This window comes from Dreissena polymorpha, chromosome 2 (assembly GCF_020536995.1).
Source record: "Dreissena polymorpha isolate Duluth1 chromosome 2, UMN_Dpol_1.0, whole genome shotgun sequence".
In the NCBI taxonomy this organism is placed as follows: Eukaryota; Metazoa; Mollusca; class Bivalvia; order Myida; family Dreissenidae; genus Dreissena; species Dreissena polymorpha.
The window spans coordinates 28,024,273-28,143,335 of NC_068356.1; the positions used below are offsets into that span (position 1 = coordinate 28,024,273).

Sequence of the window (119,063 nt, forward strand, 5' to 3'; positions counted from 1 at the left end):
ACCATTACCGACAAGCACTTGACTAATACGTTTGTGTCATCAGTGTTTGCAGATGACAGGGATCGTAAAGGGGTATGTGAAACTGACAGACCTCATAGCGACAGTCCTACATCTGGGTAAAAAGTAACATAAATAATGCAGATTTTGTATCATATCCCCACAGATAAAGTTTGTTGGGTATACTGCAATCACCCAGTTGGTCAGTGTTCCAAGGTTGGCTGGTTTGCCTTGCTACACATGTGTACTTTATGTCGCTCTTGTCAATTTTGTATTGCCTTTGTTGCAGACAATTGTGTATGAGCTGGTGGGAGATGGTAATGCGATGGCCTACTTCAGCATTGACAGGGCAACTGGCTTCATCAACCTGATCAAGGACATCAAAACAACAAGGGACACAGTGTTCAGAGTAATTGCTGGCTTTATTTATCATAAGCATTTAGATATTTGATAAAGTCCTTTTTAAAAGCTCATCTAAATACAAAGAGATCTTTCTGTTGAGCTTTGATGTACATCGTCTTACAGACTTACATATATCTTTAAACTTGCAGAGTAATGTATGTTTTGCATAACATGGAAGAGTATTGGAGCTAGAGTGATGAAGCTTTCAAATATAACCAGCATGTGAACTGGCAAATCTCCATATTTGGTTCCAATGTTTCTTTTACTTTTTTGGACATTTGTGTAGTTTTCAGACAAAAGTGGAATGCATAAGCCTTAGAGTCCTACCAACACATGTCTGGTTTGTACCAGTGTCATGTGTTTCCAAACTACCCACAAGATAATACGTTGAATACATTATTTCCTTATTATAATGAAGATGTATAATAATGAGTCATTTTTTACAACATTGTGATGTTCTGTTCCAGCTTGTGCTGCAGGCATATGACTCCTTCTATCCAACCAACCGTGCCACGATGTACATGTATATCTTCGTCCAGCGGAACAGTGACATCATTGTGTTTGATACCACCCTGTCATACTTCGTGGAAGTGAACGAATACCGGCAGCTCTTTAACGAGATATACCGTGTCAGTGCCACTGATCCAGATGGGGTATGTAACTATGGTAACATGCTTGTGAATGAGGATTATTGGCATTAAAAGTTTTGTGTTAATAAATTTAAACAATTGTTGTGCACTGAACAGTATTAACACTTGCTCTTTAGTTAACTAGGTAGGATATTGCATACAGCCATTTGTAGTGTTTTTTCAATTTGTTCCATGAAAAATCATTGTTTATGGGAATAAAAGTTGAAAGAATGTTGCATCCGATTTGGTGACCCATCCATCTGTTTATAGGACAGTGTGAGCTACAGAATCTCTACCCAACCCTCTGGCCCAGGAGTATTTCTTCATCGCCACGGAGGGCCAGTTTGGAGTGCTCTACATTAAGAAATCACTGTCCCTCAACCAACTGAATGACACATACGTGGTAAGATAGCAACACTCTGTGTGGCTATAATTGGCGATGAGGTGGTAGTTCAGTGTACATATATTGGCAGATTTAGTTTTGGAAGCATTGTTCTGTAATATTGTAATTCAGCAAGGGATAAACGTGACAACTGCATTGTAAAAGTAGTGTAATCATTGTGAATACCCAAGTGTGCATTCTGCTCACTCCTGTATAATGTAGTAAAGAAGGGTTGTTGTTTTTTTGTTTAATACCAACTAACATAATTCGCCCCTTTGGTGCAAAAGGTACCATGTATTTACATTGAAATTAGAAGGCACATGGTACCTTTTTGCCCCAATCAGTCAATATATTTTTTTCAAGCATGCTTATTTAACAGTTATCAATGTCCTTATTGAACTGCACACTTGATGGGGTTTTAGTTCCTAATCCCAGGCCAATATTGATATATTTTCAACTGCTTGAAAAGCACCAGTTACATGTTGTGGTTTTAGTTCCTAATTGAGGCATGCATCAATCCATTTAAAATTGCCTTAAATACCTTTCACATGTTTGTTTCATTTTCTGATCAAGGCCTGTATTGGTAAAGTTTCAATTTCAATTGCCTTAAATTGGCTCATGCTGGTTTTAGTTCCTGATCGAGGCAAGGGATAACCGCCAGTTTGATACGCAGACCTCAACCAAACAGATGACAGTCAGGGTGTTGCGTAACCAGAGACCAGTCATTCTGAACATTGAAAGGGAGATCACTGTTGATGAACGAAGACCGATTGGAGAACGTATATATGTCATTGACGCACGAGATCCAGACCTTTTGCCTGGGGTAAGAGTATATGGCATAAACCGCAATCAAAACAGCTCGTTTTGATTGAACAACACTGAATATTGCATTAAAGCATTATCCACTTTTGAAAAACAATCTCACCGCCATTAAATAGATTTTGTTTGTTATATTTAGCCAATTTTGGAAGCAATCTTATTCTGAAAAAAACTATGTAAGCTGTGCTTTAGGAAAACATAGGTTAAATACAAGTGTGTAAAGTTTCATGCAAATTAACCCTGTGAAGTGAGCACTGGCTAATCAGGGATGTCACTTTCCACCTTAACTGGATTTCACTATAAGGATACTTATTTTCAACTGAAAAATACAATAAAAAGTAGAAAGAGTCACCCCTGATTCTTTTTTTTTCTTTTTAGAGTGCTCTTCACTACCAGGTGTACGGAGAGGGCTTAGCGCCCGGCCTGTTTGAGATCGTTGATATCGAGAAAGGATTCATCACTGTTGCCAGCAACCTCATGAGGGATAAAGCTCCTGCATATAATGTAGGTTTGTGATTGTGGAATCTGTGGTGTCCCTTCCCCACTGTAACTTCTCTTACATTGCTGTTCAAAATATTATATTAAGTGATAACATTTCTGATAAAAGTGTACACAATTACTAAAAGTGTACATTTTCCATGCATGCAATACTAGAGTTCAACTATTTAACATTTTTTATTTTTAGCTCATCTATTTTTTTAATAAAACTTATGAGCTATTGTCATCACCTTGGCGTCTGTGTCGGCGTCCGGTTAAGTTTGTGTTTAGGTCCACTTTTCTCATAAAGCATCAATGCTATAGCATTCAAACTTGGTACCACTTACTAACTATCATGAGGGGACTGGGCAGGCAAAGTTAGATAACTCTGGCGTGCATTTTGACAGAATTATGTGCCCTTTTTATACTTAGAAAATTGAAATTTGGTTAAGTTTTGTGTTTAGGTCCATTTTAATCCTTAAGTATAAAACCTATTGCTTTCATACTTGCAACACTTACTAACTATCATAAGGGGACTGTGCAGGCAAAGTTATGTAACTCTGACTGGCATTTCAACAGAATTATGTGCCCTTTTTATACTTATAAAATTGAAAATTTGGTTAAGTTTGTGTTAAGTTCCATTTTATTCCTAAAGTATCAAAGCTATTGCTTTCCTACTTGCAAACACTTACTAACTATCATACGGGGACTGTGCAGGCAAAGTTATGTAACTCTGACTGGCATTTTTGTGGAATTATGGGCCCTTTATACTTAGAAAATTGAAAATTGGTTAAGTTTTTGTGTTTTGGTCCACTTTACCCCTAAAGTATCATAGATATTGCTTTCATACTTGGAACACTCGCAAACTATCATAAGGGGACAGTCAAGGACAAGTTGCCCCCCCCCCCCCAAACAATTTGTTTTTTTTGAAACATGTTTTTTTTTGGCATTTTTTTGCATTTTTGCGAAGATAATGTAATAATTGACCACACACCCTTACATTATACACCCCTCTCCACTCCACCCCTCCCTCCTTTGGATTGAAATTTAGATAGGTCCCTTCACCTTTAAAAGAAAATAGATGAGCGATCTGCCCCGCAAAGCAGTGCTCTGTTTAAGTATCCTGGCAAATTTGCCTTTTTTATTGATTAAATAAATGCTTGTGTTTACAGCTGACAGTGGTCGTGTATGACTTTGGAACTGCCAGACCTGATGGCTTCCTACACAATCAGAGTCAACATGATCAGAACGCTAATGCTCCAGTGTTCACCGCCAATCCATACAGAAGTAATCTTGAATGGCGGGACCTGCCTGTAAAAATTGTTGCAACCATCTCAGCCACTGATGCTGACAATGTGAGTCTATTATTGACCTTATAAATGTGTTATTTGTATTCTTATTTTAATGACCCCCAAGCAGGCATTTAGCACTGGCGCTTTATTTTGGTTGGGTTGTTTTGTCCAAGACCTTGTTTCTACTCTGTTGCTTTTTAACCCTTTCAGCCTTTGCAAACATTTTGGATCAAGATGAGATGCCACAGAACGTGGCGTCTCATCAGGATGATCAATCCAAACTGTTGCTATTCTGCTAGTATTCTTTGAAAAAAAATAGAAGAATATGCTGATTTTAGAAATTCAGCAGACAACATTTTAGCAGACAACAAATTTCCCAGCATGCAAAGGGTTAATGCCTGGATGTATTTAATATTACTTATTATCATATTCACCTTGACCACAGAGTGTGTTGTTGACAAGTCCAATGCTGGTTATAGAAAGAACAAGGTTACATTTCATGGTCAAAAATAATAAATTTAGTTTTGGCTCTGTATCTTCAAAATGCATTAAAGGATTCTAGCATTTCTTACAATAACTATTCCCAATGACAAGACAATGTGTTGCATAAAATATCATGCTCCTAAGTAAATGTCAAGATCACAGTTCAATGTCTAAGTTCATTGAACTATTATTCAATGTTGGGTCAGTGTGTAATTTTGACGTTGTTTTCAGGACCGTGTGACGTACAGTTTGGGAAGCAATCTACCTGAAGTTGCCGACTATTTCAGGGTGAATTCTGACAATGGAAACATTGTACTACTAAGGGACTCTCCCAGCGCGCAGAGAATCCTTCACAGTGAGTCAAGTATTGAATAAAAAAATTATGTAGCACTTTTTATTGCATGCTGGTAGATGTTGGCATAAACCTGCTATACTTGTGCAGTTTTTGAATGATTTTATTTAGTATAGCACAAACATGGATCTAATAACAAATGCTGCATTAATCACACTAAATTAGGGTATATTCATTATCTGTATATGAAGCAAATAAATACAAAATACAGTAATACATTATTTCATAACTATATTAACCCTTTCCCACTCAGAAGCAAAGTAAAAATGCCTCAATGCAAACAGCATAAAACCAGAACAGCCTGTGAGAAACTCTCAGTCTGTTCAGGTTTTATGCTGTTTGCTGCTCATTAGTAACTAGGGGTTGAAAATGAAGACTTTTTTAAAACTTGTATCTAGTAGAAAAAGATCTTAAATTGAATACAACTTTCTTAAGGACTACACATGCATAAAAATGAGTATCTAAGTGGTAAAGTGTTGAAAACCAGTAATGATCAGATAGTTTTTTCTGTATCAGATCAACGTTCAGGCTCGTGACAACGCTTCCCCAGAAAAGTTTGCACAGTCCTCCGTGGAAACTAACCATCGAAATTGACCGGTTTAGTCCAGTCTTCGAGCCAGAAAACACCATCATCTCCATGGCAACCGAGGACACTCGACCGTTGGTACGGTGATTGGTGCTGTCACAGCCAGGGATGGTGACAGAAGAGGTCAGATTGTCTATGAGGTGGTTGGCGAATATCCGGGCGATAATTTCTTTGGAGTTAACAGCACAACTGGACAAGTTTACATCATAACCAATCTTATGGATGATGCTCTGGCTAGATCTTTATACACTGTAAGTATTTTTCATTTGTTGCTTGTTTTTTTTACCTCTTAACTCATTTTACTACTGTAAAAGCAATCTTAGAAAAAACAAAAACAACTAAAACAATAATTTATCACTATATATTTTTATTTTAAGTATCAGAGTATGAACTGTCATCTAGACATTTGATGTTGGTTTATTTTCTAATTATCAAACAGTATGAATGTCCTGTGTAGTTGTTACATGTATGTTCTACTTCAGATCTACATTGACGCCTATGATTCCCTCGTGCCTGACAACAGAGCAAGAACTCAAGTACAGATTACAGTGCTTCGTAACCAAGGTTTCCCAGAGTTTGACAGAGCAAGCTACAATGAGCAGATAGACGAGTTCCATCAGCTTGCTGTCAGTGTGGTCAATATAACAGCCCGCGACACACGTGATAATGTGAGGATCTTGCAAGATCTTGCAAAAGCTTTTAATATTTCCTTTGATGTTTTGTTTATCTCGAGTGCCTAAGACTGCATTTCAAAAGTCTTTTTTTAAAATGCTTTTATTTTTTTTTTCAGGACCAAATCACTTACAGAATGATTGATGGCTCTCTCAACCAAATTAATTCCAGTTCTTCTACATTGAGCCAAGCACAGGTGTCATTTACCTGAGAAACCACTGACTGAGAGCACAGTCGATAGCTTTTCGGTAAGTTCATGGCAAACTGGCAGGTTACAGCAGAAATGAAAGCATCACATGGGATTGACATTATTAGACATAGAATTATGTTTATGGCAGTAAAAAAGAAATTCACTTAATTAAAAGTGGCTTGAATTAAATATTGAAGACTTAGTGTAGCATTTGTTTATTACTTTAGAAAGTTTGTTATTCATTTATTTTGAATATGTATAATCTAGCAACCAAATAATCATAACAATAATTATGAGATCATCATTGTTGCCCACAGTTCCGTGTGAAGCGACAGATGATGGCCTCCCAGCCAGGTCCCGTGATGTGAGCGTGGTTCTCAGGGTGATACGCGTCGGTTCTGCCCCACCTTCAGCCCACCCTTCGCCACTAATGTGCCAGAAGACACGCCCATTGGGAAGAGTATATTCCGAGGTGAATGCACAAAATCCAATTTCAGGAGTGAGTATTACATGAAATCGTGTTGTCATTTCATAATTGTTTGTTAAAACTATTCTTGGGTTCTGTGATAGAAGTGAATTCGGAAAAATAAAACAGGTTGCAGGGCTGAGGATATGTTTTTTATGATAAATATTTATTCTTCCTGATTTACAGTCAAACGGTTATTCACAAGTAGTTTGGTACATGTATATGTTTAACTTCTTTCGTGAGTTTATTTTATTTAATCAACAAATAAACTGGGTAACTTTCAATGTGTTGATGAAAAAATAGGTTGAGAAATAAACTTAAAACTTTCAAAATGATAAATTAAACATTTGTTGATTATATTTATAATGCTGCTATGTTTATAACAGAGGAATCCATTCCTGCGATATGAGCTGATTGGTTGCCACCTGCCAACTACTTCTTTGTTATCAATCCCACAACAGGAGATATCTCTGTGAACAGGTCACTCCGAAATGGTGATCTCCTTGAGTACAGAGTAAGTAGTCAAAGTCAATCTGTTTGTTTTGTGCATACTTTCAAAAAGATTCCTCCAGTTACAATCTTTTTAAGTGGTTACCACAACATGTAAAAATGTACTATTGTTATATATGTTTGTATGAGAATGTTGTATATAATGTTTGATATATTTATTTGATTTAGAGGTTAAGATTTTTGTGTTTATGAAAAAAAATGAAGCAAAGTACAAATGCAGTAATTTAGTGAGCATGTGTTTCTGTTCTCACACAGTAATTCTAACAATTTGGCTATGTAGCACAGTTACAAGTGAACATGTTTTTCTTTATACATGCAATAAATGTAACATAACCCTTACACTAATGGCATATACAACCAGTGACTTGCAGGGTTTTCAGGCTTTAAGCTGCTTGCTGCTATTCAGTATCTTAAGTTTGGAAATGAGGCCTTTTAAACTTGGATCGTTTAAGAAAGGTCTGTAATTATATTTGATTTTCTTAGGGACTACAAATGTATCAAAAGTGTGTATCTGAGATGTAAATGGATTCGCTTTGTGTGAAGGTGTATGATGTAACAGAAGCTATGTGTTCCAGTTACAAGTGAAGGGGTATGATGCAACATAAGCTATGTGTTAGTTACAAGTGAAGGTGTATGATGTAAGATAAGCTATGTGTTGCAGTTACAAGTGAAGGTGTATGATGTAACATAAGCTATGTGTTGCAGTTACAAGTGAAGGTTTATGATGAGGCGACACCCCACTCGTGCCTCTTACCAGACCATCACTGTCAGCGTGCTCAGGAACATCTACCCACCTAAAATTGCTGCCGATGCCTATGATGTAAAAGTGTATGACACTGATCCAATTGGAAAGGAGGTTGTCTTGATCAATGCCACAGATGCTGATAATGTAAGTGGAGTTTTATTCTGTCTGTGTTCAGTAATTGTCCTTTATTAATTAATAGAATTTGCGGTGCAACTATATCTTGATTTTATTTATATTTTAGTTTCATGCAATATCTCTGCTTGCTTCATAAATGATTTTTAGGTTAAAATTGCTTAAAATAAGTCTTCAATATAAGAAATAATATTTTTAAGAACCTGTGATGGGAACTTTTTAACTACTACACTTTCTTTGTTTCTCATTACAGGATCCGCTTGTGTTTACAATCCTTGGGGATGCCAGATGCTTGTCGGCTTTCCGTATTGAGTCCAGTGTGTACAACTATGGAGCAATTTATGTGAACACAGATCTCCGATCTACAACTGGTAATTTCCAGGTAACGATTCCAGTTGAATGTAGTGGCAAGTTTGATGAAGTTAATAATTATTAATACTTACTTGTATCTTTAACTCACAAAACTTTTTTTTTTAAATAAGCATGATATTCAAAATTAAGATTTTTAAGGTTCATAGTTATAGGCCCATGTTCTAATTTGATCGCAGTTTGCATAGATGAGAAAGCCATTTACCATGCACTGACCCTAATGAGATTGCGGAGTGGTTTAAATAATGCATTGTCTTCATGTATTTTAGTGCACTGTACAAGTATCCGATGGTGGATTCCCTGTACCTCAGACAGACACAGCCCTGGTCAACATCAATGTGATACGTGCCCAGCCCCCTGTGTTTGTGCCGCCCCCTGGCAACTATATCCGACAAGTGAGGGAGGATCAGCCTCCCAACTCCACCATCATCGACTTGGACGCCCCCAAACCTGATGTTAGGGTAAGATTTGCTTTGCACCAAAGGCTTTTTAGTGATCCAATATACCGCTAGATAATATTTGATAAGTTATACAGTCATGAGAGTCCATATTTTCAGGTTTCACATTATTTTGTTTAATTTTCACTGATGCTGGGATTAAATCAACATAATGTTCAGCCATTCCTAAAAGCCTTACAAATTTAATGTTGAACAAATATTTGTGAAAACTTCAGTTGTTGAGCCTTTCTCTGGGAAAACGACGGTTTAACCCTTTGCATGCTGGGAAATTTGTCGTTTGCTAAAATGTTGTCTGTTAAATTTCTAAAATTAGCATTTTCTTCGATTTTTTTTAAAAGAATACTTAGTCTATCAGAATAGCAAACAGTTTGGATCCAGATGAGACGCCACGTTCTGTGGCGTCTCATCTGGATCCAAACTGTTTTCACAGGCCTTCAAAATTCAGTTCCCGGACTGAAAGAGTTAATGCATGCACGTGAGTGTCATCACAGATTTGTCTGTTCAGTCAGATGCATGCACGTGAGTGTCATCACAGATTTGTCTGTGCAGTCAGATGCATGCACGTGAGTGTCATCACAGATTTGTCTGTGCAGTCAGATGCATGCACGTGAGTGTCATCACAGAGTTGTCTGTACAGTCAGATGCATGCACGTGAGTGTCATCACAGATTTGTCTGTGCAGTCAGATGCATGCACGTGAGTGTCATCACAGATTTGTACGTGCAGTCAGATGCATGCACGTGAGTGTCATCACAGATTTGTCTGTGCAGTCAGATGCATGCACGTGAGTGTCATCACAGATTTGTCTGTGCAGTCAGATGCATGCACGTGAGTGTCATCACAGATTTGTCCGTGCAGTCAGCACAGGCTAATCAGAGACAACACTTTTGACTATTTTTTGTGGTTAAAACCCATTTTTCTTAACAGGGCCAGGTAGTATATGAGTTGATTGGAGATTTCCCGTCCCCATACTTCTTCCAAGTGAACCACACCACTGGGGTCATCACCCAGACAAATGACCTCAGATACGATAGTCTCGGCACCAATCCATATATTGTAAGTGTCCATTTATTGCAATTATATTATAAACAGTATGATATTACACAGGGATGTTCAATGTCATGTCATTAATTAGAGAAAGCAAGCCTCAATAAGGCATTTTATATAATAATATAAAATATAATAACTTGCCAAACAATACATAATTTATGCAAATAAGTTTGTTTAATTGTTTGTTGGATTTTTTGTCATTTAACAAAAGTAAAACTTACAAACTTACATTATAAAATACAAGTTATATTTGCAGTATTTGCTGGTATTTGTTTTCTTACCACAGGCTTTTTTATAGTGTCATCATTTAAGGACTGCTTATTGTTAAATGTTACAACAGATCAAGGTTGTTGCCTACGACTCTGCTGTCCCGTCCGTGAGATCCACGGCAACAGTTACAGTGAGCGTTGAGCGCAACCTGAACGGGCCGCGTGTGGTGCCACCTTCAGTGACCATCAATGCCAGTCAGGACTCACCTGTACACTCATGGGGATACCTGGTCAATGTCACAGACCCAGATAGTGTAAGTGAAGTTTTATACCTGGTTAATTTCAAAGACCTGGTCAGCATTAGTGATTTTTACCAGACGCAACAGCTGATTAATGGTCAAGAGTATATTTACAGATTTTTTTTTAGTTTTTGGAGAACTTTTGATCTTTAATTCATTAAGTGAATACCTGGTTTATTTGGTTGTATGCATAGTTTCATACTTACTTTGATAATGTATGATATTTATCAATAAAACAGAAACGTATAATCACAAATTGTCTAAAACTACTATTGTTGCTACACTAAAACTGTGGTGCTAAAGTCATTTGTTCATGTTATTAGCGAAACCCAACTTGTTCAATCATTGGTACTGCTGTTGCCCAAGAGTTCTTCAAGATTGATCCCAAGACGTGTCTAATCACTCTGAGGAAGAGCCTCCTGGATGACCCGCTCTTCCGTGACAGATACGAGGTGTGGGCAAATCATGTTATATGTTCATTTTGATTTAATACAAATAAGTCACTCACTTGAAATATGGAGCTTTATGCATGTGGGTAAAGTGTTGTCCCAGATTTGCCTGTGCATACTGTGCAGGCTAATCAGGGAAGACGCTTTCCATGTTTATGGAATTTTCATTTAAAGGAGGTCTCTTTTAAACACAAACCATCTTATAAATGAGACTAGAAATAAACATTGAACTGTTTAATTTGTATCTTATTAATGCAAATTCACTTTCCGCTTTATATCATTATGGACAAAATGTTCCATATGAATATGTCACCAGTTACAATACCATGCACAGAGTATGAATAAACTGTGGAACTTGTCTATTTCAGATTACTGTACAAGTGAGTGACAATGGTGTGCCCGAGAAGTTCTCCACAGGTCAGGTGATTGTTCTGGTGCCTCGTGACCTCCAGAATCCAGTGCTCAACCTACCAATGTCTGTCACTGTGTCGGAGACTGCACTGATAGGAAGCAATGTGTTCAATGTGGATGCCACAGATGGTGACCAGAAGGTAAGTGAATTCAGCCTTGGACTTGGTAAACTGGGCTTAATGTAGGTGAGTAGTGTCATCCCAGATTAGCCTGTGCAGTCTACACAGGCTAATCAGGGACGACTTTTTCCGCCTAAACTTGATATTCAGTTTAGAAGATACTTTGTTTAAATGAAAAATTCCATTAAAGCGGAAATTGTTTTCCCTGATAAGCCTATGCGAACTGCACAGTATGCAGACTGCACAGGCTAATCTGTGACAACACTACACACATGCATTAAGCCTAGTTTTTCTAAAATGAGGCTCATTTAAACCATTATCAAGTTTCATTCTGTTCCCATGACCAGAACTAAATTGAAGATGACTTCGACCTTGATGAAATAAAAAGAATGTTTAACTTTAGTACTATATTCTTATGATTTATTATGTTGGTTGTTTTCCATCAAATTGACATGTCAGTGCTATACCTTTGAATCACTGCATTATTGCTGCACCTGCTTTAATAATAAATTTGTTAGATTTTTTAAATATTTGCCAGCTGTTTAGTATGAAGTTATATTGATGTACTAGCATAAGAATTTAATAGTGTACACGAGTGTACATCCCATTTCAGGGCAACTTGGTGTACAGGATAGTAGGCGTGTTCCCGGACATGATGTTCTTTAACATTGATACCACTGGTCAGATCACCCTCAGAAACTCCCTGCTGTCAGACAGTCAACAGGACGATTCCTACACTGTATGGACAGAAACCCTACAGGGTTTTCTGACAATTATTTTTGATGTTCAACTTTAATTTTGATATGTTTCTCACTGTTGCTTTGTTTGTTTGATGTACATCTTTAACTTTAATTGTTTCTCACCAATTTGATAGGGGCTCCCATAAGATTAAGACTCCCTGAAGGTTAAACCTTGTCTAATTTTCATGAAAATGTGTGGCAATTGATTTGAAAGTGATGAAATTTGTCCCTAGCTCTAAAACCTTAAAGCTTTTCTGTTTGACAGATTGTTCATGTATTTGTTGTTTATTGTTTGACAATTGTCCAAATCAGTATTTAACAGCTGACTTTTTTTTAATGTGATTTCAAAATTATTGTAATTTTTAGCTCCAATTATTTGTTAGATTGTCTGTTTTTCTTGTCAAATCTTAAATATTTTTATGTTTAAATAGTGAGTCCCACTCTGAGAAAATGGGGTTTAATGCATGTACGTACAGTGTAGTCCCAGACTTATCAGGGTGGACATTTTTTGGCTTTTATTATATGTTCTATAAGAAGAGATTTCCTTTAAACAAAAGAACAACAATCAAACCATGTTTTCCCAGGGGAAGCTCATATATAATGTTGAGTATTGATTCCATAAAACCTCAAATTAGCATATGATGGATAAGCCCTTCTTGCTCTCATTGGACGAACTGTACTGTTGCCAAAACAATCTTGTTTTCTGCATCATTACTCAGTGTTTTATGTGTTTCAGGTGGTAGTAGAAGTGTACGATGACTTCTGGCCCAGCAACAAGCGCCAGGGCACACTAACTGTGAACGTGAACCGCAACCCGAGCTCGCCAGTGTTCAGTCAGCCCAACGGCTACTTCAGAACAATCAATGCAGACTTCCCTGTGGGCAATGTTGTACTCACCGTCAATGCAACAGACTCTGACCAGGTAGGCTTTGTAACGAGATTTTCTTTCTTTTTATCCCCCGCCTAATGCGCAAGGATATTGAATTAATTTTTTTGTCTGTCCATCCATCTGTTAGTGCATCCATCCGTCTATCTGTCCGTATGTCACAAACTTTATTTTTGGTGCAGATATCGATTCAACAATTTGGCTTGCAGAGTCCATGTTTATCAAATTCAATATTTGAAATAGGAAACTATTATCTAAAAAATGTTGACAGAAAAACGATTTTAGGTGATCAGGATAAATGATATTGTATAGTACTGTATAAGTACTTAACTTTAGTTAACTAAAGGAATGCATTCAGATTTTAATTTTTTGTACAATTAACTTACCTATATCATCATTGATTTTGTAGGATGAACTTACCTATATCAACTTGGCTTTTGTAGGATGAACTTTCCTATATTAACTTGGCTTTTGCAGGATGAACTTACCTATATCAACTTGGCTTTTGTAGGATGAACTGACCTATATCAACTTGGCTTTTGTTGAATTAACTTACCTACGCAACTTGGCTTTTGTAGGACAAACTTGCCTATATCAACTTGGCTGATCCAGCTACAAATAGGATATTCTACCTCACCCAAGACGGTAATATCATCCTTGTGTCAGACCTGTCATCTATAAGACAAGACATAACATACACATTTGATGTGGAGGCCCGGGACACTCGAGCGGTGAACAGCAAGTCTGCTCGCGCCACAGTGACCATCACTGTACGTAGGCTGCAAGGCCCGCCACAGTTCAATCCGCAGTCGGCTGAGATCACGATCCCAATCACACAGGCTATCAACTCCAGTGTCTACCAAGCAACTGCATTTGACATCGACCTGAGGGTGAGTAGTTGACTTGAGAGGCATCTTCTAATGTACTATCTGCTATACACTTGGAATTCAATGGGTCTTACAGTTAAATGTGTGTATGGACATTGGGTCTAGAGGGTATTTTGTGGCCTAGGGTTAATGAAAATGGAGAATATGGAAAAAAGCTTCAAAAGCTAACCACCCTGTCTGACTTTGAACAGGAACATAGAGATTTGTAGTATCATTTAGTTGTCAAAATTTCTTAAAACTCAGTGGGAAGAAAATCCTGCTTTTTCTATTATTTACACGGCTTTTCAAATAAAATGAATTTCTTTGCATTCTACTAACAAAAATGCATACCTTTCGAAAAAAAAGTTGTATCTGTTTTCAGGGCATTGTCCAGTACCAGTTGGAGAGTATTGGAAAGGGTGTGGGCTTCTTCCGAGTAGATGGGGCAACTGGACAAGTGCTGGTGACCCAGAGTCTGGTCAACAACAACCAGCAGTATAATGTGAGATGCTCTTTGTGGGTTATACAATGTAAAATGCTTACATATTTGCAATTTTTACTTATTTTAGAATTGTTTAGGCTTCATCATGAAAATATAAATATATTGAGAGAATCTTTTAATAATTTATTGAATGTGGTACAAGAAATTTGAGCATTTGTTACCTTTTTGTAATTATGATTTAAACAATTAATATATTATTGAAGATAATCAGATTATATTTTTATTTAAGATGATAAAGGGCAGCAGATTGACCATTTATATCACACATGATTTACTGACACTGTTTTACTGTAAACTTACAGCTCATCATCTCGGCATACGATAACCAACTTCCTGATGACAAGAGCTCCATGAGCTTGACAATCAACATTGACCGTAACCTGTATGGGCCAGAGTGGAACAGGGACTGACCGCCAGTACAGTGGAGCAATCAAGGATTACGATCCTCAGGGAACATTCATTGTGCAAGTCAATGCAACTGACAAGGATATCACAGTACGACCCTTGTCATGCAGAAATGAGTCTTTTGCCATATGCGGCCAGCGTTGCTCTAGACCAACCTGCACATATGCACAGACTGATCAAGAGCTGGGCAGTCCGCTAATAAGACCCCAAAACCTTACAGGACATTGTAGGGTACATGGTAGCTCATGACCATATTGCACAACTGCAGCTCGCAGCATATGGCATAAGACTCACTTTTGCATTTGGCAGTTTGTATGAATTTATTGTTTTTAATAATTTGAAAAGCATTTTTTCCAACATGCTAGGACATTTATTTATTTTTAGCTCATCTTTTTTTTTTTTTAACAATTATGAGCTATTATCATTACCTTGGCGTCGGCGTTTGCGTCCTGTTAAGTTTTGCGTTTTGGTACACTTTTCTCATAAAGTATCAATGCTATTGCATTCAAACTTGGTACACTTACTTACTATCATGAGGGGACTGGGCAGGCAAAGTTAGATAATTCTGGCTTGCATTTTGACAGAATTATGTGCCCTTTTTATACTTAGAAAATGAAAATTTTGGTTAAGTTTTGTGTATAGGTCCATTTTATTCCTTAAGTATCAAAGCTATTGCTTTCATACTTGCAACACTTATTAACTATCATAAGGGGACTGTGCAGGCAAAGTTATGTAACTATGACTGGCATTTTGACAGAATTATTTGCCCTTTTTATACTTAGAAAATTGAAAATTTGGTTAAGTTTTGTGTTTAGGTCCACTTTTTTCCTAAAGTATCAAAGCCATTGCTTTCATACTTGCAACACTTACTAACTATCGTAAGGGGACTGTGCAGGCAAAGTTATGTAACTCTGACTGGCATTTTGACGGAATTATGTGCCCTTTTTATACTTAGAAAATTGAAAATTTGGTTAAGTTTTGTGTTTAGGTCCACTTTTTTCCTAAAGTATCAAAGCCATTGCTTTCATACTTGCAACTCTTACTAAGTATCGTAAGGGGACTGTGCAGGCAAAGTTATTTAACTCTGACTGGCATTTTGACAGAATTATGTGCCCTTTTTATACTTAGAAAATTAAAAATTTGGTTAAGTTTTGTGTTTAGGTCCACTTTTTTTCTAAAGTATCAAAGCCATTTCTTTCATACTTGCAACACTTACTAACTATGGTAAGAGGACTGTGCAGGCAAAGTTATGTAACTCTGACTGGCATTTTGACGGAATTATGGGCCCTTTATACTTGAAAATTTGGTTAAGTTTTGTGTTTTTGTCCACTTTACCCCTAAAGTATCATATATATTGCTTTCATACTTGGAACACTAGCAAACTATCATAAGTTGACAGTAAAGGACAAGTTGCATAGCTCTGGTTGTCATTTTTACGGAATTATGGCCCATTTTTGACGTTGTAACTTTGAATATATGGTTACATTTGTGTTCAGATCCACTTTACTTCTAAAGTATCAAGGCTTTTGCTTTTAAACTTTAAATACTTTCATGCTATCATGAGGGTACTGTTCCTAGCAAGTTGAATTTTACCTTGACCTTTGAATGACCTTGACTCTAAAGGTCAAATTATTAAATTTTGCTAAAATTGCCATATCTTCTTTATTTATGATTCGATTCGATTGATACTTTGACAAAACAACTCTTACCTGACATACCCCCCCTCCTGAATCCCCCCCCCATTATTTTTTTTTAAATTAAAGAGCATCTAATAAATGACCACCACACCCTTACACTATACTCCCCACCCCCCACCCCCCAAAAAAAAGTTTTATGCCCCCCGGTAGGGTGGCATATAGCAGTTGAACTGTCCGTCAGTGTCAGTCAGTCTGTCTGTCCCTCCAAAAAAAACTTAAACATTGGCCATAACTTTTTCACTTTTTAAGATAGCAACTTGATATTTGGCATGCATGTGTATCTCATGGAGCTGCACATTTTGAGTGGTGAAAGGTCAAGGTTATCCTTCAAGGTCAAATGTCAAATTTATGGTGTCTGTCCGTCCGAAAACTTTAACATTGGCCATAACTTTTTCAATATTGAAGATAGCAACTTGATATTTGGCATGCATGTGTATCTCATGGAGCTAAACATTTTGAGTGGTGAAAGGTGAAGGTCATCCTTCGAGGTCAAATGTCAAATATATGGTGTCTGTCCATCCGAAAACTTTAACATTGGCCATAACTTTCTTAATATTTAAGATAGCAACTTGATATTTGGCATGCATGTGTTTCTCATTAAGTTGCACATTTTGAGTGGTGAAAGTTCAAGGTCAAGGTCATCCTTCAAGGTAAAAAAAAATATAAAATCAAAGCGGCATTCTCATGAAGCTGCACATTTGTAGTGGTGGAAAATCAAGGTCATCCTTCAATGTCAAGGTCATCCTTCAAGGTCAAAGGTCAAAGGTAAAAAACAAAAAAAAAATCAAAGCGACATTATCATGAAGCTGCACATTTTGAGTGGTGGAAGTTCAAGGTCATCCTTCCAGGTCAAAGGTTTAAAAAAATAATTCAAAGCGGCGTTATCATGAAGCTGCACATTATAAGTGGTGTAGGTTCAAGGTCAAGGTCATCCTTCAAGGTCAAGGTCATCATTCAAGGTCAAAGGTCGAATACAAATTCAAAGTGGAGTTATTATGAAGCTGCACATTTTGAGTGGTGGAAGTTCAAGGTCAAGGTCATCCTTCAAGGTCAAAAAAATAATAAATAATTTCAAAGGGGCGTACTCATGAAGCTGCTTATTTTGAGTGGTGGAAGGTCAAAGTCATCATTCAAGGTCAAGGTAATCCTTCAATGTCAAAGGTCAAAAAAATAATAATTTCAAAGCGGCGTTATCATGAAGCTGCACATTTTGAGTGGTGGAAGTTCAAAGTCAAGGTCATCCTTCAATGTCAAGGTCATCTTTCAAGGTCAAAGGTAAAAAAAAATATATTTCAAAGCGGCCTTCTCATAAAGCTGCACATTTTGAGTGGTGGAAGTTCAAGGTCAAGGTCATCCTTCAAGGTCAAAGGTAAAAAAAAAAACAATAAAAATTTTCAAAACGGCACAATAGGGGGCATTGTGTTTCTGACAAACACATCTCTTGTTTTTTTCAAACATGGTTAAAAAACACAAATTTATTTTTATTATTTTATTTTTGAAATACCGTCCAACCATCCCACCCAAGAATCCCCCCCCCCAAAAAAAATATATTTCTTTTTTGCATTTTTTTTCCATTTTTTGGAAGATAATGTAATAAATGACCACACCCCCACATTATACACCCCACTCCACTCCACCCCTCCCTCCTTTTTGATTGAAATTGAAATAGCACCCTACACCTTTAAAAAGAAAAATAGATGAGCGGTCTGCACCCGCAAGGCGGTGCTCTTGTTGTTGTTTGTTTTCATAGATTTTTTATTTTGTTATGTCTTTGTGTGAAATTAAGGCTTTCTGTGTTTTTGTTTAACAGTCACCAGAAAACCAAGTAGAATATGCTCTTGATGTGGGTAACACTGCCAACCCCTACTTCACAATCGATTCCCGCACTGGTGTTATCACTGTGAACAACAGGCTGTCGTTTGATACATCTGGGAGACAACAATATACCGTAAGTTGTTGAATTTCGATAGTTCAAAGGACAAAATATGAGTAACTGCAGTTTACCAAGAGAAATCAACATAAACATGTGTGTATGAATCTTTTAACTACCTAGTTTGCTATAAAGTTTTATCGTAAGTTAAATTCATGAACCTTTACTCCCCTTTTAACAAGTTTTTCAATGGCTGTTTTTTCAGTTATTTGTCACAGCAACTGACCGAGGTTTGAATCCCAATGATGTCATGGTTACCACTGCTACAGTCACTATCGCTGTAGAACGCAACGTGGCTCCCATTATTCAGAACAAAAACACATACTTTTCAAGCTTCTCAGAAGGTGTTGACATTGACTATAATATAACTCAGATATTTGCAATAGACGCCAATCCTGCAACCTCAATGAACGGAATGTTGCATTATTCCATCCTTGAACCAAATGCATCAAACAAGTTCCAGATCGATCAATCTGGTGTTATCCGACCTCGGGTCACTCTGAAGGGACTGCAGCCTGCCACCTGGATATTTACGGTCCAGGTGAGTGACAAGGGAATCCCTGCTTTGAGTGACACAACCAAAGTGGAGTTTAGCCTCAACCGCATATCTGGTCCCAGGTTTAACCCATCTGAGTCTGTCTACAACAAGGATGAGAACTTTAGAGTGGGTGAGGTGCTTGCAAGACTTCAGGCTGAGGACCCGACTCCTGATGGCCCTCTCGTGTATGAGATCAGAGGCGATGGCTTGTCACCAACTTACTTCAGGCTGGAAATGGAAGGTCAAACTGCGGTGATAAAGCTGAACAAGTCTTTCACTGAAGACTCCAATAAATCCCTCTTCTACAAGATTCGCCTGCAGGCCTACAGACGTAACGATCCGAATGTATTTGCTGAGCATATTGCAATGGTCTATGTGAACAGGAATCCATCTGCACCCAGATTCAATCATGGTGATCTTGTCTTCAACATCAATGAGACACTCCCACTCAAGTATGTCATTGGAGAAGTAAGTGCCAATGATACTGATATTGGATCCAATGGTGAAATCCTGTACTCCATTAGTCAGACAGAGCTTCTGCCTCACTACCTGCAGGACTACTTCTCTGTGAATGAATTTAATGGCAAAATATTGCTAATTGGAGACCTGACCCAAGACTCTAGGACTTTCAAGTATACCATGACCGTTGTTGCAAAGGACAAGGGAATCCCACCAAGACAAGATACAGTCAAAGTAACCATCAACGTATCCAGAAACCCTAATGCCCCCAGATGGATTGGATTGCCATACTCAGCTAATGTGACAGAGAATGATTTGAGTGGCACACCTGTGATAAAGGTAAGCGCAGTGGATGACGATAATGATCCAATCGAGTATAACATTGTCAGAGACACTGGGGCTGGATCACCATACTTTTCCATCAATCAACAGACTGGACAAATCACTGTAAGCAATGCTCCACTATATGAAGATACAGTGACGTCATACAATCTAAGGGTCACTGCTCACGACAAGACTTCAGCATCAAGAACAGCCGAAGCCACTGTTGAAATTACTGTCAACAGAAATATTTTCCCGCCAGTGTTTGTCATCAGCAGCTATAAAACAAAGATTTCTGAGTACATTTCCAATGGATCTCCACTGGATGTGCTGGTAAGAGCCACAGATGGCGACAATGTGAACAGTAACAGTGGAATCCTGCGCTACAAATTTGGAACTTTCAATCCGCCTTCAGCAGAAACCCTGTTTGAGATCAGCTCCACTACAGGTGTCATTTCCATTGCTACGCCTCTGATAGGCAATCCGCTCAATGCCCCAACTAATGTGACAATGCAGGTGATTGCCTATGACAAAACGACTGCCCCGAGATCTGCTACAGCAACTGTCGCCGTAGAGATTGTACGCAACACTAATGCCCCCATATGGATCACCTGTCCCAATTCGGCCGCTACAGCCGAAAGAGTAACCGCCAACACGTACATAACTGCAACATCAGCCAGAGACCCTGATCTGAATGATGACTTGAACAGAGACACTCCCAATGCTCAGGTGGAGTACTACCTTGCAGGGGATACTAATTCATATGCTAGATTCTTCAATGTGCGTGACGATGGCCGCCTGTACACATCTCAGATGCTGAACTTCCCAGCCCTTGACACTGACTTCATAACGGTAGGGGTCTTAGCTATATGTTAATGCCTTTCATAAATTTAATGTTAAACAAATATTTCTGTTAAAAATTTGTATATGTAATGCTAATAACAATACCAAAAAATTATGTGGAAGAGTGTGAATATGTCTTAAAATAAAATAATAATTTGTTCATTGATCAAAGTTTATAAAATTTATGCTTATGTAAAAATTAACTTTATATAATGTGGAAGACATATATTTCAATACATGTTAAAGTTCTGATGAGGTCAACATGTTCATTAACCATCAAAAGGTCCACTTAGCATCTTAAGATTATATCCAAAAGTGACAGATGTGCTCTATAGCTTGAACAAGGGCTTACTCTGCCATTCGCCAAATTAGCCATTGGCTAAAAATTGACCTATTTGGGTAAAGAAAATTGTACTTGGCTACAACTTTTTCTTCATTAAAACTTAGAAATAGCCAAAAATGAAAGAATTTTGCCATAGCAAGGCAATTTTGGCTAAAAATTTTTGAGCTAGGGGAAGCCAAGGCTGCTTTCCATGGAATACATTTAATTTTGATTGTTATTGTAAATTTTATAGATATGTCAAATACTTTTGTCCATGTCTAGCAGATATGGCCCTAAGATACTGTGCATATTATTTTTGCTATGATCTGAGAAAACTGAGCTTAATGCTCATGCTTAAAGTTTTGTCCCAGAATAATGTGCAGCACCCACAGGCTAATTGGGGATGACACTCTTTTCTTTTAAAATTAAACTTCCTTTTAAAAATTAATTTAAAGCAAAAAGTGTCATCCCCGATTAGGTTCAGACTCTGCAGGCTAATCTGGGACAGCACTAAATGCACATGCAGTAAGTCCCATTTTTACAGAACAAAGCTTAATTATTTCTCCTTCATGTCACAGATCCGAGTGGTGGCTCAAGACAAGAGTTGGCAGCCCAAGTCCGTGGAGTGTGCCCTGCGTATCAACATCACCAAGATATCCGCTACCAACAGGACCATTGGATTCATCCAGCCTATTTTCCAGTATGTTGAATCAAACATGTTCATTCATCATCTTGATAATTGTATTGTGTGAAGGGAAAGATCTAGAGCTAAATAGCAGGGTGATTTTATTCAAAGATGGGATTTATATTAAACTTATTATCTATATAATGATGATATAAATGTTATATATCATTTAATATGTCATATAATGATGATGTTAATTTAAAATTTCCTAAAACCTACCCCTTCAATTGATTGGTGATTATGAATACATGGCTATCATCACTGTTTCCCTGGTCAGTATTTCATATATGTTTTAGGTCACCAGACAGTAAGCTAGTGTATGGCTGGACATGTTTTAAAATGACTTATATTATATCAACTTATTCACTCTTTCCTGATTCCAAATATCAACTAAATGTTTCAGTGTTGATGTAAGTGAAAACGAGAAAAGAGACACCATTTTGAAGTACTTGGATGTTGTGAACCAGAATCCAAACCAGGTTGTTGATTGTCAACTTGACAACTCAACGTATCCAGCTGGCCTGTTCACCATCTCCCGTGACAACGCCAACAAGAACTGTCAGCTGGTTCTCCGGGGTAACCTTGACTTCGAGGATCGCAGAGAGTATCGTCTCACTGCGACCGTAAACGAGGTCCGCAGCAAGCGACAAGCATGTAAGATGGCATTCCTAATATCTGTAATGTACAACTTGGCTTAATGCCTGTGTGTAAAGTGTTGTCCCAGGCTAATCTAGTATGACACTTTACGCTCAAGCATTTGCCTTTATGCTTGTTCCATGATTGATTGTGTCTGAGTGTCAATAAGTATATATTCCATATTGCACACTGTATTTATAAATATTTGTTTTAAAAAGTCCTTTCTGCCTTTCTTTGCAGTGAACTATGGTGATGTTTACAATGCGTGGAAGACGGCTCTGATCATTGTAAATGTGATTGACCAGAATGATGAGTCTCCCAAATGGGTTATCCCCCCCTACCCTCGACAGACAGGTCTCAACTCAAACACTCAGGACAAGTACTTTGGCATTGTCAACAAGAACACTGGCTCTGATACCCGTGTTCTTACAATCATGGTATGGGTTTTGTTTGTTACTTTTTTTTGTACATGTATTACATGTAGTTATAGGCAAAACTTTAGTCCATTCTAATTCAAGATGTAATATATATTTTAAAATAAAATTATTTCACTTAATTAATTAATTAATTAAAAGAAAAAAAAGAAAATACAAAATACTCAAATCTAACTAAAATATAACAGAAATTACAAGTCAAAGTAAATCTTGTAAAAAAAAAAAGGTTAAAGAAAACTAAATTTATAACAACTAATATTGTGTACTTGTTACCATCGCTAGGCCATAGATCGTGATGCAGGCAACTACGGTCTAGTGGAGTACTTACGTGGTCTGCCAGACAATGACGTGCCTGCCAACCCACCGTTCAACCTCAACAGTCAATCAGGGGAGATAACTTCCACGGCATCATTTAACTTCCGGACCGACCCAGTGTATAGGTTCCAAGTGATGGCCAAGGACAATCCTGGACAGACCACAACACAGAACAGCATCAATGGCGAAATTGTGGTATGTAATGATTTGTCGTTAATTATACCCCCACAAACGAAGTTTAGGGGGGTATATAGGAGTGAACTTGTCTTTCGGTCTGTCGGTCGGTCCGTTCGTATTAAGTGTCCGCTCTCTAATTCAAATTGTTTTCATCCAATCTTCACCAAACTTGGTCAGAAGTTGTATCTAGATGAAGTCTAGGTCAAGTTTGAATATGGGTCATGCCGGGTCAAAAACTAGGTCATGGGGTCACTTAGTGCGTTTTAAACATTCAGCATGTTGTTTGCTCTCTTATTCAAGTAGTTTTCATCCAATCTTCACCAAACTTAGTCAGAAGTTTAATCTAGATGATCTCTAGGCCAAGTTTGAACATGAGCCATGCCGGGCCAGAAAAGGTCACAGGGTCACTTTGTGCGTTTTTAACATTAAGCATGGTGTCCGCTCTATAATTCAAGTAGTTTTCATCCGATCTTCACCAAACTTGGTCATAAGTTTAATCTAGATGATCTTAAGGCCATGTTCGAACATAGGCCTTGCCGGGTCAAAAACTAGGTCACTTGGTCACTTAGTTCGTTTTAAACATTGAGTATGGTGTCCGTTCTCTACTTGATGTAGTTTACTTCTTATCTTCACCAAACTTGGTCAGAAGTTTTATATAGATGACCTCCAGGCCATGTTTGAACATTGGCCATGCAGGGCCAAAAACTAGGTCACGGGGTTACTTAATGCGTTTTACACATTCAGTATGTTGTCCGCTCTCTATTTCAAGTACTTATCATCCGCTCTTCACCAAACTTTGTCAGAAGTTTTATCTAGATAATCTCTAGGCCATGTTTGAACATGGGCCATGCCAGGCCAAAAGCTAGGTCACGTGGTCACTTTGTGCGTTTTACAAATTCAGCATGGTGTTCCCTATTTCAAGTACTTTTCATCCGCTCTTTATGTGGGGTTATTGGTCACATCTGTGACAAAGCTCTAGTTGACAATTGTCATTAATTGGTTTTAAAATATGATAATAAATGACATTATTTAAATCTTTTATTTGTTAAAACTGTCATAAAATATGAGTTAATGTTTGAGTTCATAACTCATAAATCCTTAATATTTTATTGTTATTTGAAGATCATTAATTTATTGCTGCAATACTTGTTTGTATAAAATATATCGTTGTTATGGGGCAATGTGTTTTGTAGGTGTACCTGGTAGAGGACAAACACAGATTTGTAGCCGTTATGCCTGGCCAGCCACAGGATTATGCCAACCGGATTGAACCCTTCAGACAGTATGTTTGTGTTATATGCTCATCTTCTGCTCTTGAAAAACACAATACAAATAATTGACATCAATAATAGTTGCTTTTCAAATGATTTCAAGAAAAGATACATGTACTGGTGGTATACAGTTTTGATGAATAAAGAATTCTAGTCAAAGTATTTTTTGTTTGTTTACCTAACATCTCATGTGTAGATTTGTTTGTTGTAATATTTGTAGGCAAGCACATGGCTATTTTATTTTATTACAGAGCTATTCAAAACAAGACCAGCTATATTTGTCTCATTGAGAGTGTGCAGCATCGAACTGTTAAGGCGGGACCAGATGAGGTCACCACATCAACAACAGGGTAGGTAATCCTGGGTAGTGTTTACCTCCCCTTAACAGCTATCCCAGGATGAGTTTATCTCCCCTCTCTTATCAGAAATGCCTATAAATGTTTACCTACCCTGGCGTTTCAACTCTCCCAGGAAATGACTACCTCCCCTGTCTGATAAGCCATAGCATGATATGTTTACCTCCCTTGGAATAAACGAAAGTAAAAAACAATTTTATTTGCCATGACTGGTGAATCTGTATAGTAATATATAAGAAGATTGGCTATCTTTATCACAGCCAGTAAACAATTTGTGTCTTGTTCTGATAAAACTGGGCATTATGCATGTGGGGAAAGTGTCGTCCCAGATTAGCTTGTGCAATACGCACAGGCTTTTTAATGTCATAAATACTGACCTGTTATCGTATGCTTATACTTTCCAAGGGGAAATAACTCATCCGGAATTTTAACTGGGAATCCGCCACCTCAATACCGTAATACAGGCCAGGTTAAACATAGTGCAATGCAACCTAGCCAAAAATCGGTAACCAACCCTCAATATTCTTTCCGGATCAACCAGGTGTATACGTGTCTTATACGGCTCTGAATTAAAATATTGTTTTTCACTTGGTTGATTGGGGTTTTGAATAGATAAATTGTGTTATTTATCTTTTTATTTCTCATTCGGATTAATTTGTGTGGATTTAATGGATTTTGTTTCATTTGTAAAAGGTAAGCCATGCTTGTTTTTATCGAACAATGGTTTATTTCTACCATGCTGGGTGTTTTCAGGCGCGAACGACCACGTGCAAAACGTGCTCTTCTAATACATTCCTAGAACGTGCAAAGCATGTTCTTCTAATGTGTTACGAGATCGTGCAAAGCGTGTTCTTCTATTGACAGATTGTTTATCATTTGCCATTGTGTGCAATAATGATTTTAACGTTCCATATGACAATCTAATTGATCGTCATTTTATTTTTCATCTGTTTTGAATTAAACTTTTGTTTAATTTATGATCTACAGCAGTATTATTATAATTTTCATTATGGTCAAATAATGATTTTATGTGCCGTATGATAATCTGGTCTGTGACCAGTTTATGGTTGAATATGCTTTGCTCTTGTTTTTCAAATATTCGACTACATGATGGTCGCAGAAACAAGAGTGGATAAATACCCGGTGACTTCGCAGATCACGGATGATAGTTGCAGTATCAGTCACCGGGTATCGGGCACGATCGCGACCGTACTATGCTAAGTCTCTTAGACAGTCGGTCAACATCAGACCATATGGCGACACCCGTCAGCCGATCTTTGCCCGATGGCATTGGTCAAGGACATCGACCAATGCCGGACCATTTGGCATCCGCCATACGGTCATTATCCGGTGACAACACTGGTCATGATATGACCGGTACGTCACCGGGGACGTTGATCACGGACCATTGATCGACGTCTGACCGGCCGGTCCGGTCACCGGTCATGTCACCGGTCCGGTCATTGATCACCGGTCCGGTCCGGTCACCGGTCATTGATCACCGGTCCGGTCACCGGTCATGTCACCGGTCCGGTCCGGTCACCGGTCCGGTCATTGATCACCGGTCCGGTCCGGTCACCGGTCATGTCACCGGTCCGGTCCGGTCCGGTCACCGGTCCGGTCATTGATCACCGGTCCGGTCACCGGTCATGTCACCGGTCCGGTCCGGTCACCGGTCCGGTCCGGTCACCGGTCCGGTCATTGATCACCGGTCCGGTCCGGTCACCGGTCATGTCACCGGTCCGGTCACCGGTCATGTCACCGGTCCGGTCATTGATCACCGGTCCGGTCACCGGTCATTTCACCGGTCCGGTCACCGGGCCGGTCACCGGTCCGGTCACCGGTCCGGTCATTGATCACCGGTCCGGTCCGGTCACCGGTCATGTCACCGGTCCGGTCACCGGTCATGTCACCGGTCCGGTCATGTCACCGGTCCGGTCATGTCAACGGTCCGGTCCGGTCACCGGTCCGGTCATTGATCACCGCTCCGGTCACCGGTAAACAGTCATCAGTAAGGCCTGCCACCGATAACACCAGTCACCGGTCAAGAAGAAGAACTCGGTCTTCTTCATTGAATTATTCTCCTATTCTTCGTTGAATACATCGTCTTCATCAAGGATTAGACATCGAACACGCTCTTCTTCGTCGAGCAGTTCTCATCGTCGCGGCTCTCGTAAGCGATCACGTCGTCACTCACGGAGACGTTATTCTAGAAGATCTCGGTCTCATCGCAGCCGATCCACATCTCGGCCGATCCAGATCTCGACATCGCAGGAAACGAGGACGTCGTCAACCTTCACGTAGACATCAGCGGACTGCATTGAGCACCACTGGATAGTTATCGAACATACCTCTCCTTCATTGAGCAGTTCTCGGCGTTGATACGCTCGTAAGCGATCATGTCAATGCTCACGGAGACAATATTGTAGAAGACAATATTTCCAGCGTAGCCGAACAATATTTCGGCATCGAAGTTATATGGATGTCGCCACTTCTCACGTAGGCGTTAATGAACCTACTGGTCATATCGACGTTCTCCATTTTATTCCTTTAGGAATAGCATGTCTCCATTCCACGTGTGATGGTTCTTCTTATGGCATCCACACATGTTGCAGTCACCGAGCCGTAGTTGTATACGAACACTAGTTCGTTTAACATTCAGGCTTCGGGATAAGCTGTTCTTTTCTCCACTACGACTACAAGGACAAGTATGCCTATTAATACTGATAATCTACCGTTGTTTTTCCGGTTAACATTATCAGATGACTTCGTGGATGGTCATTCTTCTGCACCAGATATTTCCATTCTGACGCAGTTATATTATACCGGTCCCGATCACCGGACATCGGTCACCATTCATCGGTCATATCACCGATCACTGATCACCGGTCAGAATAAGTGATGTCTCATCGCCATCGGATTGGATTTTTTGGCATGATCTTCTTTTCCGAGCAGTGCTTGACATTGATAACATACCATATGGATTCCACCATTTTTCGGTCTTTAACTGGTAACGTCACCGGTCATATTATGACTGGTCCGTTCACCGGGCTACAGTTACCGGTCATTGACCGGTCCGGTTCGGTCACCACTTACCAATTACCGGTATTCCACTGTGTTTTCATCGGTCAATTTTTAGTATCACGGGTATCGTCTACATTACATAGTTGTATACCCCTGGCTATGATTGTATTGAATACTATATTTTATGGATTCAACAATCTACATGACTTTTTGTGTTTTTCAATACTGATGTTCTACTGGCGACGGTTACCAAATCATGCTATATCTGTTATTTGTACTTCTATCTCAACCGGCTACATGCAGACTACTGGTCTTGCAGATAGATCGGCTGAAGTGGGCTCGGAGACTAGCATTGAGGTCGAACATTACTATTTGACCTCTATTAATTTATGTTCGAGACCCGAAGGATGAATTGTTTTAACCGCCTTTACCTGTCGGCTACAGACTTTGCAGTCAGTGTCACGGAACAGTTGGGACACATTAATGACGCTAGCAGGATTAGCAAGACGACATTTGTATCGACTTCTGCTTTTCTATTGCTCCTACGGCAGTGCATATTTTCAAGCAATCATATTTCCGTACTTCGCAAATCGATGACTTCGCGACCTGTATTATCCAGGATTTTAAAGGCGCCTGTTATTGGTTCAAGAAGAGGCTATATTCTGTAGATAGGTCATAAACTTATAAGTGTTAAACACTGTCCTATTCTACCTATTTTCAAGTGTGTTTGGAGTGGGAAAGTTCGGCTTGCCGTGGTTTCTTTGCCCACCCATCCTTGACAAATGGTTCCGGTCACCGGTCGGTATTTACCGGTCCGGTCACCGGTCCTTCTGCTGAGACGTCTTTTCTTACGTCCGTTTCAGCTTTATTTTTAAGATAATTGTATTAATCTCGGGATTATTTAATGACACAGATTTCCATCTTTTTGTCATTATTTACCACTATTCAGTGGTGTCTAGACTAGAAGATTATCTTGGCAAGAATATAGTTTATTCTACCACAACCTTCCTTACATCTTATACAGATGTGAGCAGATAAGGTTATGGACGATCACATAGAACAACGTATCTTGATTTTCTCAATTATGTGGTATCCTAACGAATATCACCTGCACATCTACATCTTGAAAAGCGAAAATTCTTTTTAGCTGTTTTTCATTTACAACACATTTTCACGATTCCTTTGTGATGGTTTCAACTATCACACATCGGTCGTGGTTTACTTACAGACACGGAGGTGATCATATTATCACTCCTTGTAACTGGAAATCAGGAACTTATTCGTTCTTTACAAGAACAAGTGTACATAGTATATCAAAGAATGTTGTTTATCATCAAACGCTAGTTATTAGCGTTATGCGATCGTATATCGCAGTGTATACCGGTATGCTGAACAACGTCAACAATGCAGTTCACAGAAATCGATCCAGCAGGGTGTGCGATTGTTATACATTCGTCCATTGACATAAACTGGAATATCTTGCCTTCTTGGTGAGTTTTTGCAATAACTGAGTTTTTGCCATAATTTCATGAAATATACTTAATGAACCATGGGATTATGGTTCTACGACCTTTTAAGTCTCCTGTACAATTATTTTCAGGAAACTTCTTCACAGGTCAAATATCATATCTCACTGAGACATATTTTTACTGATCCAAACATGTGCCACTTCATGTCTGGCCATCAATAACTTTTAGTTATCTCTACAGAAGAACGTTTTTCTGTTAGAGTTTCAATCCTTGTTACTTGTGCAAGGATAATTCCATCAGAACTGTATAAAGGTTCTATGGAAATTCATTTTTTACTGGGTAATTGAGAGCATAGTTATTACCTTAATCACTCTGCTAGATACATAGAGGTTTTTCTCATCTTTTTCTTGATGATAAGAAATTTGTTCTTTTCTTCATCAAAGGATAGAGATTATGCTTTCGTATACCTTGTTTTGTGTAAGTCATCGCAACTCTGTGCTGTCTTACCTATTTTGGAACTGATCCAAACTATGGAACGTCAACACTATGTTTTTCGTTCCTTTACCTTCTTAAGCGGTTTTGACTTGTGTAACATGTTGGGATGCTTAATGAGCTCCCTATGAACCTTTTTCATCAGGCTTATTAACAGTTCCAATATAATTTTAAGACGGTTTTCCTTCTTATTATGGCTTTTACCATACGGAGAAGTGAAATTCATGCTTTTTCCATTGAATACGACCAATTCCAGTTGGATCTATTGTCGTTTTCACTTTGTTGTGTCAGCCAGGATTCCTTGCTTAATATCAAGTCCTCTATATGGCTTCTACCTTCAAGTTTCCAAGTTTTCTTAAACTGGTAGTCATGAAGATGAGGATAAACTTCTTTGGGCAATCAGGGCTTTGAAGTTCTATCTCAGCAGTGTTAGTCAGAAGTCCATTCGAGGTTCTCAAAGACACTCTTCATTTCCCCAAAAAAGGGGGGGGGAGATGTGTCTGCGGCTTCTATTTCTCGGGGTTAGACCTCGACTAAGGAAAGTTAATCTTATCCTATCTAAGGATTCATTCCTGTTTAGGATCTGACCGCATGAATTAAGAGCTCTGTCTGTTTTGTGGGCATATATTAATCACACCCCACTTTTTGACGTGCTCTAAGCTGTTTACTGGAGGAATCCGACCACCTTGTCATCTTTTTATCTTCGTTTTCTGAAGTGCCAACAATACAATTTGTATACATTTGGGCTTGTTGTGGTTTCACTAACGGTAGTGTCTTCTTTACGACATAGACATATTACTCTGTCCGAGAAGTCATAATTAATACCGTTTTAATGTCATAAATACTGACCTGTTATCGTATGCTTATACTTTCCAAGGGGAAATAACTCATCCGGAATTTTAACTGGGAATCCGCCACCTCAATACCGTAATACAGGCCAGGTTAAACATAGTGCAATGCAACCTAGCCAAAAATCGGTAACCAACCCTCAATATTCTTTCCGGATCAACCAGGTGTATACGTGTCTTTTACGGCTCTGAATTAAAATATTGTTTTTCACTTGGTTGATTGGGGTTTTGAATAGATAAATTGTGTTATTTATCTTTTTATTTCTCATTCGGATTAATTTGTGTGGATTTAATGGATTTTGTTTCATTTGTAAAAGGTAAGCCATGCTTGTTTTTATCGAACAATGGTTTATTTCTACCATGCTGGGTGTTTTCAGGCGCGAACGACCACGTGCAAAACGTGCTCTTCTAATACATTGCTAGAACGTGCAAAGCATGTTCTTCTAATGTGTTACGAGATCGTGCAAAGCGTGTTCTTCTATTGACAGATTGTTTATCATTTGCCATTGTGTGCAATAATGATTTTAACGTTCCGTATGACAATCTAATTGATCGTCATTTTATTTTTCATCTGTTTTGAATTAAACTTTTGTTTAATTTATGATCTACGGCAGTATTATTATAATTTTCATTATGGTCAAATAATGATTTTATGTGCCGTATGATAATCTGGTCTGTGACCAGTTTATGGTTGAATATGCTTTGCTCTTGTTTTTCATATATTCGACTACATGATGGTCGCAGAAACAAGAGTGGATAAATACCCGGTGACTTCGCAGATCATGGATGATAGTTGCAGTATCAGTCACCGGGTATCGGGCACGATCGCGACCGTACTATGCTAAGTCTCTTAGACAGTCGGTCAACATCAGACCATATGGCGACACCCGTCAGCCGGTCTTTGCCCGATGGCATTGGTCAAGGACATCGACCAATGCCGGACCATTTGGCATCCGCCATACGGTCATTATCCGGTGACAACACTGGTCATGATATGACCGGTACGTCACCGGGGACGTTGATCACGGACCATTGATCGACGTCTGACCGGCCGGTCCGGTCACCGGTCATGTCACCGGTCCGGTCCGGTCATTGATCACCGGTCCGGTCACCGGTCCGGTCCGGTCACCGGTCCGGTCACCGGTCATGTCACCGGTCCGGTCCGGTCACCGGTCCAGTCCGGTCACCGGTCCGGTCCGGTCACCGGTCCGGTCATTGATCACCGGTCCGGTCCGGTCACCGGTCCGGTCCGGTCACCGGTCATGTCACCGGTCCGGTCACCGGTCATGTCACCGGTCCGGTCACCGGTCCGGTCCGGTCACCGGTCCGGTCATTGATCACCGGTCCGGTCCGGTCACCGGTCATGTCACCGGTCCGGTCACCGGTCATGTCACCGGTCCGGTCACCGGTCATGTCACCGGTCCGGTCATGTCACCGGTCCGGTCATGTCAACGGTCCGGTCCGGTCACCGGTCCGGTCATTGATCACCGCTCCGGTCACCGGTCAACAGTCATCAGTTAGGCCTGCCACCGATAACACCAGTCACCGGTCAAGAAGAAGAACTCGGTCTTCTTCATTGAATTATTCTCCTATTCTTCGTTGAATACATCGTCTTCATCAAGGATTAGACATCGGACACGCTCTTCTTCGTCGAGCAGTTCTCATCGTCGCGGCTCTCGTAAGCGATCACGTCGTCACTCACGGAGACGTTATTCTAGAAGATCTCGGTCTCATCGCAGCCGATCCACATCTCGGCCGATCCAGATCTCGACATCGCAGGAAACGAGGACGTCGTCAACCTTCACGTAGACATCAGCGGACTGCATTGAGCATCACTGGATATTTATCGAACATACCTCTCCTTCATTGAGCAGTTCTCGGCGTTGATACGCTCGTAAGCGATCATGTCAATGCTCACGGAGACAATATTGTAGAAGACAATATTTCCAGCGTAGCCGAACAATATTTCGGCATCGAAGTTATATGGATGTCGCCACTTCTCACGTAGGCGTTAATGAACCTACTGGTCATATCGACGTTCTCCATTTTATTCCTTTAGGAATATCATGTCTCCATTCCACGTGTGATGGTTCTTCTTATGGCATCCACACATGTTGCAGTCACCGAGCCGTAGTTGTATACGAACACTAGTTCGTTTAACATTCAGGCTTCGGGATAAGCTGTTCTTTTCTCCACTACGACTACAAGGACACTTATGCCTATTAATACTGATAATCTACCGTTGTTTTCCGGTTAACAGTATCAGATGACTTCGTGGATGGTCATTCTTCTGCACCAGATATTTCCATTCTGACGCAGTTATATTATACCGGTCCCGATCACCGGACATCGGTCACCATTCATCGGTCATATCACCGATCACTGATCACCGGTCAGAATAAGTGATGTCTCATCGCCATCGGATTGGATTTTTTTTTTTGGCATGATCTTCTTTTCCGAGCAGTGCTTGACATTGATAACAGACCATTTGGATTCCACCATTTTTTTCGGTCTTTAACTGGTAACGTCACCGGTCATATTATGACTGGTCCGTTCACCGGGCTACAGTTACCGGTCATTGACCGGTCCGGTTCGGTCACCACTTACCAATTACCGGTATTCCACTGTGTTTTCATCGGTCAATTTTTAGTATCACGGGTATCGTCTACATTACATAGTTGTATACCCCTGGCTATGATTGTATTGAATACTATATTTTATGGATTCAACAATCTACATGACTTTTTGTGTTTTTCAATACTGATTTTCTACTGGCGACGGTCACCAAATCATGCTATATCTGTTATTTGTACTTCTATCTCAACCGGCTACATGCAGACTACTGGTCTTGCAGATAGATCGGCTGAAGTGGGCTCGGAGATTAGCATTGAGGTCGAACATTACTATTTGACCTCTATTAATTTATGTTCGAGACCCGAAGGATGAATTGTTTTAACCACCTTTACCTGTCGGCTACAGACTTTGCAGTCAGTGTCACGGAACAGTTGGGACACATTAATGACGCTAGCAGGATTAGCAAGACGACATTTGTATCGACTTCTGCTTTTCTATTGCTCCTACGGCAGTGCATATTTTCAAGCTACTGGAATCAACAAGAGTTCTGATACATAGGATTGCCTATCAGGTTGACCGCATAGCGGCTACAGTCTTGTAGATGGCTTAGGACCTATTGAACTCAGATCTTAGATCCTAGGATCTGGAGGGACCTCATCTTAAAGTTATTCTTCTATTACACTTCTGGCCATAACAGGCCGTCTTCCTATAACTGGTCGTATTCCTTTCGGAATTCGTCCAGGTTAGAAGTCTTGAAGTAAATGGATTAATCAAGTCAGAATTTAAGACTTCCATGCATTCTACCGGCAAGCGTGGACCCGCTTAAGGTTACCCCTAGGGTTTTCACCTTTTTCTGCCATCACACCTCCGATTCCGGAGGTACCACTATCAATCATATTTCCGTACTTCGCAAATCGATGACTTCGCGACCTGTATTATCCAGGATTTTAAAGGCGCCTGTTATTGGTTCAAGAAGAGGCTATATTCTGTAGATAGGTCATTAACTTATAAGTGTTAAACACTGTCCTATTCTACCAATTTTCAAGTGTGTTTGGAGTGGGAAAGTTCGGCTTGCCGTGGTTTCTTTGCCCACCCATCCTTGACAAATGGTTCCGGTCACCGGTCGGTATTTACCGGTCCGGTCACCGGTCCTTCTGCTGAGACGTCTTTTCTTACGTCCGTTTCAGCTTTATTTTTAAGATAATTGTATTAATCTCGGGATTATTTAATGACACAGATTTCCATCTTTTTGTCATTATTTACCACTATTCAGTGGTGTCTAGACTACAAGATTATCTTGGCAAGAATATAGTTTATTCTACCACAACCTTCCTTACATCTTATACAGATGTGAGCAGATAAGGTTATGGACGATCACATAGAACAACGTATCTTGATTTTCTCAATTATGTGGTATCCTAACGAATATCACCTGCACATATACATCTTGAAAAGCAAAAATTCTTTTTAGCTGTTTTTCATTTACAACACATTTTCACGATTCCTTTGTGATGGTTTCAACTATCACACATCGGTCGTGGTTTACTTACAGACACGGAGGTGATCATATTATCACTCCTTGTAACTGGAAATCAGGAACTTATTCGTTCTTTGCAAGAACAACAAATTTTCTCTATCGTCTTTCTCATACCAGTTCGTCTCAACGCCCTGTTGGACCTTTTGTCCTGCAGTTCTTTCTTTCGAATTATTTTTCCGTTGGGTTCAATAATGTAATCGCGCATGCGCGCCAGTGAAGTTGCAGACGAGTTGCATGGTGTACATAGTATATCAAAGAATGTTGTTTATCATCAAACGCTAGTTATTAGCGTTATGCGATCGTATATCGCAGTGTATACCGGTATGCTGAACAACGTCAACAATGCAGTTCACAGAAATCGATCCAGCAGGGTGTGCGATTGTTATACATTCGTCCATTGACATAAACTGGAATATCTTGCCTTCTTGGTGAGTTTTTGCAATAACTGAGTTTTTGCCATAATTTCATGAAATATACGTAATGAACCATGGGATTATGGTTCTACGACCTTTTAAGTCTCCTGTACAATTATTTTCAGGAAACTTCTTCACAGGTCAAATATCATATCTCACTGAGACATATTTTTACTGATCCAAACATGTGCCACTTCATGTCTGGCCATTAATAACTTTTAGTTATCTCTACAGAAGAACGTTTTTCTGTTAGAGTTTCAATCCTTGTTACTTGTGCAAGGATAATTCCATCAGAACTGTATAAAGGTTCTATGGAAATTCATTTTTTTTTACTGGGTAATTGAGAGCATAGTTATTACCTTAATCACTCTGCTAGATACATAGAGGTTTTTCTCATCTTTTTCTTGATGATAAGAAATTTGTTCTTTTCTTCATCAAAGGATAGAGATTATGCTCTCGTATACCTTGTTTTGTGTAAGTCATCGCAACTCTGTGCTGTCTTACCTATTTTGGAACTGATCCAAACTATGGAACGTCAACACTATGTTTTTCGTTCCTTTACCTTCTTAAGCGGTTTTGACTTGTGTAACATGTTGGGATGCTTAATGAGCTCCCTATGAACCTTTTTCATCAGGCTTATTAACAGTTCCAATATAATTTTAAGACGGTTTTCCTTCTTATTATGGCTTTTACCATACGGAGAAGTGAAATTCATGCTTTTTCTGTTGAATACGACCAATTCCAGTTGGATCTATTGTCGTTTTCACTTTGTTGTGTCAGCCAGGATTCCTTGCTTAATATCAAGTCCTCTATATGGCTTCTACCTTCAAGTTTCCAAGTTTTCTTAAACTGGTAGTCATGAAGATGAGGATAAACTTCTTTGGGCAATCAGGGCTTTGAAGTTCTATCTCAGCAGTGTTAGTCAGAAGTCCATTCGAGGTTCTCAAAGACACTCTTCATTTCCCCCAAAAAAGGGGGGGGGAGATGTGTCTGCGGCTTCTATTTCTCGGGGTTAGACCTCGACTAAGGATAGTTAATCTTATCCTATCTAAGGATTCATTCCTTTTTAGGATCTGACCGCATGAATTAAGAGCTCTGTCTGTTTTGTGGGCATATATTAATCACACCCCACTTTTTGACGTGCTCTAAGCTGTTTACTGGAGGAATCCGACCACCTTGTCATCTTTTTATCTTCGTTTTCTGAAGTGCCAACAATACAATTTGTATACGTTTGGGCTTGTTGTGGTTTCACTAACGGTAGTGTCTTCTTTACGACATAGACATATTACTCTGTCCGAGAAGTCATAATTAATACCGTTTTAACGAAGATTACTTGATATCATTAGCTGATAACCCTGTTTATGGGTTCTACTGTGTTGGGAAAATATATACGAACCTTCCCACCGCAGCTGCAAAATCAGCATACGATAACAGGTCAGTATTTATGACATTAAAACAAATTTTTTAAATAAAATTCATTTTAATTATTAAATACTTACCTGTTATCGGTAAGTCCCACCTCCCACCCCGCTATTCGATTAATATTTTTGTATATATATTGAAAGAATATTGAGGGTTGGTTACCGATTTTTGGCTAGGTTGCATTGCACTATGTTTAACCTGGCCTGTATTACGGTATTGAGGTGGCGGATTCCCAGTTAAAATTCCGGATGAGTTATTTCCCCTTGGAAAGTATAAGCATACGATAACAGGTAAGTATTTAATAATTAAAATGAATTTTATTTAAAAAATTTGTTTTAACAAAGATTACTTGATATCATTAGCTGATAACCCTGTTTATGGGTTCTACTGTGTTGGGAAAATATATACGAACCTTCCCACCGCAGCTGCAAAATCAGCATACGATAACAGGTCAGTATTTATGACATTAAAACAAATTTTTTAAATAAAATTCATTTTAATTATTAAATACTTACCTGTTATCGGTAAGTCCCACCTCCCACCCCGCTATTCGATTAATATTTTTGTATATATATTGAAAGAATATTGAGGGTTGGTTACTGATTTTTGGCTAGGTTGCATTGCACTATGTTTAACCTGGCCTGTATTACGGTATTGAGGTGGCGGATTCCCAGTTAAAATTCCGGATGAGTTATTTCCCCTTGGAAAGTATAAGCATACGATAACAGGTAAGTATTTAATAATTAAAATGAATTTTATTTAAAAAATTTGTATTAATGACGACACTTTCCGCTTAAACTAGATTTTCGGTAAAAAGGGACTTCTTATAAACGAAAAATACCATAAAAGTGGAAAGTGTCGTCCCTGATTAGCCTGTGCAGACTGCACATGCTTATCAGGGACGACACTTAACGCACATGCATTTTGTCCAATTTTCACAGAACAAGACACATTTAATGACAAATGTTTCAAGATGTTATGTTAAATCCAGCAAAAAGTTGAATGATTTTGACAATCACTGTTCCCTGTTTCAGGACCGACATCACCTTTGTGCTTGGTGACCCTGACAACAAACCCAACTTCCCATTGCTATTGCATGCTAACCAGGACTTTAACAGGTAAGTTAGAAACCAGAATGTTTGTATGACATCTAGCTATGATTGTTTATATAAAGTTGTGTTCATGGCAAGGTGAAATTTTGTGTTTGCCTCAATTTTCTGTGCAGAAATTGTACAGTAAATGTTAGCAAAATATCACATTGTGAATCTAGGGCAAACTGATAAATTTGTGTTATGCTTATTTTAGCTTATTTTAGTCACTTGCGATTCATAACTGACAATAGAATGCATTTTTTTATGTGATACTCAACATTGTTATTAAATCTGAAAAATTAAGGTACTGGTCATAAGGGAAACCACCAGAATCCCAACGTTTTGAATTAATTTAGAGTTTGTGTTTTCCATGTTAACATCAAAGTGAAAAAACAGCAGGAACATTATGCTTACAAGTAAATACAATATTAAGACACCACAACCCTTATGCTTTGCAGATTGTTTGGACCAGAATGGACAATCTTTGTGAGGACATTTGCCAATATTTCTGTGGACGATGTTCACCCACCATTCACAGGCAACCTTCAGGCTCAGAAGGTGCTCTCCAAGTCGTACGTGTGGTGGCTTGATGACCCCTGGGCAGCACTCATTGCCATTACCGCCATCTCCATACTGCTGATCATTGTGGGAATTATAGTACTTGTGTTCACTCATTCACGGTAAGCTGTCACTATTTTTTTATTATTCTTTTTATACGCTCCTTTTAAAAAATAACAGGGCTAATGTGGGAGTGCTCACCTGTGGCAATAAATAACAGGGCAAATGTGGGAGTGCTCACCTGTGGCAATAAATAACAGGGCAAATGTGGGAGTGCTCACCTGTGGCAATAAATAACAGGGCAAATGTGGGAGTGCTCACCTGTGGCAATAAATAACAGGGCAAATGTGGGAGTGCTCACCTGTGTGGGAGTGCTCACCTGTGGCAATAAATCCAAGAGTAAAAATCTGTTCATCATGAAACTTAAGTTTATGGACATGTTTCGTTAAAGATTGATTAAGAGCCAGATAGTAAAAAAATTAGTGTTATTGGGCTGAAATCATTGCTGAAGTTGCTTTTAACATGCAGACTAAGCTTGGGACTCCATTTTTGGGCCAGTCAGTCGGCTCAAGTGCAAGATGATTCTTATCTAAAACAGAATAACTATTTTCGCTCTAAACCTGGAATTCTGATGGGATTTTACATTTGACATTTTTTGTGTAGGAAGTTTACCTGCAGTAGTATCTTGAGATTTTCCAAAATTAGGTTAATTAAATTACATTAATATATTTAATTACTTTCAAGACATGGTTTCATGGTTGTTTATTGTTGTCTCCTTTTTTTCTACAAAAAAAATCAAACCTCTTCCTCAGATCCATGTTGCCAAAACCTTTAAATGGACGTACTTTGTGAAAAGTTTGCATCTTTTTTAACGTTACAAAAAGTGCATTATAATGGATAATTTTTTGCTTCAATGTCATATTTCCGTCTCTTTATAGGAAGTTTAATTAGAGTTTTACAGGGCATATGGCGAATTCATTGTTTCCTTCAACTTACCTGTATAGTTTTCGTCAAATATTAACATTTATCTTTTTTTTAACTTACTCAAGAATATTGCTTCCACTGAGTCAATTGTTTTAAAGATGGGCATGTACTTCAGTCTGCTTATGAAATATTGTCATAAGCATAATAAGCTATTTATTTTGGTTATCTGTATTTTGGAACGTATTGCAAAACAGTTGTGTAAAGTACAACATTCTCATCAAAACAAATATAGAATTAAAATGCCTGGATAACAAAAAGGTAGATTGTGAACCAATCTCGTCATATCTGCTCAAATTGATTGTTGATGAAGACCTGTCATTAATTGTTTGTTTCATGTGATTGCAGGTACATGAAGTACATCAACAACTACCGCGTGTACCAGCAGGCCTACCCAGGACCAGAGTTTGTGGAGCCACCCAGCTTCCTTAGAGAATATGAAACACAGGTACATAACTACATAATAAGCCGTGCACTGGGGAATAGACTCAAAGATATATTTATCAATTTTCAAAAAATGCAAGCTGCACGACATAAATTCTACGAGTTTTAAGATTGGTGACTTCTCTCCAATCCTTGTGTCTTGTCAACTATGTCAAGTAAAATATCATTATTATATTCAGCATTTTTTAGCGATGAGCATTATTAAACTTTTATCAGCATGTTGTGTTTTCAAATCACACATGATAAAGCAATAATGTCACCAACAGTTGACTAGCAGGCTGTTAACTCAAGAGAGTTGATTGATATGGTTTTGCAACATGTGCTAGTTTTGGGCTCTGAAATATAAACTCACTTGATGACCAGCTTATTGTTAAGTAAAAGAAGTATTGCTAAAAAACTCATGCCTCTACCCTTAGTTGTTGATCGCAGTGACTCATGCCTCTACCCTTAGTTGTTGATCGCAGTGACTCATGCCTCTACCCTTAGTTGTTGATCGCAGTGACTCATGCCTCTACCCTTAGTTGTTGATCGCAGTGACTCACGCAGATTATTGCACTGATTTCAGAGCCTGCAGATGTATGTACCACCTGACGAGGCAGTTCCAACAGGAGGGGAAGTGCACATGCACCTGTCTGCCGAGGGCATATCTGCAGTAGACACATCAGGGACTGCGGCCTTCAACCCTGTCTACATTGCGTAAGTTGTTGGTGTTTCTATGACGATGGGAATTAAGCTGTTGATCAGTTTTTAAATACAATTTTACGTAATTGTATCAATATCTTTCAAGTAGGCAATGATAAAATATTTTTGTGTTAAAATCTGTACATTATTTTTAATTAAATGCTTAAACATTTATGTTGATGTTTTGAAACGCTAAATTGTATTTGTGAATTTCAGAGATGAGGAGCCTCAATTTGTTCAACACACGTACACAAGGGACACCACTCTGTTGTAAATATTGAGAACATCACCTCTTGGTATCACCATAGCAACCAGCGTTAGTGTCAACCTACAGGACCAGATCTAGAACATCTTTCAGTGCTTTAAGTGTTTACGTTATGGGGAAAAACGATTTTGTTAATGCATTTACTGTCTTGTGTGCTGGAAATATTTGAAAATATATATTGAAAAACAAACAGCTGTATATTATCAAGCTTATGTAGTGTATTGTGTAATACTGATGGTGATAAAAAATTTGAAGTATGATTTTACTGTAATGTGTGCCTAAAATTCAACAGAACAGCAAATAGATAAATATTGTCATATATATAATAAAATTCTAATTATTTATCTTGCCCTTACAAGATATGTATATAAACACTTATAGTGCTTATTATGATTTTATATATATTTACCAATACTTGAATATATTATGTTGTGCTATTAAATAGAATTTGTGAATTTACTGCAAATACTGGATACATTCCAAACATGTTGTCAGTCTCATTTTTATAGATGTATTTTTGATACTAAATTATAATGAATGAATAAAGACACAATTTTGTATAAAGTGTGTTTCTTCTTATTTAAGCCCTGTATTTTATATGGTCCAGTCATGCTTGATATCTGCCTGCCTAGCTTTTTGTGTAAAACACTGATTGACCCATAGGGTTTCTTAAACAAATGAGTGGATAGCAAATGAGCTGACTGCTCTGTATAGATCTACTCTTGCTACATGTTGCACAAGACCCATTATCGCTTGACATGCTTTAAATGCTGCATAATCAACAGACACTAATTACACACAATCAGGCAACAGGGTTTTCCTTTTCCTGATCGATACAAAAAAATTCAGTTATCGTTCAAAGGTGATTTTTGGAAATTAGTAGACAGAAACATATTCTATTAGATTACTTTAGTACATACTTAAATGACGCAAATATGACTGTTAAGTAAAATATTTTATGCAAGGAATGGATAAAGCTTCAGATGATTTCACTTAATTTACCTTTGACTTTCAATTCAATGCTTGCATCAGTTGTGTTATATACTCTATGCGAGAAAGTGTTATGCATTTTGATTAAAAATGATATTTTTGTACAGTAAAAATACTATTATCAGTAAGTGAATTGTTTTTATCTTTAAAACATCGTGAATGCACTTGTAAGTATCAAAAACAATCGTCATATATGTCAATATCTAGTTAAAATAGCTAGTATATTTAAAAATATATCAACATGGTAATCAGCCATTTTTTGTTCATATTTAAAATTTACCCCACCCACTATTATTGTATTGTATTTCACAATTATTGATCATATTCACATGAAATGTTATATTATTATATTTGTTAGTCCCATAGGTGTGTATAAATGTGGTTAAGATGATTATTGTATCTAAACTGCTTTTCGGGTACAAATTGAAACATGTCATAATTGAAAAAAACATGTTTTTTGTACCCTTTTTTCACATATATAGTCATTTATTTTATTACATGTACAATATTTCACCAAAAAACTTATTATTTTAATAAGAATAATATGTTACTGATTGCCTGATTGCTTATATGAAAAAGCTCACCAAAATCATGGAAAATATGTGTTGTTTGTGTAATTAGCGAAAAAACTGTAATTTCTAGGTTTTTGGTCGGCTATCTTGGTGGCCATCTTGAATTTAGACCCCGTGGGCTTAACATTTTTCTTGGGAACAAACTTTTTCATTTGCGCAAGACAATGTAGAACAACATCAGCATATTTAAAAAAAGGTTCCAATCATGCACCATGGGCCTCTGTTCCTACTAGACTAATAAACTGTATTAGATTTGCAAGAATAAAACAAGTCAACAAAACTTCTTAAACTTTGAACATTTTGTAGCAAGAATCAAACAAAAACAATTTCATTAAATAAAAGCATATCAGATATTTAAAGATCAAAGTGCATTTTCTGAGAAGCATTATCTCCACAGCTTGTATGTACAATTGCTAATAATTGAATCCATCACTACAATGTTCACAAACTCTTTGTCATCTCATGGCAGATTCATCATCTTGCATGCTTCAGCTACCAGAAGCTTCAGACATTCTGCTAAGTCAACATTTTTTTATAGTACAGTCCAGTTACATCAACACTGAAGCATAGATAGATATAGGTAACTATATTGTTACATTTGATCGAATAAAGCAGTCTTCTTGGAGAAGGAAACATTCTATAAGATCCTCTTCATAGAAGTGATAAGGCCATCAGCTACCGGCCTGCACTTCACTGTGGAACACAAAAGACACGTGATGTGCAGCCTCTGAGAGAAACCAGTCCTGTAACATTCCGAAATAGTACATAAATATAAGCCACTTCATGAAAACATGGGCAATATGCCATATGCAGCCAGGGTAGCTCTAAACCAGCCTGTGCATCCTGGTACGGAGCTACACTTGCTGCTTACAAGACCAGGAACATTGCGGACAGTGTAGTTACTGAGCAGACTGCACACTTGCACAGTTCTTTCTGAAGCTACAGTAGCCACATGGGGCATAAGACTAATTTTTGCATGCTGATGCTCATATTAATTCAAATGCTTTAACAAACGAGATACTAGTTATGTTAATTGTGTTTTTTGTATTGCCCATCCAATATCTTCCAATCTCTTAGTGTGTACGGACAAGCACATTTTCCCTATATCAGTACATGTGTAATACAAATTAACAATTCTTTTATTCATACTGAAGACCACAAACATGATATACCCACAAATATATGAGATTAAAAATCTATATGGAGTTTAAATCAACCAGTGTAAGGCTTATGTTAATTTCTACAAATTCAGTATTGACAGAACAGACGTATCATCAGACAAAGCATGCACAAATGTATATAAATAAAGCAGCAAAAGTTTAACATATTATTGAACAGACATTTATTGATGTTTGTCACTTGTTAGTAAAAAGTAACACATGACATTTAAATTTTCTAGTTTTTAGTGCTTTGCATAATGTGCTAAACTTGCCATTATAAACATCCAGTTCCATTTTTATTTAAAAGATGTCAGCGCATAACTTGACAATGCAATGTGTGTATGCAATCATACCTGTTTTTCCACCAACACTGATGATGGCAAGTGCTTCCACTGAAGAAGCTCATCCATGGCAACATTATGGCGTCTCTGAAAATGTAATACTGTATGAGAAAGAGAAGAATACAACAGTGGCTGGGCGTAGAACAGGCATGGTAGAAGGTCAACATTTTTTAGCTGTGTTCTTAGGAAACTGGGCTTATTAAATGAATGTGCATAAATGAAAGTGCACTTTCTGCATTACCACAATTTTGGTTTAGAAGGGACTTCCTTGAAAAGAACAAATCCATAAAAACAAAAAGTGCCTTCCATGATTAGCCTATGCACAGACTTATCTGGGATGACACTATACACACATGCATTAGACCCAGTTTTCCACGAACATAATATATATAGTCTCTGAAAATGGAATACTGTACGAGATAGAGAAGAAAACAACATTAACTTGGCATAGGACATGCATGGTATAAGTGCAAAGGTCAACAAGTAATTAGTTGTCTCAGAAATGTACTTTAAGAACATGTTAAAATCATCTAAAACGTAACTGTTAACTTTCTAAATAATTGACATAATTATGATAATAATATAATAATAATTTTCTAACAAAAATGGACTTCAAAGTTTGACCAGTCCCAGAATTGTCCCTATGTTAAGAATATTTGTTAATTCTCCACTTTAGCAAATTTACTTTTTCTTTTAATAAATGTGAAGGGAAGAAGAAAAAGATTTCAAATAATTTGCAAAGAAGAACAAAGTGGATATGAAATATTCCAACTTGGAAGTAAAAAACATGCAGTAAATAAAAGAAAATGAATACAAAAAAAATCTAAGCAAGACACAAACAAACATATAAATCAGGTTTTTCTGTAACAAAATAAAGGTTGAGTGCAATAAAAGCCTAATCTGTATGATCCATGCTCTGAAAAAAGAGGCTTATGAATGTGCATAACGTGTCATCCCAGATAAGCCCCTGCAGTCTGCACTTTCCGTCTCAAATGGATTTTTGTCAAGAAAAGACTTCCTTTCAACTAAAAAAACATAAAAGTGGAAAGTGTTGTTACTGATTAACCTGTGCAGACTGCACATGCTTATCTCAGACCACACTTTACACACATGCTTATTTCAGACCACACTTTACACACATGCTTATCTCAGACCACACTTTACGCACATGCTTATTTCAGACCACACTTTACACACATGCTTATCTCAGACCACACTTTACACACATGCTTATCTCAGACCACACTTTACACACATGCTTATCTCAGACAACACTTTACACACATGCTTATCTCAGACCACACTTTACACACATGCTTATTTCAGACCACACTTTACACACATGCTTATCTCAGACCACACTTTACACACATGCTTATCTCAGACCACACTTTACACACATGCTTATCTCAGACCACACTTTACACACATGCTTATTTCAGACCACACTTTACACACATGCTTATCTCAGGCCACACTTTACGCACATGCTTATTTCAGACCACACTTTACACACATGCTTATCTCAGACCACACTTTACACACATGCTTATCTCAGGCCACACTTTACGCACATGCTTATTTCAGACCACACATTACACACATGCTTATCTCAGACCACACTTTACACACATGCTTATCTCAGACCATACTTTACACACATGCTTATCTCAGACCACACTTTACACACATGCTTATCTCAGACCACACTTTACACACATGCTTATCTCAGATCACACTTTACACACATGCTTATCTCAGACCACACTTTACACACATGCTTATTTCAGACCACACCTTACACACATGCTTATTTCAGACCACACTTTACACACATGCTTATCTCAGACCACACTTTACACACATGCTTATCTCAGACCACACTTACACACATGCTTATCTCAGACCACACTTTACACACATGCTTATCTCAGACCACACTTTACACACATGCTTATCTCAGACCACACTTTACACACATGCTTATCTCAGACAACACTTTACACACATGCTTATTTCAGACCACACTTTACACACATGCTTATCTCAGACAACACTTTACACACATGCTTATTTCAGACCACACTTTACACACATGCTTATCTCAGACCACACTTTACACACATGCTTATCTCAGACCACACTTTACACACATGCTTATCTCAGACCACACTTTACACACATGCTTATCTCAGACCACACTTTACACACATGCTTATCTCAGACCACACTTTACACACATGCTTATCTCAGACAACACTTTACACACATGCTTATTTCAGACAACACTTTACACACATGCTTATCTCAGACCACACTTTACACACATGCTTATCTCAGACCACACTTTACACACATGCTTATCTCAGACAACACTTTACACACATGCTTATTTCAGACCACACTTTACACACATGCTTATCTCAGACCACACTTTACACACATGCTTACCTCATACCACACTTTACACACATGCTTATCTCAGACCAAACTTTACACACATGCTTATCTCAGACCACACTTTACACACATGCTTATCTCAGACCACACTTTACACACATGCTTATCTCAGACCACACTTCACACACATGCTTATCTCAGACCACACTTTACACACATGCTTATTTCAGACAACACTTTACAAACATGCTTATCTCAGACCACACTTTACACACATGCTTATCTCAGACAACACTTTACACACATGCTTATCTCAGACCACACTTTACACACATGCTTATCTCAGACCACACTTTACACACATGCTTATCTCAGACCACACTTTACACACATGCTTATCTCAGACAACACTTTACACACATGCTTATCTCAGACCACACTTTACACACATGCTTATCTCAGACCACACTTTACACACATGCTTATCTCAGACCACACTTTACACACATGCTTATTTCAGACCACACTTTACACACATGCTTATCTCAGACCACACTTTACACACATGCTTATCTCAGACCACACTTTACACACATGCTTATCTCTGACTACACTTTACACACATGCTTATCTCAGACCACACTTTACACACATGCTTATCTCAGACCACACTTTACACACATGCTTATCTCAGACCACACTTTACACACATGCTTATCTCAGACCACACTTTACACACATGCTTATCTCAGACCACACTTTACACACATGCTTATCTCAGACCACACTTTACACACATGCTTATCTCAGACAACACTTTACACACATGCTTATCTCAGACCACACTTTACACACATGCTTATCTCAGACCACACTTTACTCACATGCTTATCTCAGACCACACTTTACACACATGCTTATTTCAGACCACACTTTACACACATGCTTATCTCAGACCACACTTTACACACATGCTTATCTCAGACCACACTTTACACACATGCTTATCTCTGACAACACTTTACACACATGCTTATTTCAGACCACACTTTACACACATGCTTATCTCAGACCACACTTTACACACATGCTTATCTCTGACTACACTTTACACACATGCTTATTTCAGACCACACTTTACACACATGCTTATCTCAGACCACACTTTACACACATGCTTATCTCAGACCACACTTTACACACATGCTTATCTCAGACCACACTTTACACACATGCTTATTTCAGACAACACTTTACAAACATGCTTATCTCAGACCACACTTTACACACATGCTTATCTCAGACAACACTTTACACACATGCTTATCTCAGACCACACTTTACACACATGCTTATCTCAGACCACACTTTACACACATGCTTATCTCAGACCACACTTTACACACATGCTTATCTCAGACCACACTTTACACACATGCTTATCTCAGACCACACTTTACACACATGCTTATCTCAGACCACACTTTACACACATGCTTATTTCAGACCACACTTTACACACATGCTTATCTCAGACCACACTTTACACACATGCTTATCTCAGACCACACTTTACACACATGCTTATCTCTGACAACACTTTACACACATGCTTATTTCAGACCACACTTTACACACATGCTTATCTCAGACCACACTTGACACACATGCTTATCTCAGACCACACTTTACACACATGCTTATCTCAGACAAAACTTTACACACATGCTTATTTCAGACCACACTTTACACACATGCTTATCTCAGACCACACTTTACACACATGCTTATTTCAGACAACACTTTACACACATGCTTATCTCAGACCACACTTTACACACATGCTTATCTCAGACCACACTTTACACACATGCTTATTTCAGACAACACTTTACAAACATGCTTATCTCAGACCACACTTTACACACATGCTTATTTCAGACCACACTTTACACACATGCTTATTTCAGACCACACTTTACACACATGCTTATCTCAGACCACACTTTACACACATGCTTATTTCAGACCACACTACACACATGCTTATTTCACACCACACTTTACACACATGCTTATCTCAGACCACACTTTACACACATGCTTATCTCAGACCACACTTTACACACATGCTTATCTCGGACCACACTTTACACACATGCATTAACCCTTTGCATGCTGGGAAATTTGTCGTCTGCTAAAATGTTGTCTGCTTAATTTCTAGAATAAGCATTTTTTTCGATTTTTTTCAAAGAATACTATCAGAATAGCAAACAGTTTTGATCCTGATGAGACGCCACGTTCTGTGGCGTCTCATCTGGATCCAAACTGTTTGCACTGGCCTTCAAAATTCGGTTCCTGCACTGAAAGGGTTAAGCCCTGTTTTATCAGAGAGCTGCTCATATTATTTACCTGCATTGCTTTGTTGCTAATGCCCAGCTGGCAGGGTCGCTGCTCAGTAACCATGGTAACTGGTTGCTGGGTAGACTGGTCACCAGTGAGACAGCTGCAGCTGAGCAAATCATGGGTGTCACAGTCTGTAGTCAAGTTGATAGAAAACAAGTCCTAAAATGAATAACATTTCATTATTTACTTGCATAAAGCAATTCTTTAGTAAAAGTACTTTTACTATTTGAGAAATTACTTTTCTCCAAATTCGGTTTTATCCAGAAAAAGACATGTGTTGATGGCTTAAGGATGCTCCCATATTATACTTGAATCAAAACTCCAATAATGTCAAAAATTGTCTGTTTATGGCCAAAATTGACTTTTGACCTCTGAAAGTGACCTTTACCTTTGGAGTAAGAAGATGGGTGATACGCAATATACAAAGTCTTCTAATGGTGGTGGCTGTAAGTTATTTTCAACGAACATGTTGGATGACACATTTGCAGAATAGATAAGCTGTTTTTGCCAAATTAAAATTTTGACCTCTGAGTGTAACCTAGGTCTTTTGGTTAAGGAGTCGAGTATTAAACATGTAACACATTCTCATATCATGATTACCATTTGTGCAAAGCTTTTAACAAATCCATCAATGTATAGCAAAGTCATGGCTGGAACATGAATTTTCAAGCTTTTATGGCCAAATGTGACTTCTTACCTCTAAAAGTTTCCTCTTGTGATACTTTTTCCCCCACATTATTTTTAAATGCATCAATATATAGCAATTGCTTCATGTCACTTTCTTCAAAGGGGAGCATACAAACTATCACAAACAGTGCACATTGCCAGAAATCTGGCTCCAGGACTATGAATGTTCTTAAGATCTAGCCAAGTCAGATTTCAATACCCTGAGATCCTCCAAAGAGAAGTGCACATTGCTCTTGTCTCTGACATCCATGACGGACCCACTGAGCCCCTGCTTGCTGATCTGACGCTGAAATATCTTCTCCTCTATACTGCCCTGTACAACAGATACATGGTGATATACTGCCGTGTTCAACAGCCACATGGTAATATACTGCCCTGTACAACAGACACGTGGTAATATACTGCTGTGTACAAAAGCCACATGGTAATATAATGCCCTGAACAACAGCCACATGGTAATATACTTCTGTGTACAAAAGCCACATGGTAATATACTGCTGTGTACAAAAGCCACATGGTAATATACTGCTGTGTACAAAAGCCACATGGTAATATACTGCCCTGAACAACAGCCACATGGTAATAAACTGCCCTGTACACAAGCCACATGGTAATAAACTGCCCTGTTTAACAGCCACATGGTACTATACTGCCCTGTACAACAGCCACATGGTAATATACTGCCCTGTACAACAGCCACATGGTAAATTTGATTTTCTAAGGGACTAAAAATGTGTCAAATTGCGTATCAGAGTGGTAAATGGTTAAGCGCTATCTCACATTCGTTGGAATGCTGTTGACCATGTGGCTGATGTAAAGGGCAGTATATCACCATGTGGCTTTTGTACAAGGAAGTATATTACCAGATGGCTGTTGTAAAGTGCCATGTGGCTGTTGTACACAGCAGCATATTACCATGTGGCTGTTGTACAGAGCAGCATATTACCATGTGACTGTTGTACAGGGCAGTATATTACCCTGTGGCTTTTGTACGGGGCAGTATATTAAAATATGGCTGTTGTTCAGGGCAGTATATTACCCTGTAGCTTTGTACAGAGCACAATATTACCATGTGGCTGTTGTACAGAGCAGCATATTACCACGTGGCTCTTGTACAGGGCAGTACACTACCATGTGGCTGTTGTACAGGACAGCATATTACCATGTGGCTGTTGTATATGGCAGTATATTACCATGTGGCTCTTGTACAGGGCAGTACACTACCATGTGGCTGTTGTACAGGACAGCATATTACCATGTGGCTGTTGTACAGGGCAGTACACTACAACATGGTAATATACTGCCCAGTACAAAAGCCATTGGTAATATACTGCTCTGTACAAAAGCCACATGATAATATACTGCCATGTACAACAGCCACATGGTAATTATACTTATATGCTGCTGTGTACAAAAGCCACATGGTAATATACTGCCCTGTACAAAAGCCACATGGTAATATACTGCCCTAAACAACAGACACATGGCAATATACTGTCCTGTTCAAAAGCCACAGTGTAATATACTGCCCTGTACATCAGATTCATGGTAATATTCTGCTCTGTACAAAAGCCACAGGATAATATACTGCTCTGTACAATAGACACATGGTAATATACTGCCCTGTACAAAAGCCACAGGGTAATAGACTGCACTGTACAACAGCCACATGGTAATATACTGCTTTGTACAAAAGCCACATGGTAGTATACTGCCCTGAACAACAGCCACATGGTAATATTGTCCTGTACAAAGGCCACGTGGTAATATTGCCCTGTACAACAGACACATGGTAATATAGTGCTCTGTACAAAGCTACAGGGTAATATACTGCCCTGAACAACAGCCATATTTTAATATACTGCCCCGTACAAAAGCCACAGGGTAATATACTGCCCTGTACAACAGTCACATGGTAATATGCTGCTCTGTACAACAGCCACGTGGTAATATGCTGCTGTGTACAACAGCCACATGGTAATATACTGCCCTGTACAACAGTCACATGGTAATATGCTGCTCTTTACAACAGCCACATGGTAATATGCTACCGTGTACAACAGTCACATGGTAATATGCTGCTCTGTACAACAGTCACATGGTAATATGCTGCTCTGTACAACAGCCACATGGTAATATACTGCCCTGTACAACAGTCACATGGTAATATGCTGCTCTGTACAACAGTCACATGGTAATATGCTGCTCTGTACAACAGCCACATGGTAATATACTTCCCTGTACAACAGACACATGATAATATACTGCTCTGTACAAAAGCCACAGGGTAATACTACAGCCCTGAACAACAGCTTCATTGTAATATACTGCACTTTACAACAGCCATCTGGTAATACACTGCCTTGTACAAAAGCTACATGGTGATATACTGCCCTTTACATCAGCCACATGGTCAACAGAAATCTTGTCTAGGCAGAAAGTGTCATCCCTGATAAGACTTTAAAAAAATATATATTAACTATAAGCATTGCAAATATGTTTCCTAGTTTTGAAATGTAAACTAATGGACTACATACAGTGGTGAGGAGCCTGTATATGTACACTGTGTTTCTCTGTCCATCTCTCCATACCCGGGCCATGGCCTGAAAGTATAGACAAACCAAACATACCATCTAAAACATCATACAAACAAGACATTAATTAAAAGAACACAAAAAGCAGACTATGGAAGAATAAACTGACAGAAAGATGGAAAAGTACAGACATATGCCCTCAGTTTCAAGTGGGGAAAGAAGAAGTAATACACTTTCGAACCAATGTAGTGAAAGGCATTTAATGCTAAATACAAAGAGATCTTATAAACTTATAAATGGATAGATAACACTTATACCTGATTTCTTTAACCATTACACGACTTCCAAATACCTTGAGGTCATAATCTGATTTCCAGTCTAAAATCTTGAACCAGCAAACGGTTTCAATACATTGAGGTAATTAGCCAGTTTCCAGTCTAAATTCTTGAACCAGCACAAAATTCTAATACCTGGAGGTCATTAGCAGGGTTCCAGTCTATATCATAGAGAACAAGTCTGGATGCACCAATCAGATTCAAGCCCACGCCTCCAGCCTTGGAACTCAACAAAAATATGGCTGAAATGTACAGGAACATTCAGCTAAATATAGAAATTGACCCCCGCCATATGACGTTGGTTTTTATGCTATATGCAACCAGCGTAGCTCTAGACTAGCGTTCGCATGCAATCAGTCTAGTCAGGAGCTACACTATCTGCTAATTAAAACACAAAAGCTTTCAAAAATGTATAGCGGACATTGTAGTTCCTTACCATACTGCCCAAATGTGCTGACTCATATTGAGCTACCGTGGCCATATATGGCATATGACCATATTTCATATGATGTATCTTACTTGCTTCTTACATATCAATGCAAATAAAAATCTATTTTAGTCCAAACAAATTTCAATAGACAATGAACTTCAATGTATGAATTTTAAGTCAATGCCTATGTTACAAAAGCAATTTTCTTTTACCTATATTATATATATAAAAACAACAAAAAGTCTTCTGGCAACTAGTATGATATAGAAACAGAAAATGATAGTAGCAAATATGCGTTCTTGTATTTGAATGTTTAATATAATACATATTGGTGGGAGAAATACGTTTGATATGCAATGAATTAAAGGACAGTAAGTTTCCATACTGAGCGTATCCTAAATAGATAAAAGAATAGCCGGCAAATTAACTGTTATTTTGATATTTATCTTGCGCACAAACAAAGCAGAGTATAATATAGGACATAACTACTGATTGTGCCCAATACTTGTTTAGACTATAATCTTTCGTAATTTGACCCAAAATTTTGTTTATAGCCAGAATGATTGCCTTATCGTCTGAATAACAAATATCTTCTTTTTTTTAAACATGGGTACATATTAATTACTAATGAACAATTAAATAAATATAAATAAAAAAATATAAATAAATGTAAATATATATATGCCTTTCACCTAAATTTTGCTAAGCAACAGAGGCAAAGTGCACATTTCAGCAGGGAACAGAAAAGACAGGTCGCCAGGCATTTTTTGAACTTTCATGATATATTTACAATCTATTAAAACAGAAACGTTTAAAGAGATTGTGTAGACACAACCACACAATGCATATTGATTATTCACTTTCTCTTGTATGACCAATGTTATGATATATTTATCAAATACAGAAATGTCAGCATCTTCAATGTAACAAGTGGCAAGATGAATAGCTGCACTTTTCATCTCTTACAATTATCAAAAGCACCATTTAAAGGGGCCTTTTCACAGATTTTGGCATTTTTTTAACTTATTCATTAAATGCTTTATATTGATAAATGTAAACATTGGATCGTAAAAGCTCCAGTAAAAAATCAAGAAAAAAATTTAAAAAAGGAAAAGAACATTGCCTGGAGCAGGTTTCGAACCAGTGACCCCTGGAGTCCTGCCAGAGTCCTGAAGTAAAAACGCTCTAGCCTACTGAGCTATTCCGCCGAGTACACATTCGCGACGTATTTTATACCTTATATAAGCAATCTTTGTAGTTTCACAAAATTTCACGACAAAAACAGAACTCTCCAAATTATTCAATCGTTTCGCGTTGCAACGCTTTATAATTTTTAGGTTTTAAAATCATCAAAAGATGCATATAATGGCTGTATTAGAGCATGGTTAATGTTCAGTATTACTGTTTCCTCACAAATATCATAACTAAAACGAAAACTTACGAATCTGAAACAACTTTTTTCAATTTTGTCAATTTACCAAAGCGTGAAAAGATCCCTTTAATGTTTTAATGTCATTCATTTACAGGAACTCCTAACTGAGCTATGAATTTTAAGTCACTAATCTGCATACACTCTGCTGTCATACAACTACATGGCTGATGTATAGTCTGTAAGAACTATCAAGTATTGATTGTTTGAATTGGAGGCTTTAGCATACTGTGTAGTTGTAGTTACAAGGATTTTAACTTTATTGCACAGTGATATTATCATTTTTTCACCCACTCGGAATGTGATAAAGACAAAAAATTTGGGAAACATATTTAGAAGTGGACTTGGACTATTTGTTTTTGTTTCAGACTGCAAATCGAAGGTGTATTTTAAGCTATTAAAGTTCACTAGGGTTCGGTTAATGTTGGCAAGCTATAGCAAAGTGTGAAGTTTATTAACTGGCACATAAGCATAATTCATTTTGTAAAAGTAGAGAACATGTGATTGCTTGATATATGAGACGGTCTCTGGGAAAACAAGGCTTAATGCATGTTTGAAAGGTATCTGCTCATATAAGTATCTGCAATCCCCACAGGGTAAGCTGGGACAACACTTTCTGCTTTAATGGAATATTTTGTTTGAAGGACGTCTCTTTTAAACAAAAATCTAGTCTAGGCAAAAAGTGTAGTCTAAGATTAGCCACATTATGGACTGGGATGGTACTTTACGGAATTAATAAATAGCTTATTTTATTTTATGCTTTCCGGTGGTTTATAGAGAAATATCAGTGAATTAATACTGATAATTTCACTGTTTCAAACAATGAAAATTATCAGTGAAAATTATCGATAATTTTCACTGTTTATGTTAAATGACGTCATTTTTTTACGAAATGACGTCATTTTCCCCAACGTAATTCTTTAGTTTAACTCTTTAACAATGTATATAAACTGTGAAAAAGCATAAAATAAAAAGAAAATTTGTTGGTTTCGGTGCATTATCGATTTTAATTCACTCGTGATCATATCAAATATATATTTTCACTCGTGGCTGCGCCACTCGTGAAAATATTATTTTCTATAATCACTCGTGAATTAAAATCGATAATCCACCGAATCCAACAAATATCCTCTATGTTATCATTCTAGGTTCATGTAACGTATGGTCGAAATGAGGTTGAACAATATTGATGGGTAGGGGATGAGCAAAAGCATTAACTGAGTAAGTTTCAAAAAGGAGGTGGTTAGAAACGTGCTCGATCAAAGAGTTGTCAATTCTACTTGAAGTTCACTCTTCCCTGACAACAATGTGCCAGGGGCACAAAAATGAAAACATGACCCTTAACCCTTTCCCGCTCAGAATCAAAGCAAAAAAAGATATGTGTTTGTCAGAAACACTATGTCCCCTTTTGCGCTGCTTTGAAGCTATATATTTTACCTTTGACCTTGAAGGATGACCTTGACCTTTCACCATTCAAAATGTGCAGCTCCATGAGATACATATGCATGCCAAATATGAAGTTGCTATCTTCAATATTGCAAAAGTTATTGCAAATGTTAAAGTTGGCGCAAACCAACCAACAGACCAACAGACCAACCAACCAACCAACAGACAGGGCAAAAACAATATGTCCCCCACTATAGTGGTGGGGGACATAAAAAGCAAATGCAACCAGCATAAAACCAGAATAGCCTGCGAGTAACTCAGTCTGTTCAAGTTTAATCCCGTTTGATGCTCATCAGTATCATAGGGTTGGAAATGATGCCTTCAAAATTTGAATCTTTTAAGAAAGGTCTTTAATTAAATTTGATTTTCTAAGGGACTAAGAATGTGTCAAATTGCGTATCAGAGTGGTAAATGGTTAAGTGCTATCTCACATTCGTTGGAATGCCTGCTGTTAAACCGCTGCACCAACTCCTGGCGTCTGGCAGTAGGGGTCTGTCCATCCAGACGCAAGTATCGGTACTCTCTCTGATCACACATGCCCTGTATTAGGTCCAGTGTCTGTAGAAAAAGAGATATATGAAAAAATGCAAGTAATAGGGCTCAAACATTTCTCAGAATAAGTTATTCAACATTTATTTTATTGACTGCTATGAACAACTGAGACAAATAGTGGAAACATAAATTGTCAAATTAAAAAAAAGAATACCAGTTGACTTCCCCTTTCTTTTAAAAGGAATAGACATGATTCAAAATATTTTTGGTTGATCATTCATCCCCTAGCTTTAAACTTTTTAGCATAGTTTTCTATAAATTTCAGTTATGCAATAAATCACTTAGTGTTAATGTTATCTTGGATACAAACCTACTTTTACATGGTTTGATATGAGTTTAATACATGTATACAGTTGACAACCACTATACTTTGGTACAGTTCCCTATAAGTACATACTCCAGCTTAAATATCACTCTACTTTTGCATGGTCGGATATAAGTATAATCTTCAGCTAAAATATCACTCTACTTTTGTATGATTGGACACGAGTACAATCTTCTCCTGTCTGTGGTCGGTATGTAGCCTGTGCAAGAGGTGACTGAGTACCGCCAGCTTGCCCGAGTGCAGCTCAAGGTCAAGGTCGTTAGAGAACGAGGCAGGGAACAGGGTCAGCAGGCCATCATACAGGCATCTCTGAAGTAATATTATTGGCTGCGATTTACATACCTATATATAAGGCTTCAACACTTGGCAATCATATGAGGCCAGCGTAGCTCCAGACCAGCCTGTGCATTTGTACAGACTGGAAAGGTGTTCCCATGTCTGCTTATAAAACTGCAAAACATTACCTGACTTTATTTTAGACAGGGAAGCTCCTAACCAGACTGTGAAATTGCACAGGCTGGTCTGGAGCTACGCTTGCTGCATGTCATTAGACCCATTTTCGCATGACGGGGCTCATACCTCTGCCTCATAGTCCCCACTCTCCTCCTTGGCAGACTGTGCAGCATGAGACTTCTCATAGAGGATGCTGGGATGGTTGCACAGCTGTTTCAGCGCCCCAATGCACACAAGGTGGGGTGAGCCTGTCAGACTGCCGGCCAGACATGACCGGATCAGCTGACATCGTAACAACTGCTGATACAGGCTTAACTGGAGAGAAGTAGGCCGGCAGAACACAACTATCTCCTCTAAAGGAAAAATTTGAACAATGTAAAAATTGAGTGGAATCGTTTTTCACCTTCAAAATTGTGTACAATATTAGAACAGTAATCCGAATGACAAATTGCACATGATGTGTCTATTTATGAAAAGGGTGCATATTTTAACCTTTAATTTTTATGCCCCCCTTCGAAGAAGAGGGGGTATATTGCTTTGCTCATGTCGGTCGGTCTGTCGGTCCGTCCACCAGGTGGTTGTCAGACGATCACTCAAGAACGCTTGGGCCTAGGATCATGAAACTTCATAGGTACATTGATCATGACTCGCAGATGACCCCTATTGATTTTGAGGTCACTAGGTCAAAGGTCAAGGTGACCCGAAATAGTAAAATGGTTTTTGAATGATAACTCAAGAACGCATACGCCTAGGATCATGAAACTTCATGGGTAGATTGATCATGACTCGCAGATGACCCCTATTGATTTTGAGATCACTAGGTCAAAGGTCAAGGTCACGGTGACCCGAAATAGTAAAATGGTTTCCGGATGATAACTCAAGAATGCATACGCCTAGGATCATGAAACTTCATAGGTAGATTGATCATGACTCGCAGATGACCCCTATTGATTTTGAGGTCACTAGGTCAAAGATCAAGGTCACGGTGACCCGAAATAGTAAAATGGTTTTCAGATGATAACTCAAGAACGCATATGCCTAGGATCATGAAACTTCACAGGTAGATTGATCATGACTGGCAGATGACCCCTATTGATTTTGAGGTCACAAGGTCAAAAGTCAAGGTCACGGTGACCCGAAATAGTAAAATGATTTTCGGATGATAACTCAAGAACGCTTTTGCCTAGGATCATGATACTTCATAGGTACATTGATCGTGACTCACAGATGAACCCTATTGATTTTCAGGTCACTAGGTCAAAGGTCAAGGTCAGTGACAAAAAACGTATTCACACAATGGCTGCCACTACAATGGACAGCCCATATGGGGGGCATGCATGTTTTACAAACAGCCCTTGTTCTTTTAGCAGTCAAGCGGACAAGATTGTATCTTTCACAAGAACAATTTGAACAAAAAAGCATTAAGTCAATTTCTACAGGAAACCAACGTTTTGGAGGCAAGTATTTATTGTTGATTTCCTGAGTGCGTCTCAGCACAAACATCTGTGTCATCCTGGAGAGCTCGGCCCCTCTCTGTTCCCCTAGCGACAGCTGCTCCCTGGTGGCCCCTGGCTGCCGGCTAGCCACTATCGGGTCATCATACACACGCTTGAACGCACTGCTCGAACCTGCATAGCGAAAACATATGTAGCAGACTTATGTAAACAAGTTTCTTTTCATGTACCAGAAAAAATGAACAAGAGATGTGTTTGTCAGAAACACAATGCCCCCTATTTCGCCGCTTTGAAGCCACAAATTTGACCTTTGACTTTGAAGAATGACCTTGACCTTTCACCACTCAAAATTTGCAGCTCCATGAGATACACATGCATGCCAAATATCAAGTTGGTATCTTCAATATTGCAAAAGTTATGAAGAAAGTTAAAGTTTTGGTTAACATTTTTGAATTTGTTTTTTAGACCTTTGACCTTAAAGGATGACCTTGACCTTTCACCACTCAAAATGTGCAGCTCCATGAGATACACATGCATGCCAAATATCAAGTTGCTATCTTGAATATTGCAAAAGTTATGACCAAGGTTAAAGTTTTGGGACACACACACACACACATACAATGACAGACGGGCCAAAAACAATATACCCCCGATCTTTCGTTACAGGGGCATAAAAAGAATGCTCATTATAGTAATACAAATTGAGTATATTAAATGAAGCAGATAATCGAGCATATTCAATGTAGCAGATAATCGAGCATATTCCATAAAAAAATAAATTTAGTACAAAATGTCTGATAAGAACAACATGATGCCCTTGAATGGTGCTAAACAGCTAATTTCAAAAGGTGTTTTTCCACAACTAATTAAAAGTCCTCCCAAACTATTGTTAAAGAATGAAGTTGAATTCATCTAGAATCAAATCCATTCTCACCTAGAACACCTGGGTTACAGAACTCCACGATGGAGAAGAACTCTTGCAGGTCATTCTGTATGGGTGTCCCTGTGAGGACCACACGATGCTTACATAGCAGGCTGGAGATCAACTGAAACAGCACCAGTAGAATGGGTTCAGTCACCAATATGATACACTGCAGATCTGCTCAATTGCAATCCATTATTTTCGATGTCCAATATCTCAAAATAAGACACCCACATTTTTCTTAATTTGTGTACTACTGGACTTGTAAAAACAAGACTATTGCCAAGCAATGTATGTACCCTACTGGCTCCACCATTGTCAGAATTTTTTTAAATTTTATTTTTATATTTGTTGCCATAGCAACCAGAATTTTGGACGTAGGAACAAAATGAAATGACATGCATAATGACCATATTGTCATCTATCCATGTTTCAAGTTTCATGTAAAAATATGAAGCACTTTTAAAGTTATTGCAGGATCCAGAAAAGTGTGACAGACTGATGGACTGACAGACACACAGAGCGCAAACCATAAGTCCCCTCCAGTGAACCGGTAGGGGACAATAAATCAAGCTGTGTTGGGATTTAAGAATATCATTTTAGATCATTTTTTAAATGATTAACATGTATGAAATAAGGATGTTTTTATTAAAATGTTCAGAAATATGCATCATTTTTAATACAATACATATTTCTGAGATTCAGCAGTGCAACAAACAATGTGTTTGAGTAATTGAATATTGTACATACAACCAAAAGTATACAAAAGAGTGTTAAAGTTGGATTTAATTACTGCTTCTAGATAACGCTTAATAGCAGAGTCAGTGTGTGCTAATTGAACTAATCTAATGAATAATAAATTACATGCAACTTACAGACGTGGTTTTGATGTTTGTGTTCTTTAATCTGTGACCCTCATCACACACAATTAGGTCAAAGGTCATTTTGTGGATAGTGTCAAAGACCCGCACGAACATCTCATACGAGATAATCAGCACAGGGTATTGGGAGGACATGGCAAAGTCCTAAAAACAAACATTACATTCAGTATCTTATTAATGGCAAAATAAACCACACAAATCCTTTAATTTAATTAAGAGTCAAAGAATTGAATCTGATGCATTTTATTGAAATAATGTAATCGTTCTTCTAGGCAAGTTGCCCAAAGGACATGGATGCCTCAACATTTCTATTTTGTGTACAAATTCAACTGATTTTGAAAAAAAGGCGAAACAAATTCTCAGGTGCGCAGTTCATGTGCTGATTATATTATTTAGAAGTTTCATAACTAAAGTACTTGAACGTCACAGAAGGTTGGGAATCAGGTATTTGTCCAAATTGAATTCAAAAAAGTAAAATCTTTGGTAGATGTTTTGCCATAGGAAAGGACTGCTTTACCTCAATCTTTTTATCAGTCCCAACAGCAAACACCTGAAGTCTCTCCAAGCCCAGCCACTTCTTAAACTCAGCATGCCAGTTCTGCAGTAAAATAAGAAATATAAACATGTATACATGGCATTATCTTATCTTTTGTGGTGGTTGATAGAGAAATATCAGTTACTTTAAACTAAAAATTCACTGTTTCAAACAATCAATATTAGTAGAAGATCATTTTCGATGTTAAACTGTGAAATTACATCGTTTTCATGACGTTACCACATCATTATTTCTTAAAAACCATGAGTAATCATTTGTAAGCATAAAATAAAAATTAAATGTGTTGCATTTGGTGTAATATCAATATAATTTCACTCCTGATCATAGTAAACATACATTTTCTATGCTAACTTGTCAATTCAATTCGATACTCCACCAAATCCAACAAATACTTTTTATATCTTGGACTTTTTAACTTTTCATCACTTTAATAACGCCTGCCAAATCTACATTCAATTTAACAGTATCAAAAGCACAATTTTCAGAATTAACAAAATGCTCACATAGAAGTCACTTACACAATACATTCAAGGTGCACTCTGGAAAAACAGGGCTTAATGCATGTAGGTAAAGTGTCATTCCAGTTTGACCTTGGCAGTCTGTAGAGTCTTATCAGGGACGACACTTTTCGCTTTTAGGGAATTTCTCTTTAAAAGGGAATCTTTTCTTAAAGAAAATCTAGTGTAGACGGAGAGTGGACTGCAGAGGTTTTTCTATGGCGACCCTTTATGCATATGCATTTAGCCCCGTTTTCTCAGAGAATGTCTTGTTTATAACTTAAAGTAATGATATAACGATGTCTAACTCGAATCAGATACCACTTTGCATGGACTTCCCACATAATTAAGCTATCCTATAATTTAATTCTGAATATAATTTTGGATTGTTCAACTGTGCTTGCATCTACATTGCAAACAATAGTGTGATGAAAGTCACTAACCTTTACTAAACTCCCTGGTGTAACAATCAGAACCTTGTGGGCTACAGGCTTGCCTCCATAGGGTCCCTGCTTTAATAATGTCCTGCAGAGAAACATTTCAGCAGGATTAGTAACCCATTCAATAATTATAATTGCCCCCATAGGGTCCCTGCTTTAATAATGTCCTGCAGAGAAACATTTCAGCAGGATTAGTAACCCATTCAATAATTATACTGAGACATAAAGCATTTCAAATGTAAGTTAATATGGGGGAAATCTGTAGACAAATAGCAGTAGAGTTAAAAAAGCTACTTTATACCAGTATCTGACAGCTTACAGCCAAACTTGCCATAGTAATAATTTCACTACTAATGCCCACACACATTATTATACCAAGCTAGGAATCAAATCTGCATTCCTCAGATTTAATGTCAGGCACTCTACCAAATGAGCTACCAGGGCAGATTATATACTACACGTAGTAATAATATTGTTTATTTTGCCAGCTGTAACCAAAGTAAGAAGTACTTGGCAAGAAATCAATGACATGTCCATGTACATGTGTATCCTTAACAATATATAATTGCAAATTCAGTAAGCCCAATTTCATGAATTTAACACAGAAATACAAGAAGTTGTTTTCAACACCTCTTCACATACAAATCAGATCTCACCATATGAGAGATATGCATTGAAGTGTCTTTCCAAGCCCCATGTCATCTCTGAAACAGAAAAGAACATTTATGAAGCAAACCAGCCACCTTAAAAAATCCATATCTCATTTATGAAAACTAGAGCTTTGTCACAGACGTGACGAATACCCCCACATGCCGCATTGACACATATCTTGCATGTTGTCTTTACAAAAAACAGCGGACACCATGCTCAATTTTTAAAACGCACTAAGTGACTCCTTGACCTAGTTTTTGACCCAGAAAGGCCCATGTTCTAACATGTTCCGACCGACAGACAAGCTCACTCCTTTATACCCCCCTAAACTTCGAATGTGGGGGTATAATAAGCAGTTATACCAAGTCTGAAGTCTATTGACCTTGCATAGATGTATTTAAATAATTATTATAAGAGCGATCGATTGTTGATGCATGACTACTTCTTACTGACCTCATTCAAAATCCAATGTGAGAACTGGTAGTAAATTCATATTTGTCTTGAGCTACCATCTTTCCCAATTTTGATTTACTGACCCTTTCATCACCCTTTACAAGGTAAATGAGAAGCTGTGTAACTTATACTATCAGTTTACCAGTTTCACACCTATCCCAATACAACAACTCCACATACGCCAGTATAGCTCCGTGCCCTGCAAAGTTTCTGTATCCCATGACACACTCATACAGGAAGATGACCCCCTCACGCTGGTGTGGCCGCAGATGCACAGACAGGTATGGGTCCACTACCACATCTATCACTGCCTTCCCTTTCTTGTTTGAGTCCCACTGAGATATGATAAAATCGAAAGCCTAGTTGCAGGAAAACTGGGCTTAATGCATGCCATAAAGTGTTGTCCCAGATTAGCTTGGCAAATTAGGGATGACACTTTCCGCTCTGATGGTATATTTTCTTTCAATGGAGTCTCTTCTTAGCAAAAATCCAGTTAAGACAGAAAGTGTCGTCCCTCATTAGTATGTATGGACTTCACAGGCTAATCTGAGACAACAGACACTTAAAATACATGAATTGAGCAAAGTTTTCTCAGAACGCAGCTATTATTAACAAGCGGGCCAAGATGGCCCTAGTTCGCTCACCTGAGAGGAGTCGGTTCATTCAATCTTTATCAAATGTCAAACTTGACCTAGATATTGTCCAGACAAACATCCTGGTCAAGTTTCATCTTTATTTCATCTGCGAGTCATGATCAATGTACCTATGAAGTTTCATGATCCTAGGCGTAAGCATTCTTGAGTTATCGTCCGGAAACCATTTTTCTAAGTTGAGTCACCGTGACCATGACAGCCATTGTGTGAATACGTTTTTTGGCACTGTGACCTTGACCTTTGACCTAGTGACCTGATATTCAATACGGGTCATCTGCATTCATGATCAATATACCTATAAAGTTTTATGAACCTAGGCATAAGCGTTCTCGAGTTATTATCCAGAAACCATTTTACTATTTCAGGTCACCGTGACCTTGACCTTTGACCTAGTGACCTTAAAATCAATAGGGGTCATGTGAGTCATGATCATTGTACCTATGAAGTTACATGATCCTAGGCATAAGCGTTCTTGAGTTATCATCCAGAAACCATTTTACTATTTCAGGTCACCATGACCTTGACCTTTGACCTAGTGACCTAAAAATCAATAGGGGTCATCTTTAAGTCATAATCAATGTACCTATGAAGTTTCATGATCCTAGGCATAAGCGTTCTTGAGTTATCATCTGGAAACCATTTTACTATTTCGGGTCACCGTGACCTTGACCTTTGACCTAGTGACCTGAAAATCAATAGGGGTCATGTGAGTCATGATCAATGTACCTATGAAGTTTCATGATCCTAGGCATAAGCTTTCTTGAGTTATCATCCAGAAACTATTTTACTATTTCGAGTCATCGTGACCTTGACCTTTGACCTAGTGACCTGAAAATCAATAGGGGTTATCTGCGAGTCATGATCAATGTATCTATGAAGTTTCATGATCCTAGGCATAAGCGTTCTTGAGTTATCATCCGGAAACCATTTTACTGCTTTGGGTCACTGTGACCTTGACCTTTGACCTAGTGACCTGAAAATCAATAGGGGTCATCTGCTAGTCATGATCAATGTATCTATGAAGTTTCATGATCCTAGGCATAAGTGTTCTTGAGTTATCATCCGGAAACCATTTTACTATTTCGGGTCATTGTGACCTTGAACTTTGACCTAGTGACCTGAAAATCAATAGGGGTCATCTGCGAGTCACGATCAATGTACCTATGAAGTTTCATGATCCTTGGCATAAGCGCTCTTGAGTTATCATCCGGAAACCATCTGGTGGACGGACGGACCGACATGAGCAAAACAATATAACCCCTCTTCTTCTAAAGGAGGGGGTGAGGCATAATGAGAAAACTGCCCCCCTCCCAGCAGCCATGTTATTCAACTGACGGGAACCATTTTTGATCTCAACTCTGGTATCAAGGAAACAAATGTTCTGAGCAAATTTCATGAAAATTGGGCCAAAAATGTGACTTTTACTGTGTTCACATGTTTTCACTATATACATATAGAGAAAAATGCCCCACCCACTGGTGGCCATGTTTTTTCAACGATCCCGACCATTTTCGAACTCGTCTGAGATATCAATAAGACCAATGTTTTGACCAACTTTCATGATGATTGGGCAAAAATTGTGACTTCTAGAGTGTTTACAAGGTTTCTCTATAGCCAAATAGGGAAAACTGCCACTATATACATATTGAGAAAAATGCCCCACCCACTGGCGGCCATGTTTTTTCACCCATCTCGACCATTTTCGAACTCGTCCGAGACATCAATTAAACCAATGTTTTGACCAACTTTCATGATGATTGGGCAAAAATTGTGACAGTGTTTACAAGGTTTTTCTTTTTTTTTACCTAGTGACCTAGTTTTTGACCCGGCACAACCCAGTTTTGAACTCGGCCGAGATTTCATTGGGACAAAGCTTCTGACCAAGTTTCATGAAGATGGGACAAGAAATGTGGCCTTTAGAGTGTTTACGAGCAAATGTTTTCAGACGGACGGACGGACATACAACGGACAAAGACCGGTCACAAAAGCTTACCTGAGCAATCAGGTGAGCTAAAAATTTGAGAGTAGTATTTAACTATATAAAGTTTCTTTAGATATTATCACCAACATATGTCCAAAATTCTATTAAAGTTTGAAACATTTTATTTTGAAATATATACATGAATTAGCAATTTAGGCACACAAAATTGTTATAAAACCTTTTTTTAGCTATAAAATAATGAATTTCCTGCACCTTAATTATTTTCTTCAAATTTTCTTTAAATTTCAAGAGTCCTCCATTGTTTACTTCCACTTGATTAAAAAAAGCAGCATCAGTTACACTTCATACAAATCTACCAATTGTTGAGTGCAAAACAGTTTTTTATCCACATAACATCTGAATTATAGATGCATTCATTTGGAAATAATCTCTATACCATTTGCAACAAAAATACTACAGACTGTTTCTTTACAGGCCTTTTCAAATGAGCATTTCAGAACAGATGTACCCCTGTGAAGAAGTTTTCAAATTAGGGGTTCCCCTGTTCCTCATTTTTAAAATATATGATCTTTTTTCTAGCTGTTTTAGCTTTGGGGTAATGTTGACATACATATAAAATACAACATTTAAAACAAGAGGGCGTAAGGCTCATTTGAGACCTGTTTTTAGCAGCTTTTATGATGTTGGTTTAATTAAGGTGACTTCTAATCATGCTTATTACTCAGAACCGTTTTTGAACTAGGCTGAGATGTTCCTTTGAACAAATGTCATGATCAAGTTGCATGCTAATGGGGCATAAAATGTTACTTTGGAGTGCTTACAAGGTTTCACTAAAGACCTGTAAGGAAAACTGTTCCATTGCCTGGTGGCAATGTTTCTTAAATGGGCGAAAATCATTTTTAAACTCTGGTATAAATTGTTTAAATCAAGTCTTCTGAGCAAGTTTAAAGATTGAGGAAAAAATGTGACTATTCATAAGGTTTCACTACTGCCATATAAGGAAAATTGCCCAGCCCCCTCTCAGCCTACTTACGGCCAATGTTTTTAGACCTTGAATACAATGCCACACAAGCAAAAACTGGCAGGTCACAGTGGCATGCTTCTTGTTAATAGAGTATAAAATAGTATTTAACAAGGCCCATAACTTCGCCAAAAATCGATAGACTGGAACATAACTCACACTTCATCTGTTAGTCAACTAGGTGGACTAACATACCAAAAATCAACTCAATATTTAAAGCGTTTTGTAAAAAATCTCAGGCAAACGGTTAATAGAGAAAACAGTCCAAGGCCCATAACTTTGCCAACAAAAAATGAAACTAACACTTCAGCTGTAAGTCATGAAGGTAGAGTAACAAGCCAAATATCAGGTAAATTTTTGAAAGCGTTCATGAAAAAAGTTCTTAAAATAGAATGCAAGACAGACTGCTATATGCCACCCTAGAAATGTGGCTTCTAGAGTGTTAACAAGGTTTCACTATAGTCATGTAAGGAAAACTGACAAGCCCCTAGGCAGCTATGTTTCTAAATGTAATGAAACCATTTAGAACCCTGCCAAGATATCAGTGGGACAATTTTTTTAAATAAAAATTCATGTAGCTAGGGCCAATATTGTGGCCTCTAAAGTGTTCACAAGCTTTATCTTTATTTTCATCTAATGCCCAAGTTTACTAACCCACATGACTTAGTTTTGAATGTGGCGAGATATCATTGAACACATATTCTGACAAAAATTTCATGAAGACCAAGATTGGGTTAAAAAAGACATCCTCTATAAACAAATATGGACGACACTGTGCAGACAAAAAATGATCACAAAAGCTTACTATGATTATATTGTGCTCAGGTGAGCTGAAACAAATCGAGCCCATTACCAACAGCTGATATTTTCCCCACTGCCTTTATAAAACCATGGGGAAAAGCTTGCACATATAATCAGGCCCTTGAAAAGCAATATTCCCACCCCTACATACTACCTGGTGACTGGCACTAGGGCGTGGCATGACAAGGGTCCCAGGCACGGAGGGGTCATGTCTGGGCTTCACAACCACGGGCTCAGGGGTCCTGAGTGTGGTGGTCCCAGAATGGGCAGACAACTGCTGTGGCATGCTGAATGGTTTAGAAGCTCCGGTCCTCAAAGGAACTGAGACATGAGGAAATAGGCATTCGATTTGGCACATAATTCTTTAATTTGAACTGATTGGGTAAGTAATTCTATTTGTTGCATGTGCTGAACAATTTAATCAAAAGAGAGCCACTTTGTTACAAAATATGCCTGTTTGAATGTATTAATTATATTGATCTGCAAATGTTGTATTAATTTGTTGCACAAATGATGGCACAGAAAATAATGGACACAACAAGAAACATGACAATGTGAGGAAACCAGATCTACAAGACGGCAACCCACACACACAATGTCTGTGAAATACCTCCATCCAAACTAAAATTATTCAGCAGAGACTGCTATGTAAAAGTGACCCTGACCTTAACTTGACTGGCTCCAATGAAATCCCAAGCTAGGTTTGAAGTAGTCCAAATTATTAGACATAATCTACCAAATTTGAACAATGGCAGTGTTTTCAGGTCAGGAATATAATAACTTGTATTTTTTTATTCATCTAATGTAATTAGTAAAACAAGAGCACGGCATAGCGGGTGCCAACGCTCGGCTGTGGGTGCAGTTTTGAATAAATGAAAGCTTGTCAGAAGTGACCTTGACCTTTGACCTACTGACTCAAAAATGGGTGTGGCATGTAGAACTCATCAAGGTGCATTTACATATGAAGTTTCAATGTTGTATGTGGAAGCATTTTGATTTTAGAGCCTATGTTAAGGTTTTGCCTCGGGTTTCTCCAAAATCAGCAGAGCTAATAATGTTTATATTTTATGCTCAATCATTATTGCATGATTATTTTGCGCTGTTTTATAAATTTGCATTCGTTAAAGCTTTGACATGACTTCATGTTGGAACGATGCTATTGCAAAATGACATTAAACGATATGATGTAGATGTATATTGACCCCATACTTATAGGTATCGGTTTGAAGGTAAGTTTAGTTCCAAACTAAACCATTGAGCGAGTACCGTTGTTCTTATTTAAGTATCAGTGACCTTGATGTTACCATATAAATAGCATATTCAAATGTAATCCCAAGTAAGGCCACCAAGTAAGCTACCTACACACAATATGTAATGGTTCTTTGTGCATGGCACTTCTTTGCATTGATCTCTACAAACCAATGAAGTTTCATGTTGAAATCTTGTATGGTATCTAAATATAACCCTGATAAATTACATCTTACAAAAACAAAGAAGGGCAATAACTCTTATTTAAAGGGGCCTTATCACGTTTTGGAAAATTGACAAAATAAAATACAAAAAATGTTACAGATTCGCAAAATTTCGTTGTAGTTATGATATTTGTGAGGAAATAGTAATACTGAACATTTACCATGCTCTAAAATATCCATTATATGAATATTTTGACAATTTAAAACCCTGAAAATTATAAAGCGTTTCAACGCAAAACCATTGAATAATTTGGAGATTTCTGTTATTGTTGTTATATTTTGTGAGACTAGGATTGCTTATATAAAGTATAAAATACATCACTCATTGTTTGAGCATGGATGGCCGAGTGGTCTAAGCGATATACTTTTATCCAGGGGTCAGTGGTCCAAGCACATTTGAGGTTTATGTTTTTTCTTTCTTTAATTTTATCCTTGTTCTTTTTTGATTGAACTTTTTAGATCCAATGTCCAATATAAAGCATTTAATGACAAACTTCAATACATGCCAAAATCTGTGAAAAGTGTAGGGTTATGGCTCTTGAGAATGGCATTTCTCCTCATGGAAATGTATGTACCCATTAAGTTTCATGTTGATATCTTATATAGTTTCTGAGATATGGCCCTGAAATGTTTGTGACAGGCAGACAGACTGACAGAAAGACAACAACAATTTTATTACACTCCGTTTGTCTACCAGCCCTTCATAAACCCTTTACTGCTCAGACAAAGTGATTAATGCTCAATGCAAACAGCATGAAATCAGGTTTTATTCTATTTGCTGCTCATCAATCTCTTAGGATTGCAAATAAAGCCTTTAAAGCTTGTCAGTAAGAAAGGTATTTATTTAATTTGATTTTCTAAGGGACTTAAAAATCTTCAAACTGCTTATCTTAGTGGCAAAGGGTCAACCAGAAGCAGTCCTCACCAGTGTTCAGTACCGTCCCTGCCGTGTCAGGGTTTCTACTCGAGGTGCCAATAAAACACTTCCCTGACTTGAACTGTTCCTCTGTGAGCACTGACATTACCTGCAGAAACAAGAGTTACAATGTATGATAAACATGGGTTTCATTCAGACCAACAGATAAGTAAATCACCCTGCTATTTTGAAACAAAAGGCCCAAAGGTCCTACCGGTAAGTTACTAACATGGGACCCGAAGTAACTGAACTGTCGGATCAGCTTTTGTAAAGTTTAAACAATTTTAAAACTCAGGCAAGATATAATTAAAAACAACAGTAACTATTATGGGCAAGTTTTATGATGATTGTGCAAAAAAGTGGCCTCTAGAATGTCTTTGAGCTTTTAAGTTTAATTGATCCAGTGACGTATATTCTAATACCATGGGACCCAGTTTAAGTTGAACTAGTTTCTAAACCTACATGACAGAGTCTTAATCTTGATCAAGTTATAGTTGTTAAGGTCCCAAATATTCAAGAAGCTTGGGAAATAAATTTGACATCTAGAGTGTTTACAAGCTTTTTGTTTAATTTGACCTAAATGTAGTGACCTGTAGCCAATTGTATAAATCTGGATATCATTTATACGGCGGATAACTTTTGGTTATCTTCAAAAAAAGATATCATAAAATTGAAGATAACCACAAGTTATCCGCTGGATAAGATTTATCCAAATTTATACAATTGGCTACTGGACTCTAACCCCAAGCCACCTAGTTTCAAACTCAGACAACCCCTACATTGTCTGCAAAGTTTAACTATAGAAATATAAGAAAAACTGCCTCATGTCACCCATGTCTTTCTATGAAATAGAACCATTTTCAATCACTGCCGAGAAATCATTTGCATAAATGCTCTCTGCAGGTTTCATGATTATTGGGCAAAAAGGGAGACTTCTAGAGTATTCATTACCTTTTATTAAGTTGACCTTAACCCTTCCAGCGCTGGAACCGAATTTTAAAGGCCTTTGCAAACAGTTTGGATCCAGATGAGACGCCACAGAATGTGGAGTTTCATCAGGATCAAAACTGTTTGCTATTTTGATAGTATTCTTTAAACAAGAGGACCTGAAAGGCTCAAAGTCGCTCACCTGAGATAACAAGATATAATTGGGACAAATCTTCTGACCAAGTTTCACGAAGATCAGAAAACAAGGGCTGTTTGTAAAACATGCGTGCCCCCCATATGGGCTCTCCGTTGTAGTGACAGCCATTGTGTAAATATGTTTTTTTGTCACTGTGACCTTGACTTTTGACCTCAAGACCTGAAAATCAATAGGGGTCATCTGCCAGTCATGATAAATGTACCTATGAAGTTTCATGATCCTAGCCATAAGCGTTCTTGAATTATCATACGGAAACCATTTTACTATTTCGGGCCAACGTGACCTTGACCTATGACCTAGTGACCTGAAAATCAATAGGGGTCAACTGCAAGTCATGATCAATCTACCTATCAAGTTTCATGATCCTAGGCCTAAGCGTTCTTGAGTTATCATCCGGAAACCATTTTACTATTTCTGGTCACCGTGACCTTCGACCTAGTGACCTCAAAATCAATAGGGGTCATCTGCGAGTCATGATCAATGTACCTATGAAGTTTCATTATCCTAGCCCCAAGCGTTCTTGAGTTATCATCCGGAAACCACCTGGTGGACCGACCAACCGAGCGACATGTGCAAAGCAATATACCCCCTCTTCTTCAAAGGGGGGCATAATAAATGTGGCCTCTATAGTGTTTACAAGGTTTTACTATAGCCATATAAGGAAAAATGCCCCACCCCTGGCAGCCATGTTTTTCAACCAACCGGCATCATTTTTTAACTTGTCCAAGATATTATCAGGATGAATCTTCTGACCAAGTTTCATGAAGATCAGACAGTAAATGTGGCCTCTAGAGTGTTAACAAAATTTTACTATAGCCATATAAGGAAAAATGCCCCGCCCCTTGGAAGCCAATTTTTCAAGCAAACATTATAATCATTTTCGAACTCATCCAAGATATCATTGAGACCAATCTTCTGACCAAATTTCATGAAGATTGGAAATAAATGTGGCCTCTAGAGTGTTATTATAACAAGGTTTTACTATAGCCATATATGGAAAAATGTCCCGCCCCTGGTGGCCATGTTTTTAAAGCAACCAAAACCATTTTTTAGCTCATTCAAGATATCATTAAGACAAATCTTCTGGCCAAGTTTCATGATGATCGGAAAATGAATGTGACCTCTAGAGTGTTAACAAGGTTTTACTATAGCCATATAAGGAAAATAGCCCCGCCCCGTGGTGGCCATGTTTTCAACCAACCGGCATCATTTTTGAACTCGTCCAAGATATTATTGGAATGAATCTTCTGACCGAGTTTCATGAAGATCAGACTATAAATGTGGCCTCTAGAGTGTTAACAAGATTTTACTAAAGCCTTATATATAGCCATATAAGGAAAAATGCCCAGCCCCTTGTCGGCCATGTTTTTCAAGCAAACGTAACCATTTTAAAACTCATCCAAGATATCATTAAGATGAATCTTCTGACCATATTTCATCAAGATTTAACAATAAATGTGGCCTCTAGAGTGTAAACAAGGTTTTACTATAGCCATATCAGGAAAAATGCCCCGCCCCGTGGCGGCCATGTTTTTCAACCAACCGGCATCATTTTCGAACTCGTCCATGAACGGACTATAAATGTGGCTTCTAGAGTGTTAACAAGATTTTACTATAGCCTTATATAGCCATATAAGGAAAAATGGCCCGCCCCTTGGTGGCCATGTTTTTCAAGCAAAGGTTACCATTTTTGAACTCATCCAAGACATCAGTAGGACAAATCTTCTGACCAAGTTTCATGAAGATCAGAAAATAAATGTGGCCTCTAGAGTGTTAACAAGGTTTTACTATAGCCATATAAGGAAAAATGCCCTGCCCCCTGGCGGCCATGTTTTTCAACCAACTGGCATCATTTTCGAACTCGTTCAAGATATTATTGGGATGAATCTTCTGACAAAGTTTTATGAAGATCAGACAATAAATGTGACCTCTAGAGTGTGAACAAGATTATAGCCATATATAGCCATATAAAGAACAAGGGACAAAATTGTCACAAAACCAGGTTTTCATTGTGAAAAAAAATCTGATTAAGGGAGACAACTCAAACTGAACTTTTGAAATGAACAAACAAAATTAACCCCCTTTGTAAGTTTGTTTCAAAATAAATCTATTTTTAGTTGTGGTGACCTTGACATTGGAGATATTGACGTGATTCTTTCGTGCGACACACCGTCCCATGATGGTGAACAAATGTGCCAAATAATTGTAAAATCTCACAATGAATGACATAGTTATGGCCCAGACAAGCTCATTTATTGCCATTTTTGACCTTGAACTCAAAGTGTGACCTTGACCTTGGAGATATCGACGTAATTATTTCGCGCGACACACCGTCCAATGATGGTGAACAAATGTGCCAAATGATTTTAAAATATGACAATGAACAACATAGTTATAGCCCGGACAAGCTTGTTCCGCCCGCCCGCCAGCCCGCCCGCATTCGCCAATCTAATAACCAGTTTTTTCCTTCGGAAAACCTGGTTAAAAATGCCCCGTCCCTTGGCAGCCATGTTTTTCAAGCAAACATAACCATTTTCGAACTCATCCAAGATATCATTAAAACTAATCTTCTGACCAAATTTCATGAAGATTGGACAATAAATGTGGCCTCTAGAGAGTTAACAAGGCAAATGCTGACGCTGCACGCCGCACAACGGACATAAAGAAATCACGAAAGTTCACCATGAGCACTTTGTGTTCAGGTGAGCTAAAAAAAATGGTAGAAAATGCTAATTTTAGAAATTCAGCAGACGACATTTTAGCAGACGACAATTTCCCAGCATTCAAAGGGTTTACACCCAGTGATCATGATTGAACTATATTAATATATATAAAAAACAGCACTGCCTCATGGCAATCTTGATTTTAAGACACATGACTGAAGGCAGTAGAGGTATAATTAGAACAAATGCTTTAAGCAGGTGTCACATAATGAGTACCGGTATTGTTCGACAAATCATTATATAAATATTATAATAGAATTTTGATAAATGTATCACGCAAAAACATATAACATATGGACATTACTGTGTAAATATTATAACATAATTTTGAGTAACGAAATGACCTACATTTCATAAATTGCTAAAATGACAGCCATGCATAAAACATGGTCAGTTATGATTAATGATTAATTTTACAGATCTCACTTTCTTGCATCGGGTATTCAACGTCAGTCAGTGTCAACCAGTGTTTGACACTAAATAATCTGAGTAAGGAATTCTTTGGACTCCGTACTTTATCAGAGAATTCAGTTTTGTTAGTGTCACAGTAAATAATTCACATCTTTAGGGTGTAATAGCCCTATATTTTTCATTGCTTTATATATTTGTGCTCCATTATATTTTTAAGAACGTTTTAGTTTAAACAATAATGCAATTCTGAACAAAGTATTATCAATAATTACTGACCCTATACGCAAAGAGTTGCATTGCACATTTTCATCACTTTTGTCAAAACAAAACAGTATGTTTTCACAACATACAACACTAGTTCTATTTGTGTCTAGATGTTATGTTTATTTAGTATACAGTACAATAACTTTTTCAATAAGACTATTGCCAAGCAATATATGTCCCCTACCGGCTCGACCATTGTCAGATTTTATGTATTTTTTTTTTATTTGTTGCCATACCAACCAGAATTTTTGACGTAGGAAGAGAATAAAATGACATTGATAATGTCCATATTGCCATCTATCCATGTTTCAAGATTTAAGAAAAAATATGAAGAACTTTTAAAGTTATCGCAGGATCCAGAAAAATGTGCAGGATCCACCATTTTCAGCAGTATTTCTAGTCTATTTGTTGCCATAGCAACCACAATTCTTGATGTAGGAACACAATGAAATGATGTGCATAATCTCCATATCGCCATCTGTCCATGTTTCATGAAAAAATATGAAGAACTTTAAAAGTTATCGCAGGATCCAGAAAAGTGTGACAATTACGGACTGACGGACACACAGAGCGCAAACCGTAAGTCCACTCCGGTGAAACCGGTAGTGGACAATAATTATATTTAAGACCATAACAATAAAAATACAGCCTGTTTGATTTGAAATTATAAAGACGAATTGTCGATTCAAAATTATGCATCATATAATTTTTGTCAAAAATGAACTATGAAACCTTTTAACCAAAATTAAAAGATATTCAAGGTTCTCTGCGCTACAAAAAGTTTGATGCAAAAATCAATACATCAACGTTTTCCATGCAGATGGCGTGCATCATAAATATTGCATGTTTTTCTATCGGGACAAAGAATCAACACCAACTACATGGGCACTGTTGATTTGAAACTTGTATTTAGTAACGTTATGTGTCATTAAAATTCGGAAGTGTGTTTCAGCTAACAATTTTAATAATGCTTATTTAAGAACTAAACACAAAATTTACAGTTGTGTGCAAAGATTTTAATGATAATTTGTTTAACTGTTGTACGTGTCCACAAAATGTTTTGTCAATATTGAGCATGAAAAATTTCCTTGAGGATAACACCCTACTGCCATCATCAGTCTCTCCACATGGTTTTTCACGCACAACTGATTAAAATGCCGTTTCCATCTTCAGTGCCTAGGGCCATAAACGTGCTTTGTGTTAACAACGTCGGGAATTGTGGAGATTTTTTTTAAACATAAACGTGTTCGGAGAAAGCTTGTATATTTCACTAAATTATCCGCAAAAAGGCTAAGATCGGTTGATTAGGAATTATAGGGTTCCCATATTACAAAATGCACGCACTGCGATAGGGAATCAAAATAAACAAGAGCTCCTCGATCTGAGACAGATGCCTCCCCCCCCCCCCAAACGGGCCTTGACACCCATCACTCAATATTTATGGCCCCTTTTACACTTAGATAATTGGACATTTTGCTTAAATTGCCATAACTTCTTTATTTATGATCACATTTATTATTACTTTGACAAAAAAACACTTACCTGAATACCACAATGGATTCCACACAAACAATACCCCATGCCCTACCCAGAATCCTTTTCCCCCTCCCCCAACCTCCCCCCCCCCCCCATTTTTTTTTTTAAACATCATCTAATAAATTACCCCAACCCCACATTATATCCCCCTCTCACCCCCCCTACCCCCCCCAAATTTTTTTTAATCATCAACTTATGAATTACCACACCCCATATTATGCCCCCCTCTAACCCCCCCCCCCACCCCCCCCCCCAAAATTATTTTTTTTTTCCCTTTTTTTGAAAGATCGTCTAATAAATGACCACACCCCACATTATAGCCCCTCTAAACCCCCACCCCCCCCCCCCCCCCCCACCCCCCAAAAAAAATTATTTTTATTTTATTTTAGAAAGATCGTCTAATAAATTATTGAATATGAACAATTACCCCATGATGGCTTACGTTAAAATGTCAAGTACTCGAATAGTCGATCACGCTGTCCTCTGACAGCTCTTGTTTTAGCTGTAGGCCCGGACATGATACATAAAAACGGGGGGGTCCGGGGGTCCTTCCCCTGAATTTTGTTAAATCCTATACATCTGTGGTGAGATTTAAAGCATATCTAGACAAATAATAAGATAAGAAAATATAAGACTTTGGCCTGTTTTTCTTTGATCTTTTACTGTTTTATCTCAGTGTCAGAGAACTAAATTTTACTGTATTATCTTTATACCAGAGAACTAAATGTTAAAACAATATGGAACAGAAAAACATTTAAAAGTGTAACACTCCACTTATTCACAAGTCTTACCATGGGAATTCTTTCCAATAATACTGTCCACAGACCGTACCGACCTGGATTCAGTCCATTTTAATTTTCCGCTGTCATAAACATCAGTTGGAATGTTTCTTAAAATCCAAAGATAATTGATTACAACTTACTGTAGTGTTAACAGGGAGACAAGTTGATCTACATTTAGATCTATGTAAACTTGTAACAGCAAGTCATGTGAAAAGAAGCGAGCTAGAATCTATGCACATAGAAAGAAGTAGAGCTGATAATAGGAAGATATGTCCTTTATGCTGGTTGCATTTGCTTTTTATGTCCCCCACCACTATAGTGAGGGACATATTGTTTTTGCCCTGTCAGTTGGTTGGTTTGTGTGTTTGTTTGCTCCAACTTGAACATTTTGCCATAACTTTTGCAATATTGAAGATAGCAACTTCATATTTGGCATGCATGTGTATCTCATGGAACTGCACATTTTGAGTGGTGAAAGGTCAAGGTCATCCTTCAAGGTCAAAGGTTCAATATATAGCTTCAAAGCAGCGCAGAAGGGGACATAGTGTTTCTGACAAACACATATATTGTTTTTTTCATGTTAAAAAAAAATTGTAGGCCGGGGCCTGCTGTGCCTAAAAGCAGCTATGCCCCTGTTATGTCTACAGTGCAACTTTGAGAGTCAGGAGAGTTTTGTTGTTTAAGGTGAATGGCTTAGGAACTTTTGTAAGTTTTTTTGTTGATTGCTAAAATTAACAACAGGAAGTTTGGTCAGGGGAAGTTACTCAATGTGTTTTCCTTGGAAAAAAATTCATGTCAGGGCAAACAAATGCAAGAAAGTTAAATCTGAGAAGATAAATTTGTCCTTTTAAAGAAATATGTGTGTTAAACTAATATTAAGTAGGAAATGATTGTCTGTGTTTTGTATTCCGCTTTCTTATGCTAATATATGCACCCACAACACTAAATGCCACTCAAATAAAGGAATGTCAGAATATTGCAATTGTTTTAGCAGGGTTCTTATTTTTCCAAAACTTTCACTGCAATCCTGGGATTACTTTCCTAGAAAAATGTCAAGCCCCAAAGAGGCGAGTAGGGGAGGTGCAGGAGAGGTGTCTAATTCTAGACCAGTCTGCGCACAAAGCTCATATAAGAAATAAATGCAATTCACAGGCTGTGAATGCGTCCTTCGGAAGGTCAAAGGAATCCGAATATTGGTGTTAGTGAGAAATGACGACAGTGAAGGATGTATATGTATGATGAATTTGTGAGTTATGAAGTACCCCATCTGACCTGGATTTCCTTGCCACCAATGGGAAGAGTTTCATCTTCCTTGAGGGAGCTCAGCTCTGCAGATTTAAAGCCTGAGGATTTGCCAATTCTACAAATGAATGCAGGCAATTTGTAAAAAAGGAATATTTGGAAAATGAATTTAATAAACAGATGATATTAAGAAACACTTAAGACTTGAAGAGAAAATATAAGAGTCAATACATATATCTTAAAAAAGACAGATTTTAGTATTACAAACAACTTTTATCAAGATATTGGAAACAGTATTAGGCTAGCAAAAACACATGCAATTTTGAGTCAGTGAGTTGCAATTAACAAATTCTTTATTATTAAGTTATAATAAGTGCAAGCATACTCCTTTCCATCGGTGTCGAACAGCGTCACAGATCTGCCACTGGTAACAAGCACCGCTGAAAGTCAAACAAACGAGCCACACTCTGTGAAAAGGGGGTTTAATGCCTGTGTAGTCCCCACCAGCCAATCAGGGATTACACATTCCGCCTAAACTGGATTTTGCTTAGATAAGACTTTCTGTATACCATAAGAGCCGAAAGTGACGTCCCTGATAAGCATGTGCAGACTGCACAGGCCAATCTTGGACGAGACTTTATGTACATGCATTAAACCCCCTTTCAAAAACACGGCTCAAATGTAACATGAATGTACACATAAATACAGGGGCAAGCTGATTAGCTTAATACAATATTTTGTTTAAATGTCTTGTCTCTTTTTTTAAAGATATTAAACACCATATGTAATTTTTATGATGTAGTGGAAACAATGTCTGCCTAGAAATCAGGTGGTCAGTGTTAAATCCCCACTATAAGAAAGTTTTTTGGTCTCTCCTTAAAACACCAAGTACTGGTTTGATCCATGAAAAGTACTCAAGAGTGTCCCAACAAGACTAAGGCTTTCAATCAAGCTAAAATAAATAGGTTTAAAGCTTAACTAACAACGTGCTCCAAATACTAAAGCTGACTCACACCTTGTTGAAGCTTGTATTTTATATGAGTAATCATATTCACAGTACATGAACATGACAACAAATATTTACAGAATAATCATATTAACAGTAGAGGAACGTGAAAATAAAATTACAGAATCTGTTTAAAGTATGGATGAAGTTATTTTATTTTGATGATAGGATGTCCTAGTTCAAACAATTAATTAGTTTGGACCTGCATTTGATAATTGTGACTAAATAGACATATTTGACATGTTCGTTACTGTCGCCGTTGGGAATAATTAAATTTATATCTTCAATATGTGTTGTTTTATGTTATTACTACCAAACAAATTGCTTTACATTTGAAGAGTCAAACTGTAGCAACATGCTTAATACTTGTAAAACCCCATGTTTTCGGTAAATCACTTGACAAATGAGCAGTTATCTTCCGATTTTAACTTGCTTGTTGTTAACGACATGTTCGTTACCAATGATTGAGATTGTTTGATAAAGCTGGAAGCGATCTTCATGATGCCACAATATGTCTTAAATTAGAGTAAAATGTCTGCACTATAGATAAATATCATGTTTTTTTTAAAGAAATATGTTTAAAAAGACAATTAATATAAGAACGAAGCTAAGCTGTACAATTAACATAATTTTGACATGTCTGTTACCTATAGCATATGCAAAAATATAAAGTCGCATGAATATTAGTTGTTTTTGTATTAAAGAAGTGCTTAAATACTATTTAAAGGAAAGAAAATCTATGCATTTATGTTAAATAATAATTATGTAATGATTTTTTGACAAAAAATTGAAAGATTCTGTTACTGAAATGTTCGTTACGCATTTTCCAAAACGAACAGAAATTCTAAACTGGCTTTCCATACTTGCCGATTTGCCAATTACGTCATTGATTTTAATGACGTGGTATTGAAATATGGTGATGTTTATGATGTTTCCATGTGGCATTTGAACCGAGAAAGGGCACTTTGAATTTCTGAGGCAGGTTATTTTGTACAGACATTTATTTTATGATTAATACATTTAATGTTGTGTTTGCTTCATTATGAAACAATTGTTAACACTGTTAATCATATGTTTTTACATCAATTTAAGTCATAGACACTAACATGTATATACAATAGGCGTTTACAACTAAGACATGTCCGTTATCAGATGGTAACTAACGTGTCACGTTTTGATTATTAATTTGTTGGTATGGTACTCTATCAAAACTGAATTTAAAATACATTTTATTTTTGAAATGTGTTAAATAGTATAGTATGTCACCATTTTACACATATTTAATGGTAGATATGCATATAACAGCTAATTATTTATAATCGAAAATAGTGCCTGTTATCTAGCTGTGTAGAAATGCAGTTTTTAGTTTCGTTCAGACATGTTTTTGCATGCAAGCTATACCTACTCTCAATATATCAGTTTGTGGTATAGAAATTAAGAATGGAGATCATTTTACGCTACCCGCTAGTATTCTTTTCAATGTAAATGATTATACACCATGCTAAAACCATCGGTAACTTGCTGGCTGTTCTGGTTTTATGCTGTTTGCTCATAGTCATTTTCACTTTGCTTTTAGTGGGAAAGGGTTAAGGACAGTAGCAAGCAAGTGCTGAAAACTCTTAGCAAGCAAGCTTCATGGTTTGTTGATCACTGCCATAAAAGACTTAAAGATGTCTGTTGTCATGTTCCAAGTGAATTAAACAAAAGTCAAAATTACAAAAACTAAAAATTGTTTGAACGGAGCTGTTCCTTAGAAACACTTGCATAGAATTTTATGAAAATTAATAATAAATATGGGCCATGCTCTGTGAAAAAGGGGTTTAATGCATCTGCGTAAAGTGTCGTCCCAGATTAGCCTGTGAAGTCCGCATAGGCTAATCAGGGATGACACTTTCCGCTCAACTGGATTTTTGCTAAGAAGAGACATTCTTGAACCGAAAAATATCATAAAAGCTGAAAGTGTCTTCCCTAATTAGCCTGTGGGGACTGCACAGGCCAATCTGGGACGGCACTTTACGCACATGCATTTAACGCCCTTTTCACAGAGCATGACCCATATGTATTATCATACTGAGGCAGAGCATGTTGAAGTTTTGCCAGGATTGACAATGTGACTACAGAGTTGTAATTGATTTCTTTACTTTTATTTTAAAACTACAGTCAATCTTGTTAAAGAGGCTACAAAAGGGAGTAACCAAAAGTGGTCTCTTAATAAAATGGTCTTAAAAGAGACCATTCTGAAAAAAAAAGTGAAATAATTGTCAGTATCAAATGTATAGCCGGATTCTGTGACACAAATATTTTGTTCAACTTTTTAATTATACAAAATAATCTAGAGATTAGTGTTTTTTTAACAAATCATACCTCGCACTTTTATAACTATTAATAATCCAACACAATGTTGTTGCCGTTTTTGATGATAAATGTGTTTTAACAAAATCGTAAACACAAACGTTTGCCATTTTTTGCAAATGTACAGGAAGTTGGTGTATCTGAACTACTCGACATTTCACGGAATGCCGAGACAAATGTATTTATTGTTTCAAAGCTTATGCCGAATAAATACGATTGCAAATAATTGGGGCTGAACATGCGTGAATCAAATGTTTAATATCAATGCATCGGTTAGAGCTCTTTGAAGCGGATGCTTCAAATTCTACCCTGTGATATGAAACTGGTGGAGGATATGTTTGTCCACCAGTGAAAACAATTATATGACTGTTTCTGTAGACATGTTCGTAATTTTAAGGAACAGAGACCTACTTTAATGTTTTAAAATATTCACCAGTTCAAAAGTTAAGCTGTTTGACTTGTGTTGGAACACTTTTTAATAGTTAATAATGACATTATAATTTATTTTTTTTTCATGTGAAGATATGCATTTTATCTTATTCATGTTTGGTAACGGACATTTCAAATTTAAGAACAACACACGTCCATTGTATATTACACGTTAACATGTCAATTTAAACTGACCCACTAGCAATCATAATGTTCATAACTTGGAGCGCACGATGATTTATATGTATTGAGTATGTCCAAAGCTTTCATTGACTACCGTACATATTCTTATACATAACGTGAAACTGTGCCCTGATGATGATCTTAAACAAATTTTGTGTCAAACCAAAATATAATAATTTATGAATGTCGTTGAATGATGAAGTTATGTTATATTCTGATATTGTATTGATATGAAACTCTTATGTGCCATATTTGGTATATTATCGAATCATAGATTTCTTAATATGAAAATGCAGTTCATGATATGTCCGTTACTTTTTACCATGGTATATTGTTATCGCTTTAACTATAAGTGACCATGCAATTTGATCTCTGTGTGAGATATTTAGAAAAATGTGTCTATCTTTTATTCATGTAAACCCAAAATGTTTATCAAATATAATTTATCCGAATATTTTCTTAACTAAGAATCTTGTACTTTACAGATTTTCATGATAGAAATTATTGTGATTTTTTAGATTATTGAAGAAAGACACATATTTTAGTATCAAAACATTGTATTACGGCTTAAATTAAAAGGCAACGTCCACAGATGTGTACTCTATCAGGATAACGTAACATTTTGATATTAAGTGTAGATACATATGTGAATGAGTAATGTTTTTGAATGTATTCCCCTGGTAACGCACATGTCAGCATTCCATTTTTCTGTGGCTGGGTAGGTCATTTCAAGACTTAACATGTTTGTTTGTTAAATGTTGTTCACAATTTTTTTGCAAAACTGTTTGAAATACCTTATAGTTTATTGTTAAATAGCTAAATAATCTGTTTTATAACCCTTATGTTTAATATTTTAACATGGCCCAAATGCACTTGTTTACTGAGAATTAGTCATATAAAGTGCGTCAAAGATTTAGTTACTTTGTAAAATCTATATATTAAGATTAACTGCCTACAGATTCACAAGACACTTACCATCTCCTTCCCACTTCTTGTGCTGAAAGCAAATGGAAACATCAGCAAAATAACATACCGGTATTCATACAACAAGAGTACCCCTATGATCTGAACATTTCCCTGAGAAACTGTCACTCAGCAGTTTACTACTGTAGACCCCTGGTTTGGAGCTATTTTTGATGACAATTGAAATTGACATAAATTGAACGTAGCTTGTTATATAAGTTAATATAAAACATTTCACACTACACATGGTGTGCCTTATGAAGGGTATAATTTGAACAAATTGAATAGACGACCACTATCTGATGTTACATACAAAATAATTACATGTACATGCCTTGGTCTTCAAGAGGGGAAATTGTTTAAGTTAATTTTACTTACACAGTATATATAAACCAGATATGTGCCAGTCACTGATGCACCAGCGACAAATGCTAACACACAGACAAACCCATTGTATATTCTGCAAATGGCAAAAAGACAAAGGGCCATTATTTTGACAAAAATAATGGCAGCCATTATTCCTTTCTTCTCCATCATCTACACATTGAGGTTATTCAGCTGTTTAAGTGCAGCCAACCAAAAAGGAGGGGTTGAAAAGACAAATTGTTGGGATATTCTACAGAGGAAAAACAGACAAAAGGCAATAATTCTGCCAAGACTTGAAGCTGAAACTCCTTTAATAACAATCAGCTACACATTAAGGTCATTCTGCTGTTGAGCAAGATACACCCAGTACTAAACAAGACTATTGTAAAGCAATATATAAGTCCCCTACCAGCTCCACCATTGTCAGAATTTCCAGATTTTTTTATATATGTTTGTTGCCATAGCAACCAATTTTTTTATTTAGGAACAAAATGAAATGACGTGCATAATTTCCATATTGCCATCTATCCATGTTTCCAGTTTCATGAAAAAATATTAAGAACTTTAAAAGTAATTGCAGGATCCAGAAAACCACCATTTTCAGCAGTATTTCTAGTCTATTTGTTGCCATAGCAACCAGAATTTTTGACGTCGGAACAAAATAAAATGACGTGCATAATGTCCATATTGCCATCTATCCATGTTTCAAGTTACATGAAAAAATATTAGGAACTTTAAAAGTTATCGCAGGATCCAGAAAACCACCATTTTCAGCAGTATGCGTAGTCTATTTGTTGCCATAGCAACCAGAATTTTTGACGTCGGAACGAAATGAAATGACGTGCATAATGTCCATATTGCCATCTATCCATGTTTCAAGTTTCACGACAAAATATTAAGAACTTTAAAAGTTTTGCAGGATCCAGAAAAACCACCATTTTCAGCAGTATTTCTAGTCTATTTGTTGCCATAGCAACCATAATTTTTGACGTAGGAACGAAATGAAATGACGTGCATATTGTCAATATTGCCATCTATCCATGTTCCAAGTTTCATGAAAAAATATTAAGAACTTTTAAAGTAATCGCAGGATCCAGAAAAGTGAGATGGACGGAAAGACGGAGACAAAACCATAAGTCCCCTCCGGTGAAACAGGTAGGGGACTAAAAATGAGCTGAAACAAACAAGCTACAGGACCTTCATATGAACATGTACGTACATACATATGGACAGACATACATGTATGCAATGCTTTATGCATCCAATTTGTTAGGAACATCCAAATGCATTAATAGCTGTGACATCTTGGGTGTGGCCAGTTTTGATCCCAGGGAAATAATTTTAACAAACTTTGTAGAGGACAACTTTCTAACGCTACAAACTAAATATTAAAGCTTTTTGCCTTGTGGTTGCAGAGAAAGGATTTTGCTATACATCCATATAAAACTATTCATCCCCAGGATGGGGCCAGTTTCTACCCCAAGGGCATTGATCAAACTTTGCAAGGAACATCTAGATGATACTGCATACCAAATAATGAAATATGAAAGCCTTGGGCTTTGTGGTTTCAAACAAGGAGATGTTTAAAAGTATTCACATTATAAGCCTTAGAGAAAATGGTGACCCCCAAAGGAAAGGCCAGTTTTGAGCCGTGAGGCATTATTTTAACAAACATTTTGTAGAGGTTCTATGGTTAAGTTAGACACTATAGTACAAAATTACAATGAAAAAGTTAAAATTCCACTAGAAATATCTTTTTTATTGCTTAAATTGATTCAGCCTAGAATGCCCTTTAAGAAAAGGCAAGGCTGAATTCCCTTTAAGAAAAGGTAAGGCTATGGGTGTCTCTATGTGCAAAATGTTCCATTTATTTCCGCTTAAAGTTGTCGCTTTTACATTGAATTATATACAATGTATGGAAACTATTTTAATAGTATATTGTGACCTTAAGACAGAAAAATTCTAAAAGATTTTCCCAAGTCTTTTTAAAACTGGTGACCGCGCTGACAAGGCCATTTTGACCCTTTGGGTATCGAAGAAACTTTTTAGAGGACTACAATACAATTTACATACCAAATAGTAAACCTTCGGTCCTTGCTATTTCAGAGCAAAAGACTTTAAATTTTTATTTTTAAAATCCAAAATTTGGTCCTGTGACCTAATTAATCAACAGACTGGAAAATGCTGAACAATAGTCATAGAGGACCACATAAGGAACATTCCTGTGAAGTTTCGTGGAATTCTGACAAAATCGTTCAGGTGGAGATGGTCCTATAAAGAAACATTCAAGGACACAGTCACATCTTGCATGTCATGCAGGGACAGATTAGGGCCATCATGGTATACCAATTACATACCAGTAATTGAGCATTTTATGCTTAGGTGAACTAATAAATGTTTTGATGGCACTTTAGGAGAGATGACATACCAGTTTAACCAATACCTAACACATAAAACTACTCTTCAGATAAAAAAAATATTTTTACACTCAAATAACTTTCCTTTTTATGATCTGCATGAAAACTCATGACCGGGTATACATGTTTTTGGAGAATATTCTCGTAAAGTCTTATTGCATTTACTAAATTATATTAATTAACTTACTTAAATAAAAACATAACGTAAAAATTGCATATGCCATCTTTATATCATTTACACTAGAACGGAGATGGATAAAGAAAAGTCTGCAGTAAAAAATAAAGACAAAAGAGGCTACCTTTTTATTTGATCGTTTGCACCAGACCACACTGAAGTAGCCATTTGTGCTATTGACAGAAGAATCTGAAACAATTTACAGAAAAAAATAAGTATCAAAATATGCAATGGGCAAACTGTCCTATCCATGATCATTATTTTAATAGAAAAAATGAGCATATTTGTCTGTTTTTAAGATTGTTCAAATTATGATTGGGTAAAGTTTAACAGGCTTCCTTTCCAGCCCATAGTTACTGATGAGCAGCAAACAGCATAAAACCTGAACGGACTGTGAGTTACTCGCAGGCTGTTCTGGTTTTATGCTAGTTGCAAAAGCCATTTTCACTTTGCTTCTTATAGAGGAAAGGGTTAATGCATGTGATTAGAGTGTTTTTCCTGATTAGCCTGTCCAGAAACTTACAGCCTAAATAGCCTATTTGCTTCGAAGGGACTACCTTTAATTGAAAACTACCACTGCAAAGGCTAATCTTGAAGTTGGATACATTTTACACACATGTATTAAGCCCATTTTAAACAAACAAAACAGTACAGGAAAAGTACCTTCATTAACTGTTAGCGTAGTTCTACAACTGGCTTGCAATGTGTTGATGGGGGAGGCAAGTGCAGCCCTTACAGGGCCTACAGGGGGTTCAAAGCGAGGTCTCTTTGCTACTAGAGGCTGTACAATATTGTCTGTGCAAGAGAGACTGGAGTCTTTTGTCTCCGCTGCCTGATTCTCCTTAGCAGACGGATCTGGCTTTACCTGTGCTCTTGAAACAAGAATAAATCGTGATTTATATGTTTATATGGTACATGGAGTTTAAATGATCCAGACGCTGACATTCACATGATCTATATAGAACTTGAAAGTTAAATGTTTTTTGCACTCTCATTACTTTCATATCTTGCTGTTTATTTCATTCAATTCATAGTATAGAAGAGTCACACTGCAGTGGATCAAGTAGTTGATAAAGCTGATACTTTACAGTTCAGAGTCATTAATAGGAAGATAACAGAAGGGATCCAATATAATGTTGACATAGTATTATTTACATTGTTTAAAAAATACATTGCAACCACACACAAGAAATGTTAACTTTTGCATCACCTTATATAAAGTCTTACCCTGCAAATATTCTTTTAAGAATTGATGGGCATGACTCATCGGCCTTAAATAGAAAGGAATCACCGTATATAGAAAAGCAATCATGGCATTTAGAAAAGCAATAACAGTATCTAGAAAAGCAATCAACTATCTAGAAATTCAATAATTGTATCTAGAAAAGCAATCACAATCACAGCATCTAGAAAAGATATCAACTATCTAGAAAAGCAATCACTGTATCTAGAAAGCAATTACAGCATATAGAAAAGTAAACACCGTATCTAGAAAAGCTATTACCTTATCTAGAAAAGTAAACACTGTATCTAGTAAAGCATTCATTTAAACAAAATGCTATAAATGTTACCCTAAAGACATATTTGAAGCAGAATATCTGCAAAAGTGTAATAGTATATATTAACCTAAACCTGAAAATTTACAAATTAAAACAATAAAAGTGCAAATGACAAGGAACAAGATTTTCAACTCTACCAAATATTTTAGTTGAATTAAATATTAAGTTTGAAAGCAAGGTGTGCATGTCAGCTGCATGCACCAAAAATTACAGCACAATACCATCATCCAAACACAAATTACTGAGCTGAAACCATTCTTTTATTTGACGTTACAATGACCTTCACCCAACTTGCCCCAAATGCAATTGTAAGTTTTGATCCCACAGGCATGATTTAAACAAACTACGAAGAGGAAAACAATACAATGTTACACACCAAATAGCAAACCCTCGACCCTTGCAGTTTCATGGAAGATTTGTGACATTTATCAATATTAAAACATTTGGCCCCTGAGTCTAGGGGCATGATTAAACCTAAATTAGCAGAGGCTCACTATATGACGTTACATGCCAAATAAAAAATCTATGTGACATGAGGTTTCAGGGAAGACGATTGTTTTCACAATATACAAATAACAAAAACACAAAATTGGCAAGGCCATTTTTACCCTAAAGGCATGATTTGAACAAATTGGTAGCGACCAACATGTGATCTTAAACATCAAACATCAAAGCCCAGACCCTTGTGGTTTCAAAGAAGTATTAAATGTTATATATATATTTAAATCTACCCGTATGTTAATCTTATGACTCTTGGATGTGGCCAGTTTTGACTGGTTGTCATGATTTTCATTTGAACAAACTTAGTAGAGAAGAACTAGACCATGCAGTGTTTTTTTCGTTCAAAAATCCGGTCCGGTGTTCATTTTTAGATCTCAACATTTTGTTCAACTCGCATTCAGCTATATAAGTTCAGCCTTAGTTAATATAATACTGAAAACACTTTTATTCTCAATGTTGAAGCATTTATTTAGCAAAACAACAACAACACTAATTTCCAAATTTTAGTCATAACGCCGCCAATTTTCCCAATCCAAAGGGACTGGGAACCATTCCCAAAATGGTGAAAAAAAAGCAATTTTACACACCAAAATATTAAAGCGCTGATCCTTGTGGTTTAAGACACAAAGATTTTTTTTTTCATATTTTAAAATCTATTTTAAGTGAACTGTATTATGCAATGGACCAGAACAATTGAACAATTTTTAATAAAGGTCACACAAGAATCATTCCAGTGAAGTTTCACTAAAATCTTTCTAGAGCTGAATACATGTGTTACAAGTTTTTAGAAGAAAAAGTTTACACATGTTCCTCACTCACTGACACACTACTGACAAGACAGTCTCTTAAAAGCTCACCATGAGCACAATGTGTAAAGAAGTATATGAAGCTTACATCAGGCGATGGTGTAGGGTTGGTGTTAACCAATGGCTGACTTCTCTGTAATGGTGACACAAACACTGGTCGTGACTTGGCCTGACTTGGTGCAGACGAGCGACGCATATTTACTGACATTTATAAAACCACATGTTGAAATATTTAAAAAGGTACATGTTCCATTATAAAAACATAATTTTAAGATATTTATGAAACATTAAATAGAAATGAAATATTTATACATGTATTCAAATCTTTGTCAAAAACTATAAATGCTGAACATGTTTATGCAGTGTTCGAAAGGAGCCCACACACATTTAGCATGAAATAGATGTCATGATGTTTGCTAAAGTTGTTTAGCTATACCTGTAATATACCTGTATTCAGGCTCAAAAGATGAAGACAAGGTGTTGTTTAGCCTTCCGTCATTCGGTCTTCTTAGAGAACAGCTTTGTATGGGTCCTGCATACATATATGTTATCAAGTATGATGTGGTGACTGATTAAGTGTGCATTTAGTATAGTTTGCTCTTAAGATACTCAATAGGATATTTTTTACAAACACTTACAACCTATTGTTTATCCGACCAAGCACTGCATTCAGGGTTTCTGCATCAACAACATATTTGGGTGAACTGTTCCATACATTTATTACTCTGTATAAATATTGGTTCAGTGTAGATGAAAGTGCACATCTTGTACATAAATTGTCTTAATAAATGTAATGAACAAACTGTGAAAAGTAAAAATCTCAAATGTTTACTTTAAGTTAACTATTGATTGTTAATCCATAATAAATATAACTAAATCGAAATAATACCAACATCAATGTAAAGCGAATACCCACTGGACACAGGGCGAAAACTGGGTTTATGGACGTTTCGTGCCACTACCAGTTCCTGCCACTGATATTTGTGTTGAAAAGCGGTAGACGTTTCGTCCCACTGATAATATATAGGCGGATAGGTGTGAAATAATGCCGTATAGGTGTGAATGATATTGGGGTGTACATGTTAATGTAGAAAATTACAGCAATGTTAACAATTTTAATTATAAACAAGAGTTCCGCGGTCGGAGATGACCGCATTGAAGCCGGATTTTTGATTTAAATGACAGGAAAGTACCTTTCGTGTTTTTGTCAATGCAATACTTAAATTACTGAAATATTGTTCAAAGGTCAAAATGAAATGTAAGTACTTTTCAAGGCATGAGCAAACCTTGTGTTATGTTTTGAATGCATGCATATACATGAACAACAATAACATTTAAGTTCACAGTGACCTTGACCTTCAAATGAATGACATTGAAATGAATGACCTTGAAATGACCAGTGGTCATCTAAGTGTGCTTGCAAACCTTTACGTCAAGTTTGAGATTCTAGGTCCAAGCATACCAAAGTTATAACAATTTTAACATTTTAACATTGAAGGTCACAGTGACCTTGACCTTCAAATGAATGACATTGAAATGAGCAGTGGTGATCTTCTAGTACTGGCCAACCTTCATATCAAGTTTGAAGACTCTAGGTCTAAGCATACCAAAGTATTAACAACTTTAACATATTTACATCCAAGGTCACAGTGACCTCGACCTTCAAATGAATGACCTTGAAATGACCAGTGGTCATCTAAGTGTGCTTGCAAACCTTTACGTCAAGTTTGAGATTCTAGGTCCAAGCATACCAAAGTTACAACAATTTTAACATTTTAACATTTAAGTTCACAGTGACCTTGACCTTCAAATGAATGACATTGAAATGAATGACCTTGAAATGACCAGTGGTCATCTAAGTGTGCTTGCAAACCTTTACGTCAAGTTTGAGATTCTAGGTCCAAGCATACCAAAGTTATAACAATTTTAACATTTTAACATTGAAGGTCACAGTGACCTTGACCTTCAAATGAATGACATTGAAATGAGCAGTGGTGATCTTCTAGTACTGGCCAACCTTTATGTCAAGTTTGAAGACTCTAGGTACAAGCATACCAAAGTTATAACATGGAATAAGAACTTTAACATTTTTACCTACCAAAGTTATAAGAACTTTAACATTTTTACATTCAAGGTCACAGTGACCTTGACCTTAGAATGAATGACCTTGAAATGACCAGTGGTCATCTAAGTGTGCTTGCAAACCTTCATGTCAAGTTTGAAGACTCTATGTCCAAGCATACCAAAGTTATAACAATTTTAACATTTTAACATTTAAGGTCACAGTGACCTTGACCTTCAAATGAATGACATTGAAATGACCAGTGGTCATCTTCTAGTACTGGCCAATCTTTATTTCAAGTTTGAAGACTCTAGGTACAAGCATACCAAAGTTATAACATGAAATAAGAACTTTAACATTTTTACATTCAAGGTCACAGTGACCTTGACCTTCAAATGAATGACCTTGAAATGTCCAGTGGTTACTTACTAGTTCTGGCCAACCTTCATGTCAAGTTTCAAGACTCTAGGTCCAAGCATACCAAAGTTATAACAACTTTAACATTTTTACATTCAAGGTCACAGTGACCTTGACCTTCAAATGAATGACCTTGAAATGTCCAGTGGTTACTTACTAGTTCTGGCCAACCTTCATGTCAAGTTTCAAGACTCTAGGTCCAAGCATACCAAAGTTATAACAACTTTAACATTTTTATATTGAAGGTCACAGTGACCTTCACTTTCAAATGAATGACCTTGAAATGACCAGTGGTCATCTGTTAATCCTGGCCAACCTTCATGTCAAGTTTGAAGACTCTAGGTCCAAGCATACCAAAGTTATACCATGAAATAAGAACTTTAACATTTTTACATTCAAGGTCACAGTGACCTTGACCTTCAAATGAATGACCTTGAAATGACCAGTGGTTACTAACTAGTTATGGCCAACCTTCATGTCAAGTTTCAAGACTCTAGGTCCAAGCATACCAAAGTTATAAGAACTTTAACATTTTTTATATTGAAGGTCACAGTGACCTTGACCTTCAAATGAATGACCTTGAAATGACCAGTGGTCATCTGTTAATCCTGGCCAACCTTCATGTCAAGTTTGAAGACTCTAGGTCCAAGCATACCAAAGTTATACCATGAAATAAGAACTTTAACATTTTCGAGCACGCCGCCACCCCGCCCGCCCGCCCGCCCGCCCCCCCGCCCGCCCGACAACATCAATCTATAAGCCGAGATTTTTTCGAAAAAAATCCGGCTAATAACAAAAAATAAAATGATTTATTGTTAGTATACAAATATTTGTACATAGTTCATTATGTTCAATAAATATAAAACATAAACTCATTGTGTTATTTTTTATGCATCATGTGTATGTATGTGTATATAATAATAAAATAAAGATTTATTGTTGGTATAAAAACATTTGTGCATAGTTCATTATGTTAAATAAATATAAAACATGAAGTGCTGTTATTTTTTATGCTTCATGTGTATGTTCTATATACATAAAAATAATATAACATGAATGAACAATAGTACAATATATTCAATAAAGAACTAATAACATGAAGTTGGTCTTTTACTTTTAGGAAAAGCTTATGCCTTACTATTGACTCACAAACTATCAATTAGCGGTATGTGCCTTTAAGTAATAAGCAAACAATAATTAGCTAAAGGACACCCGGAGATGATTCATCAAGGGGACGTTCAAGCTGGTAAAAACTCCCTTTTACCAGCTGTTCACAATACACACCTTTGTGAAGAAGGGTGACTACACAAAGCAAGCGCCATTGGTGTACGTGCTGATGTCCAGGCGTACGAAGGATGACTACATTAGTGTGCTGACATCCATCCACCAACGCCTGGAAAATCCACTGGTCGAGTGGGTCATGCTCGATTTTGAAGCAGGTTATTTATATAATATAACATGTATATGAGCTACTTAATTAGTTGAAATCACAACATTATTAAGTCAATCGATTTTAATTGATTTCAAACTTATCAAGTGATGTATGACCTATACTAATTGTACGTTTTTCAGTGGCGTGGCAGGCACTACGCCAGAGCTACAGAAGGGCCACTTTGAAAGGATGTGTCTTTCATTGGAATCAGCGCGTGTACCGAAAGGTGGTTAACGTGGGGGCCTCGCCACCGCATATGCGGCAAAGGGCGACAAGTTCCTCTTCTTGAGGACACTAATGTCCTTGCCTTATTTGCTGTGCAAGCACATGGTTCCCGCCTTCGAACAGCTGAAGCTGCAGGCTGAAGAGGTATGTACATTGTGTATATTGTTGTTTATACCGTAAATGTATTCATTATACAAAAAATATTGTTTAACTTATTCCGATATACATTAACAAATGGTGTACCTAATGTTGTTACTAGTTAATAACAATAAATTATCATTTAATGTTTGAGTATATATATGTTATCAATCTAGATATTGTTAATATGTATGTATGCATTCACTTTTGATATTGTAAATATATAATATAACAAGGGACAAAATTGTCACAAAACCAGGTTTTCAGTTGAAAAAAGTTTGATAAAGGGAGACAATTCAAAATGTGTATTGTTAACCCCCTTGTTTAAAATTGACCTTGATTTCAATCAGAAAAAAAAGAGATGTGTTTGTCAGAAACACAATGCCCCCTATTGCACCGCTTTGAAAAAAATAAAAATAAATTTGTTTGACCTTTGACCTTGAAGGATGACCTTGACATTGAACTTCCACCACTCAAAATGTGCAGCTTCATGAAAACGCCGCTTTGATTTTTTTTTACCTTTAACCTTGAAAGATGACCTTGACCTTGAACATCCACGACTCAAAATGTGCAGCTTCATGAGATACACATGCATGCCAAATATCAAGTTTCTATCTTCAATAATGCAAAAGTTATGGGGAACTTATGGCCAACGATAGTTTTTTTTCGGACGGACAAACAGACTGACATACACACATACTGACGGACAGTTCAACTGATATATGCCACCCTACCGGGGGCATAAAAAGTCTGATAAAGAGAGACAACTCAAAATCAAAATGTGCATTGTTACTGATGGTTCATAGTTAAAAAGTTGTTTCAAAATCAATCTATTTTTAGTTGTGGTGACCTTGACCTTGGATATATTGACGTAATTCTTTCGCGTGACACACCGTCCAATAATGGTGAACAAATGTGCCAAATGATTTTAAAATGTCACCATGAATGACATAGTAATAGCCCAGACAAGCTCATTTATGGCCATTTTTTACCTTCAAACTCAAATTGTGACCTTGACCTTGGAGGTATCGACGTGATTCTTTCGCGTGACACACCGTCTAATGATGGTGAATAAATGTGCCAAATGATTTTACAATATTACAATGAATCACAAAGTTATGGCCCGGTTAAGCTCATTTATGGCCATTTTTTACCTTCAAACTCAAATTGTGAACTTGACCTTGGAGATATCTATGTAATTCTTTCGCGCGACACACCGTCTAATGATGGCTGGGTTTTTTCTGCCTATTTTGGGAAAAGGAGTCTGACCAAATTGGGAATTTTTGATCGACAAAATTGTCCATTTTGGGAATTTTTGCTTCAATGAAACGGCTCATTTTGGGAAAACATTGTGAATTTATCATGCTTAAATAAGTCAGTGGTTTAACAAATAAATGTGTTTTTATTTGTTATTTTGTCTTCTTTATATAAACACATGCAATATTGGGCATGATCAACGTTTATTTAAGTACTGCAATTTTGTTTTTCAGTTACAGTTGCACTCTGAGATAAGAACTGTATAGTCAAAAACGTATAGCAGATATTTTTTACCAAAACAAACACTGGTTAGTCACACAAGTTACAGCATAATTTTTCTCTGCTTTCTGTTTTGGAAAGCATCATACAGCTCCTCCAATGTTTTGTCATTCAGATCTAGACCTTCAATGCAGATAAGCATCAGATGAGTAAGTTTGGTTTGTGTAAATGTGCTGCGTAATGGGGAGCACAGCAGGTTCATGGTGCTGAATCCTCGCTCAACCACAGCAGTGCATGTTGATATGATACACATCAGCTGGACATTAATAATCTAATAATCATAAGTCATAAGACACTTCTTTCCAAAAAAAATAAAAAAATAATAATTAATATTTCGGTTTGGGATCGGGTCCATTTGCTTTGGAAACGGCTCCATTTTCCGGAGGCGCAGACAGTGCTGGAAAAACCCTGGATGGTGAACAAATGTGCCAAATTATTTTAAAATCTGACAATGAACGACAAAGTTATGGCCCGGACAAGCTCATTCATGGCCATTTTTGACCTTCAAACTCAAATTGTGACCTTGACCTTGGAGATATCGACGTAATTCTTTCGCGCGACACACCGCCTAATGAGGGTAAACAAATGTGCCAAATGATTTTAAAATCTGACCATGGCCAGGACAAGCTTGTTCCGCCCGCCAGCCCGCCGACATTCGCCAATCTAATAACCATTTTTTTCCTTGGGAAAACCTGGTTAAAAACGTAAAGTAAATCTTGTTTCATATTTTTGTTTCTTGTAATGAATATAATGTCAATTTATTGAAAATGTTTGAATATATTTATGTAATGTATTGTTAATGTATTATGTTAACGCCGTTAATTACAGGAAATATAACGTTGGGGCGAAATATATATATACGCATCCAACGTCATTTATCCATTGTTATTCTATGTAAAATTTTGTAAATATCTGTTAAGTTTAAATTGTTTTAAGAGTGTGGTTGTTTCTGTATGGAAGAATTAATATTGGTAAATAGATTGTTGGTACTTATATTGTATATGTATTTCTGTATGTATTATCATTATTATTACAAACGCAATCGTTTGAATTATTTATTTAAATACTATGTTAATAATTTGGTATGTTTGAATGTATGTATTATAAATGTATTGTATTTATTTTTAGAGAATAGTCAACGAATAAATTATAAGGACGCATATCTCGTGTCTTCGTTTTTGAACGGCCAACTCTTAACATATTATATGAAGCATATAAATTGACTCTTAAACATTTTGTTCATGTATTATATCAAAATAAATCTTGAAATCGCAGAATACTTTTAAACTGAATAAATAATCTTGAAATGAAACATTGTTGTTTTAATATTGAACATACGTTACAATCAAAGGTGCGAAAGTTTCCTATTATGATTCACACATCTACGGTATTATTCACACATATCCGCCTATATATTATCAGTGGGACGAAACGTCCAATGCCATCCTACACAAATATCAGTGGCACGAACTGGTAGTGGCACGAAACGTCCATACCCGAAATCTGAAGTGAACAATTTTATATCGATCTTGTATATCAATCAGGTATTAAAATGTAGATCGGAAAGAACAGCACAAAACTTAAAAGAAAAACGCTTAATTAAAATATTCTATTACCATCATTCCATGGGGATTAGAAATAACTGTAAAATAGACACTTCCCCATCTTAAATTTTCCGCGAAAATGTACGACGAGACAGTGTTACCTCCCTTGATGGTCACCACTTCCTGTTAAACGACGCTTTTAATTGGAGACGTGTATTTCATTAATTGAGCAGCTCTGTATCGACTTGTTCATTTTATCAAGATGGCGTGCATCAAAGTTATCGCGATAGTTTGCATTTTCTTTCAGTTTGTTGAAATCAACTGTGTCAAAAAGCCTGATGACATTAGTGATGGTAATAACAACTTGCTCATGACTAAGTTTATCTAGTTTGTAACTTTGTTTATGTTACTTAGTAGAATCTATGTCAGTTAATATTTAAATACTCAAATGAAATAGGCTAGATCTCTGGTTCATAAGACCAAAGAAGAATGTATGCATTGTGTTAAAGAACAGAAAAGCGGAATAACTATCCCGACTAAGTAACCTACACACTGTTATGGATAATCAACAATACAAATCTGAACTTCATTAAAGCAATAGTTACTTTTTTCAGTACCCTTATTACCAATAATAGTGTTAACAATTATCTGTTTTATATTTCTAAAGCCTGAAAGACCCAGAGGTTGTATGCTATATTTTACCAGTTGCCTGGTTTGAAATAAGCCCTGTTAGGCCAATTGTTTTAATATTTGTATGCCCCCGGTAGAGTGGCATATAGCAGTCACTGCAGTCCGTCTGGCACTCTGTTTTCCGGGGTTTTTTTTACGCAACGCTTTATATAAAGCTGATTTTTGGTATGGTAGTCTACCTACATGACCTATAGATGAAGTTTTTAATTCGTTCCAGTCCGTTGATATTTGACAAAGATAAGCCCCTTTAACTGATATAAATTTTTGCCAAGGGAAGTAGTTAGCTTTAAAGGGAGTAATTTTACTTTTCATATGGTAGGTACAAGGACCTTAGGTTTATTTAGAAAAGGAAAGAAATATTTGTTAAATGGATATTATCCAAGTTAGTAGCCTCTATGAATAGAAAGTAAAAGGCATGGAGATTTGAGGATATAGAAATTGTCTTTAAAAACTCGTTATAACCACAAGTCCATTTGAGCACAGCAAGCTCAGTTATATTTTGCATGGTTTTTTAATAAGACTAAGAAATAAGATTTCAACAATCTGTATATAGTTCTTGTGTTGCATTTATAAAAGTCGATAAGAGATCTTATTGTTAAATCAGTCAGAATTCAACATCATGTGCACACATTTTTCTAATCCTAACTCTTGTTTTTCAGAAATGTATTGCCTTGGATGTGAAGCTACAATCAAAGGTAATATTGTTTGTATTTCTATGATGTATGTAATTTTTACGCAGGACGTACTTTGATTAGTGGTTAACATAGTCAAACTGTAAACTGTTGTATCGGCTTCTGTTTTTAACACTATAGTTTTAGATTTAACTTTTGAATTTCCTTATTAAACCCTGAAAAGTATGTTTTATGTACTAGTTCATTCAAAGGTTTGTATGGGCTATTATATAAAACTTCTGTAGGATTGGAAATCAGTAAGCCCCCAGTTGCCGATTGGTCCTGGTGGTAAGCCCATATATTTTCTGAGGAAACTGATATGGCATCAAAACCAGACTAATTGAACAAAAGAGAGTAGGACGAGGGTAGGCAAAGAAGAAAGTATTCATCCTTGCTGTTTATTATGTTCATTTTCAATAGCAGATAATAAAATTAACAATAGATTGTAGTTGATAAAAGAAAGGTTCTGGTTTTGTTTAACTAATACTACACAAGCAAAAGTCCATATACTATACCACACAAATGCTATATTGTCACAATACAATTTCAGAGTTGGACTTCATGTTGCGTCGCAAACCTACTAGAGGCATGGGAGAGACTGTCAGTAGGGCGCTCATGAAACTGTGTGAAAAGAACAACTTTGACAAGTACGACTTGGACAGCAAGAAAGTGCTTAAAGTCTGTCAGCATATCAAAGGTGCCTTAAGTTGAACTTCTTAAATAATACAATATTCTGAATATAGGCCTATTTTTATATGATCAAATATATATGTCAGATGTTTATTAGTTCCATGAAGCATACCCAAATCATATTAAAAACAGTTAACAAACTACTAATGTTCCACTACTTGCGTAAAAGTGCACAAATAAAATATTTGTGAAAACCATTGTAATATTTATTAATCCTAGTTGGATGAAAACTTTGAACATATTCTGAAAGCGCTATGAATGTTTTCAATATTTTACCTATGCTTATAGAGGAAGATGCGGTTGAGGCCATACTGATTACGGACTTATAACAGGATGCACAACATGGGAAAGCAGACCACATACCTCGAGATGACAGAGAAAATCTGTAGCACTCTTCTCAAAGCATGCCAAAAAAGAAACTTCATGGATTCTCATGGACCTGTAAGTCAGCATTTTTATTTTAAATTCGCCCTTGATACATAAGTTAGTTGAGCAAAACTTTGAATAATCAATTTTAGGTATTGGTTCTGATTTAAATTTAATTGCACTATAATCAGAGAATTTTCACAGACGTATTGTCAATTATTTAGGATATTCACTTACTGTCTGAAAAGAACCAATCCAGTTTTTCTTTGACCTATGTTGTAGATTGAATACATGTAGATCTCATAATTACATCTTTAAAGCAAAGACACTAACTTGTTGAACTACTAATTATCCCATACAAATGGATGTGCTTTACTTAATTTAAGATTTTCTTACATGAAAATACATGTACCCGGCCCTCTGGCGTCCATTTTTTTTCATCGAACCAGAACTATTTTTGAACTGTGCTGAGACATCACTGGAAAACAAAAGTGAGCAAGTTTCATGATGATTGGACCCAAACCTGTGACTATGAGAGTTCCAAGCTTTAATTTCACATAATGACCATTTTTTGACCCCACATGACTCTGTTATGACAGTGCAGAAATATAATGGGGGAAAATGTTCTGACCATTTTTCATGAAGATTTAGCAACACATGTGGCCTCCATAGTTTTAATAAGGTAAACGTTGACACCAAGCGACATATAACAGACAAAGGGTGATTACAGAAATTCCCCAAGAGCACTTTGTGCAGTTACGCATAAAAGAAACAAGAGCATAATATAAAAGTGTTATGATTTAATGCATTTCATTCTATAAATAAAAGGTTCAATGTAAACTTATACATTTATTGATGAAATTTATACAAAAGTATTACAAGTTTTGATGTGTGGCAGGATGGTGGCATATCGTATGACCCCGAAACTGCAGAGTTCCAAATCACCAATGGCAAGAAAGTAAGAGTGGCTAGACCAGTACATAGCAACGGGTCCAGCAACAACGACAAGCCTCAAGGGAATGCTGACAAAGTTACCATAGAAACACAGCCTCCTGCAAAATCTGAAAGCACTCCAGAGGAGCATTCACACGATCACGAGGAACTGTAGGGATTGGACATGCATTCTATAGGACCTCTAACACATTGTTTGGGCATGAAGAAATTACAAATTCTAAAAGTGATCTTTATACATTGGACAGGTAAGTTGATGTTGAAAATTTGTTAGGATAGACAGTTGCGAGTGTAGGCTGCAAATGTGTTGTATATATTGACAGTAGTTTAGCTGATGATGGACCAAATTTTTTTTCAAAATAAAAGTTGTGTTTAATAACTATTTTTATCTCCATGAGTTTTATCAGAATTTGTACATAACTAAGCATTTGTATCCCCAGTGTGCAATTTGATGGTAAATATTTTGCTAATATGTATTCATTGTTGCTTAGTTCATATTTGTGTAAATAGAAGTTGGAAATGTTTTTATTTTTAATAATACAGACATTTATCACCACTGATATGAATTGTTTTCATATGCACAATGAATAATGGGTATGATAATTAAATGATACATACCGTTATTATGGGAATTTCTTAAAAGAAAGTTGAATTTCAACTAAATCACTGGTTGAAACAAGCACAAGCCAGTATGGCATGGCAAATTTTTGTCTACGTAGATTTTCTTTAGAATGATACATGAACTAGATTGCAGCAATTTTCTTGGTCACAAGTAATAGTATATAAATTCTAAAATTTGCTTGGTTTGTTTGCAGATTGTTTTTATGAAATGTGCCTTGAGCAATATGTTAATTTACTTTTATTAAACATGATCAATTTGACATTTAAGGTGGCCAAAATACTCAGGCACGTAAAGATGCCTTTTCAGATGTTGACAAATAATTATTCTCCATGGTTATTGCTTATTATATTATTGTCTTTAAAAACATTGACACTTTACATTTTTGTTGCCCAGACTGTTACATAGCAAAGTTACACTGGAATCACCATGGAAATCTGTCTGTCTGTTTATATGTCTATTCATAAACTCAAACTTGTCCTTAGGTGTTCTCCTACACTTTCCAAGGTACAACATTAAAACTTGAAGAAGTTGTGCATATGTGAATTATTTCATACTAGGTTAAAAAATGCAGAAGGTACGCCCTTTGTTCAACTTTGTGGGTGCAAAAGTTATGGTTTTCACATAATTATTGTTGCTAAAGACTTAATAAGGCAAAAACATACATCTCTGAAACTACACAATCAAGCATTTTATATTATGTGTGCATCACTGTTTATTTGTTCTTTACTTTGTTTCATACAATTATGACCGGCCAAATTATTTTTGAAGTTTCACAAAGCATAATAACATTCCCTCTAAAACCAAGGCTCAAAGGTTTCTCGTATTTGGTAACATGGTATTTAGGTTCTCTTCAAACTTTGTTTAAAAAATGCCCTATGGGGTCAAAAAATGTCATGCTTCAGGGGCAAAATTTGAATTTCTACATATTTTATATCTAAATTTGTCATAAGGTGAGCGTCTACTTGAAGAATTTAAGAAATGTCTTTCATACAAATCATGCAAAAGTTCTCATATGCTCCACATTGTTAAAAAATCTTTATTACATTATGTTCGCAAATTGATTTGTTTGTTGTTTTTTTTCCGCAAAACAGCCTCATATTTAGATTAGATATTTACCTGTTATCTTCTTTGTTGTTTGTTTTCAACCTCCTTTGTGCAATTTGACAACTCTTTATGTGCAAAAATTTACAGTTTCATGCAACTCGTATTTGTATAGGGTATCTTGTTGCGAGTAAATATGCTATCGAGTCTTTTTGTTGTCATAATAGGTTTATGTTATTATGTTCACATTGTTTTACACATTTAATTTATTTAGTACTGTTGCAGCATATTATGTTTAAAAAACTATTCAAATGTTGTGTTTTTCTGAATCTTGAAACTGTTTTCTTTTAATACTTGTATATGTCTATCTAATTTAATGTAGTTTTGTTTTGTTTGTAACCAATCTGTTATACATTTTATATTCATTCCGCAAATTTCTATTTGGTGTGATTACTAACATTATATGTATGCTATAACATGTTGACATTTCAATAAAGTTTCATTCTGATATTGTTAAGTATTACTTTGGATGCTTAGCCTTAAATGTATACTGTACATCCACATTTCCATGGCCACTTCTACGAAGGTCAATTTATGTAAAGGGCAATTACTCCATAGTTCCTGGGGTTTGTCTCTATTATTGTGACATTAGAGACCTTAAGTTTTTTTACCAATGGCTTTGTACAATCTGACCAAAATGACAGTTAAAAAGTACTTTAATATCTCCTAAGTTTTCGTACACTTGAATGCCTGAAGGAAATGGACCATTGCATTTGTGTTATTGGGTTAATAACCATTTATATCAGTAATAGATAAAAGGTTCACCCATCAGCTTAAAGTGAAACCATTAATAAAAGTAATTTATATTAAATGGCGTGATATTTTTCAAGCGCTTGCTATTATTATGCACCCCTTCAAAGAAGGGGTGGTATATTATTTTGCACGTCGGATCTGTCCGTCCGTTCACAAAATGGTTTCCGAATGATAACTCAAGAACGCATACGCCTAGGATCATGAAACTTTCATAGGTACATTGATCATGACTCACAGATGACCCCTATTGATTTTCAGGTCAAAGGTCACGGTGACTAGAACCAGTAAAATGGTTTCCGGATGATAACTCAAGAACGCTTACGCCTAGGATCATGAAACTTCATAGGTACATTGATCATGACTTGCAGATGACCCCTATTGATTTTCAGGTCAAAGGTCAAGGTCACAGTGATTCTACACAGAAAATTGGTTTCCGGATGATAACCAATAATGCTTACGCCTAGAATCATGAAACTTCATAGATACATTGATCATGACTCACAGATGACCCCTATTGATGTTCAGGTCACTAGGTCAAAGGTCAAGGTCACAGTGACTCGAACCAGTAAAATGGTTTCTGGGTGATAACTCAAGAACGCTTACGCCTAGGATCATGCAACATGGTACATTGATCATGACTCGCAGATGACTCCTATTGATTTTCAGGTCACTAGGTCAAAGGTCACGGTGACTTGACACAGTAAAATGGTTTCCGGATGATAACTCAAGAAAGCTTACGCCTAGGATCATGAAACTTCATAGGTACATTAATCATGACTGGCAGATGACCCCTATTGATTTTCAGGTCACTAGGTCAAAGGTCAAGGTCACAGTGACAAACAAGAAACCGTCGGAGACGGGTGATGCTCCTCAAAGGTGTTTTTTTCAATATTGCACTATATATTCAGATAAAAGGAAATGTCTAGTAGTTGGGTGGACAAGAATTGCACTATATGTACAGTTGTTGGAAATTTTCAAAGGGCCATAACTCTGTGAAAAATCATCCGACCAGAACCCGCTGATAATATGCACATCTCCTCTTGGTAGTGAAGCTTCCCATAAAGTTTCATTGAGTTCCGGTCATTAGTTGCTGAGAAATAGCCCGAACAAAAATTGTGCACGGACGGAAGGGCACATGGACAGACGAAGCGGCGACTGTATGCTCCTCTCAAAAAAAAATTGGGGGAGCATAAAAACGCATTCACACAATGGCTGCCACTACAACTGACAGCTTATTTAAGGGGCATGCATGTTTTACAAACAGCCCTTGTTGTTTTTTTTTAAATTGACACCTTGTACATTGAATACCCGTATCAGATCGTCAATACAATATTTTTAGATTGTCTCTAAATTTTCAAACACCTGTATTTTTTATCTTAATTTTCAGACATCTATATTTTACAAAACCTTTTTTTGTATCTTAATTTTCAGACAAATCGTGTTTTTTTTCCAAAAACTTAAAAAAGCCTTTTCACAGATTTTGGCATGTATTGAAGTCATTAAATGCTTTATATTGATGAATGTAAACATTGGATCTAAAAAGCTCCAGTAAAAAATCAAGAATAAAAATTTTAAAAAGGAAAAAAAGTAACCCTCAACAGGGCTTGAACCACTTACCCCTGAAGTCGAGTAAAAGTTTACCACTAAGACCACTCGGCCACCCCAAAGATCTATTAATATACCTACATTAATAGATCTTTGGCCATCCGTGCTCATTTATTGACAGATGTATTTTATTCTTTATATAAGCAATCCTCGTAGTTGCACAAAATATAACGACAACAACAGAACTCTCCAAATTATTCAATCGTTTCGCCTTTCATCACTGTTTAGTTTTCAGGTATTTAAATTGTCAAAAGATGCCTATAATGGCTACTTTAGAGCATGGTAAATGTTCAGTATTACTGTTTCCTCACAAATATCATAACTAAAACCAAAATTTGCAAATCAAGAACAAATTTTTTAACCAGGTTTTCTGAGGGAAAAAACTGGTTATTAGATTGGCGAATGCGGGCAGGCTGGCTGGCGGTCAGGCGGGCAGAACAAGCTTGTCCGGGCCATAACTAGGTCGTTCATTGTCAGATTTTAAAATCATTTGGCACATTTGTTCACCATCATTGGACGGTGTGTCGCGCGAAAGACCATGTTTATTATACTGACAGAGTTCGACTTAGAATTGAATTCCCTAGGTTGTTTTTCCCCGAGGTACAGTCCGATAATCGGATGGAATGCGTTAGGTCCGTTGAAGAGTTTCAGGTAGTCCCGGTCATATAATCGAAAGTCTTTAAAGTTCACCTGAAAACACAAAATAAAAGTAATTAAATTGTTGATGTGAAACTGTGTGCACGTTAAATATATTGTAGCTTGGATCACATACATTTTTAATTATTACCGGTTAATCTAACAGTGGAATAAAAAGCATAATATTATATTAATTTTAGATTTTAAATGTTATGATAAAATGAACAACTTTCTTTAATAAATACCACACACAGATTAAAAAATAAACTTGTTAGTTAATTGGACAATCATTAAAACATCAAGTATGCACTTTGATCCGACTGCCCTCTGGTGCGTTGATGACCCAGGTAAATTGAACTTAGTTGCTGTAATTCGACGGGAAGTTGGCGCTCGTGATTACGCCATATGCATCTGTCAGGTTCCCGCCACACTCTGTAAAGGTTATGATAAAAATGCTGACATAAATTGAAATAGAATTTTAAAGAAATAAACAACCGGTTATGTTGAATAGCATTTTTAAAATGAAATCTCCGTAAAAAAACGCTCAGGGCTTTCGTTTGATTTAGCCTTAGAAATAGTGTTTCCCTCGATTGTGAAGTTTTTATTAAACAAGTTATAAAAAAACTAGCATCCATTTGTTACTGCCTTTATTAAATATGTCGGGTGGAGGTTTAAACATATTTGCGAACACAGCTTTTAAACAAACAAATTTTATTGGGTAACTACATTATAATAAGCCCAATAATTGATTTATTAAATCATAACAAGTAGATTTGATTGATAACCGCAAAATATTATATCGTACTATAACAACGGGGTGGACTAGGATATACAGTAGAGGTCAAGTTCCGAAAGAAAGCAATTACCATTATTACAAGGAATGTGTGTGGTCTAAGTAAACTTGTAAATAACTGTGACGTAAATTATTTACAATCATTTGACGTCACATGTTTAATAGAGACATGGAATGAGAAAAACATTCAATTTTGTGATTTATTATCTTATTATACATGTTTGACTTTGTGAGAACAAAAGTAACTAATGCATAGCGTAATAGTGGTGGAATAGCCGTGTATGTAAAAAACGATCTGTTAAAAGAAACCTATAATTCACATATATGTCAGAGTTATCAGGATAGTATTGTTCTGTATATTAAAAGTTCTATTTAGACCTCTTAAAAAAATATAATATTATATAAAGCGTATGTCTCAAAAGAATGTTCACCAATTTATGAGAGAATAAATGAGAATAATGGTATTACTATTATTGATTCTAATATTTCTTCTTTAAGAGTACTTAATCCTGATGCATGTTTATACCTAGCAGGATTTAAATGCACGCACAAAGAATTTATTTGAGTATATACCTTATGAAGATAACATTTTTAACATAAAGGTTGAGTATAACACGGATCATTTCGATCGCCCACGAAATAATAAATAGTCAAAACGATACAACAATTTTGGGAAAACACTCGTTGAATTTTGTTTTAAACAATTTAATCTTACAGCATTCGCATGTATTTGAAGCAATGTACGGATATTGACAAAGCGATCGATAAAATATTAAAATTGTACGAATACGCTGCATCCGATATGAAGGTTTATTATAAAACACACTCTCTTAATAATAATAATGACACTTCAGTAAATCATCCGTGGTGGGATAGAGAATGTAAAGCGGCTTAAAGGCCCTATTAAGGTGACGATCCGTAATTATTTATCGATTTTTAAATATTTGTTTCATATTTTATTTATAAAGGTTATAAAAAAACAATATATATATGCTATTGGACATTACCATAAAAATGAACAATACAACTTGTTTTGAGCTCAAAATACAGTGTTCTCCAAGTCAATTGTGTGTACAAACAATCAGTTTATTTACATCGCTGATTACTCGGGAAAGTGAAAGTGAAAGTGGCTCAGGTCACCAAAACTATATCGTTGATTTTCAACGTTTTCCGCTATCACTCACAAAGTAGGTCTCTGCTAAATGGTTTAAACTTTTGTAGTGATCTAATAAGTTACTTTCTGCTGGTACAAAGTTGTTTAAAATAGAATTAATATTGAATTTTCTATGCATAATAATTGGATTTGTAACCTTTATAGGGCCTTTAACAAACGAAGTACGCAGCATTACGAAATTCTGGTTAAATAATGGTGTATTGATTTATCATCTCTATGTAACACTCAGTAGAAAGTTTAAAAATATGTGCTCGGTCAAAAATCAAGATATCAAACGACAAAAAGAAACTTATTGGTTTTATCGCGTAATAAACCAACTTTATTCTGGAAATTTATAAAAGTAGTCATAAGACGAACAACAAACATTATTGTAATATAGATCCATGTGCGTGGTATGATGTCTCCTTTTTAAAGACAATCAACCAAGTCTAATTGATGTAAATAATCAAGATCAAATTTTTAATTTAAAGATTTATTTACTCAGATTCTAAATACTGGGCATTTTCCAAATACTTGGCGGGATAAAATAGTTGTGCCGGTATATAAGACGACTTTTCTTATTATATAGGTATATAATTAATTCGTGTCATGTATAAAATATTTTCCAATATTGTATACAACAGATTATGCAAATTGGCAGATTTAAATAATAAAATAGCAGAATCACAAGCCGGCTTTCGCAACGGATGTTCATCCATTGACAATTTATTTACTCTTCAAAGTATGTTTGAAACTTATACGTGTAAACCTGGTGGTACATAGGTTTAATGTTCTTAACGTTCTTCTAAAAAGCATTTGATAGTTTGATTCTTCGTAATCTATTTACAACTATGTGTGTCAGAGGGAAGCTTTTTCACGTAATTGAAGCCATGTATTCAAATCTACACGAATGTGTTTAGGTAAATAACAATAACGTTACGTAAAACCTTTATTGTAACATCGGTTCTAGACCAGGGGACGTTACCGATTGTAACATCGGCACTAGGCCAGGGGACGTTACTCATTGTAGCATCGGCACTAGGCCAGGGGACGTTACCAGCACAATAATGTTTATTTTGTACATAAACGAGAACATGTATTGTTTAGTCTATTTTAATAATAAATGTGTTGAAGGTGAGTTTCATGTATCTTTGTAATCTCCAAAATTTAACAAAATATATGTTATAAGTATATTTAAGTATAAATGTTCATGGTAAACTAAAATGCAAAACCTTTTTCTTGTAAACGAAGTAATAAAAAACAAAGATGTAGATCAATATTGATGTGCAGATTCGGTGTTTGAGATCAAATTACAAATTAAACAATTTCTAGGTTGGTTGTGTGTGTTTGTGAGTAAAGATGCGTAAATCATAAATAATTAAGAAGTGTTTTATTTTGAATAGAATGTCCACTTAATAAATGTAAGTTAGGTGAATTGATATGTATATGCCATATTATATTCCACATAGAATTGTGTTTGAAAGTAATTACTGAAAATTATGACAATGCGGTTTCAGTGTAATGGCATGCATGTAAATAGAGAGACGTTGGTTCCTATTCCTTATTCCTTATTCAAGCTAAACATATTTAATAAAATTGTATACAGTTACATAATAAAGACTTCTCCAGAAAATCTAATTAAAACCAAACGGTGTTTGATTCATTACTTTACGAATAAAAAATAAGAAACCAGTTCCCTGTTCTTTATTCAGACCGATTTAGCAAATTTTGCTTTGTTACTCTAATTGTAACTCTAATTAATATTAATTGTATACCCATTTTATATTAAAGATGCAACTAATTCACAAATTAAAGAGAATGTCGAGCATTTAACAAATTTATTACGAAAACTGGTGTTAATGTTGTGTGTTTGTTTTTAAATAATAATCGAATAACGTTTTGCATGTTTTTACTTAATTAAAACACAATTCTTTTTTTGCGATAAAATAAGGAATAAGAATCTGTTATCTCACTTCGGCCTAGGCGGTGACCCAGCTTTATTTTCTTCTATGTGTGTATATTGTTTCGTATTGTGCGTTTTCGTACTGTTTTGGCAATTTGTCACTTCCCTTAAATAAAGGACTAACTAATTGTTTATAATGATAATTCAATACTGCTCCAGCAGCTGAAGTTTCACTTGTTTATATTGTCAAAATCGAGACCGGGGACTTTTTTAGTGTCATGACGGCCCTCTAATGGTATGTCAAGGTTCAAGGTCGCTGGATAAATCTTTGCCGGAATGAACGATAAAACGGACGATATCTGACTATACAATACATAAAGAAAACAATATATTATAGTGCGTGTGAGCATATGTTTTTTATTGTATAAAGCTATAAATAGGCGCTTTGATATAACTTTGTAGTGTTATAGAGGAACATTGGTGACCTTTCGTATACTAAAATTCGGATCATAGACGTCTAGCATGGCGAAGCTTTATTTTTCGTATTTTTGGCTATGTTCAATGTAAGATGGTTTTATTTTACCGCTTGAACTTCTATCTACCTTTTAACTTTCGTCACGACTTTGCGAAAGCTGAATATTAGACATGTTGTGTATAGTTCATTCCGTGTTCATACTTCAACAGTAACGCAGGGCTATAATTAAATGCAAAGCGATTACATCACGATACAATAAAGGAAAGACCGAACCGGTATCCATGCGCTCTAATATAATGGAAGTTTCATACTAGCTGTAAGAGCTTGTCTTCTTCATTGATTCTTAAAACACGACTTAGTGTTTTCTAGTTTATGTAGGCCAACGGTACAACAGACGACCTTCAACCTAGGGACACTATTAGGTAACTTGATCTACAAAACGGCGATGGTCTATAACAGTCCTGATCCGATTTTAGCGTAACTGTTGCGCTCCGTATTCGTACCGAATGCGTGCGTACATTTCGGACAACGGTGACGTCAAAACGACGTCAACGACTTAACCATCAAGACAAAAATGCGACGGAAGCAGTGGCCCAGATGTATCGACTGCACTGAAAAGTTTCTTCGATATACCTCAATATTTTTAATATTTACAAAACATAATAAATATGCTCGTACTCGCTATATGGCGTACGTGTATTCTTCCTAGATTTAGATTTTATTATTCCGAAAATGCGATTTCGTCTTGAAGACCAACGGTAAATTGGGCGACCTGCATTCTTTGCGCATGATTAGGGGCCGTGAGGACCTACAAAATGGCTCTGGTCTTCTCGATGGTAAGTCGAACAAGCATTTTCTCGCTCATGCAGACCAAATGTATATCAAAAGACCTTCAAGCCTAGTGAACGATTATGGGACCGAAACTGCGTTTTATTCCTCGTAAAAACCAACGGAATATCCGGCAACATTGGACCGTGTTGACGTATAGAACGGCTCTGGTCTACTCAACGGAAAGTCGAAAATGCACTTTCTCGCTCATGCGGACCAATCGGAGACTTCAACCTAAGTACACGATACGGGGCTATGAGGACCTTAACAACGACCCTCGACTCGATTTTGACAAGTATTATGACAAAAGCAGTGCAACTGGTTCCATTTTCATTGGTCGGCCGCAAAAGAGAGACTTGCTTTTACCAAAAAACATAAATTTATTGCAATATTTGTTAAATGTCATATCTACATATGCAAGGATTTTCATTTAAATGATAGTATCATATGGTTTATTTTATTTTTGTGTGAGTGAGATAATGTCACTTCCTTATTCGGTTTGAATAACCATTAACCAGTAATACGTCAATGTTAGCGCAACTGTTGCGCTCTATGGAAGCATAAACCTGCCATTTTGATTTGTCAGTTATGATTTTTGACTTGTGACTTTTGACTTGTGACTTGTGACTTATGACTTTCGACTTGTGACTTGTGACATAATTCGGCGCGTTTTTGAATGAAATATGGAAGACAAAAACGTTCTATATTCTAGAACATTTTTCTTATTTAATTAAGGTACGTTCTAACATAGTCTCTTCTAAAATCATATCTTATCATTTTGGTTAGCTGCGACTGGAAGGCTGCTGAGCATCTCGTATTATCGACTGTGTGGTCTCATTCAAAATGTCAGTGTTATACAAAGCCTTCTCACGTGCAGATTCTCTTAAAAGTTATTATTTCAAAGACGATTGTGAAAGCTGTCATTATTCTCTATAATAATATACTATTTGATTCATTCGAGGTTCGATGGATTTTTCAATATATATTCCTATTAATTATGTTGCGAATAGTGTCGCCCAAAACAAAGATCGGGGTAGTAGAGTGACTGAGTGGTTTACACATTTTACTTTGGATTGGAGGATTCGCTGGAAGTCCGGTTATAAACTCTGCTAGGTTTGGACTAGCTGGTTTTTCCCTTGTCAAAAAACTAAACACCTATCCTGTAAGATATTCATGAGAGTGTCTATAAGCCCCAACCATGCTGCACTATCAGTCTAAAATATATTATGTTATATATTATCCAAAGCAAACCCTTGACATGCGTGTTCAAGTTTGAAACACACAAAAATCATTACCATTTCATTTAAAATATTTACACTATGCAAGAACATATTATCCCAGAAATCATCTTGTAATTTTCATATATTATCCTGACTATTCACACTATTTTATGTGTTTTTTCAGATATTTGAACCGTTACGGAAATCAAAAATGAAGATTGGACCCATGTTATTAATAATTTTGGCGCTTTTTGACATGGTGATATGTGTTTTACAAACTTATTTGCCAAAGAAACCTTTGAATCGGAGATCTGTATTGAATATTTCAAACTTGGTTTCAAATACACCGAGATTCTATGATTTTTATTAAATAGACATGGGGTTCTGTTGTCAATGCGGCAATTATATAGAATCCTAAAGAAGTTTTACCTACATTTGATACAGTTATTGATACCATTCAAAAAGAGTTGAACACTTGTGGATAAACTCTGGGTTATAGATCTATGTTCCAACGGCTTCAAGTTAATCATAATACAGCGAATTGAACGTTAGAGGTGCTCTTTACAACAAGGTTTACAGTGGTGGCTGAGCTTCTTTAAAGACGATATGATGAATTCGACACAAGCGATTATGTTAATCTGAAATTTTTCTTCGTGAATCTAATTTAAACAAACCTTGATTGAATTGCTCAACATTGGAATACTAACACGATAAGACCCCAAAAATATAACGAGCTCAATTATGGAAAACCTGACGTAATGTTCTATTTACCAGAACTATTTGATAGCCAATATTTCGGCACAAATGTTGATATACAAGACGTAATTTGCTGTCAACGAATGTACTCCATTCCGAAAAACAGAAATTAAGACTTAAAAGAATTGGCTAAACTCCTGAAGCCGGATTTGCAAATGTCACATGACGCTGAAACTGCACTGCACTGAGAGGTCTGCATTCAGTGAAGAAACCGATACTCCTGTGAGAACATGCTAGGAAGATAATCAGCGGAAGCATTTTTCTAAGGAACCCATATGGACTATCTTCATGTAAAATGACAGTGATTTTTTTCTGTAAAATTATGATATTATGTTGATATACACAACTTTTGTTTATATCAGCGTCTCAAATTCAATAAAATGGCTGAACGTTATAGTAGTAGCGTACTTATACATCAATAAAGAATACTTTCTTCAGTTGGACTGGTTACCTGTTGAAAAAAGAGTAGAACAATTTTTTCTTCATCATGTGTTTTAAAATACAATCAGGTTCTGCCACTACTTACTTGAATGAGAATTTTATGCTAGCCAGTACTGTTCATAACCATAATATAAGATTTAGCAAAGGGTCATGTTTCAGTATCCCGAAAGTAAAAGGGTTTGGAAAAAAGTCCTTCTCATATAAGGGATGTTCTTTATGGAACAGCTTACTAATTGACATAAAAGATTCCCCCAACTTACAGACATTTAAGGTTGCAGTAAAAAATGTACCACCTTTAAGAACAAAGTTGTTGTGCCTTGCTATGACATGTCATCATTCATCCAGGACCACAATGGAAATAAGGAAATTCCCATTCCCTTTTTTGCGCTGTCATTGGTATGTGAATACATGCCCTGGTACACTATGATAGCAATTATGCATTTTTACCAAATGATATAAATAAGAAGCAATAATAATGTAATTTTTAACAAAATGATTGCGTTCAAATTGCTTTTAAGCTCTAGTCTGTGATATTTGCATTTGAATTTCATGATATATATAAATTTTAATTATGTTGTGTACAATGCCATAAGTATTTTATATTCTGAAATAAATCAATCTATCTATACATGTTGCATATACAAGTATTCGCAATATCATGCTGATTTCATTGACAATTAAGACTTTGATACAGTTATTTGTGTTTAGCGTATAGCAAATAAACGAATTGCAAGAATGTTCACCCATTTTCAAGGCGTTGTTTTCTGTGTACAAATTTTTTTTATTTTGATATCGAATAGTGGTTGGAGAATACGGAATGTAGTACGTGTTACATTAAAGCTGATGTTTAAGGAAAAAATAGTTATTAGAAAGAATCAAGATTTTAGGTCTAAGCACACAGATAAAATGCTCATTTAAATACTTTTCCCTTGTTGTCACAGTGACCTTGACCTTTTGACTTTTAAATAGGATAATGGATGCGGTAGAACTCGTGAAAGTGCATTTGCTCACAAAGTTTGAAGGTCCAAGGTCAATGTATTACTAAGAGGTCAAATGTCAAAGTGTATTATAATGTATCGTGTCTCGAATATTAGTCAATCAGTGATGATTTTCATATAACATGGTAAAAATGTTCACTTCTTCCAGATGATGTGTCTCGGGCATAATACAGATTTCTCGCGTCAAGATCAATGTTGCACTAAGAGGACAAAGGCCCTTTTTCCAAAACATATTTTTTGCAGAGTAACTGATGATGGGATATTAAAATAGCCTAACAAGAATTCTACTATTAATAGACGATGTGTTGCACGCACAACCAATGTCCCTCTTTCTACGGCTAAGGTCTCAGCGGCCTATTGTCAAACTGTGGTGCATTTTTTGTGTCATATTGGTACAACATCATGGGAAGTAGTTGGATGCGACTTCCTCAAGGAGATGTATATACAGGTGTTTTCGAGTTCTGGATGCTGAGCAAAATACCTCAGAAATTTCAATTTTATTTTTGAAACCAAAAGGAACACATCAAACCTAAAACACAATTCCAATTTGGACTTAGGCAGCTCTGAAGCAACTTATTTGCCTCAAATATTTGCCTAGATTCGGTCAAGTCTAAGTCTCAATTGAGTCATGGTTAAGTATGAATTTGGTCTGGTTAAGTCAGGATCGGGTCAATGTTAAATCTGAACGTAGTCATGGTTAGGTCTGCATTGGGTCAAAGTCAATTCTGAATTGAGTCAATGTTAAATCTGGATCGGGTCAATTATAAGTCTGGATTGGGTCAACATTAAGTCTGGATTGGGTCAATGTTAAGTGTGCATTTGGTCAAGGTTAAGTCAGGATCAGATCAATGTAAAGTATGGATCGTGTCAATGTTTTAATGTATAGGTAGTGTTGGGATGCAAACATTCCATATGATTTCAAAAAGTCTTGATATGAACATTCATTTCCATTTCTGTCTTTGAATTCCAGCATACTGAGATAAATGAACCTCCATGTCTTTCAGTAAAACCTTCTGGCTTCTGATATGGTGCCCCCACTAAAAAAACATGCAGCAGAGGACTAAACATCATGGACTAATGCACCGACTGATGATGGAATTGCTCATTTTGTGAGCAGATACATAGTCATACCAAGGATTACAGACCCACACTATCTTGCCTGTTACACAATCTCATTCACTGAGCAGATACATAGTCATAGCAAGGATTACAGACCCACACTTCCATGCCTGTTACACAAGCTCATTCTGTGAGCAGAAACAAAGGCATAGCAAGGAGTACAGACGCTTACTATAATACCTGTTACACAAGATCATTCTGTGAGCAGATACATAGTCATACCAAGGATTACAGACCCACACTATCTTGCCTGTTACACAAGCTCATTCTGTGAGCAGATACATAGTCATAGCAAGGATTACAGACCCATACTATCATGCCTGTTACTCAAGCTCATTCTGTGAGCAGATACATAGTAATATCAAGGATTACAGACCCACACTATTATGCTTTTTACACAAGCTCATTCTGTGAGCAGATACAAAGTCATAGAAAGGATTACAGACCCACACTATCATGCCTGTTACACAAGCTCATTCTGCGTGCCAATACGAAGTCATAGCAAGGAGTACAGACCAACACTATTATGCCTGTTTCTCAAGCTCATTCTGTGAGCAGATATATAGTCATGGCAAGAAGTACAGACCCACACTATCATGCTGTTTCACAAGCTCTTTCTGTGAGCAGATACTAAAACATGGCAAGGAGTACAGACATACACTATCATGCCTGTGACACTTTGTTGATTTCAATTTTACAATCTCTTACAACATGTCTTACCCTTGGGCGTCATGTTTTTAAAATGCTAGGTAACATTTGTTAAGGAGGTGGGCAGTGCTGTGACCAGCCCAGTGTGTTAGTGAGGTGGGTAGTGCATGTGAACAGCCCAGTGTGTTGTGGAGGTGGGCAGTGCATGTGACCGGCCCTGTGTTGGTGAGGTGGGCACTGCATGTGACCGGCACTGTGTGTTGGTAAGGTGGGCAGTGTATGTGACCAGCCCCGTGTGTTGGATTGGTGGGCAGTGCTGATTACTTTAAAGGTAAAATTTAAGTTATAAGTTTAAACCAAAGATTTCTATAAGTTTTTGGAGTCCCAGGGTGTCTCGTAATATCCAGGGTGTCAAATGGTATCCTGTGGTGTTTACCCCTACTCCTATGTGATGATCACTTTGACCCCAGGGGACGTGATTTGAAAATTTTTGATAAAAATACATTGTTTCACACTTTAATTACCTGAGGATCCTTGTTTCCAGTCTGTGTCGCGGCCTTTGTTGGTACCTTCTGTTTTGTTTTTTCGATCGAATGTTTTCGAGAATTTGTTTTATCCGCTCTCTTCTATTCATGTCCTGTAATATATACGTTTGTAAATGAACAATTTTACAAATCCTTTCACTTTCATATATAAAAAATATACTGAAGGAATATATTTAATTTATTTGCAGCTCTTTCAGAGATCATGCGGTAACTCCCGGTCATACAGGGCTGCACGATATGCCCAAAGCATAGTAAATGCACAACGATATGTAGATCTATCATGATACATTACCTCATGAAGTTAACAAATAGTCTATCATTATTATTACAGTAAAATCATTATAAAAAAAGAACCGAAAGCATGTTAACAATGAATAATTAACCGGATTTAAACTACAAATGGCGTAAAGTGAAGAAGGAAGGCTACTTTTGGAAAATACAAATAAGTCTTTGTATGAAAAGTGGTACCTGATTGACTCTTAGCAATCGGTTGAAATTTCAGAAGTTCAAATGATATTAATAAAAGGATCAGAGTGATATTCTTAGAATCTCCCGCACATGAGAAATAAATTGCCCTTTAACATTAAAATGTTACTTACATCGTCAGAAGAATCGTTGTCTGCCATTTTGCTCAAAAACGCGCCAAATTATGTCAAACAGGTAATTCACAAGTCGAAAATCAAAAGTCACAAGTCAAAAGTCATAACTCACAAATCAAAAGGGCAGGTTCCATACGCTCTGTACAGAGTGCACACATTTTTCTCTCTCATGCAGACAAACGGTTTATTTTAAGACCTTCACATATATTTGGGACAGAGCTGATGTAATCATAAACGAAAGACTTCACTGGAAGCAGCGGCCCCTGTGACTCTGTAATACTGGAAAGCTTTTTTAGATGAACTAATATGCTTTCGATTCAAAGACCTATGCAAATATCGTAATAGCGTGTTTTTTTAAATTTATTTTCTATCACCAAAAACCTTTTTTTCTTGCTTTTCTACATTTACAATGATTTTATATTTTAATTTTGTAACCGTTGTTAAAATTTAACATTTAATTGAGAATATGTCAGTTTCTTATTCAACTTGCATAAGGAATACAAAATTTGCTTAATTTTTCTAAATTGAATGCAATCGCTAAAAAAGGAAATCGTTTATCAAATTTGAGGAGACGCGTATTGCAAAAAAATATTTATAATTTCTAACCTTCACAAAACATGATGTTCATGTGCATGTACTTTTATACTCTTTTCTTTATATTTTGTAAGAAAACACCACTTTCTTATTATCGTCTTCATAATACGTAATTTAGTGTTGATCGTCAAATAAAAGAGAGGTTCATTCAATCTTTGCCAAACGTCAAACTTGACCTAGATATTGTCCAGACAAACATCCTGGTCAAGTTTCATCATTATTGAATCAAAACTCTGGCATATGGAGTGATTTTTGTGTGTGTAAGATTTGACCTGGTGACCTATATTTTGAGTAGACCCCCCCTTACCAAACATCAAACTTTGCTTACAAAAATAAATATTATGACCAAGATTCATAAAATCTGAAACAAAATTGTGACCTCTAGAGTGTTTACAAGGATTTTGTATACTATAATGAAAATTTGGACAATCTAAGGGCAATAATTATGGCATTAATTATGTGATATACATAAAACCAATCTTTTCACCAAGTTTCATGATGATTGGGCAAAAAATGTGACGTCTAGAGTGTTCACAAGCTGTTTATTACTATATAAATACAAGAAAACTGCCCCCCCCCCTGGCAGCCAAGTTATTCAACTGACCGGAACCATTTTCTAACTCAACTCTCATATCAAGGAAACAAATGTTCTGACCAAATTTCATGAAAATTGGGCCAAAAATGTGACTTCTAGAGTGTTCACATGTTTTCACTATATACATATAGAGAAAAATGCCCCGCCCACTGGCGGCCATGTTTTTTTCACCGATCTGGACCATTTTCGAACTCGTCCGAGATATCAATAAAAACAATGTTTTAACCTACTTTCATGATGATTGGGCAAAAATTGTGACTTCTAGAGTGTTTACAAGGTTTCTCTATAGCCAAATAAGGAAACTGCCCCCCCCCCCCGGCAGCCATATTATTCAACTGACCGTAACCATTTTCGAACTCAACTCGCATATCAAGGAAACAAATGTTCTGACCAAATTTAAAAAAATGTGACTTCTAGAGTGTTCACATGTTTTCACTATATACATATAGAGAACAAGAGGGCCTGAAAGGCCCAAAGTCGCTCACCTGAGATAACAAGATATTATTGGAACAAATCTTCTGACCAAGTTTCACAAAGATCGGAAAATAAATTAGTGTTAACAAGGTTTTACTATAGCCATATAAGGAAAATGCCCCGCCCCCTGGCAGCCACTCGTCCAAGATATTATCAAGACGGATCTTCTGACCAAGTTTCATGAAGATCGGACAGTAAATGTGGCCTCTAGAGTGTTCATAAGATTTTACTATAGCCATATAAGGAAAAATGCCCCCCCCCCCATGGAAGCCATTTTTTTCAAGCAAACATAATTATTTTCAAACTCATCCACGATATCATTACGACCAATTTTCTGACCAAATTTCATGAAGATTGGACAATAAATGTGGCCTCTAGAGTGTTAACAAGGTTTTACTATAGCCTTATAAAGCCATATATGGAAAAATGCCCCGCCCCTGGTGGCCATGTTTTTAAAGCAACCAAAACCATTTTCAAACTCATCCAAGATATCATTGGGACAAATCTTCCAAGTTTCATGATGATCAGAAAATAAATGTGACCTCTAGAGTGTTAACAAGGTTTTACTATAGCCATATAAGGAAAACAGTCCGCCCCCGTGGTGGCCATGTTTTTCAACCAACCGCCATCAATTTTGAACTCGTCCAAGATATTATGGTATGAATCTTCTGACCAAGTTTTATGAAGATCGAACTATAAATGTGGCCTCTAGAGTGCTAACAAGATTTTACTATAGCCTTATATAGCCATATAAGGAAAAATGCCCCGCCCCTTGGCGGCCATGTTTTTCAAGCAAACGTAACCGTTTTCGCACTCATCTAAGATATCATTAAGACAAATCTTCCGACCATATTTCATCAAGATTGGACAATAAATGTGGTCTCTAGAGTGTTAAGGTTTTACTATAGCCATATAAGGAAAAAGCCCCGCCCCTGGTGGCCATGTTTTTCAACCAACCGGCATCATTTTTAAACACGTCCAAGATATTATTGGGATGAATCTTCTGACCGAGTTTCATGAACATAGGACAATACATGTGACCTCAAGAGTGTTAACAAGATTTTACTATAGCCATATAAGGAAAAAAGCCCCGCCCCTTGGCAGCCATGTTTTTCAAGCAAAGGTTACCATTTTTTAACTCATCCAAGATATCAGTGGGACAAATCTTCTGAGCAAGTTTCATGAAGATCGGAAAATAAATGTGGCCTCTAGAGTGTTAACAAGGTTTTTGTATAGCCATATAAGGAAAAATGCCCCGCCCCCTGGCGGCCATGTTTTTCAACCAACCGGCATCATTTTCAAACTCGTCCAAGATATCAGTGGCACAAATCTTCTGAGCAAGTTTCATGAAGATCGGACAATATATGTGGCCTCTAGAGTGTTTACAAGGTTTTACCAAAGCCATAAAGGAAAAATGGTTCGCCCCCCGGCGGCCATGTTTTTCAACCAACCGGCATCATTTTCGAACTCGTCCAAGATATTATTGGGATGAATCTTCTGACCAAGTTTTATGAAGAACAGACAATAAATGTGGCCTCTAAAGTGTTGACAAGATTTTACTATAGAAATATTAGGAAAAATGCCCAGCCCCTTGGCAGCCATGTGTTTCAAGCAAACGTTACCATTTTCGAACTCATCCAATATATCATTGAAACCAATCTGCTGACCAAATTTCATGAAGATTGGACAATAAATGTGGCCTCTAGAGAGTTAACAAGGCAAATGTTGACGCCGCACTACGGACAACGGACGACGGACAAAAAGCGATCACAAAAGCTCACCATGAGCACGTAGTGCTCAGGTGAGCTAAAAAAAAAACAAATTGCAACCTGAATTTTTACTTGCCCCTAAATCTTACGCAGACTTCAATGGGTTTAAGAGGTTTTCATCCAGTTAAGTAGCTGGTCACAGTAAAGGTCTTCATCAGTAAAATGTAAAATGTACATAAAGACTCAAAGACATATTATGTCAATCTCTGTAATAAATATAAAGAAATGGAGTAATTGCACACAAACATAAACCAGATTTTTAAGTACGTGAGGGGCATAATTCTTCATAATTGCTGGTCAGATTAATGGGCTTTGTTCAGTGACCTCACAGGATTACCACGAACACATTTGTAAAGTTAAAATTGAATACCTGATGTATACACAATTATAAGGAGATATTGCATGTTTACTTTAAGCAAATTGCTTAGTATCTAAAGGGGTATAATTATGCTGAATG

At 36.8% G+C, this 119,063-nt stretch overlaps 5 protein-coding genes across 8 annotated transcripts in view; 4 read left to right on the top strand and 1 right to left on the bottom strand.

Moving 5' to 3' along the window:
- LOC127866359 (protocadherin beta-14-like) overlaps positions 1-5,404 on the top strand; it is a 5,949-nt gene extending 545 nt beyond the window's left edge. The window contains exons 2-10 of the mRNA XM_052406839.1: positions 1-72; positions 287-406; positions 867-1,052; positions 1,299-1,431; positions 2,042-2,233; positions 2,608-2,733; positions 3,879-4,061; positions 4,713-4,836; positions 5,350-5,404. The exon at positions 1-72 is cut by the window's left edge and continues 118 nt beyond it. Coding sequence (XP_052262799.1) covers positions 2,099-2,233; positions 2,608-2,733; positions 3,879-4,061; positions 4,713-4,836; positions 5,350-5,369 — 588 coding nt within the window. The 5' untranslated portion in view covers positions 1-72; positions 287-406; positions 867-1,052; positions 1,299-1,431; positions 2,042-2,098 and the 3' untranslated portion in view covers positions 5,370-5,404. The remainder of the gene's footprint in view (positions 73-286; positions 407-866; positions 1,053-1,298; positions 1,432-2,041; positions 2,234-2,607; positions 2,734-3,878; positions 4,062-4,712; positions 4,837-5,349) is intronic.
- A 102-nt stretch (positions 5,405-5,506) lies between these two features.
- LOC127869625 (uncharacterized) lies at positions 5,507-7,972 on the top strand. The gene is made up of 5 exons (XM_052412282.1): positions 5,507-5,670; positions 5,902-6,087; positions 6,210-6,287; positions 6,599-6,645; positions 7,963-7,972. Exons 1-5 carry the CDS (start codon positions 5,638-5,640, stop codon positions 7,970-7,972), a joined length of 354 nt encoding a protein of 117 aa, XP_052268242.1. The 5' UTR covers positions 5,507-5,637.
- A 6,399-nt stretch (positions 7,973-14,371) lies between these two features.
- LOC127866351 (protocadherin Fat 4-like) lies at positions 14,372-41,243 on the top strand. The gene is made up of 15 exons (XM_052406824.1): positions 14,372-14,491; positions 14,794-14,986; positions 18,404-18,541; positions 18,729-20,693; positions 21,585-21,706; positions 22,095-22,345; positions 22,568-22,764; positions 23,044-23,271; positions 24,447-24,535; positions 24,776-24,874; positions 37,694-37,777; positions 38,209-38,430; positions 39,638-39,737; positions 40,299-40,429; positions 40,631-41,243. Exons 2-15 carry the CDS (start codon positions 14,876-14,878, stop codon positions 40,686-40,688), a joined length of 3,795 nt encoding a protein of 1,264 aa, XP_052262784.1. The 5' UTR covers positions 14,372-14,491; positions 14,794-14,875; the 3' UTR covers positions 40,689-41,243.
- Positions 41,244-42,518: 1,275 nt separating this feature from the next.
- LOC127866365 (DNA repair and recombination protein RAD54B-like) lies at positions 42,519-95,783 on the bottom strand. 4 transcript variants are annotated; one of them, XM_052406845.1, is made up of 27 exons: positions 95,684-95,783; positions 88,705-88,789; positions 88,346-88,458; positions 86,619-86,662; positions 86,055-86,263; positions 85,516-85,580; positions 82,446-82,467; positions 77,886-77,940; positions 77,531-77,618; positions 69,408-69,507; positions 67,165-67,331; positions 62,774-62,928; positions 62,146-62,193; positions 61,493-61,574; positions 60,514-60,594; positions 59,991-60,140; positions 59,128-59,239; positions 58,188-58,367; positions 56,866-57,092; positions 56,431-56,595; positions 55,841-55,967; positions 52,240-52,346; positions 51,773-51,838; positions 49,435-49,548; positions 48,555-48,707; positions 43,755-43,829; positions 42,519-42,984 (listed from the first exon to the last, which is right to left on the bottom strand). In XM_052406845.1, exons 3-27 carry the CDS (start codon positions 88,451-88,453, stop codon positions 42,913-42,915), a joined length of 2,772 nt encoding a protein of 923 aa, XP_052262805.1. In that variant the 5' UTR covers positions 88,454-88,458; positions 88,705-88,789; positions 95,684-95,783; the 3' UTR covers positions 42,519-42,912. The 4 variants fall into 4 exon arrangements, with proteins under 4 accessions (XP_052262805.1, XP_052262806.1, XP_052262807.1 ...); XM_052406846.1 differs by having other exon boundaries at positions 88,694-88,789; XM_052406847.1 differs by lacking the exon at positions 95,684-95,783 and adding an exon at positions 89,151-89,173.
- On the top strand, positions 95,779-101,150 carry LOC127866376 (uncharacterized). The gene is made up of 5 exons (XM_052406860.1): positions 95,779-95,964; positions 96,961-96,996; positions 97,523-97,669; positions 97,951-98,103; positions 98,927-101,150. Exons 1-4 carry the CDS (start codon positions 95,874-95,876, stop codon positions 97,989-97,991), a joined length of 315 nt encoding a protein of 104 aa, XP_052262820.1. The 5' UTR covers positions 95,779-95,873; the 3' UTR covers positions 97,992-98,103; positions 98,927-101,150.
- Positions 101,151-119,063: the final 17,913 nt, after the last annotated feature.

What these genes read in the sequence shown, in the direction of transcription:
- LOC127869625 (XM_052412282.1), top strand. Translation starts at nt 5,638, where the DNA reads ATGGATGATGCTCTGGCTAGATCTTTATACACT. An exon ending in TGGCTAGATCTTTATACACT is followed by an intron (nt 5,671 to 5,901) that starts GTAAGTATTTTT and finishes GTTCTACTTCAG; the next exon opens with ATCTACATTGACGCCTATGA. An exon ending in CCCGCGACACACGTGATAAT is followed by an intron (nt 6,088 to 6,209) that starts GTGAGGATCTTG and finishes TTTTTTTTTCAG; the next exon opens with GACCAAATCACTTACAGAAT.
- LOC127866351 (XM_052406824.1), top strand. Translation starts at nt 14,876, where the DNA reads ATGGGCCAGAGTGGAACAGGGACTGACCGCCAGTACAGTGGAGCAATC. An exon ending in CGGATTGAACCCTTCAGACA is followed by an intron (nt 24,536 to 24,775) that starts GTATGTTTGTGT and finishes ATTTTATTACAG; the next exon opens with AGCTATTCAAAACAAGACCA. An exon ending in CTTGTGTTCACTCATTCACG is followed by an intron (nt 38,431 to 39,637) that starts GTAAGCTGTCAC and finishes ATGTGATTGCAG; the next exon opens with GTACATGAAGTACATCAACA.
- LOC127866365 (XM_052406845.1), bottom strand. Translation starts at nt 88,453, where the DNA reads ATGCGTCGCTCGTCTGCACCAAGTCAGGCCAAGTCACGACCAGTGTTT. An exon ending in CTGTAACCCAGGTGTTCTAG is followed by an intron (nt 58,368 to 59,127) that starts GTGAGAATGGAT and finishes TTCGCTATGCAG; the next exon opens with GTTCGAGCAGTGCGTTCAAG. An exon ending in ACCCTGCTAATGACCTCCAG is followed by an intron (nt 51,839 to 52,239) that starts GTATTAGAATTT and finishes CTATACTTTCAG; the next exon opens with GCCATGGCCCGGGTATGGAG.
- LOC127866376 (XM_052406860.1), top strand. Translation starts at nt 95,874, where the DNA reads ATGGCGTGCATCAAAGTTATCGCGATAGTTTGCATTTTCTTTCAGTTT. An exon ending in GCCTGATGACATTAGTGATG is followed by an intron (nt 95,965 to 96,960) that starts GTAATAACAACT and finishes CTTGTTTTTCAG; the next exon opens with AAATGTATTGCCTTGGATGT. An exon ending in AGTCTGTCAGCATATCAAAG is followed by an intron (nt 97,670 to 97,950) that starts GTGCCTTAAGTT and finishes CTATGCTTATAG; the next exon opens with AGGAAGATGCGGTTGAGGCC.